The sequence below is a fragment of the Drosophila navojoa genome, chromosome X (genome assembly GCF_054131105.1).
Source record: "Drosophila navojoa isolate 15081-1374.11 chromosome X, UAZ_NAV_1.0, whole genome shotgun sequence".
NCBI lineage: Eukaryota > Metazoa > Arthropoda > Insecta > Diptera > Drosophilidae > Drosophila > Drosophila navojoa.
In genome coordinates, this window is record NC_142895.1 from 6,769,347 (window position 1) to 6,891,242 (window position 121,896).

The 121,896-nt window shown below is 40.5% G+C and overlaps 11 protein-coding genes across 32 annotated transcripts in view; 5 read left to right on the top strand and 6 right to left on the bottom strand.

Moving 5' to 3' along the window:
* The window catches only part of dnc (phosphodiesterase dunce), a 233,721-nt gene extending 184,822 nt beyond the window's left edge, over nt 1-48,899 (top strand). For 2 of the 10 annotated variants that reach the window (XM_089265065.1, XM_089265066.1), the window contains exons 2-13: nt 6,396-7,738; nt 16,810-16,986; nt 25,364-25,402; nt 38,072-38,176; nt 40,252-40,435; nt 40,521-40,614; nt 44,924-45,255; nt 45,633-45,897; nt 45,962-46,076; nt 46,148-46,310; nt 46,391-46,759; nt 46,857-48,899. In XM_089265065.1, the coding sequence (XP_089121191.1) occupies nt 6,678-7,738; nt 16,810-16,986; nt 25,364-25,402; nt 38,072-38,176; nt 40,252-40,435; nt 40,521-40,614; nt 44,924-45,255; nt 45,633-45,897; nt 45,962-46,076; nt 46,148-46,310; nt 46,391-46,759; nt 46,857-47,042 (3,090 nt within the window). In that variant the 5' untranslated portion in view covers nt 6,396-6,677 and the 3' untranslated portion in view covers nt 47,043-48,899. The remainder of the gene's footprint in view (nt 1-6,395; nt 7,739-16,809; nt 16,987-25,363; nt 25,403-38,071; nt 38,177-40,251; nt 40,436-40,520; nt 40,615-44,923; nt 45,256-45,632; nt 45,898-45,961; nt 46,077-46,147; nt 46,311-46,390; nt 46,760-46,856) is intronic. The other 8 variants (XM_089265057.1, XM_089265061.1, XM_089265058.1 and 5 more) reach the window with 5 other exon arrangements.
* On the bottom strand, nt 8,045-9,993 carry LOC115565217 (katanin p60 ATPase-containing subunit A-like 2). Its single transcript, XM_030390252.2, has one exon. The coding sequence runs from the start codon at nt 9,902-9,904 to the stop codon at nt 8,363-8,365; it is 1,542 nt and encodes a 513-aa protein (XP_030246112.1). The 5' UTR covers nt 9,905-9,993; the 3' UTR covers nt 8,045-8,362.
* A 5,116-nt stretch (nt 48,900-54,015) lies between the features above and the next one.
* On the bottom strand, nt 54,016-67,253 carry Septin4 (septin 4). Of its 4 annotated transcripts, none has more exons than XM_089263285.1 (6): nt 67,121-67,253; nt 66,179-66,437; nt 55,293-55,752; nt 54,815-55,217; nt 54,444-54,750; nt 54,016-54,401 (listed from the first exon to the last, which is right to left on the bottom strand). In XM_089263285.1, exons 2-5 carry the CDS (start codon nt 66,354-66,356, stop codon nt 54,490-54,492), a joined length of 1,302 nt encoding a protein of 433 aa, XP_089119411.1. In that variant the 5' UTR covers nt 66,357-66,437; nt 67,121-67,253; the 3' UTR covers nt 54,016-54,401; nt 54,444-54,489. The 4 variants fall into 4 exon arrangements, with proteins under 4 accessions (XP_089119411.1, XP_089119413.1, XP_089119412.1 ...); XM_089263287.1 differs by having other exon boundaries at nt 66,179-66,464; nt 67,121-67,220; XM_089263286.1 differs by having other exon boundaries at nt 66,179-66,555; nt 67,121-67,213.
* Nucleotides 67,254-67,297: 44 nt separating this feature from the next.
* Nucleotides 67,298-68,575, top strand: Naxe (NAD(P)HX epimerase). 6 transcript variants are annotated; one of them, XM_089263290.1, is made up of 3 exons: nt 67,298-67,424; nt 67,569-68,197; nt 68,269-68,575. In XM_089263290.1, exons 2-3 carry the CDS (start codon nt 67,731-67,733, stop codon nt 68,489-68,491), a joined length of 690 nt encoding a protein of 229 aa, XP_089119416.1. In that variant the 5' UTR covers nt 67,298-67,424; nt 67,569-67,730; the 3' UTR covers nt 68,492-68,575. The 6 variants fall into 6 exon arrangements, with proteins under 6 accessions (XP_089119416.1, XP_089119415.1, XP_089119414.1 ...); XM_089263289.1 differs by having other exon boundaries at nt 67,306-67,446; XM_089263288.1 differs by having other exon boundaries at nt 67,322-67,424; nt 67,512-68,197.
* Nucleotides 68,554-70,327, bottom strand: LOC108657078 (RNA-binding protein NOB1). Its single transcript, XM_018109516.3, has 2 exons — nt 70,161-70,327; nt 68,554-70,095 (listed from the first exon to the last, which is right to left on the bottom strand). Exons 1-2 carry the CDS (start codon nt 70,233-70,235, stop codon nt 68,674-68,676), a joined length of 1,497 nt encoding a protein of 498 aa, XP_017965005.1. The 5' UTR covers nt 70,236-70,327; the 3' UTR covers nt 68,554-68,673.
* Nucleotides 70,328-70,668: 341 nt separating this feature from the next.
* ZAP3 (protein) lies at nt 70,669-82,383 on the top strand. The gene is made up of 11 exons (XM_089265075.1): nt 70,669-71,219; nt 71,281-74,510; nt 78,264-78,825; nt 78,911-78,975; nt 79,036-79,507; nt 79,571-79,759; nt 79,895-80,083; nt 80,729-80,833; nt 81,102-81,153; nt 81,217-81,332; nt 81,396-82,383. Exons 1-11 carry the CDS (start codon nt 70,902-70,904, stop codon nt 81,555-81,557), a joined length of 5,460 nt encoding a protein of 1,819 aa, XP_089121201.1. The 5' UTR covers nt 70,669-70,901; the 3' UTR covers nt 81,558-82,383.
* An 804-nt stretch (nt 82,384-83,187) lies between these two features.
* LOC108657079 (uncharacterized) lies at nt 83,188-106,901 on the top strand. 4 transcript variants are annotated; one of them, XM_089265071.1, is made up of 6 exons: nt 83,190-84,034; nt 100,784-100,920; nt 101,031-101,561; nt 101,644-101,773; nt 102,309-102,458; nt 106,110-106,901. In XM_089265071.1, the coding sequence occupies exons 1-6, from the start codon at nt 83,971-83,973 to the stop codon at nt 106,364-106,366; spliced, it is 1,269 nt and encodes a 422-aa protein (XP_089121197.1). In that variant the 5' UTR covers nt 83,190-83,970; the 3' UTR covers nt 106,367-106,901. The 4 variants fall into 4 exon arrangements, with proteins under 4 accessions (XP_089121199.1, XP_089121200.1, XP_089121197.1 ...); XM_089265072.1 differs by having other exon boundaries at nt 83,193-84,034; nt 106,046-106,901; XM_089265073.1 differs by lacking the exon at nt 102,309-102,458 and having other exon boundaries at nt 83,188-84,034.
* Nucleotides 99,050-100,280, bottom strand: Gr9a (Gustatory receptor 9a). The gene is made up of 3 exons (XM_030388745.1): nt 99,447-100,280; nt 99,185-99,388; nt 99,050-99,124 (listed from the first exon to the last, which is right to left on the bottom strand). The coding sequence occupies exons 1-3, from the start codon at nt 100,278-100,280 to the stop codon at nt 99,050-99,052; spliced, it is 1,113 nt and encodes a 370-aa protein (XP_030244605.1).
* Nucleotides 106,902-108,418: 1,517 nt separating the features above from the next.
* On the bottom strand, nt 108,419-112,567 carry LOC108657072 (C-mannosyltransferase dpy-19 homolog). The gene is made up of 7 exons (XM_018109509.3): nt 112,332-112,567; nt 112,014-112,275; nt 111,377-111,698; nt 109,877-111,313; nt 109,621-109,814; nt 109,418-109,543; nt 108,419-109,352 (listed from the first exon to the last, which is right to left on the bottom strand). The coding sequence occupies exons 1-7, from the start codon at nt 112,375-112,377 to the stop codon at nt 109,148-109,150; spliced, it is 2,592 nt and encodes an 863-aa protein (XP_017964998.1). The 5' UTR covers nt 112,378-112,567; the 3' UTR covers nt 108,419-109,147.
* A 239-nt stretch (nt 112,568-112,806) lies between these two features.
* fu (STKc_STK36 domain-containing protein fused) lies at nt 112,807-115,659 on the top strand. The gene is made up of 5 exons (XM_018109511.3): nt 112,807-113,058; nt 113,137-113,885; nt 113,941-114,540; nt 114,602-115,173; nt 115,239-115,659. Exons 1-5 carry the CDS (start codon nt 112,948-112,950, stop codon nt 115,598-115,600), a joined length of 2,394 nt encoding a protein of 797 aa, XP_017965000.1. The 5' UTR covers nt 112,807-112,947; the 3' UTR covers nt 115,601-115,659.
* Nucleotides 115,603-117,979, bottom strand: LOC108657080 (hatching enzyme 1.2). Of its 2 annotated transcripts, none has more exons than XM_018109522.3 (4): nt 117,582-117,979; nt 117,344-117,517; nt 116,843-117,279; nt 115,603-115,830 (listed from the first exon to the last, which is right to left on the bottom strand). In XM_018109522.3, exons 1-4 carry the CDS (start codon nt 117,877-117,879, stop codon nt 115,651-115,653), a joined length of 1,089 nt encoding a protein of 362 aa, XP_017965011.1. In that variant the 5' UTR covers nt 117,880-117,979; the 3' UTR covers nt 115,603-115,650. The 2 variants fall into 2 exon arrangements, with proteins under 2 accessions (XP_017965011.1, XP_017965012.1); XM_018109523.3 differs by having other exon boundaries at nt 117,586-117,846.
* Nucleotides 117,980-121,896: the final 3,917 nt, after the last annotated feature.

Below are 121,896 nucleotides of genomic sequence, written 5' to 3' on the forward strand. Positions count from 1 at the left end.
AGTTGGACTTTAATTATTTCTGCACTCGAATAGCTATTTAAGTGCACATAAAATGTGAATAAATGATTACATTATATATATTTGTGTCTATGTATTTCATAAAAGTAATCGGACATGAAATGCGCTTGTCACGAATCATTCTGAATTCGCCATATTTGGGAATTGGCGTAAATTAATAAATACATTCAGCGAACGTTTGTTAATGCCGAAAACGATAATTGAATTTGGCTATCAGCGAGATGCAGCTGCAACAACATTATCTACCTCTCACACACACACACTCTCTCTCTCTCTCTTTCACTTGCTGTTTCCCTCGTTTTTGTATGTATTTATTGAATGGGTTATCGGCATTGAGTTCTCAGTATTTGTGAAATTGCGCATACGCAATGTTGTCGCAGCGGGTAACCAAACCAATCGCTTAGCCAACGAAATATGCTTTGCATTATGCAATGCCTCCTGCCTTCTGGCTGTTAATGCACTTGGTCACAACACACACACACACACACTCACACACACACATACAGCCGCTCTACTCTGCATGTATAAAACATGTTTTTGCATTAAGCGTATCTCGCATTTTGGATTTTGTATTTTGCACACACACACACACACACACATATATATACATTCTTCTATAAATATGTATACATATAAATATATATATTTTGTAATACATTATGAGGGAAGGACGTTGCAACTATGACGACCTCATGATGTTTCTAATGATTGCAGCAATCATGATAATGATCATCATCATGATGCTGGTGCCACTGCTGCTGCTGCTGCTGCTGAGCTGTATTTAAGTGCACACAAACACACACACACACACTCACACACACTCACACACTCACAGCATCGCCTGCCTTTTAAAGCTATTAAAGGGCTGCTGGCCTGATTGCTCGCTGCTGCTGCCTCGTTGCGCTGCTCTGCGACCTGTTTGACGTCATTTGGCTGCTCGTTAGTTACGCACACACACACACACGCACACACACATACACAGACACATTGGCCAACAGATCAGCTGACTTGAGCTGCTCTGCTCTGGCCCCGCACTCTCTATATGTAATTGAAATTTCCGCGTCGAGCCACATTTGTCATTCAACGCATGACTACCAAAAAATATTGCAAAATGCGCTGCTGCGGCTGCTGCTGCTGCAGCTGCTGCCGTTGCAGTCATTGTTATGAAAGTTTTGTATACCCTGTAAGCGTGTGACCAAGTGTTGCTTGAGTAGACTGGGCAGAGTTAAGCTGTGAACTGAGGGATATGAGCTCATAGCTTTTTACAGGGTATCTGTAGTCTCTCCATAGAATCTGTGTATGGCCTATTAGTAGTAGATAAGTGCCGTGAGAGTGCTAAGCAAACAGTTTGCTTGATGGACCTAAGCTAAGCTAAGAAGTTATAGCTTTTACAGGGTATCTATAGTCTCATACAAGTTTTCTACACCCAGTAAGCAGTAATTTAAGATTGCTGAAGTCTTAAATGTGCACTTTGCTTGATAGATTTGGACCATATACCTGCTATAAGCTCTGGGCTTTTACAGGGTATCTCTAGTCTAATTCTGAATGCTTTGTATACCCTGTAAAACAGCGTCTAAATGTAGCTAGTGGACGACTAGACATGCACTTTATGGTCACACATGTATGACATGAAGTTTCATTAACTACAGGGTATCTCTGGTGTCATTATGAATGTTTTGTATGCCCTGTAAAACTGTGTTTTAATATCGGTAATGGACGGATATAGATGCATTTTGTAGTCATACATGGCATGAAGTTTTTTCATTACAGGGTATCTCTGCTCTCATAATAAATGCTTTTATATACCCTGTAAGCTGTGAATGAGGTTTGCTTGATATAAGAAATGTATGTTACTGATAGACTTGAGTCCTATATATAGAAAGAGATATATGCTATGAACTGCGTATCTCTACAGCGTATCTCTAGTCACGCCATTCGCCCCGATTTCTGTGGCCTGGCCAGTTGCTGCTTTTCGTCCAGGCGACTGGCGACGCGCAGTCTAAACTTCGTTTTTTTTCCCCTCTGACTATCTGACTGTGCTCAATCTGTCTTGCTCTTCCTTCGTCTCGCAGACTCTCTCTACCCATGCCTCACTTCCTCACTCTCCATCTCTCTCTCTCTCTCTCTGCAGCTCTGTGCATTGTCCAGTGGTCGCGCAAAAAATTCCATAGCATACTTTTTTGGGACTTGTCGTTGCGCTTTATTAATGAACATGGCGCGCAGCGTGTCAACAGGCCTCGACGGCGGGTTTGGCGCTAGAGCGAGACGGCACCAATACAATGTATAAATATTATGTAAACACGCAAACAATGAAGTGATTTGTTGCTACTTAAATTTAGCCCCCGAGAGAGAGGGAGAGGGAGAGAGAGGGGGGAGAGGGTGCGCCAACAACAAAACAACATTCGCCTGGCTAAGGGGAGGCTTTAGCTGCTGCTGCTGTTGGTCTACTTGGCTGCCTTTGGCTCGCTTAGCTGATGCTGCAACTTGAAGAAATCTTTTCATTTTTTCTGCCTCTACTCGCTGTGCTCTACTTTTCTATCTGCGTGCGTGTGTGTGTGTGTGTGGAATTAGTTGCCAAAGAAAAGTGAGGCAAGGCAAGCAAAAAAAAGCAAGAAATTGAAAGGAATTATGTAGCCAGGCGTCGGTTGTCGAGCGCAGTCGCTGTAAAAGTAGCAAAACAGCAGCGCCGGAGGCAAAGCAAATGGAAGGCACGGACTTTGCCAGCCAGAGAGTTGCTAGCTTGTTTACCAACACTTAAGCAGCAGTAGCAGGAGTAGCAGCTAGCCTGGCGGGCGCGATAAGCCAGCCGCAATAGATGCGAGGGCCCAGAGCTGCTGCTTGGCTAGAAAAATTGATGCTTGTACCTGTGGCTGTTTGCCAGCGCGGCTTCTGTGTTGCATGTCACGATACATCTATATATGTATGTGTGTGTGTGTGCTGCACTTACAGCACTCTGCCACAAATGGACGCATGTCTTGCAACTTTTTCTCCTTCCTGTAATTGAATATGAATAGCTGCAGCATGAAGATGAAGCGTCTAATTGAAATGCCATATATCTCTTGTCGGACGGAGCTTAATGTCATTAAATATATACTTATAGATGTCGTCTTATAATGTCGTATAATATAGAAATCGATAAGTCTACTATATATTCACATGTGGCAGCTGAGCTATGAGCTAATAAGTCCAGGCCTCAGTTTCAGCAATCGCCTATTCAGTACATTCTCTTGAGATCTGAGAAGTGGTAGGTGTTCTTAAGAGACAGATCTGGAAATTTTATGTCGATAATGTGTTAGTAAATAGTAAAGTTCAATTCATGGAATTAGTTCCATAATTTTCACTAATTTGTTATACAGTATATTCTGCTCTTGAGCAGAGCTGCCCTCACATATTCATGCACCCTATCTATCCTTATTGCCTAGGCTATTTTTAAAGCCTCTGATATACCAACAACTTTACTTTACGTTTATTCAAAAAATTTTGTTTGCTCGCGTTGCTCATTTCGATTCGTTGCGAATCAGTTAAATACCTCCCTGAAGGTTAATTTTCCCAGTGCAATGGTCGACAATTGGGGCTAACTTTTAACTTGGTGCTGATTATATATTATTTTATATGTATATATATTGCCTGAATATGTCACATGACTGAGATGAAATGTTTTTTTGATCTAATAAACATATTGCTCAGTAATCGGAAATCAAATTGGTGTACTTTAGAGTTTCCCCCAATATCAAAGTTACCCTGCCAAAGCGTTGCTACTTTATGACAATGCTAAAAGTTATTCTAGAGATCCTTATCGCAGCTTGTTTTAGAGATATTCCATAAAGGCAGGCTGGAACAACAATTGCATTTTGAAGTAAGTTTGCTGAGGCTGCATATTCAAGCCGCTTGGCTGCCATAAGCCAAGCCAGACGTCTATCAGGAGAGACGCCAAGGTATTATTATTGCATCAGACGGGCTTTTGTTGAAGTGAAATGAAATGCAACATGCATTACACGCCCATAAGAACACGAACACACACACACACACAGAGAGAAATTTCATAGAAATTTCCTTGGGCTTCATTAATGCAGTTTGGCTTGCAAAGTCGTTAGACACTTTCAGGCTATAAAGCAATTTAAAACAAATTAAAAATTGGTGCGTGGCAATTATGGACGCTGGACGCTAACAGCAGCTGTCCAGGTGTCCCGGCGCCCAGGTGCCAAGCTGCCACGTGGCTTTGTCGTCAGCGCTGGCCTTTTGCCAATTTGTCTATAATCAAATGAAATATTCAATTAGAGAGATAATTACGGCCTAACTACGGCATATTGAATGCATATTTGAAATTGTCTGCGATGCGAAGGGACGGCCGGCCCTTGAGGTAATTGGCATTGCAGCTGCACCTGCAGCAGCTGATGTGGTTCCTGCATTGTTATCATTACTATCATCATCATTATTATTATTGTTATTATTCCGTTGCATCGCATTATTTAAACATATTTCAATTATAATTGAACTTTAGCGCTGCCAACTAAGCAGCTTAGTTTAATGTCAGATACTTGTATATAACTGTAAGTACATGTCTCACCCCTCTATCACTGTCTACATACATATATATGTCTATATATATAGATAAATATTGCCTTCCCAAGACGCAACTGGAAAATTGTGCTCTTAACAAGCCAGCGCAGTTCGTCTTCGCTTTAGCCGCTTAGTCGACGGCAGCCCAGTGCAGTGCAGTGCAATGTCGTGCCGTGTGTGGGTGCCCAACTGGTCCCAACTGGCTCGATTCGCTTGTTAGTCCTCTGTGCAGTCTGTTGTGCAAGTGTGCGCCATAATTGTGCATTGATTATCATAATGCTAACCATCAGAATTGCGCAGAATATTGCGACAAACAAGCAACGCACACTCAATAGCCACTTAATCGCTAACTCGCTCGCTCACACACACAATCTCTCTCTCCCTCCCTCTCACTTAGTCAATCATTCAATCAGTCAACCAGTTAGTGCAGTCGTTCAAATGAAGCGTGCACAAATGTTGTCATCGCAGACCGCAGACCAAACCGAGCGATGTCTTCGAAATTTATTTAAGCTTAAATCGGAATCGAATCAATGCGAATTTTCAATGCGACTGTCTTGATGCTTGTGCAATGTTTCGATTAGTGAAGGGTGCAAAGGATGGGCTAAAGTGAATTGAGCTATAACTTGTCTGTCTCCTTGGCCCTTCATCGACATGAACTTTAAGCTAAAGGGAACGATAAGTGTTTGGTATGAACTCTAAGCTAAAGGGAACGTTAAGTGGCTAAGTTTAAATAAAAATCTACATAAATATATACGGCTATATATAAAGTTAATCAACGCATAGCAGACATATAAGTTGGCTTAAAATAGCAAATGGCTCCGGGTATTTGTTAGTCGGTCATGCTGGGACTAGTCAACTCGTATTGCTCTTAATACATTGATAGCTATGTGCAAGCAAATGAGATTGGCTTTGCCATAGATTTGAATGATCTCTGGTCCGGGTAGCCATTGGTCGTTCATTATTGAGCTAAAGAGTTCTTATGTAGATACTATACTAGATAAATGAGAGCGTTATGTATGCTAATCAACGTCCGGGTATCTCCAAGTCGTGCACATTGTACAAGAAAACTAAAAAACTGAATGTGAGAGCCAATAGGCTGAGGCTTACTATGCTTGCAAGTCCGGGTATCTTTTAGTCGGTGCACCTTGCTTCTAGAGAAGTTTTAGTCTTATGTGCAAGCGAATGGGTTAAAGTTTATTGTGCATGCTGATGATTGACCAGATATCTTGTAGTCAGTCAATGTCAAACTAGAGAACTCTAAATCAATTATATGCACTGAGAATATGGTTCATGATCAAGCATATATCTAATAGGAGAGAGCTTCTTTATATTTCTATGCACATACTAAAATGATATTGCCAATTGGCTTAAATGCTGATGATTGTTTGGTTAGTCGGTCATTATGGAACTCTGAGTTCATAAACGTTTAGGCTGGACCTGAATGTTAATATTGGTTTCTCGAGCTAAATCTTTTTGCTCACCTTTGTTATACGGATCTGTCCTCCATCTGTAGACATACTGGATCTTTGCTGTTCTGTAAGCGGAGGAAAGTTTTCAAAGCAGAAGAATTATACTCGACTAAGTAGTATAGAATAGTTTATCTCTTTCTCCGTTTCTCTTTCTCTATGTCTTCGAATCTGTATCTAGTTTTTCTACTATCTCTCCCCGCCCCGCTGTGTATTTGTGTGTGTCGATTAAGCTTCCGCTTCCGTTTCAATTGCTGTGCGTTGTGTCTGTCTCTCTCTCTCTCTCTCTCTCTCTGTCTTTTTCACTCTCTAACAGCCCGTACATTCATCTAGCTCTCTCGTTCTCCCTAGCGCTTTGTATGCTAATGAAATGTTAAGTGCAATATTAAAAGCAAACTCGAATCGAATTTAAGTTAATTAAAGCAAAAGCAACAACGAATTCAAATTGCAAATCAAAAACGAAAATCGCCAAAAACGAACAAACAAAAAAGAAAAGAAAACGAGTGCAAACAAAACTGAACGAATTTCCATTCGAGATGCCAGCGCACCACTAGAGCACCACCCACTGCTTGAGCCACACCCACCCGACCGCCAACACCCACAGCAGACGAAGCAGCCAACGACCACAGCAGTATGATTGCCACATTGTTTATAATATTTGCATTTATACGCGCCTTCCCCTGGAGTCGGCGTCGCGCATATGTAGCCGCCGCTGGACGAGCTCCGCTGGCACTGACCCTGATGCCCGCCGACGAGGAGGAGCAGCAGCAGCAGCAGCAGCAACAGCAGCAGCAGCAACAGCTGGACAATAACAATGGGCCACGCGTCTCCATCACGACAATGGGCAATGGGCATGGCCATGGCCATGCGGAGCATATGCCGCGGCCACGTCGCAAATCCTCCAAGTTCCACGAGGTCACATTCAGCGGCAGCGTCGGCGGCGGCGAGAGCGACGGCGAGGGCGAGGCGGTGGCCACAACAACAGCAGGAGCAGGAGCAGTAGCAGCAGCAGCAGCAGCAGCAGCAGCAGCAGCAGCATCTGTTGCCGCTGGAGCTGGCAGCAAACGGCACTCGCTGGGCGCGACGAGCACCACCAGCAACTCGGGTTCGACGATAACGGCGCCATATCGCACGCTCGGCAGCAGCAATCGATCGCGAGGATCGCGCGACTATGGGCACATGAGCCAGCATGAGTACTATCAGCTGCATACGGGCTCGTCGTCCTCGAACGGGATGCGCGGCATGACGCAGCGCAGCGACACAATGGCCACCGAGGCGGAGGAGTTTGAGGACGAGGAACGGCCGCCGATGGACGACGATGAGGCGGCCAGCTATGACCGTGAGACGGAGGAGTTCTATAGCAATATACAGGATGCCGCTGGCACCGCCAGCAATCGCAGCAAACGCTCATCGCTATTCTCGCGCTCCGATAGCTCAGCCACCACCACCTCATCCAGTGGCGGCGGCACCTTTACGGGCGCCAAGCGGCGTTCGGCCGCATCGATCATGTCCTCGTCGCTCTGCTCCGACGTGATGATCGGCAGCGATCGGCGCAGCTCCACGACCACCGAGTACAGTGGCCGTTCCGTGGCCGGTTCGGTGCCCATCAACACGCAGCGTCGGTCCAGCGGACGCATTCGTCGCAATGTCTCCCGCATGACCATCGCGGGAGCCAGACGTCGCACCACGGGAAGGTAACGCTAACGCATCCACACGCTGCGTTCACATGTCTATTGTAAACCTAACTCTAGCTCTAACTCTTCTCGCACTCTCACACTCACTTCCTCTCTCTCACTCTCACTCTCACTCTCTCACTCTGTATTTCATATACTTTTGTGTGTACTCGAAAGTGGAATATTGAAGAAAAAATACTTGTTCGTACTTAACAGGAATAGGAACAGTAAGGCTAAGGCCTTGCCTGATCTCTCATTAAACCGAGTCTTAGGAAATATATTCATTTATTGTACTAGTCCGGAATTCGTAACACTAGCCTCAACATAAAACAGAATAGAACTCTGAAACTTTCAATTATCTTATCATTAAACCTTAATTACTTTTTTGTACTTCTATGGTTTTTTTTCTTTGTTTTCAGCTTAGGTCCTTTCTTCATTCATAATCAGGTTTTATGTTGACTTCAGATTCGTCCATTCTATTCTATATTCATAATTTATTAGCTTGAGTTTCTTCTTTATTTGCATTCAAGTCTAATACAAGTTAGCCTTCAGATAAAGCCATTTTGCATCGCCTCTACCGCGCACTACCTTTGAATCCGAGAGCTCTACTCGCAGCTTCTCTTCATTTAATGTGAACGGTGGCATTCAGGAGCCGTTCTCTTGCTGCCACTGCTCGTGCTTGGCCAACAGCTTCATGCCCAGCGGTCGGATCTGCTGGAAGGCCCGCTCTACGCTACCGTCCTGCGGGGCCTGCGGCTGCTTGGTTGGGTTCGGCTCGCGGCAGGCACGTGTGGCATGGCGCATGCGCTGCATGCTCACCTCCTTGCAGGCCAGGCGTATCTCGTCGCCGGTGAAGTGCTCGGAGAGGGCAGTCAGCTGCTCCAGCAGCTTGGGCGTCAGGCTGATCGTTGAGCCCAGCAGGCGGTTGATCAGGCTGGAGCGTTCGGCGGCGCTGGGCAGCTGCACGAGCAGCTTCTTCTCGAAGCGTCGCAGGAAGGCCTCGTCGATGTCCCAGGGCAGATTGGTGCTGGCCAGCACGAAGATGCCGCTGAGCGTATGCTCCATGCCGTCGAGCAGCTGCAGCAGCTCGTTCTTGAATCGCTTCGAGGACTCGTGATCTGTGGCGCGATCTCGTTTCGAGGTCAGACTCTCGATCTCATCGAAGAAGATGACGGAGGGTGAGCGGCGTGCGGCCATGTGAAACAGCACGCGCAGTATTTTTTCCGATTCGCCACGCCACTTGGACACCATGATGCTGGCCGTGATGTTAAAGAATGTCACCTTGCCGCGCGTCTCGGCGTAGAGGGCCTTGGCCAGGTAGGTCTTGCCGCTGCCGGGCGGGCCGTGCAGTAGAAGGGAGCGCCAGGGCTTGAGGCCGTTGGCAAACAATTGCGGATACTCGATGGGCGTCAGTACGGCCTCCTTGACCAGCTCGATGGCGTTCTGATTGCCGCAGATGTCCGTCCAGCGCAGCTTGATGTCCTCGCACAGGATGCTCGTCTTGACCAGCTCAGCCAGCGCCTGCCATTCGAGCGAGGCGAATAGCGCATCGTCGCCCGCATGCCCATGCTCGATTTCATTGAGTGCAGCGATCCGTGGCTCTGCCATCGACTCGGCCGTCTCCATCTTTTTGATGTGAAGCGACAGTCGGCTCGCCTGCAGCTGGCCCGGGCCCAGCTGCTGCGGGTCGGCGGCCAGGCTGGCGGCAGCCGCGGCAGTCGCTGCACCAACGCCCGCATGCCAACAGGCCTGAGCATCGCCGGGTCGCTGCACCGACTGCGACTGCGACTGCGGCTGTGACTGCGACTGCGACTGCAACTGCGACGTCGGCTGTGACGTCGGCTGGTCGATTGCCTTGCCAACGCCCTTCGTCGAGCTGAGCTCCACTTTCAGCTTGGGTCCCAGCTTTTTGAGCACGCGCGGATATTTGCCAAACTTCATATTGAAATAGCTCGCATACTCCAAATAGATGGCGTCGAGGTCCACATTATCGCACACCTCATACTCCTCGGTCAGCCGGCCCTCCCCCTTCAGTGTCTCGGCGCTGTTATAGTACCCATTCTCCACCAAATAGCGGTGCATCAGGTACAGCAAATTGCGGCGCCGTGTGGTAAAGTTTCTCACATCCTCCACTAGCAGCGTTGAGGCTGCTGTTGCCGCAACGCCGTATTTGGTCTGGGGCTTCATTTGGAGTCCCAGTGTGTACTGTATGTATGTATGTTGTGTGTACTTACATATATATATATATATATTTGTATGTGTATATGTATATGTATGTTTGTGAATATTATCTGTTGTTGACTGCTGCTGTGCGTCGTCTAACTACAACTATCGTATCGAACTGGAAGCTAAACGCTATTGACAACATTCACAGTGTTTGCCTGCCTTAAACAGGGTTGTTATAACAAACACGTACGGGTTGTTGGGGGCAACGTCACACAGCTGCACCGTGAGCTCAAGACATGCAAGAAAGGGCAAGAGTTTCGAATAATAAATGCAGTAAAGGTCATTTTATATACACATATACATATGTTTATCAATCTTATATTCAATATATATTTCAACATTATGTGAACTGATGACGTGAGACACAAAAGCTGCTAGGAAATATATATACTAGCTACTCAAGCCAAAAAATCTAGAAATACTATTTGAGCATTGCATATGTGAAAATAATTCTAGACTAATTGCAACAAGTCCATTGAATAACCCCAAACAAGCAGCTATAAATAACCATATAGAGATGATCTATACATATATGTATCTATATATAACTATATACAGTTGATCTGTTGACAAACCCAAACCTTGGATGCCAACATGAAGTGAATTCCAAAGGGTTTATGGTTTATTTTAAAGAAACATTGAATAGTATCTGAAATAGAATTTCGTATAGCTCCGATTGGGTCAAGCTAAAGCAAATACTTTCAGATATTTATATAGATTATATATAATTAAATATTCAATATAACATAAACTTATATAGAATATTATCTATTCGAGTCTCTGTCTCTCTCTGTACAACTATAAATTTTCACCACTAAACAGTGTAATCTCTGCCCACTGTGCAACGCAACGTTGCCATTGGCTGTCAGTGCGCCGGCTGTGCAGCAAACAGTCATCAACATTTTGACTATAGAAGTACCGTAAATATGCCCAGCCGCAAAAGTCAACAAGAAGATGCGAATGCGCTCTGACGAGATGCCAGAAAATGTGCCTGATTAGCAGCTAGAGATGCAGTGGGCCTGGCCGACAGATTGCCAACTGTTTTCAGCTGCTGCGATCTGTGCGTCAAAATGTGTGAGTGTGCATGCGTGTGTGTGTGTGTGTGTGTGTGTGTGAGTGAGTGAGTGCTTGTACCACTGCCACTAATTAAAATTGAGCAGAGCGTGAAGAAATCATCAGAAAGCATCAGTCAAACACTTCAGGCAAAATGCTCTTCCCTAGCATTTCGTGGGCTTGCCCCAAAGTGAATGTTGATTGGATATGAATATATTTCACTTACAAAATATATACATATGTAAATATACATATGTAAACATATTATTTTTAGCTAGTATGGTCATTACTCTGACTGCTGTGTAGGACTGTATTACTGCTCACCCATAAAAGTAATTTCCCCTTGTTGACTTTGTTACCCAAGAATCCCACATTAGGCTTCTAGGAGCATTATCATTCACTCTTTTTGCCGTAAGCAACAATATGAGAAAAGATTTAAAATGTAGTGCGTGTATTATTATAATACTTAGCTAGGATTTATTTTGAAATTTTGATATAAATAATAGCAAATGAATATCTTTAAGCAAATCCGAAATAATTTTTAACAAAAATCTGACAGTTGCCTCGACTGGACTAAAATTATAATCTATAATCTGAGTCTGAGGCCTAGTTAACTAAATGTTGAACAGTTTGTTGCTAGATCTTGTTAGATAAATCGAATATTTGCTTTTGGTATATAAAAAAAAAAGACAAACAAAATGTTTTTTTAACACCCTTGGCTCTTCTATTGGCCCGAGACTAGAGTGAACGAAATTAAAAAACAAAAAATTCTCAGTATAAAATTAAAGTTGTTTTTTTTTTATTCAAATTTATTTTTCTTTTTTTCTACCAATATTAAACTGTTTTTTTTTTTTTTTTTTTTTTTTTTTTTTTTTTTTTTATACAAATATTGTTATTCTTTTTTTAAAATTATTTTTACAAATATTTTTTATATCGAATATTACTTGATATATTGATTTTTGATAAATTCACAAAAAATAAATTAGAAAGATTATTATTATTATTTTTTTTTAATTTTTTGTTTTTGCTTAACAAAAAAAAATTTTTTTTTAAATATATATGTATATAATTTTTTAAGTTTAATTTTTAATATTTTTTTTAAATATATTTTTTTATATTTTTTTTTATATTTTTTTTTATATTTTTTTTTAATATTTTTTTAAATATTTTTTTTTATTAAACAAGGAAAAATTTATTTTTTTCATTAAGAATTGAAAACAATTTCCAATTTAATTAAAGAAGAGTTCTTTGGAATCTAACCAATTAGTCAATAAGCTCACATTATTATTATATTTATATTATATTATATGCATATATCTTTTAATATGCTTTTACATTTTGCGATGCATTATTAATTATTATTGTGTAGTTTGGCAATTTTAATGCCAATTTCAAATGTGCTTCGATTGCACTTTAGCAATTTCGTGCTCCCAAGTCCAATGAACTAGTCAATGTGCTCACTGCTGGCTCATGGCTCATGGCTCATGGCTCATGGGTGAGTCACGCCGGATGATGTGCAATGTGCGTCGAGCGTTTTGCTGCCAAGATGTTGCATGCTCAATTTGTTTTTTCTGTTTTTGTTGTTCGTGTGTATGCGTGTGTGTGTGTGTGTGATTGGTGGCCGCCAGGCGACAGCTGTTGCAACGGTTAATCAAATGCGCAACGCAATGAAATGAAAATCAACGAAATTTTGATGGGCTCGCTGCAGCTTGGGCAGCAGTTGCCTGCGCTTTGCCACTTGCCGCGCGGCCAAAATTATGCAACATGCATATGCAGCAGTGCCACACACACACACACACACACACACTTTTTTGCTATGCCTATCAGCATGAAAAAAAAGAAATCAACAGCCAAGGTAGCTGCGAGGCGGCTCAAATGGGTAGCAACACGGTGACTGAGCTTGTGTATGTGTGTGTGTGCGTGTGTGTGTATGTGATGCTGTGCTTGCTCCTCGTGTGTGTGCTCATTTCATAGCGCATGCTGTTCGCCTCGCACTTTTAATTTGGTTTATACAGAGCCCGAGCGCTGCCTGCAGCTTCTCGAATCTTTTGGGCAAAACTCAGATGCCCCGTCCGCAGCCCGGCCTGGGCCGTGCCCATTGCAGAAATGGCAGTCAGTCTCAGGCTTTTGTTAATGGCCTTGTGTTAGTTTCATGTGTGCGCCGCGTCTCTCTCTCTCTCTTCCTCTCTCGCTCACTCAAAAGCAGCTGCCACACAAGTGCTGCATGTGTCGTTGGATTGGTTTTTGGATTTGGTTTCACTAACAGTAACAGTTGCAGTTGCCGTTGCCTTTGCCGTTGCCGTTGCTGTCGCTGCTGCTGGGAATATTGTGGCCAAGGTCTTTCTGGCAGTGGCGCTTTGAATACACTCATTGAATCCATTCATTGGCCGTTGCATTAGTAAGCCGGCGCATTAATGAGGCTGCCATAAATTCCAAGCGACTCAATAATTCACTCTAAGCCAACACAAGACAATGCAACAGGGTGACCGGAGGATGGGGGAGGGGGGTGGGGCAGCTGGGTTTTTGGCCTTAAAGCCAGGCTAACAACAAACATGTATTTATGTTGCGTGCCCCATTAGCGAGTCGCGTGCGTGCTGCATGCGGAGTGCAGGCTGATTAATGCCAACACCTAGCCAGGGAGAGAGAGAGAGAGGTGGGAGGGGGTATAAGAGAGAGAGAGAGGCAGAGCAGATTGTCATTGTTGTAGGCTGGCAGGAAATGTGCCCCACGGCTGTCGCTTCTCATGCGCCTAATTATATGTGCAAATAAATGAACGACCCGAGCTGATTGTGATGAGTGTGTCAGAGGCTCTGCGTGTGTGTGTGTGTGTGTGTGTGTGTGTTTGCTCTGATTGTGTATTGCTGCCGCATAGATTCAACTGCTGCCAGAGGCAGCGGCTAAGACCCGCAATGCCGCCAACTTAATTAGTTTGTTAAGTAGGAAGTCAGTCGCTGGATGTGAAATGATTGTATGCACGACTGAATGAATGGCCAAATGAATAAGGGATTGACTGAATGACTGCAGACATGAGGACATTAATCAGCCAGGTCCACGTAGCAGACAGAACAATGCGAATAAATGTTATAGAGAGAGAGGGAGAGAGAGGGAGACATACACACACACACACTCGCACAAATTATTCAATTCTCTGGCAACATTGTGTGTGTGAAATGAAGTATATACATGTATGTAGATATGTGTATGTATAGAGCGAAACAGCAAGTTGAGCCAACTTTAAACAGCAGTAGTGAAATGCCAAAGACGAAATACTGAAATACTGAAATACTAAAATACTGCAAAATGTGCCACACTCCGCCTGCCTCATAACTTTTGAAAAGTGCTACAAAGTATGCCATGGTAAATGGCGACATTGTTGCGCACAACAGCAACAACAATAAAATGGGGCGGCCTGCGCGGTGGGCGGGGCCACACACAAACAGCAGCAGCAGCAGCAGCAGCAGCAGCAGCAGCAGCAGCAGCAATAGCAACAATAAGAGGCTAGCGTCAACTTTGTGCCAAGTTTACTTAATGACCCCGATATAAATTTTACTTAAAACATCATTTTTCTTTACGACTTTCGCTGCCAAAAGCGTCACGGCCTTCAAGGCGAACGGCAACAGGAGCCATTTTCAAGCATAAGGAATGCCAGCAGCAGCAGAGCAGCAGCAGCAGCATCAGTAGCCGTGGCAGCGGCTGGACGAGAAGGCCGAATGGCACAAGGACACAGCTGCGTCACAGAGCGTCCAGCTAAGGAGCGGCGCCCCCCCGCACGATATCTGCTTCTGCTTATGAATGTAATTTCTTTAATTATGACAACGCCCTTAGATTGATGCCAGCCTCAGATTGCCTCTGCCACTGCCTCTACCTCCACCTCCGCCTCCATTTCCATCTCTGTCTCCGTCTCTACGGCCACAGCTGCTGCCGCACGACAAATAGCTGGCAATTGCATTTCATAGAGACAAATGACATTAGCGTTCCAGTTCTTCGCTCTGTCGTGCAACTCTTTGAGCAGCTAGCGACATCTATGGGCGACTGATTAAACTAATAATTCCCATTGATCAATACAGTTATTTTCGTCGCAGCTCAGTTCAGTTTATGAACGATGCGTTGAAGCCTCTCATAATCAATAGTTGAGTAACTCAAAAGAACTTGTTCATGAACAATCAGTGGAACTAAATGTTCACAAATAGTTGAACGAGTCAATGGAGCTAGTCGCTCATGAATGGCAGAACAAGTCACTGGAACTGGTTCATAAACAGCAGAACCAGTCAATGGAACTAGTTGTTCATGAGCATGCCAATGGAACTTGTTGGTTATAAACTGCAGAAAAAAAATCAAAGCCACTTGTAGTTCAGAACAGCAGAACTAGCGAATGGAGCTCATGAACAGTTGAATAAGTCAATGGAACTAGTTGTTCGGAAAAAGTCAATGAAACTTGTAGCTCACATGCAGTAAAACAACTCAAAAAATATTGTAGTTCATATGCAGTAGAACAATTAAAAGGAACTAGTCGTTCATGAACAGTAGGAAAATTCAATGGAACTTGTGGTTCATGTATAGTAGAAGAAGGGAAGGCAGCTTGTTGCTCCTGAACAGTTGAATAAGTCAATGGAACTAGATCATGTGCAGTAGTATAAGTCAGGAGAACTTGTAGTTCATGAACATAAAAGGTCATTGAAACTTGTACTTCATGAGAAGTTGAATAAGTCAATGGAACTTGTTGTTCATGAACTTGTCGCTCATGAACAGCAGAAGGCAATGGAGCTTATGTTTCAAGAAGCCGAACGAATCAGCGGAACTAGTCGTCTATGGAACTTCCTCATTCGCAACACAAATTGTTCATCATAGACCAACACTAGTTCAGTTCACCAACTCACCTAGCTCAAGAACCACAGAATCTAGCTTGTTCAGATTTGGTGGCTCACGGCGCAACTGTACTTTGAGTGTAGTTGCTCTGCTGCCGCTGCTTTACAATTCGCAACTAGCAACTGAAGCTTGTCTGGCTTGGAGATAGTGTGAAATCGAAGCTGCTTTGCTTAACAAAATGGATAACCATCCGAATTGGGGCCGAGAATATGGTGGTTATTTGAAGACGCCCACCTAGCTGGGCGTACTTAAAAAGTTGATCCTTGGCAACCGCGCGTTAACTTGATCAGTGGCACAACTTTGGCGCGACTTGAATACACGGCCTGAGGGAAATGCGGTTCTGTAGTGAAGTCAACTTTCAGCGCAAGTTCACAATAAACTTGGCTACATTCGGTTGCGCGGTCTGGAGTTGGGGCCAGGCTGTTCCAATTTATTTCCCCCTTTTCTGTGTGTGTGGGTGCGTGGGAGAGGGGTTGTTACATTTTTAGCCGAGTTGGCGCAAAAGTTTTCATAAGCAAGCGCGGCTGACGTCGACGCAGACAAAGGGCGAAAATGTCTAACGAATTGAAAAACTTTAAAAGCGCCTTGTTAGGCGCGCTTCCGTTTCCTGTAGGTCGTCCTCGTCGCTGTCGTTGTCGTTGTCGTTGTCGTCGCCATTGCTACCCTCATGGCCCCCGTACCCCCATGGCTAACTAAACTCACCCAAACCACACTCCACTTCTGGCGGCTGTCTTCCGTTGGCGCTGAAAAGTTCGCTGTGTCAAGTCATCACGGCCGTCTATAACAGGACTCAAGTCGTGGCCTAAAAGCGTCGGCTTTCAATTATTTGGGGTCACACAGTGGGCAGCTCGTAAAGTTATTGATAATGCCTTCAATTGAATAACTGCAATAATAATCATATTTATATTTACATTCATATTTATATTTTCGTTTTCTCCCATTTACAGTTTCGATGTAGAAAATGGCCAGGGCGCCCGATCACCACTTGAGGGCGGCTCACCCAGCGCTGGTTTGGTTCTACAGAATTTACCGCAACGTCGCGAATCCTTTTTATATCGCTCCGATTCGGACTTTGAGATGTCACCAAAGTCAATGTCCAGGAACTCAAGCATTGCTAGCGAAAGGTAAGTGCCAAACACCCAATCGATTCACTTTCTATATACATAGAAGTTGGTTTTGGTTTGGATATGGTTTTTCCCTTTTTGCGTATATGTGTACATATATGATTTCAATTCATCTAGATTTTCATTTACATGCTTTAAATATGATTTGAGTTCGTATACAGCATTCACGAGCTTCATAAACTATTCATAATCCCATCCATATCACAAAAAGTTTCTGTGACAACAACGAGTACATACTATGAGTATAAATTTATGATAAGAGCATAATCAACAATTCAAACAACAGCAAACATGGCTGAAACACACCTGACATTGAAAGACAGGAGTTTAGCAGCTCTTTATTATTCCATTGTCATGTACGGCTCTAGGCTTTGCTAGCGTGTGCCACTACTAACGATTTTTTTGTTTTCTTTTCACTTCTTTTTTGTAACGTTATTCAATGTTTCATGTGATTCAACTACCTGTATCTCTACCTCTACCCTGTACCCGGTGTACTAGAATTACATTTTACTACCCTTTGTGCCTCCCCATTTTACGTCACCTACTTTTGTGACTTTTATGCTACTCCCATAGTACCTTTCCCAGCAACTACTACCATTTAAACTCTTTGCGCCCGCTCCCCGTATAACTGTTAGCACTTTTACTCCATATCGGCAACACTTTCAATTACTATTACTACGACTATTTCAATTACCATTAAGGTATATAGTTTTACTTACATATATACTACTAGTACGTTTTCTACTACTACTAATACTACTACTAAAACTACAAATACTTTTCTTTACTTTTGCACATTTATAGCATTTTCTAGTACTACTACACCTATTACAACCATTTGAACTACTACGATTTCACACTTTTCCAATCCTACTACATCAATACTAAAGTTTCTTGCCCATACAACTCAACTATAACTCATAAGTAAAGGTTCAATTACTTAAACTTATATTTACTACTTATACTAAACGTTTTATACTGTGTTATAAGAAGTGCGATTAAAACTTATATTTCTGCTCCCAATTCCTTTTTCTTTGCCTTCTAATAATAAGCGACAAGAACATGAAGTTAAACTCTAATATCAATTTACGTTGCTCTCTTATACTAAACATCTTATACTATGCTATAAGAAGAGCCTTAATATAATCCTATTTATCTTCACATTGCTTTACACATACTTCTAAGGGTAAATATTTGATACCTTTACTTTGGCATGAAGAGTGCGATTAACAGTTAAATCTCCGCTTTACAGTGACTTCTTATACTAAACATCTTATACTATGGTATACGAAGGGCTATGAGAACTTTAATTTATTCTCCTACATTACTTAAGACTTTCATATTAGGATAAATATCTTTTATCATGGTATAAGATGCGATATGAGCAGTTTACATTCACTTCTTATACTTAACATCTTATACTATAATAAAAGAAGTACGATCAAAATTGAAATTTCTACTTCTATTCGCCTTGGCACTTATTTCTTACACTAAAAATCTTATACAATAGTATTGGGGTGCGGCTAAAACTTGATTTTCTACTCCTACTCAACTTTGCATGCACTTCTTATACTATTCATCTTATACTGTGGTATAAAAAGTGCGATTAAAGCGTGCATTTTCAGTCCAGCCTAACTTTACTTGACACACGACTCTTATACTAAGCATCGTAATATATTCTGTACTATGACAAATGAAATGTGACTAGATTTACATTTGCTTCTTATACTAAACATCTTATACTGGTATAGGAAGTGCCAACTAGATCTTCAATTTCTACTCCCATTCCAATGCATAGGCAATATACCTTCCACTTCTACTCCTATTCGTGCTCTTTCTGTGCTCGTAGCAATAGGAGCAGAATCCGTGCGAGTTAAATTTGCCATGAAAGTAGTAGAAACTTTGTACTTGCTTCAGCTGCTTCCTTTTCAAACTACATTTGCTGGTCAACTGCAGCTTCCTCAGCCTGAGTGTTTTTGCCCTAGCTGCTTGACTCCTGCTCCGACTCCTGTGCGGCGTGCTGCTTTGATAACTTTTCTTCTACTACTAATTCCGAGCACAGTCGCTGGCTTCTTTTAGTTTTTCTATTACTTTAATACCACTCTCGATGCCCATAGAGAATTTCTCCTGGGCGTTTACCTCACACCAATAGGCGAGCTCTTGTTGTTGTAGTTGTTGTTGTTGTTGTTCCTTTAACTTTTGAACATTTTCATTTAGAAGTCTTAAATTTGTGCTAGCAATTTGCAGCATCTGTTGCTATTGTCTGGCTGCCTTTGCTTTTTCTGTTGAAAATGCTGCCACAATTCGCAATGCCGCACCTATGTTGCATATATGAGTGCGTATGTGTGCGTGTGTGTGCGTGCGTGTGTGAATGTGCAGCATCGTTTGCGGCATTTGAGGCACTTTGCCACATTTCAATGGCATTGCAGCGCACCGCCTCTGGAGCAAAGTTGGCAACATCATCTGCTGGTGGTCAAGAGCCGTCCCATTGATGGCATTTCTGAAATTCATAGCAAGCCTTTTGCCACATCTGGCTGCCTCTTTGGCAAAAATTCCATTCCAGCAGTTCCGGCAACGTCACCTCACCCAAAACCGTCTATATGCTCTTTACGGCTTTGCTATGTTGTCCAATGTCCGCTGTCCGGTGTCCGCTGTCTGGTGTCCGCTGTCCGCTGTCCATTGTCCGGCGTCAGCTGCTCTGTGCTCTGGGCCGTGAGTTGACCCGGCTTTGACCATTGTTTTGACAACGCTTGCAGGCATCTCGAATAAATAGCATTGGCAACTTTTTGGAAAGCTCTGGCAATGGATGACAAACAACATTTAGCCACAATTTTTGCTGAACTATTCGGGCTTTGATTAGTTAGTCAGCTTTACCTGGGGGATACCAAATATGCATGCCAATGTCACTCGTATGACACATGAATGAGCAGATACAGAGAGAGAGAGAGAGAGAGAGAGAGAGACTGTGAGAGTGAGAGAGAGAAAGGGAGCATTACGCAACTGAAAACCGGAAATACAATTTTCTCTGTTTGACAGCCATATTTTGTGCTCGAGGTGCGACAAGCTTTTCCCTTTTTAGTTGCGGCTGCATCAATGTGCAATAGGAACAGAATAATTACACTAAACAAGATGAGCGATATCAAAGCATCAGGTAGCATCATGTCAAAAGTCAAAAGCACAACACTGAAAACAGAAAACAGAAGGCAGAAAACCGAAAACCGAAAACAAAACACGCCAGAGCACCGCCATATGGAATTAGCTGGGCATCTGGTCAGCGGCCAAATGCAGCCTTGAGTAGACAAGAATTTTACAGCTATTTTTACACGACTCTTGGCACTCTCGTCGCCTGCCGTCTCAAAGGCCAAAGCGCTAAAATATATCGCGCAAAACGCAGATGAAAAATTGCAAAAATATTTGGACCGCAAAACACTTAAGGCCCTCGCACCCTACCAACGCCCCCGTCACGCCCCGAGACACTCAAGCTGAAGCGTTTCGCCCATCAAAGCAAAAGCAACGACATTCCTAGTACACTATCAACAGAGTTAGCTGTAGCTATCAGCTAGAGAGCTTAGATCTATTTCTGAGCTATCATTGATCAGCATTCTCAGCTCATATTGATTTCATTTAACTTTGAACTATCCTTAACTCTGTATCGCTATCTCTGGCTATATACTTCTTTCCCCATATATCTTGATATTCTTGAAGATCTTATGCCACCATTGATGTTTCATACAAATGAATGCCAGTTTTGTATGTGCGTAAATTACTGCTCTTACCCACTGTTTAAATGTCTCTCTTTGTTCTTCCGTTTTTAATGTTTGATGTATAGCTTCAAATGCTTTAACTAAATATTCTACTCTAAGAAAGTTCGACAACCTTGCTTATATGTATGTGATAATCAGAATCGAATCAAATTACTATAAGTGGATGTTTTTCTTTGAGGACTGGACAAGAGATCATAATGTCAACGTGGACTGGTAACATATGCAGTCTAATTGATCGCTAGATGATAGGTCAAGGGGTCAATCTAAATGCAGCTCTAGACCAACATTGAGTGACCCCATATTCTATACTAATACTTAAAATTTAATTAGAATCTATCCTAATAAGCCATAGAACTACACTTAATTAGGATAACCTAGAAGCTGATCTAGACCTACATTGAGTTACCCCCATATTATCCCACTAGATTTCTAGGCCAACATAAACAATCAAAGCAACTATAAACTATCCTATAAGATCCTGTGAATACACCTGTGCAGCCAAATTGACTGTAGGATGAAAGATCATACGGATAACCCAGACTCTGATCTAGACCTACATTGAGTACCCCCATATTATCCCACTAGATTTTTAGGCCAACATAAACAATCAAAGCAAAGTGCCCAAAAAGATATTCCGAATGCACGTAAGCTGGACGATAGTTCTTGGGGACAGCCTACATATATGTATGTGCAGCCAAGTTGACTGTAGAATAGATCATAAGGAAAACTTAGACCCATTTCTAGACATCGATTGAGTTACCCTCATATTATCCAATGACATTTCCACGCCAGCATTAACAATTACACCGAAGTTGGAGGAGACGTCATACGGACAACCCAGACCCGGGTCTAGAACTATGTATACAGTTACCCCCATATCATACAAGTACCACTACAACTACACCCACAATTCTTACACGCTATACACCCCAGTTTGATTCCAGCCTCAGCTATAAGCTGACCATGAACATTATATAATCTAAGGGGCCGTATACAGGCGCCGTTATTGGACTCAAAGTGAAAGTGTCTTTGTGTCATAGAAAGCATGGTTGGCCAAGGTTGGGGTCTCTGTCCCCACCCCGCTTCTCTCTCCAAGTGCAACGGCCCCCACGGCCTAGAACATAGCAACGATTTAATTATACATAGTTGAAATAAATACATATTTTTTTCTTTCGGTATTTTCGGTATTTTTGGTATTTTCGGGTATATTGTTGGCTCCCTTTTCGGCCATTTGGCAGCGACAGCAACGCAATTTGCATTTATTTCTCTTTTGGCTTTCTTTATATACACTTTTTTCATTGTTGTTGTTGTTGTTGTTGTTGGTGCTGCTGTTTCGGCCTGACTGGGCCAGGCCAAAAAGTTTTGGGTCTGCTTTAAAGTTTTTGGCAGGCCTCTAGTTACGTTCCGCCCCTACGCCCCTACAGCGCAAAGCCCCTCCGACCCCTTCGACCCCGTCCATCCCTTAGACATTTGGCTGGCTGTCGGACGTCGTCTTCTAGAGCGTATATACCGGGGTCCGTTCGCTGCGTTTGCTTTCAATCAACTTGAATATTTTTGGTGAGACATATCGCAGTTCCCTCGTCTGCCAGTCTGCCACTTTCAAACAATGTTGTTGATGAGCCTGTCAATTGCAAGCACACACACACACACACACACATGTACACTCGGTTATATATACCTTATACTTTGGCAGTGACTGGCCCCAGCTTAGCTGTCATGACAACGACAACGAACAAGTTGAGTGAAAATTTCATAAAGATTTCAACACTAATAACAAATAATTAGCTGACTGACTGCGGCTGGCAAATATCAAGGGCAACAATATAACAACAACAACAACAACAACAGCAGCAGCAGCAGCAGCAGCAGCAGCAGCATCAGCAATGATTCAATTAAATATGTTAAATGCGAGAGATTTGCAAAAACTTGACCAACTTTTGGCTTTATAAGCAGTTGAAATTTCTGTAAACTTTTACTGAGTTTCGATCAAAACGAATCGAAGCAGATTAAGATCATGAGCTGCTGATTGAAATGATTATATATATCAGGCATATACATGTATGATGTACATATTTTTATATATTCTTCAAGATCTTAAAGATCTAGCAAACTCTTTCTGCCTCGAAGGCAAATAAATTAGATAAAGCGATCAAGATTTCGAGGCAAATAATATACATATTATTGCAGGTGAAGTTGACTTCAATTTCAATTTCGATTTCACTAAGAAAGATTAAGTGAAAGTTGCGCCAATATCAGGCATTTACTTTAAAAAAATATCATCTAAAATTTGTTTAGAAAATGAGAAAAATCAGATCAAGAGCCCAGTAGGCGTATGCCCATTGCTAGCCATGTAGGAACTGAGAAGGTCCATCATAAAAGGCTTGATGAGTACCTCAAATTCTCGCCTCTTTGAACATTAACCTGTTCTCTTGCCAATAGAGCGATTCAAGCTTCTGGTATTTGAGCATACATAAAGCTGAAACGCTTATGCTTATGAATAATAGATTGTAGATATTTAAGTTAAATAGGGAAATTTAAATAAAGAATTGCAAATTCTGAATATATCAAAAGTAATCGATATATTGTGCGTTTCAAAAGACTTAAAGTCTATGTCAGGATAAAAAGTAAAAAAGAGAAATGAAATAGTGAAAGGGTTCAACAAGGCTTTCAGCTACACTTATGTATCAGGCATATCAAGTTTATCAATTTTGCAATAATCGATAAATTGAATGATAAATAAAATCGATAGCACATTTCTAGTAATTTAACCAATCAATATATCTAAAATGCCCAGAATGTTTGTCTTAGTTGCTCGTCATGCACAGGGTATTTCCACGTCGTACAACGAGAACAGCCTTAACTCTTGTAGTCCTTTATCTCTGCGTAGGCAGCTGAACAGAAATCAGCTCAGTGTCGGCAACTACAAATCAGTTGGCATCACAAGCAGATGCTGTGGCTGTGGCAAGCACACGTTAATTGCAGATGGATCAAAGTGCTGGACGAGCTCAAAAGCAATTGATAGCAGGGCCCCAATGCTGAAAGCCATTCAGGCGTTAATTTGCGTTAAATGCCAAGGCGAAAAAACGCAGGTGTGTTTGCCAGCTCGATTGTGGAACATGCAGCAAACACCACAAACGAGAGACACGCACACACAGAGAGTGAAAAAAAGAAATAACGCTAGCTGGGGCGTGGCCAGTGGGCGTTGTGCTGTTCTGTGTTTGTTTGTGCCGTTGGCATTTGCAAAGTGTTTAAAATGCAAGTCAGAGACACACAGCTGCCATGTGTGCGTGTGTATCAGTGTGTGTGTGTATGTTTTTTTTTTTGTTAAATGTCAACACTTCAACTTCGACTTTTGTGTGCAGGCCACTGCGACTGCAGTTGTGACGTGCGCAACAGAATGACGTCATGACACGGCCCCCGAGCAGCCCATCGCTTATCTATCAATTGCCGACGGGGTCATTGCCGTCCCATTGTCTACGTCAGTGACGATGACGATGTCGGTGACGGTGACTGCGAATGTGACTGTGACTGTGACTGTGACTGTGACTATGACTGTTGTTGTAGCTGTGGCTGTGGCCACACTGCTTAGCCCGACCCTTGCCACACATTGCCAAGCCATGAACATATCGTTTACCTGCTGCACGTGATGTCTCAATTAAGCTGCTTCAATCCCATTTGCCACTCATTGCATACCTTAGGGCGTCACGCACAGACACACACACACACATACACATTCAGAGAGAAAGATAGACACATTCACACAGTTTATGTTAACCTTTTTATTTGCATTTAGCTTAACATAATAAAATAAGCGTCAATTATTTATGTAAAGCGACAACTAAACTTGAAAGGCCGAAGAAAAATGAAAACAACAAACAAATTTTCAAGTCTTGGAAAATTGTAGAAACTTTTAGTTGACTTTCCGTTGAATTAGTTGGTATACCCTGAACTCTGTGCTAATGGTAGGATGAGCCAAGTCAAGCTAGCTTTGTCTGTTCGTCTGCAAGTCTAGAAAAGCTCGAGAGCTTTTGATATAACAAACAGAACCTATTGAAAATGGGGAATCAGAGTAGTAGTAGTAGTAGATGTTTTATTAAATATATATTCCTGTATACTATAGGCAGTGCGATTATTGTTTTCGATAACTCAATTTAATTATTTTCGATAAAAATCGATTACTTGATTTGACATTTTAAGGGTAGCTTAAAACGACGGAAGCTTTCAGCTGTAAAGGGTTCTGAGATTATATATGTATGGGATTTTGGGAACCTGGAACTTGGAATTTACATTTGCATATCTCTATCGTGCTTCAAATGCTTTGCATAACAGCTCTCCACACAGAGTTCAGGGTATTTCCAAGTCGAGCACTGCCGACTAGAGAACTCTTACGTGTTTATTTACAGTTTATTGTTTTCTTCCACTTAGTTTCGTTGTGTTTTAGCTTAATTTCCATATAAGTTTTGTGTTGTCTGCTGCAAGTCGATTGCTGGCAATCGATTACATGTGTTGCGTACTCGTACTTAATACCTTTTCTACAACTATCTCTTAAGCCTATCGACTTATGATTGTTATTCGTACTATTATCGTTGTTTATTATTGTAACCCTTTTGCAGGTTTAAAGACCAGGAGGCCTCTATACTCATTGACAGATCGTACGTATGCCCAGTTCTATCTATCTATCTATCTATCTAGCTAACTTTCTATCTTTTGTTTGTGTGCATCTAACCTATGTAATCCCCATTTAATCCTGTCTGCCTGCCTGCTTGCTTGCTCAATGTTTGTATTGTTGTTGCCGTTGCTGTTGTTGTTGTTGCTGTTGTTGTTGCTTTCATTTTCATTTTCATTTATTTTCCTTTTGTACGGTTGCATAATTGTTTTGCACGCCTGTCTGCACCGGGCGTTAATTTCTTTTTTTTTTTCTATTTTTTTGCCTCTGCCTTTGCCACACTGCAAATAGAACTCTTTTGCGCCCCTTTGATAAAAATGTATTTATATATACCCATAAATATATATTATATATATTTCTATATATTTTTATATCAGCAAGTGAAAAAAAAAAGGCAATATTAATTTGACGCTCTTTTATATGCATCTCATACTTTATCAAGTATTTTGTTCGTCTTCTTCTTCCATATTGATTTTAATTACTCAGCGCAATTAGTTAGTTAATTTATTCCATGTTGGGCAGAGCAATTGTGCCCAGCCGACTAAAACATATTTATACTCTGTTTTCGAGCGGCCACAAGAGCATATTGATTTCGAATAACTAAGCTGTCTATAGTCTATATAAAAGAACTTTATTTTAATATAAAATATATAATATATATAAAAGAAATTTATTTTAATGAAAACTTCCCATAAATATGTATAAATATATATATTTCTTAGATATTAGTAATAATCTAGATATTACTATATATATTAATGTACATAGGATGTTGATAGCTGGCTAGTTTTCTAGGCAACTCTGACTTTTATCGAGGTTTTGTTCAGATTATTATATCAGTTCAGTTCAATTACATATTATAGGAATATATAATTCAAAACCTGCTCTCCTAAGAACTTTCTCACTTCTTGAGTGTTGCCAAAAACAGAGTATCTCAGCAATCGATAAATATCGATTGCACACTTTACCCTCTCTCTATATATATATATTAATATAAACAAAAAACTAATTTACCTATAATACACATTTATTCATTATATATACAATATATAAAACCGAGTTATTTAAAGAATCAACAACTTCATATCAACTGCGAGCTGCATTGAATATTAAATTTCGTTTGCATAATTCTCGCTGTTCACCCGTTCGATAGCTCTGACAGTGTTTGAAAGCGCAGCGAAAGAATGTAAGAGATTTGCGCTCATACGTGAGTCAGATCACGTTGATTGTTGCATTATTATTATTTTGCCTGTTGGCCGTTGAGCAACTCACATGACGCTCCGCGTGCCACTCGATGCGCCGCTGCATTTTGAGCGCAGTCATCATTTGTCGCTGTCGCTGTCGCTGTCGTTGGGGCAATTAAAGGCGCAAAGTGTGGCCGCGGGATGTTGGCTGACTGAAGGCTGCCAAAGATGTGATATAAAAACGAGAAGAAGCTGAGGCAGAGGAAGAGGAGCAGATGAACAGCACAGCTAATTTAAATATGAAAAACATTTCCTATTTCCTGTACGAGCAATGGGAAAATTCGGTCAGTCCGCATGCAGAAAGGCAAAAACAAAAAGAAGAAAACTCGGAGGCGGTGCTGGTCTGTCTGTCGTTGGCAAAATTCAATCACAGGCCATAGCAACCGCAGCGATCTCTCTGCCTCTCTCCCGCTCTCTCTCTCTCTCTCTCTCTCTCTCTCTCTCACTCTCTCTGGCAGCGTCCCTTACAGCCATATGTTGCCCAGTTGGCCACATGCAGCGACGCTGGCGTATACGTAACGTACATATTATTCATACGCAGCGTGACATCGGAAAGAAAAAGGGTTTGGTATTGGGACTGGGATTGAGATTGGGATTGGGATTGGGATTGGGCCTGCGAGTACCAGCCAAATGAAATACGTTCTTTTCGCGTATTAAATTTGCCGCCTCAATTGCCGCTGACGCTGCCAAACGAGCCAACATTTTTTGACATGCGCCCAATGCAAATCACACCCAAAAATATATATATGTGTGTGTGTGTGCCACTTCTGGTGTGTGTGTGTGTGCTTCTGCATGGTTTTGAGTGGCCTCTTGTGTTTTTAATAAAAATGCATCCCACACAGATTTGTCATGCAGTCGGCAAAACCCAAAAAAACAAAAAAGAAAAGCAAAAGCAAGAACAACAACAAAATGTATCCATAGTCTGTGCATTAGCAATTCGCACATGCATCAAAAAGCTGAGCTGTAAAATACCAAGATCGTATTTTAGTTATTTCATTAAGCAACCATCATATTTCACGCAGCAAGGATCAGGATTGATTGAACTTATAGAGAATATAGAGAACATAGCTACTGTATAGTTTATTACAATAATTCTTGTAAGACCTAATTCACAAAAGACTTCACACTTTGACTTTACTTGAATGCGATGAAATAACCAAAAACAAGAAATGCAGGCACATCTGATCTTGTTAAAATATCGTTAACAGGTAGAGGGTACAGCAGAGCCGATAAAATTTATATTGGCATCTCTTCTTATTCACATGTTGACCACAAAAGCTACAGACTTGAAATCCTTAACATCTATGCAGGAAAAGAAGTGGTACACAGATATCAGACGATCGATGAAAATCGATCATTTGTTATCGATTTCAGTATGCCGCAGTTACTGCAAAAGATGAAAGCTTAAAACGCACTATTTGTGGTTCTTGTAATGAATACACAGATTTAGTATATTGCGCATTTTGGACAGTCCCTTCTTTTTACCATATATCAAATACTAGAGGCTAGAGTGTTATAAAGATTTTTACTTTATAAGGTCCACTCAACTGGATATTATTATTATACTTCAATAATTTGATAAAAAATCCAACTGGAAGAAAAGTCATTCAAAAATAGGATTCCCCTAAGTCAGCCGCATAAAGGCAGCTCAAGCGCAGATACAGTAAGCAGAGAGCGTGCTGCATATGTATGTGTGTGTGTGTGTCTGTATTTTGTCATATTATATATTGTCAATTAAATTAATTATAATTATAATTATTGAAAGTTCTCAAAGGAAAAACCTCACGATTGATGAATTCAAACATTTTAGGAATATTGTTAGTGCAGGAAATACTATTAAGCTGCTCATATTATACAAAAGGTGAAACAGGTAGGCAAGTCGAAGCATCAGACTGACATATATGACCCTAAGAAGTACGGGAAATACTATTAAATTTACCATAATTATACCTCATATGAGGAGAGCCTTAATAGTATTTTCAGTACTTCTAAGAATCTATATATGACCCTAAGAAAGACTGGAAATACCTTCAGGTGCTCCATATTATACCTAATTGTTCCTTATATAATTGACAAATCTAATCTTAAGTAGTATTCCCAGACATGTCAATCATATTAGACTTGCCTAACTGCCCTACTGCTTGTCAAACCGTTCTTGAGCTATTTGCTGTTGAGAGATTCCATTCAGTTTGCCTAGAGTTAGGTTATGCGATTTTCAGTATTATTCTAAATGATTGTATTAATGGAATATCTAAGATTAAAACACTTAGCAGTTAAGCAATTCTGAAACGTCTTGGATAAATCTTGAAGGAATGCCGCTTCTATCCGAGCATATGTTATGTTGTTTTCGATTGTATGTGTGTTTGTGTGCGTGTGTGTCTTTCGGTGTTTCTTAATGTTTATGAACAATTTCATCAGGCACTTGACTCGATTCGCTGGCAACTGCGCTGCGCCCACGTTGTCTGTCAGTCACGAGATTTGATGTTACGCCGGCTGACCCGCCGCAGTTGTTTATTAGATGCAGCGCCGCTCGTGGTTAAGTGGGCTTAACTGAGCTAGTGGGCGTGGCGGGCGTGAAATGATTTACGTAATCGGCAAGCGGGTGTCTGTGCAATCGACTAGGGGGAAATTGAAATCGAAAATTGAAAATCAAAAAAAAGGAAAAGCGACGCTGGCCCAGGCGGCGTATGAGTAATATGCCTATTGGATTCGCTATCTCTCTCGCACACAAACAGAGCAGAAGAAGCTGAACAAGTGGGTTAGCTAAATAAAAAATTGCTCGAAATTATTATTAGAATTACGTGTGTGCGCGCAGTTGCGACTAACCAGCGATAGAGATTAAAACTAAACGTTAGTAGTTAGAATTATAAATATGCATATTAGCATAGCGCGCTCTCGCTCTATCTCTCCCTTTCGCTCTCTTATGTAATGAGCGTTCATTAAGCGCACAACAACAGCACAAAAATAATTGCAGATCGCTCAAAGGCAGCCAAATGGCAATTTGAGTTGAGAATTTATTAAACATTAGCGTAGGTAAGTGCGCGTCTAGAGTGAAAACAACAACAACAACAACAGCAACAACAAGAGCAGCAGCAACACGAAGGCGCTTCACATAGCGTGCGTGCGAGCGAGACGGACAGCGAATGAAATTAATTTTGCGTGAATTGTTGGAAAACAAGAAAAGCGAGAGATAGACAATCAGGTGGAAGGCATTATAGTCAGCAAATTCTGCTCTCTGCTGCTCATAATGAAGTGGATCATAATGATAATGACTGATAATGATGATGATGATGATGATGATGATGATGTTGCTGTTCTTGTGTTATGTCAGGCAAGGACGCGACTTGCCGGACATTGGATATGTCAACTATGTGTGCGTGTGTGTGTGTGTGTGTGTGTGTGAGTCCCTCTGCGTGTGTGTGTGTGCGTGTTTGGCATAGCTATCTAACAGGGTGCACAATTAGTTTTGCTATGATTGAAGTCATTGTGGCTTATAGCTATTCATGTTAGATGCTTCCAATGCTCTAATTTTTTACTTTCCCATTTCTTTGTTGAACTCTTAACATTATCTTTAAACTACTAAACTATTAGCATGTAGACTATTTAACTCATAATCTTCATATGATTGAGATCATTAATATATTCAAAAAAAAAAGTTGATTGAGAGAAGCTTAGATTAGGAATTCTGTACGGTAGCCACCCGCTAAGCTGTGAAAGAGAAAGAGTAAATTACTCATTAGAGAAGAGACTTTCAATGAGAGCGACTCGATCAAATGTTGTAAATCAGATCCATCTTTAGTATTTCTGTTTCTCTTCTTAATGTCCCTGGTCTTATCCTCTTGGTACTTCCTCTTCTTCTGCGAATCGCATGCCCTATGTTAGCTATAGCTATGTATATCTATGCTGAGCAAGAGTCTTAGACACTCTATAAATTAAAATTTGTTTATTTTAGTTTGAAATATTTCGATTTTATTTCGATTTTATAGCAGTGGGTAGCTGATATTAACAATCGATCATTTTCTCTTCAAGAAAATAGCTTTTTAAATGATTTGGTTGGCAAAGAAAAATTCTTAAAATAATTGAAATTTTATTGCGCAACTCCTTTTGACTAATCTTGCTGATGTCCATTAATTAGCTAACCATTCGCACGTACAGGAATGAGAGCTCAGCCAAAGACAGGCCAAAGACAGAGGTGAAGATAGCAGGAAGATATCTGAGATATAAGCTTGAATCGGAACAGATTTATACATTCTATAAACACTTGAGTTTCGATCATTTGTACCCTAAGTCGAAAAACGCGATAAATCTAAAAAAAATCAATTCCCTTGAAAGAAATAATTTAATAATAGTTCTCGATAATTTGAATTTCAAAGTGAATCGAAATATTGGAATTATCGGGATGTTACTGTACATGTGAATATCTAATCCAATCAAATAAATCTATGTAATGTGTACTATGTATACATATATGTATATAGAGTACATACATATACGTTTCACACATGATGATCACACAAATGTGATCTACTCTACATACGTTTACTACTATCCAGATTTTTCATCGCGATGGATCTATCGTCATGTTCTATGCTCTATGCGCGATAAATGAATGTGTGTCAAGGCGACACCCTGTATGTTTCTATAATTGAGCGAATGTTGTACATGTTGTGTCAGTTCGTTCGTCTCGTTTGTTGCTGCTGCTGCTCAAGATGAAAAGCAAGCAAAAATCTGACGCGCGCGCGCAAAAAAGCAACAACAACAACAACGAGCACAAATGATGAAAATGAAATGACACACACACAAACACACACACACAACACTCACATGTACAAATTCAATTTTATTTATTTATATTTTCATACATATATATATATATATATCTATTTTTTTTAAGTTGAATATAATTTGTTTCTTACGTTACGTTCAGCTCAGCTGATGGCTGCCGTCCGTTGCCAGCTGCTCGACGTCGACTTCGCTGTCGCTGTCGCTGGCAGCGCTAGCGTCGCTTTTCTACAATAATTTTTCTTCTTTTTTCATTCCTGAGCGTGCGAGTTGTGTTTTGAGTTTTATATTTTTGCTGGCCACGCCGCGGGACGCGCTCATTCTCGGCCAGCGCGCACTCGTGGAAAATTCAAAAAGCTTTCGCCTTGTCGTCTCGCTGTCGCCGTCGCTGTCGCTATTGTTGTTGTCATCTGAAATAGTTTGCAGAATCGTTGTCGAGCAATCAAAGCAATCGGCGCACAGTTCTATACAAATTGAAATTGCAAAGTGCCAACTGGAATTGATATTTGAAATCGTAATCGCAATCGTAATCGTAATCGTAATCGCAAGGAATCGTAATCGCCATCGTTATCGTCAGCGACATCTCGTTAGCCAGGCGCTTCCTGGTCTAAGCCAACGCCGGCTCGAATCAATTGCCATCATTTATTTTCGCATTCTTTTACTGTGTCTATGTGTGTGTGTGTGTGTATGAGTGTGCCCTATCATGTTAAACAAGAACTCAGCCTCGTCGCCGTCGCTGCCGCGCGTGCACAGCTTCTTCAATATGATACCATCGATCCTGCAGGACGATCTGGCCGTCACCATACTGGCCGATCGCGATAACATGTTCTCGATCAAATCGCAGCGCAGGTAACGCACACACACACACATCCAAGCAGCTGGCGACGACATGAATTCAAAATCAACTATAAATTCGAGATCGCCCACGCAATATTTTCATCTATTTAATGACAAACAACAGAATACAAATCAAATCGTGAAAATAACAGCTAAAATATACGCAAACTGTCCCAGCTGCCAGTTTATTTACTTACGCATCTCATCCATACATATTTCTCTATTAATTATGAGCAGACACACACACACACACACACACACACATACTTAAACTATACATCAGTCTAACTATTATTAGTAGAGCAGAGATTTATATCGCAGAAGTCAATTAAGAGCATCTATTTGCAGTGCCTGCGCAGCTTTTAGCTGCATTAATAATGCCTGAACTATACTCATTGCAAACGCTCATTGATTTAATAAGACTCATAAGACTTGGCTAATAGCTACACAGGTCAGCAAAACTGGGCATTAATCGAGGCAAAATACACAGCACAGCTGAGAATATAGATGAATTTTAGTGTAAGAAATGTTTTGATTAAAATTTTTTCGATTGGGCATAACATTTTTAGATAGGGCCAAATATATCGCTAGCCACCCAAATATGCAATTTGTTATCAAATTTTGAGCTGAAAAGTTGTTAAAACTACTACTATATGATGCTAGCTATGTTATCGATAATTATTTAAAATCGTACTTTCATTAAATTCTTAAGCGGAAAAATAGCTAAGAAGTTATTTTCAAACTATATGTAAATAAGCGGTGTCAATATATGCATATTTGAAATTAAGTGATAATTAATAAAACTATGATTTTTTTGAAATTTTTAATTTGAAAACTAGTTGAGCTTTGTTCAAAAATATCTACTTCTATGTTATCGATAGCTGCTAAAACTAACTGTTAAAATTTTTAAATGTATTAATTTATTTATTAATTTTTTAATTTTATTGTATTAATTTTAATGTATTAATTTTAATGTATTAATTTTAATGTATTGTGTTCAAATGAATCGATGGCCGTGCAGTTATAGTTCTAGTTAATAAAACTATAATAAGACAACTATTTAAACTAAGTCACTAACCATACAACACACACAACACACATTGGCTATGCTCGAAAATATCTCAATATTTACCGATAAGTCTTAAAGAGTGTTTAATTAAGCTGTGTCTAGATATGTCGATAGCTATGGGGTATTTTTTTTTTATAAAATTTTTATAATGACAATTCGTTAGGCTTCATTCTAAAATGTCTATATCTATGTTATCGATAACTCTTATAGAGTGACTAGCTTACATTTTCAAATTAGTTCAGCTGTACTCAAATGGATCGATAGCTATGTAAAAGTATGGTTAGTAGCAACGTTCAAAAAAAATGTTATCGATAACTTGTAAAGAGTGAATGCCTCACATTTTCCAACAGTGCTCAAATGTAGCACTAGCGATGTTAACGATAACAAGTAAATAATCTGATTTGAATCAGATCTTCAGTTGAAATAAAAGTATTACTAAATATTGTTAGCAATAGTATTATTAACTATTCAAAATGTAAGTTTATAATTTGAAATTAGGCTACTTTAATAATATGAACGATTATTAGTATGCTGATCAACTGTAGCCAAGACTGCGCTATAGACTGTAGTGCCCATAGTCGCACACAGCAAACTCTCAGTCCAAACACAGTCGAAACACTTTCTGGATGATTTGCGGGAGGGAATTGCATGCAATGGCATTCGGGTTGCTTGTTGTTTGCTATCCGGCTAGCTACATAGATCCTCCGACCAGAACGCACCGGATGAGTCACGGACATGTTTTCCTATTTATTCATTTGTTTGCTTTTGTTTTTGTGTGTGGTTTTTCTTCTTTTTTTTTCTTTCTGCGTCGCAGTATTTATAATCGAATAACAAACTAGAATCGCACTAAAGTGCTCAAAAGAAGGCGAGCAAACGCGAATTTGCGAATGCGAACCGAGCGGCGCGACATGATTTCAAATGACAAATCGCTGGCAAAAACATTTCGTCTGGCTGCATAGTCTGGCGACGCGACGGGGCCAAAAGTGAAGAGTTCAAACTGAACGTGTAATGGTGGGGGCGGGTTCACGGGGCAGGGCCGCAGTTACGGGTGTGGATATGGGTGAGGTGGACTGCTATGAATGCTGTTGCATATGGGCAACGCTTGGCGCTTGTTGTCGATGTTGTTGTTGTTGTTTATGTTGTTGTTTATGGCAGGCACTTTAGATGTGTGTGTTTGGATGGACAAACGGATGGATGGATAGATGCGAGAGCATACAATATACAATAACATATTTGTACAATTGTTGCGACACACACACACACACACACACGCACACCAGCACAGAAAGATATAGATATATTGCAGCAGTGGGACGTGCCAAAAATCAGGCAAACATACCGCAAAGCAAGCTACCGACAGAGAGAAAGAGAGAGAGAGAGAGAGAGAGAGAGAGAGAGAGATAAAGTGTAGTGGATAGCGAGAGAGATTGAGGTAGGGGACTGAGAGAGCCGAGGGCAACCTGGCTGTAAATGAGTTGGCATCATTAATCGTATATCGTTGTCGCCTTACCCATCTGCCTCGGCCTATATATGTATGTATGTGTACATATTTAATATTTGCTGTTTCATTTAAGAAGGCAACGCTTAGCCGCATTGAACATTGAACATTTTGTGAAACAGTCGCAAAATCTTTTATGAATATTTCAATATTTCCAAGCAATTTCATTGCCAGCCAATTGGCTTTAAAGCTGAAATAGCTATGATAGACATACATACACACATTCACATACATATATGTACAAGCATATATGTATATATATGTATAATTATAAAGTCTATAAAAATAGAAAAGCTGTACAAATTTGGCATGGCTTGGACTTACCTAGTAACAGGGCTTCAAAATAACTTTTATGTTTTCATGTTTTCATAGTTTTTTGATAAAAAGTTCTGTGAAACATTTAGGGAAGCACATGAAATGCATATGAAATATATTTTCTAAGCATTTACTTTGATTTACAATATATACTTATCATATTATATACATGTACGATGACTTAATGGAACATATGGAGCTATAATGGGCCACAAATTGTCAATCGCTTACACTATAAAAGGTTTCATAAGTGAAGCTATTGTTCTATCGCTATACTATCCTAACTTCATCTAAATATATATGGATTTAACTATGGCCTATCGATAATATTATGTAGTAGATAGTTGTCATTATAGAATTAATATCCTTCGATTATATCGATTGTATTTAGAATTGATAGTATATCGATATATCCGGAAACTTATAGCATATAGACGTATCGATAGGCTTACATATATTAGCCCTTATCGACTCTCAATCGATTTATCGATAACGACAAACATAGAACTAGTGATAGCATCTATTATGACAGCTTTTGGCTAAATAAAGCTATCAATAGTACTGTTATCTTCACTTATGGAACCTTTCCCAGTATCACCCACTTTAGTATTATGTCGAATATTGGATAGTATCAACTCCTATTGTGCATATGTACCATACGATCTTAATTAAATTCCAAACTCCTATGCCCATATATGACCATCTCTATAGGCCCTGACCACACATGTCTAGTGGCTGCTAAGTGGCAATACCCATTTTAGTTTTCGCAGTTGTACAGTCTATAAATACACCTTTTTATTGCCATTTTACGACTACAGGGTATATTTATGTATATATTATTATATATTTTTATACATATAATAAAAATAAAAACTGAAATTTAAATATTGGCGCCGCCAACGTCGCCAACGCCGTGACGTCACTAATGGGCCAAGAACTTTATTTTTGTTTATTTTAAATTTTTTCCTGCATCTTTATTTGCTGTTCTCTCCGTTGCTCTCTCCCTCTCTCTCTCTCTCTTTCTCTCTCTCTCTCTTTCTCTCTCTCTCTCCTTCTCTCTGCTCCACAGTTTTTTTTAATATTTTATTTTATTAATTTTAATTTATGCCGTTTTTTGTTTGTCAACGCAAACGACAACGTCTTCGTGCTCGTCTACTTATTATGATATTTTTTTTTATATTCTTTTTTAATTTTGCCTTTTTTTTTTGGCCATTTAATATTTATTTTCGGCACAAATATTTCAAGCCAAGTGGCTCGTGTGCCACCAGAAACGTTTCCACAAACTGTGTGCGTCGCTTTGCGTTCCGCATATCTATAAAATGGTCGAGCCAACCTGCATCAAGTTCTTGAACGTCGTCCTTTGTGCCATGATTCACCGACTTTCCTTTCCCTTTGTTTCTCTTTCTCTATCTCTTTTTGTTTTAATTTTAATTTTTTTTTTTTTTTTGCCAAATCTATTCGTGGCCAAGGCGCGCTGACCTTTTGCGGCCGGCCGGGCTGGCTGGCGACCCTCATTTTGGGCACCTGAGTTTCATATCATCGAATGCTACCGGGCGTTAAGGCACCGGCGAGCATTCCAGTTGATTTGCCAGCCAATTGGGTTAAGCACATAGGCATTTCAATTTAAATCAGCTCATCATTTTTGTATATTAAAACAAATAAAAATTTATACAAAATTAAGAAAAAAATTTATAAAAAAAAAATATACATATGTGCGTATTAGAAGATAATGGGAATTAAAACAGAGAAGTTTAGCATCTAATTTATGCGCTATTCGATTTCAAATTCTGTTTACGCTTGTACTTAATGGGAGAGGATTACTCGATGCTTGCGATAGCGTGTCTATTGAGATTAATAACTCGGGCGCGGAGTTACAGCAAACGGTAAACGTTAAAGGAACTCTGAGTCGAGTGTGGCCAAAGCAATGATACCAGAAGTGTTTGAAGATTGTTAGCTAGGGAGCATCACTGTTGACCTTTGTTGACCTTTAGTCTTATACTGTATACTCCTTACTTACATATATACCATATATTTGCTACTTGCATTTTCAGCTGATCCGTATTTATGTATATCTATAGATATGTTACTTGGTATTCTTGCTACTCTATACATAAGTTAGTTATAGTACTCGATATTTATCTTTTTATACCCTGAACCCATTGAAAATGGGAAATCAGGGTATAATGTTTTTGTTTTTATATTCAAGTTATCCGTTGCTTATCTTTATTTATGTAAATTCTTTTATTCACTTATTCTTGGGCTCATTATTCATTCCAATTTACATCATTCGTTGCTTCGTCACTTCTGCTACGCGCTTGTCTTTGACTCGCTTCTTTTCTATATTGTGATCACTCGTTACTTATTTTACTCGACAGTTTTACTCACTTTGATTACTCGCTTCTTTTTGACTCGCTTTTCTTTGACTCGTTTCTTCTTCTTCTTTAGATTATTAATACTCTTTACTTAGTTTGCTCGTTACATATACCATGCATCATTTCTGTTACTCGTTACTTTCATATCCCATAAGCTATGTATACCATTCGTTACTTCGATCACTCCCTGCTTCTGTCAATCGCTACGCGCTACACTCTCCCAACATATTATATGCTTATATTACATATTTCTATTATTTAATTCTAGCATTCTCTGCTTTTGTTACTTCTAACTGCTTTTGCTCATTACCCAAGGTATCAACGACCTATTCGCTTGAGTAATCTTCTCATTTCTTATCTCATTCATCTATGTAACATGCATTACTCAGATTATCATCGCGAGCTGTGCTATTATTCGCTATTCTCTTGACCTATATATGTATAATTTCTTTGGCATGGATGTATCTCTCTATGCCTCCGCCGTTTACCAATCGCTCATATACTTATCCAACTCTCTCTCTCTCTCTTTCTTTTGCAGCCATGGCGAGGATCTCATTGTAACGCCGTTTGCCCAAATTTTAGCCAGCTTACGTTCAGTGCGCAACAATTTATTAAGTCTGACAAATGTACCAGCATCAAACAAGTAAGTCGATTGTGACCTTGACACGCCCACATGCCCCATTCTATCCATCCATATGAACATACATGAAAAAGTCATTACACGAAATGATTAAAGCTTGTGGCCCCCGCGATCCATGACAAAACAAGCAAAGAGGATTCGTTCTTTTCATTCTTCGAAAAACCTGACTCCAAATTATCCCAAATAGCAACTCTCTCCCTCCACTTTGTTACGTTTGCTCCCCTAATCCAGCGTGCTCATTTATATATATATATCTCACTCTCTTCCACTCCTGCTCTCTCTCTCTCTCTCTCTCTCTGTCTCTGTCTCTCTCGCTCTCTCCCCTCTCCCTCTCTCTAAGTTTTGGCCTTATCTGATTCTCTTTGTCTTGCTGCCTGTCGATGTCCCTCGCTCGCTCTCTATCTTTGTGTGTGCTCTCTCAATATCTTATTGTCATCTCACACTTTAATTAATCAAGTGGCAACAACAACAACAACAACAACAGCAACAGCAATCAGAATCTGAACAACAACAACAACAACAGAAACATTAGGCATTCATCTACTTTTCCGACTAACAATAATTTCGTCTGTATGCATATGTGTATGTGGGTGTGTGTGCACACACACGCACACAGAGACAAAGGCAAATGAATAAAGACCCACTTAAACAGAAATGACGACAATGATGTGAAGAAACAAACCACAGAGCTAGGTGGGTGGCGGTGGGCGGTGGGCGGAGGCAATGGGGCATCGGGACAACGGTTTGTGAATGTTCTCTCTCTCTCTCTCTCTCTCTCTCTCTCTCTGTGTGTGTGGCATCGTGTTGACGTGCCAAAAATACCGCATATAAAAACCGTACCATACATTCTGTTATTTATAATTTTTCCATCGAATATGACGGAACTCAAATTTAGAAAATTGTCAGTTCTATTGAACTGGACGCAATCATCGAGCCAACACGCACGGGGGGTGGGCGGCTAAGGGAGTGGCGATCTCTGCTTGGAATCCCAAAAATGTCTCTTTGAGATGTTGTTGTTGTCGTTGTCCTTGTTGTTGTTGCTGTTGCTTATCGGCACTAATATCCAAGTATCTAAATGTGTGTTTGAATGAGAACGCCGATGGGCGTTACTAACAACACTCCCCCCAAGAACTCCACCCCAACCCCCCAACTGGCTAAGTCACATAAGTAAACCCCTGGAGTATGCCAATTAAATCTTAAGCTAATCGATAATTTTTTATTAAATGTTGTACAGAAAAAAAAAAAACAAAAAAAAAAAACCAAAAACCAACCACAAATTCTGCAATTCAATTTTGTTCATGTTTTTTTTTCTCTCTCTCTCTCTTTCTCGTTCTCTCTCTTTCTCTTTTGTATATGAATATATATATATAAATATATATTTATGTTTAATATATGTGTTTATATCTGTCTCGCTCGCTCGACTCTAACGACATTTAATTGTTGTTTTATTGTTGTTGTTTTAATGAAAAAAAAAAACAAAAAAATAATAATAATAATTCCCAACTCTCAATGTTGTAAAACACGTGTATTTCTTGCTGTGTGTGATTGTTAACAAAAAAAAATCGGAAAAAAATGTTTGTAATAACAATAAAAAAATCTATTACTTATGCATTACTTCCTTTGGTTCCCCCCTCACGCCTCCGACTGTCTGTTTAATTCACAATTCCATTTCAAATTTTTGATTGCATATTTCATTGTGTTTTGTCAATGTTTTCCCCATTTGCCCCTCCCTTTGATCGTTTTCCAATTCAATTTTCTTGTAATTTTTACCTTGTTTGTCTTTTTCGTTTTCTTTTTCTCTTTTGCGATTTTTGTTTGTTCTCTCGTTTGTTGTTGTTATTGTACCTTGTACCTTGTACCTTGTACCCTCTGTTCCTTTCATAATCAAAACAATTCCTATGCTATTTCGTGCATTCCCACTCAACGTCTACCTCCCCCCACACTCATAACCTTCATCTTCCTTTGTCTATCCCTACTTCCTTCCTCGCCTTCTCCCTCTCCCACTCTGTCACTGTCTCTGTGTGTGCGTGCGTGTGTGTGTGTGTGTATGTGCGGAAATCATGTATTAATCAAACAAGATCCAGGCGGCCAGCTCAATCATCATCCGGACGTGGCGGAAATGCTGGCGGTGTCCAACTAGCACAAGGCGACGAAGCCTACACACGCCTAGCCACCGATACCATTGAGGAACTAGATTGGTGCTTGGATCAACTGGAGACCATACAAACGCATCGCAGTGTCTCTGACATGGCGTCGCTAAAGGTGCGTTCAAGCGTCCTAAACGAACTCTACCAGACCAGATCGATAACTAATCACATGCTATCTACCATCTCTATTTATCGAACAGTTCAAACGCATGCTCAACAAGGAGCTATCACACTTCAGCGAGTCCAGCAGATCGGGCAATCAAATATCCGAGTATATTTGTTCAACATTTTTGGGTAAGTGCAGATCATAAAACTAGTGTTTGTTATCGATATATTTGAATATATGTATATCTTCAAGAACTAAATTACTATAGAAATATAGGTAAAAATTATACACAGATTGAAGTATGCCTTGATTATCGACAATATGAACAAAAAATCGCTATTAAAGCTGGCTGAAAAGGGGAAAAAATCTTTGGCAATATTAGGTAGAATAGATAGGAGATTTTCACTGAGAAATATATCTTAACTTGCAGGACTTGTCTTTGAACAACCAGGAAAAACCGGGTTAAAGTGAGATTTTTCAAGGCTTAGGGGTACAGAGACACATATAGTGTATATATAGAAATGAATCCATAGCTAAATAATGGACAGCAGAAATACATATACGGATCAATATTTATATATATTTGGTATATAGATATCTTGAAAAATTCGTTTGCATTTCAGTCAGCTCGAGTTGCTGATTGTCTGTATTTGATGACATTTTTGTTTGTTGCTGCTTTTGCTTTTTAGCAAGCGACGCACACACACACAGACACACACACACACACACACACACACACACACACACAGAAAAGTATGCAATAAAATTGCATTAACCACAGGAAAGTTCAAGTAGTGCCAACACCAGCCACGGGCAGCACAAGACCCGCTCCACATCCGCCAACGACCAACCCCCCGCTCCCCCTTCCCCCCACTCATCCAATTAGAAGTATGCAAAACAAAAGCGAAAAGTTTTGTGATATGCGAATAGCAACAATGCCACACAGAAAAGAGCTGCACAATGCATAAATGAAAAAGCTGAAAGTAAAACACGACACAGAGAGAGAGAGGGAGAGGGAGAAAGTGAGAAAAGAAGAGTAAAATTAAATATAGTAAAAAAGTGTGGGGGGGTAAGTAGAATAACAAGACTTAAACCAAATCCGTCGAATTGAAAGTGCAAAATTAAATTATGCAGAGCAGCATAAAAACAGATGAAGTGGAAATTTCATTGTTTAACCTGCGAGGCCCCCGCCAGCACACACCTCAGCCCCAGCTGCCCCGAACCCCTTTTAGCAGCAACAGCAAAAAAAAAGAGAGAAGGAAAAACTATGACCACGTTTGACGTTGCCTCGGGACATGCACAAACAAAGGCGCGTAGTGCAAAGCGAAAGAGTTACACACAAAACAAAACAGAGAAGAAAAACACACACACACACACAGAGACACACAGAGACAGAAAAGTGTGCGTGGGCAGGGTCGACGCCTAAAAGTGTGGGTGTGGCCAAGCATAAGGTGGGCAACATATTTGCACATTTGTCCATATTTCTGCTTCGTTGAGCTGAGCCAAAGCCGAACTGAAACGAAACGAAACGGCACGGAACGGAACGGAACTTAGCCCGGCTCGAACTCAACTTAAATGGCTAAAATGGGCAGGGCCAGGGCTAAACTGATTTTTTTGCTCTCTCTCTTTGTTGTTGTTGTTGTTGTGGTGCTGCCTACCTTTGCGGCCACTAGCGCATTTTATTTTTTGGCCTAAGCCTTTGCTAGTTGCTTTTGTTGTTATTGTAGTTTATCAAGCATAAAATCGCATTTCACCCAAGCCTAGATGGCTGGCACCTATACGCACACACACACACACACACGTACAGGCCTGCCCTAATGTCTATTTGTAACACTTCATTTGAAACAGAAGCGGCTGCCGACTGAGGCAACCTAAAAGTCACACACACACACACACACTCACACACACACATGGCCAGGACAACATAAATGCGTCCGCCCAGTCGATAAGTCGACTGTGCGTATACGTAATGTCCATGGCGTTAGCTGCGATTGCGAATGCGTGTGCGGCGCTCGCGCTTAATTGAAACGGCTTCACATTAAATTTGCATATGTGTGTGGGAGAGGGACAGACAGAAGAGGGAGAGAGAGAGGGAGTAAATATCTTGTGGCTGTCGCATATGTTAATCAGGCAAATCGTTAAGCTCGAGCGCAAATATAAAAAAAAAGCAAATGTGAAACGGATTTCAGATTCAAAACTCAAAACCAAAACCAAATCGTATGCAAAATATGTACATATGTCTGCATACACTCACATCACTGAATCTCTCTGTGTGTGTGTGTGTAGAGTATATATGTATGTATATAAAACAGAAAGAAAGAAAAAAACATAACAGCAGGCAGCTGAGACAGCTTTGCGTCGAGCTCGTAACCGTGGGGCAGGTTAGCGATGTGTTATGGATAGGATACGTGCCAGGCTCTATATGGGCATATGTGCTGGTGTGCGTGCGTGTGTGTGTGTGTATGTACGTGTGCATATTTGTTTTCTATGTGCATTTTAAAGAGTTGGCGCTAGACAACAACAACGACATGGAAATACTCTATAGACTAGCTCAAACATAGATAAATATTTACTTCGTACTTCCGAGCAGCAACTTTATTTATTTATTTTCATTTTAGTTCGGCATAGTGAACTTTGTATGTGTATGTGTGTGTGTGTGTGTGTGTGTGCTGAAAAGCCTTTAAATTCAATCTGACTCGACTGGCATTAAATGTGTATTAAAAACAGTTGAAGCCCTTGGGCATAAATAAACATAGCCCCTAACGCGGCTCAGCTTGGCTGAATGAGTGCTGCTTGCTCTAACTGAAATATTAACTAAGCCCTTGCGCTGCGGAAACCATTTCAGATCTGTTGGCTCTTCTATGCACATATTTACTGTTAGCTGTCTATTGGACTGCCTAATAAAAGGGCATACATCTAATATTTATGCACATACATTTGATATCAATTCACAACTTTTTCTAATTAACTCTTGCTCGCAGTCTCTGCATTAGAGCTTTGCGCATTGAATATTTCAAAAACTATACCCTGGGAGTAGAGGCTATTAGGGCGTATATTATATTATATAGGCAGAGAGGGAACTTGAAGTGTACATTAATGTAGAAAACTTAAAAAAAATAAAATAAATTCGCAAATATGTATTAAAGTAGAACTAAGTATCCTAGTGTTATATTAACGTAACGTAAGCGTATATAAACGTGAAGGGTACAACCACACACAGTAAACTAACGTGAGGACACATTACTTTGGACTATACTACGTAATAATATATTGCGTAATACATGTCGCGTAAAATACATTACGTAACAGTGGAATACGTAAAATTAACCACGTAAGAATATATTTAGTAATGTTAAAGTATGTTACAGTACTTATTAATATTTGTATTATGTAGATGCCAGTTCAATATATAAGAGTATATTTCATACAACGTACGAGGTTTCAACGCAAGGGGCTATTATTCCGTAGACTCATATTACGTAAAGGCTTATTACGTAAGGGTTTTTACGTTAGTGTTTTAACTTAAGGGGTTATTATTCCGTAGACTCATATTACGTAAAGGCTTATTACGTAAGGGTTTTTACGTTAGTGTTTTAACTTAAGGGTTAATTCGTAAGAGCGTTTTACCTAAGGCCTCATTACGTAAGGGCCTTTTACCGAAGGCCTTATTACGTAAGGGCTTATTACGTAAGGGCCTATTACGTAAGAGCGTATTACGTAAGGGCCCATTATGTAAGGCCTTATTACGTAAGATCCTATTACGTAAGAGCCTATTACGTAAGGGCTTATTACGTAAGAGCTTATTTCGTAAGGGTCTATTACGTAAGGGCTTATTACGTAAGAGCTTATTTCGTAAGGGTCTATTACGTAAGAGCTTATTACGTAAGGGCTTATTACGTAAGGGCTTATTACGTAAGGGCTTATTTCCTAAGGTCCTAATACGTAAAGGCTTATTACGTAAGAGCTTATTACGTAAGGGCCTATTACGTAGGGGCTTATTACGTTAGAGCGTATTACGTAAGGGTTTATTACGTAAGAACTTGTATGGACTTTTTATACTATGCAAGGGTATATTTTGTAAGGATATATTGATGAAAAGTAAGTTCGTTGTAAGTCGATACGTCACGAAAGACAGAGTAGGTACTTTATGGTCATTCAAAATGGCTGAGCTCAAGTGTCAACGCTGCACAGAAATAAACTCGAACATCTATCAGCCAAAGCAGGGTATGTGTCGGCACGTACTGAAACGTATTTATGGCTTTCATTGTCTACAGGGTCATTTAAAATTTAAATAAATCTCATTGTATGCACAGGCAATTTGCAATTGTTGCATGGAAAAACACGTTACGCCCCAAAGTAGACAATGCATTTCGGATTGTTGAATATATGAACAGGCATCTGCATATTTATGGAGAGTTGAGCGTTGCCGAAGGGCAACATGACGTATATATAATGTATAAATAATATACTCATTTGGCATTGTTTTTGGCATTGCAGACAAGCAGCAAGAGTTCGATTTGCCATCATTGCGCGTCGAAGAGAACCCGGATCACTCGAACTTACAGACCACCACTCAGCAGCAGCCGTATCAGCGTAGTCGATCGCCGCGTGGTCCGCCCATGTCACAGATCAGCGGCGTGAAACGGCCCCTGTCGCACACGAACAGTTTCACCGGGGAGCGCTTGCCCACGTTCGGCGTGGAGACTCCCAGAGAGAATGAGCTGGGAACTCTACTTGGTGAGCTTGATACGTGGGGCATTGAGATATTCAAAATTGGCGAGCTGAGCTGCAATCGTCCGCTCACCTGTGTGGCATACACCATATTTCAGGTGAGTCAATTTAGCAATTGATCATTTGCTTTATTATTAGCGATTGTCATTGTCATTGTCATTGTCATTGTCATTGTCATTGTCATTGTCATTGTCATTGTCATTGTCATTGTCATTGTCATTGTCATTGTCATTGTCATTGTCATTGTCATTGTCATTGTCATTGTCATTGTCATTGTCATTGTCATTGTCATTGTCATTGTCATTGTCATTGTCATTGTCATTGTCATTGTCATTGTCATTGTCATTGTCATTGTCATTGTCATTGTCATTGTCATTGTCATTGTCATTGTCATTGTCATTGTCATTGTCATTGTCATTGTCATTGTCATTGTCAAATAAAACTAATGCTAATGTCTCTTCCTTTGCATTTACAGAGTAGAGAATTACTGACCAGTCTTATGATACCACCGAAAACTTTTCTTAACTTTATGACTACTCTGGAGGACCACTACGTCAAAGACAATCCGTTTCACAATTCGCTGCATGCCGCTGACGTGACACAGAGCACAAATGTGCTACTCAATACACCGGCATTGGAAGGTGTATTTACGCCCCTCGAGGTGGGCGGAGCGCTGTTCGCCGCTTGTATACACGATGTTGATCATCCTGGCTTAACCAATCAATTTTTGGTTAATTCAAGTAAGCAAAACAAATACATCTGTAAATAAATTTATTAATCATTATCATATTTCATTTTTCGTAGGTTCCGAACTAGCATTAATGTACAATGACGAATCTGTTTTGGAAAATCATCATTTAGCTGTTGCCTTCAAATTATTGCAAAATCAAGGATGTGATATATTCTGTAATATGCAAAAGTACGTAATTGCCTAAGATACTCGGCGTATTTTGGATATATTGAAGTAATTTGTGAATTTGATGGTTCTAGGAAACAACGCCAAACATTGAGGAAAATGGTTATTGATATTGTGCTCTCGACGGACATGTCCAAGCACATGAGCCTACTGGCCGATCTGAAAACTATGGTGGAGACCAAGAAAGTGGCCGGATCTGGAGTTCTGCTCCTGGACAACTACACAGATCGCATACAGGTAAGACAGTTCGAAATGAACATATATTAAAGGTACTCAGCTCACTCTCTCTCTCTCTCTCTTTCATTCTTTTCCGATAGGTACTTGAAAATCTGGTACACTGCGCTGATCTGAGCAATCCCACCAAGCCATTGCCGCTGTACAAGCGTTGGGTGGCGCTGCTTATGGAGGAGTTCTTTCTACAGGGCGATAAGGAACGTGAACATGGCATGGACATCAGTCCGATGTGCGATCGCCACAATGCAACCATTGAGAAGTCGCAAGTGGGCTTCATCGATTACATTGTGCATCCGCTGTGGGAGACATGGGCCGATCTGGTGCATCCAGATGCCCAAGATATACTCGATACGCTTGAAGAGAACAGAGACTACTATCAGAGCATGATACCGCCATCGCCGCCACCATCGGCCGCCGATGAAATGCCGCAGGACGAGAAGATACGCTTTCAGGTATATAGTACAAAAGAAACCGAATGGGATGATCCCCATCGTAAGCTCATCATGAAGCAATGCGATCAATACTAACGTTTCGATTACTCTCGGATAGGTAACGCTCGAAGAGTCCGATCAAGAGAATTTGGCCGAACTGGAGGAGTGTGATGAGAGCGAGAGCCGAGATGCCTGCTCCAGCACAACCACAGGGACAACGGCCCCAAGTGCGGCAGGAGGTGGCTCCGCTGGCGGTGGAAAGCCGTCTGGGAGTCAAAATCAGGCGCCACACGGTGGAATATGACGGAGAGTCGTGGGAATTTATCGCAAATTTACGGAAAAGGCGCATAGCTTCTTCCTAATACGTTAGTGACTATAATTAACAAAAAAAAAAAAGAAAACTTCAACCAAAAATTTAAGAAAATTAAAAAAAAAAAACTAAACTAAAAGCTATAAAAAAAAAAAAAAAAAGAACAAAAAAAAACAAAAGATTAAGCAAATGTTTAAAGCATAAAACCAAATCAGCAATAGCTAAAGTACCGTTTAACTTCTAGAGAAAGAACGTAAAAGAAAACATAAAGAAAAAAAAAACATAGGAAATTAGAAATTTACTTACTGGAAAATAAGATCGATGTGGAATACACTGGAAACCAAAAAGCAAATTTAAAGAAAGCGAAAGTAAGAGAAAGAGAAAGAGCAGCATTAACATAACATTAATAAATATCTAATCCTAAAACCCCCCAAGACCCCCCAAGACAAGGCAAACGCGCAAACGAAAAGCAGAGCAAAGCAAGAGAAAGAAAAAAGAGAAGCTATCAACAGAATAATCCAAAAATCGGACATAAGCACAACCATAGACGTTTTTACTAATTCGATTCAATTAAATCTTTTGTGTTCTTTTAATACATTTTTAAAAGCAAACTCTAGTTTTACCAAAATCCAATTTCTGTTAAATTTAAGTCAACGGCTTGTTTTTTTTTTATCTATATATATAAATTACTTTTTATTATATTGACAAATCAAGGCCAGGAAGGCAACTCTAGAACAACAACAAAAAATAATAATAATAACAAAATTAATCTTAAGTTTTTTTTTTTTTTCGCTGGTTTTGATTTTTTTAAGAGAGAAAGAAAAAAGTTTGTTTGCATGCAAAAATTTACAATTTTAATTATTAATTACGATGATTGATTGATTGAAAATTATTTTATTAAGAGATGACAAAAGCAACACAAAACCAAACAAAATAGAAATATCAAACACTAATTGCAATTAGATCTATAAATGATATATATACTGTCAACCTTCCCCTAACCCGCCTAGACGAAAAAACAAAAAACAAAACAAAAATATTTGCAACCCAGTGAATTAAACAATATATGAAAACAAACACAAAAATTCAAATTGAAGCAAAAAATTAACAAAAAATAAATATATATATATATATTAAAAATAAAAATAATAAAAAGAAACATATGTACAGTCAGCAGCTTGGACTGCGGTTGTAAAGTACTATATACATAAACATGCTATATATACAAAGATATATGTATATATACATATATATACAAATATAATACTTTTTTTTTTTTAATATTTGTACATAATTTAAATGTTGGACTCGAATTTAAAATAAAGCAGCAATTGCTTGCAGCTAAATGAAAAAAAAAAAAAACAACAAAAAACATAAATGATAAATGATAAAAACAAAGCCAAATAGAAAATCACTCTTATTTAATTTGCTTAAAAAAAAAAAAAACACTTATAAATAAAAAGCAAAAAAAAGCGAACATATTTTTTACAAAAGTTAGTTTAAAAAAAAATGATTCTTGATTTTTTGTTGCTTCCAAGTAAAACGCTGTCTTCGCAAAATATTCTTATTTTAGTCGTAACAGTAACAGTAACAGTAACAGCAACAGAGTGAAACCTTAACATTAACAGAGCTGCTAACGGCGCCCTGTTCAAATTGAAACAAATTCGATCTGTGTATGTTAACGCAAAGAAATGCCACACGAATTTAAACACTTTGATTTGATTGACTTGAAAACTTGATCAACCTTTTGGGCCACAGTTGAAAGAAATATTAAACAAATATAAAGACTTAACAAGCACAAGCACTAGCAAATTCTTAACTTAAAAGCGAACAACCAAAAAAAAACAAGAAGCAAACTAAATGCAATTTAAAATTAAACAAAAAAGTCATTGGCTATATACTAGCATACAAATACAACTAAACATACATATGTGTACTTCTATATAAAGCAATCTGTGCTATATATGTATATATATAGATATATACTATATATATATATATAGTCACATGCTCACGCTGGTGCGTGATCGATCGAGAGAGTGTGGCAGGCCAAACTAAAAAGCGCATAATTTATTACGTTTATTGTTATTAATTTATTAATTTTTTTTTTTGTAATATATATATATGTATGTATTTATATATACATATGTATATATATATATATCTCTTAACCCACACACATACATGCATATATATACAACTGCGGTCACATAAATAGTACTGCTATTCAGCACTGAATGAGGAACAAAAAACTTAGGATTAAACTCAATGTTTCGAAAAGAGAAGGAAAAGAAAACCGAAGAAAGTAAATAACATTTGTATTTGTATTCATTGAATGTTGATATTAGGTTTATTACGATGCTTTTCTCTGTAGCATTTAGTGCTAACTTGGCGGTACTATTTTTATGAACGCAACTGTATATATATCTATATCTATTACAATTGTGTTTTAGCGGGCAGGATCCGTTAAATTGTGTTTTTTTTTTTAATATTTACATAATATTATACATATAAATATATATATATATATACATAAATGAAACAGAAAATATTTAAATGAATCAACCTTGATGGTCTAAAAATATCATTAAAATTATATACTATTATGCACTATTCAAAATACAAGAAAAAATATAAAATATATATATATAAATATACATATAAATACATGCATAAACAGCATAAAATGTATATTGTTTCAAATAAGCAAATTGTTGTAACTGAAGTGAAGAATTCAAAATACAAAAAAAAAAAAAATATTGTAAAACTGTTAGCAACAGCAACAACAACAACAACAACAAATACTTTACTAGCAATTTAAGCAGCATTGTAAATGTGCGCTTCAGATATTCAATGAAACCAAATAAACTAAATATATATACACATATATACATATACATATGTATATGAACAATAGTTGAAAGCAGGGCGCAGTCCATGGCAAAAACTGAAAGCTACTTTAACAATTGAGTGAAATGAAAAATTACAAATAAATGAAACAAAACAAACAAAAATCCAAATGACTTTTTTCTCGCAACCAAAAATGATCCAATGAAATGAAACAAGAAACATGAAAGCAGAGCTAACGGTTAATTATGCATATATATATGTACATACATACGTACATATATGTATGCATTGATATATTTGATGTCTTATTTAGTAATTGTAATTAAAAAAAAAAATAAAAAAAAAGAATTGGTTACTAATCCACACTCGATATAATATCTAGTATATATATAAAGTATTTCGAGGCACTTGAGTGTTAGAGCAAGCAGAGTTACTTACGTATGTATATGTAAACACACATACACTGGCAACACAGTTATATATATTTATATACATGCATATATACATATATTTAGCTGTAATTGACAGTGTATTTATCTACTAAAACAAATATGTGTATAGGTATATGCATATACATATATACGTATTATGTATACAGTTACTAATATATAGCCGTATGTTGTACGTGTATTGTGTGTCACTGTAATTCATGAATTTAATATATACATAGAGTTAGCTCTCTTGACTATTGTATACCCCTCCCTCACTTTCATATATTTCGACATAATAGTTCAGGTCTACGCAGCAACTATCTACAACTTCGATATATATATATATATATATATATATATATATATATATATATATAAATATATAATAAAAAAAGAAAAATACTTTTTTTTAAGAAATTTTTTTTGTGAATTGCAAGATAAAAGAAAAATTAAATAAAAAATAATATAAAAAGATTTATATATATATAAATATATATAGATGTATACATAGAATAATATTAATATACACATATATATTATATATATGATGAAAGAGAAAAGTCAAGCAGAAGAAGAGAGTATCAAAGAGAATCAAAGATATATATACATACATATATATCTGGCAGACAAGGCAAGTAGTTTTGTACTTAAATGAAATGTAAAACACCAAAAAATGCAAATACAAAACTCAAAAGAAAACAAAAATGATATAGAAAATAAATAAAATGTGCGCAGGCGACGGTTGTTAAGAATTAAAAACTAAAAAAAAAATTATAATAATAATTGAAATGTGGCAAAAGTTGAAAATCTTAAGAAAGGGCAAAAGAATCTAGCAGAGATATGAAATATGATATGTATAAAGTATTATATATATATAAACATGCATATATATATATATATATATATGCAACAATATATATATGTATCTATATATACAGTGTAACGCTGGCGTTACATGGATGCAGTTAGAATTTTTTTTTTTTTTGAAATTTATACAATTAAATACAAGAGAACTCAAGTCACACACACACACACACACACACACTGACATAAGTGAGAAGTCGAAAAACGAAGCAGAAAAGTCGGCTTCAGCGCAAATAGTTAAAGCAAAAGGTATGTGAGGCAAACTAACTAAAAAGTACGCTCGAAGTTATAGAAACGAATTGAAACGTCAAAATAGCCAAGTATAAAAAAAAGAAAAGAAAAAAATAACAACATAACAAACGAGTTTAAATCCAACAAGAAAAAGAAAAATGCATTGCAAATATTATATATGAGAAAATACATAAGAAAATACATTTACGAATAAAGCAAAAACTAAAATTGAAAAATATGAATTAATTGCAAAATGAAATGAAACGTCAAGAAAAATTGAATCCATTGAATTACATCAGGCCTATGTATGTATATATACATATATACAAATTAAATGAAATCAATGGGCTATCCCTATTATATACAGGACACCCTCTAAGTTTACTGTTTTTTTTTTCTGTTTTTTTTTTGTCGTGTATCGCGTCGTCTCTGTCTCTCGTATATAATCCATAAATTGTACATATATATAGTAATATATGTATGTATATACATGTATGTATTTAAGCATATACACGCACACATATATACATATATCTAGCTATGTATGTGAAGTAAGCATTAACATTTATGAAATGAATTCTACCCAAATAAGAAAAGTCAAATTGGAAAGCAAAAGCAAAAGCAAAAAAAACTCCATGTAAAACAAGTGAAAATTTATTCAGTTCGCAGAGATGAGTTACATAAGTTCCCAAGGCATATATATGTATGTATGTATGTGTATGTATGTATATAAATATATGTATATATATATATGTACTGTAAAAGCCATGTAAATGGCATGCCAAACATACATACATACATACCATGTATATGACAAGAGCGTTCTCTATACATATATAAGTATATACATACATATATACACACATACATATACATATATACAATAAATATATATATATATATATATATATGTGCAGAAACTTTAATGATAACAAAATGAAGAGAGAAATAAATAAATCTAAATGAAATGAAATTACTCTAGTTACTTTTGCAGCTGGGGTATGCTGGACGCGTAAGGGCATATAGCGTAAGGATATATGACGTAAGAGTATATTACTTAAGCATATATTAGCGGGCAATTATTTAGCAATGGGATATAACCGTATATACATATACGTAAAATAATGTGACGGTATACATATGACGTAAGGATATGCGTGTTTAACGTATGAGTATTTAATGTAAGGCCATGCAATTGTTGAACTTGCTTTCTCAGCTTGGTGGGCACATTTGAATGTGAGGCTATACATATTACGTAAGGATATGCATTGACGTATAAGTATATAACGTAAGGCCATGCATATGTTTAACTTGCTTTCCCAGCTTGGTGGGCACATTTGAATGTGAGGCTATACATATTACGTAAGGATATAGGTATATATAGTAAGGCCATGCATATGTTTAACTTGCTTTCCCAGCTTGGTGGGTACATAAGGATATTCATTGTGAGATTACGTAAGGGTATACATTAACGTATGAGTATATAACGTAAGGGAAGATCACATAAAGGTATATTACGAAATTGCTTAACTATTGCAGTATGTCATATTAGCGTAAGCTATATTACGTAAGAATATATTAACGTAAGAGCACATACGTAAGGGTATATTTTAAAAAGGCACGTTACGTTGAAAGTCTATCGAATTATATATTGACCGAAGGATATATGGATGATTCCAAATATTGTCAAAAAAAGCTCTAATAATAAAGGAACCATAAATGATTGTTCAGTCATATATATTTAGAGATCAAGGCATTTGCATATAATGGAAACATTCAATGGAAGAGGTCTGCTCTTAAGTATTTAGTCATAAGTAGTCAACTATCTAAATCCAGCTCTCACTTAATCTATGCATATTTACCAGAACCTTAGCTCTCTAAGGGATAAAATGAGGTGCTTTGAATCGCAAGTTGAAGAAATGCAGAAAGAGATGTATGTATATGGAAATACAAGTTCGTAATCAATTTCTCAATTAAAACCTAAACACAACTACGTATAATACAAAGACTAAATATATGTATTGAATTTTAATAATTATGTTTATTTTTAAATAGTTCTTGTGTTTTCTTTTATCATTATTGGTATTATAATTATAATTATGTGTATATAATTTTTCCACTATAATTTTCATTTAATTATGATGTTTGTATGTTGCTTAATTAATCATTTAAAATAAATTCATTAACAATTCGTTTTAACAAATTAGGAGTTTGTTTTGTTTTTTTTTTTTTTTCAGCTTAACACTGACCAAGAGAAAAAAGAGAAATTAAAAAAAAAAAAAAAATTCCATATATATTTATCTTTATATATATATGTGTGTCTATGTATCTATTTGTTTGCCTCTTGTTCCGGTTTGTTCTGTTAGTTCGTTTTAGTTTTTCAAACTCATTTTACTTTGGTATAATACGTGCGATCTCTATTTTAAGTTGTTTATATTCACTTTTGTTTTCCGCTTTTTCTTTTGTTTTGTTTTCTTCGAGTGGAATTGCTTGTGGTATCAACGTAGCTACGTTTTAGGTTTAGTCTCTTCGTTTAAAAAATTCACTTGGTAATTGTAAATTATATGCATTACTTTATCGATTCAAATTGTTTGTTTGGTAATTGCAGAAGATAATCAGCGAAGCGTTTGCTTTTCATTTCTTAATCGTTCTTACTTTGTGCTAATTTCTAGAGAAATGCAAAAAGAGTTTGGTCAATGCGCTGAGCTGTAAATTGTAAGCGATTTTCTTTCTAATGTATACAAAAATTTAAGAAGAAGAACAAATTCTAATTTAGGATTCTTTTTGTTGTTTTCATTTTCGATTTGGTTTCAAGTTGTCTTCACGAAATTTGGTTAACTGGAAACTCTGCGGCTACCTTAAAAACGTAAATTTTTGGTGGTTGGCTGCCCACGAAGAGGCAAATGATTGTGTGTGTGTGTGTGTGTGTATGCTTTTGTATAGAGGGAAAGTCTATATAAGTATTATATAAATATATCTATATATATATATATATAGTCATATATATATATATATACACATATATGTATACATATGTGAAATGTGCAAAATTGAACACGCGAAGTTTAGACATCGATGACGCTGTCGTTCTTCTTCATCTCCATGAGATGCGTCTGCTTGAGCTTCTCCTGCATTTGCGTGAGCATGTCCTGCATGCGCCGGATCTCCTCGTCCTTCTGCAGCAGCAGGCGATCCGTTTCCGAAATGGCCGCATCGAACCCGTTCGTTGAGCTGATCGAGTCGCGCTTCAATTTGCCGCGCTCACGCAGCGCATGCTGCGATATCTGTGAGATGCACTGCGCCCGAAAGTTCTCGTAGTGCACATCCTGTGGAGGTAAGCAGAATGCATTTGACGCTCTCGGAGCTCTCATGGCTGACTCATTGACTCACCTGTGTGGTGTCCTTGAGGTCCTGCATGTGCGTCGATATGAGGAAGGTGCGCAGCTTGATGAAGTCACTATGCTCCGCATCCTCCACATTGACCACGCCCCACGGATACTGACGGCCGCGCACCTTCTTGCCAGCCACCTCCAGTATGGTGTTGCTGCCGACAACGGCAAACGGTATGGACGCCTTGAGCTCGCGGTCCTGCTGCTTGAAGTCGTCGTCCTCGTCGGAATCGCACTCGGGAAACTGATACAGCTGTATGTGATTGTCCTCGAGATCCTGCAGGATGCGCTCCTTCAGGTTGCGCACCTCCGTCTTGTTCAGGCAGTCCGCCTTGCCAATCACCAACACAATGTTCACCTTTCGATGCAGTCGCCGTATCAAGTCCAGGTCCATCTGCCGCAGGCTGAAGCCGAAAAAAGAGAATTGAATTGGGATTGGGATTGGGATACGGATTCGTGTGGTGAATTCCTGCACTCACCTGTGCCCCCAGGGCGGCACAAAGTACAAGCAGCAATGCACGCGATTGTCCTGGATGTTGCGGCGATTCAGGCCGCTCTCGTCGGTGAAATACTGCCGGAACTGTTCGTCAATGTACTGGGTGCAGACGCGCCAGCTATCCTCGCAGTTGATCGCATCCCCAAAGCCGGGCGTATCCACCACGGTTAGGCGCAAGCGCACGCCCCGCTCCTCGATGTCCATGGTCTTCTTTTCGATCCGTGTCGTCTTCTCGATGCGCTCCTCCACATTGGGCACCGTCCGATTCTTGTACAGATCGCCCAGAAACAGGCTGTTGATGAGCGTCGACTTGCCCAGGCCCGATTCGCCCACAACCATCAGCGTGAACTCGAAGCCGCGCTTCACCGACTTCCGATGCACCTGCTCCGGCAGCGTGGCGAACCCAATGTAGTCCCGATCCTTATCAAATGACGGTGTCTTTGCTGCGTTAAAGAAGAAGAAGAAGAGTTGGTTACGTACACATGGGTATGAGTGTGAAGTGAAGTGAAGTGCTTAATCCTTGCCAGAGGCACGTGCAGCCAGCAGCAGCAGCTCCATTTGCTCATTAGTGCGAAACAAATGAAATTGCTCGCCCGCTTAGCTCAAGTGCCAGCACACAAGCTACTTCACAATATGCAATGCACTCGCCCCCCCCTCCCACTCCGTTTTTTACCACCTGCCCGTGCATCAATGTGTGTTCGTGTGTGTGTGTGTGTGTGTGTGTTATTTACTTACACATGGCGCTGTGTGTGTTGATTTGTGGCTCGTTGCCTGGCTCGTCGTGTATGTATATATCCAAATGCGCCGCCTATTTCAGTATCTAATGGGCCTTGCCTTTTTCTTGGCACTGAAGAGTTTAATTTTATGCTTAAGTTTACTTTCGTTTTGTTTATTGAAAATGCCAAGAAGCAAATCCAAAAAAAAACAAAATACGAAATCCCCGAGATTTTGAACACTTTATTGTTGTTGTTGTTGTTGTATATTGTTTTTGTTATTTATTCTGTTCGTTTATTTCTATTTTTTCCAGCTTGTATTGTGATATTGCCTTTTCCCGTGGCTGGAGCAGCTTCAGCACGACTCAAGTCACGGAGCTGAACAGAGCGGCGCACTGGCCCAAGCAAAACATGCCCCAAAAACAAGAATAACAGAAGCTTCTCAAGGCAGGACAGCAACAAAAAGCACGCGAAAAGAACAGCCCATGAAACTTTAATGAGCCCACTTTAATGCGCTCTCTCTCTCTCTCTTTCGCTCTCCCTCTCTCTGGCTCTCTCGCTGGCCTTTCCTGGCTAACGGTAAGCTGACCGGCTCTCTCTCTCGCTCTGTGTGTGGCTCTCCTTGCGCCTGCGTCCAACGCCTGCTGCTGGGTGGATGGGTGGGCGTCCCGTGTCCATGCGAATCTATGCCACTTGGTAGTTGCAACTAGTTTAGATTTGGGGGTTGCAATCCTCTCGGCGTTACCAGATGATGTAAACACTGCTCATTGCTCGTTTAACATATATATATTACTCGATATTGGCAGTTATCGATCTAGCAGTTATCGATTCACGTTATGCATATGCAAAACGGGAATTATCGATAAATAATGCTTAGGCATATGAATTTGGAGAGCTTATGGGGGCTATCGAGCGTTATCGAATATACAACTGGTTAAAAAATGAAAACTATCGATAGCTGACGGATAAATGTGTGCAGGTATAAGTTAAGCATTATATAGTTTTTGTAGTTATCGAAGAGTATCGATTGTTAAGATAAAAATCGATAACTACTGATGGCTCACATTGAAATTTACGATATTTTATTACTTTATGGAATTTCATAAGACTATCGATAATTATCGATAACTTGTCAATGCTATATTATGACCAAATCAAACTTTTTAGTGCTCTAAGCATAGAATATGAATCGATAAAATATCGATAGCTTTTCTAAACTCATGAAATGCATAATTCTTCTAAATAGACAACATTACATTACTCTAAGCAATGTGGCAACTCTCTGCAACCAGCTCACCCCTAATGAACGAGTCAGCTAAGGGTGGCCACTGCACTTTGTCATCCTTATTTCCCGGTGCTTAATCGAGTTTGGACACGTCAAGTAGGCAAATTGGGCAACTCTCAGCAACGCGGCCCACCCTCACTCCAGCAGGCGGTCGATCAACCCTTAAACAGTGCTCAGTGCACTCACTTATCGATAGACAACAACAACAAATGCAAGTGAAACAGAAACCGGATGAAACAAACGCAAGATGAAGCAGGAACCCCCACGTAGTCGCCCAGTTGGCAATTAGCCAAAGGAAATCGTGTTTACAGCAAAGTTCTGCGCCCTTGTTTACAAATGCGAATGACGCTCAATGCCTGAAGAGGTTCTTATGCAACACTTTTGATTCAATTTGTCAATAAGGAATCGGTCGGGCGGTTCAATGAGCTTTAAGCTGTGATTTGAGGGGCACTTACGTTGTACTACCATTATTTCTATTGGAAATTATATGGCATATGTTAAATGGTAGCTCCTAGTCCAACTGCTTCTCCTTTGTGTTATCGATAGTTTTCTAGCTTATTTCAATCGGCGCTAGATTTAAGTCTTGCGTCACGATAAGTTAGCTATGAAATATTTCCATAAATATATATTTTATAATATTATTTATAAGTTAGCTATGAAATATTTCCACAAATATATATTTTATAATATTATTTATATTGTCCAAGGACTTTATTTTTATTATCAATTCTTGTCATGCTTTTCGTAGTGCTCGAAATATTTTATAAAATAAATTTGAAATTTATTTAACACATTCAAAAACAAATATATGTATATATATATTACGAAAATATTTGTTTTTGAATATACTTTCATATAAATAAGCCATATATATTTTTTAATAATATTATAAAATAATTCTTGCAATATATTGTAGCATAATTTTATATATTATTATTATTATTATTATTATTATTATTATTATTATTATTATTATTATTATTATTATTATTATTATTATTATTATTATTATTATTATTATTATTATTATTATTATTATTATTATTATTATTATTATTATTATTATTATTATTATTATTATTATTATTATTATTATTATTATTATTATTATTATTATTATTATTATTATTTTATTTTATTTTTTTTTTTGTGTAGCTTTATAATAACATTTTCTAAAATTTTTAAAAATATATTATTATTTTTAAAATAATTTTTTATTTATATATATTTAAGAAAAAGAAAAAAAAATAAATAAATACAAATATTTTGAGTCAATTTTTCTTATTTGTATGCATGTAAAATAAGTGTCTTTTACACTTGTATTGGATATTTTATTAATTTAAAATATTCAACACATAAAAGAAAATTGTACTTAATTTTATTGTAGTTAAGAAAATAAATAAATATATATACTATTTTTTTTTATTGGAAGTACAGCTTGTAAGTGATATGAATGTGAGTTTCCACCATCGCGGGGGAGCACTGTGATTCGACGCTAACAAATAAATACCAATTAGTTTCTTGAAGTTCTCCTCTTGCAGATAAATATATGTATGTATGTATACTTTTCCCTGACCCTATATTACTCCAATCTAACCAAGTCGATCAGTTGGCTGATTCGAAATGTTACGCGAATTTTGTTGGCAGTGACGCATTCCAGGAAGCGTATGCGTCGAGTCGTTGCTCATCTTGGAATTTGCTCAATTGTTGCGATATTTGCGCGAAAATAAACAAACATCACATAAACATAAAAGGCGAAGATGAAGAAGAAGATGACGAGGAGGAGGCGGAAGATGAAGAAGAAGACGACGCGAAACGAGCGCTGTTTACTAACGACTTATAAAGACTTGGGCAAGAGGCACAGATAACTTAACTTAAGCCGTATATCCGTATCTCTATCTGTATCTGTATCTGTCTCTGTCTCTGTTTCTGTTCTTTTCTTGCCTCTTTTGTTTCGGCATCTGTCAGATAAATGCGCTTCATACAATATATGTACATATGCATGTGTGTGTGTGCGTGTCTACAAATGTCAGCGCTGCTTTGCAAACTGGTTTCAACTTTGCCGAATGCACATTCATTCATTCAATCAGTCACTCAATCACTCAATCACTCAATCAATCAATCTGGCATTCAACAAGTGCCATCTCGAATCACGGCCCTAATTCGAAAATCAACTCACACCGAATCAGATCTTTATCCAAGGCGTGCGGCGCCTTTGCTTTATGCGGGCGTTTTGCCGCTAACTATGCCCCCTCGCACCTCCACGCCCCACCACCACTTTCGCCTCTGCGAGCGCCCCCACGCTTCTACTTCCCCCTCGCTTGTCAGCCAGCTCGCCAACGTTCGACATGTTTATGTGGTCGTTCGTAATGTCTTGAGAGTTCATATGAAAGTCGTCTTCTTCTTGTTCTCCTTCTGCCCTACCCCACACCTCACGCCCCCCGCCCACCGTCTTTTAATGCATTCACAGTTCATTGGCTAGACTTTGTCATCGATAGAACTTGCAGCAGCAGCCGCAGCAGCAGCAGAAGAACAACTTCAGCAGAAGGGGTAAAGGCTAGGGGGGGGGGGAGTAGGGGCAGCTGCACATTCACATTCGTTAATGGCAGCGCTACATTTGCTGTTAGACACATTTGCTGGAGTTCATGGGTGTCAACCACTTGAGCATTGTGGCCCCCAAATGGGGCTCAGCATAACTTCACAGCATTCTACATGCGAATATGTTGGCCATGGTCTAGAGATGACAGCGTGTCACGAATCACAAGCGAACTGAGGTGAGAGAGAGAGAGGGAGAGAGAGAGAGAGAGAGAGAGGGAGAGAGAGTGAGAGAGTGAGAGAGAGAGAGAGAGAGAGAGAGAGATAGAGAGAGAGACAGATAGAGAGAGAGAGAGAGAGAGAGAGAGAGACAGATAGAGAGATAGAGAGAGAGAGAGAGAGAGAGAGAGAGAGAGAGAGAGAGTGAGGGAGAGAGAACAGACTAATCTATGAATGAATATATATGAATATATGTATTGTAATCTTATATATCTTTTATTTCAAATCAACTTTTGATACATTAGGAATACAAAAAAACATCATTAGTAATGCTCAAGCTGAAGTATCAATAGACCATAATACATCTTGTATAAAAGCAGTTTAGATCAAATATGTATTTTAGAACTAAAATTCAGATATACATAATTTTTCGTACACTTCAGGTCAGTGTAGTCGCACTACTATTACTAGAAAAGGGTTATTTACTTTCACTTTAAAATAGAAGTTTACTGCAATTAGTACTAAAACCGTTAATTATTCCTAAGAATGCAGTAGATTTATATAATATGAAAGTTTATATAGTATAAAAGTTAATATATACATTCATATATATAAACCCATATATGTACATATGGTTAAGAAGTATTGTCTATCTAAGATTTTCAGGTAATTCAACTGCATTGATATAATAAACTGTGATTAAAATAAGACTAATGCATGTTAAATATACCTAAGAGATAAGAACCCATATTTATATACACTATGCACACTCCCACTACTATTTTCATGAATACACCTGCATAAATGGTTAGATAGTCTGAAGACATATTCCCTACATAAGTTCCTCAGTTTAATAAAATAAAAACTACCTAAGAAGTAAGTGTATTTAGACGGTGTTCCGTTACACTACTATAATCATAAGGAAATACACATACATACATATGCTTAGATGTTCGTAAGACTCACTAGGGAGGTGTACTCCATATTAAGATTCGCAATCTGAAATATGATTAAGGTCTATGAGCTCAACAATTTCACTTGATTTCCCCCAGCTCTTCATGTAAATGAATCCCATCTCTAGTTCTGAAAGCTCTCCGCTTTTAGCGACGATATCATCATTATGACAGCTCATTTGACGGCGCACTTAGTGCGCACAGCTCCGAATTGAAGACGACGCATGAGTTTTGAATGAATCTCAGCGATGATTCTCGCCTGCCGCTGGCATCTGCGACTCATGTATCGAGTCTCGAGTCTCGTGTCTCAATTTCATGCAATTAAGTTCAATTCGAGCTGGTTGTGGGCCTTGTGTGTGTGTGTGTGTAGGCCTTGCAGCGCGGCAACTGTGGATCGAGTGGCTCTCGTTGAACGCACGAGTGCAATTGCAGCAACACCCCCGCACACCGCCGTCAGCCAGTCAGGCAGCATAGTGCAACGGCATCGATGGCTCGGTTTCGTGTTGCAGCTTTTGAAGTAAACAAACAAAAGCAGCAGCAGCAGCGGCAACAACCACCACAGATCGCACCACCAAAGGGCCACTCGATGTGCTCCCAATGTTCCATAAATAGAGCTGCAGCACGTTAAGAATTTCGTATCGTTCGTCTTTCCAAACAATTGATGCACGTTTCAAGTGCCTTCACAGCTTTGCCCACTGAATAGACCCGCCCTCTGCCCGCTGCCCCCCCTGCCCAGCCCCATGCTCAGCTCACCCTGGCACCTTGCTCGCCTCTCTTCTAGCCTATTGCTAAACCTCCAACTGTGCCCTGCCGACTCCAATTCCTGCGATTGCTCCTGCATCCGTTGAGAATCTCATGTGAAATTCTCGATTTGCATTTTCTTGATAAAGATTCCTTTGCATCCCAACCAAATGCCATTCCATATTCCACTCCGACGAATTCCATTCCATTCGTATCTATTGTGTTTCCTCGGAGTGTTATAAATCCTTTGCACAAATACATATATATCTATATCTATATCTATATCTATATCTATATCTATATCTATATCTATATCTATATCTATATCTATATCTATATCTATATCTATATCTATATCTATAGCGATATCTATATCTATATCTATATCTAGATCTATATCTATATCTATATCTATATCTATATCTATATCTATATCTATATCTATAGCTAGATATCTATATCTATATCTATATCTATATCTATATCGATCTAGATATCTATAGCTATATCTAGATCGATATCTATATCTATATCGATATCTATATCTATATCTATATCTATATCTATATCTATATCTATATCTATATCTATAGCTATATATCTATATCTATAGCTATATCTATATCTATATCTATATATATCTATATCTATATCTAAGCTATATCTTATATTTCTATATCGATATCTATATCTATATCTATATCTTAGATCTATATCTATATCTATATCTATATCTATATCTATATCTATATCTATATCTATATCTATATCTATATCTATATCTATATCTATATCTATATCTATATCTATATCTATATCTATATCTATATATCAGTGCATATTTATGCATGTGTCTGTCCATTTAGCTTTAACTGTTTGTGTTTGTTCATATGTTCTGATAAAACAGACAGCTATTAGCACATCGTATGGTTTCAGTTCCAATGCGTGATTCAACCTATCATTATCTATTACATATGATATACATTTTTTAGTCAACAACTTAAGTCAGTCGATAAATTGCCAAGGCTGTCAAAAGTGGCAGAAGCGAACATTACTAATTGTTTTTACAGTAAAAACAAGTGAGCATTTCACTTATATAATACGGATACCTATACACTTGTAGCCAGAGATATCCAATATCAGCTATAAACATAATGTTTTTCTTTTTCAGGGGAATCAAGTTTAAAATTTCCATCTCTTAAAAAACAAATTCAATGATCAATGATGATCCATAATAAATAAGTTGAATGAATTATTATGATATACATTAAAGATTTCAAGTTTCTAGCTGTAGTTGACTAACATTAATCATAAATATGGTTTGAGCTCCTCTGAGTAATCAATCCATATACTTATATAATCCATCTATTTTCTATCTATAAATATCTTATCTATAGGTCTATAGCTATCCTATCCAGGACGTGGAATCTTTTTAGACACCTTCTATCATACTCGCTATTTTCAAGTAGTTCCTAGTGCACTTTCAAGGCCCCTATTCAATGGGTTCAGGTTATACAAGAACCCGAGTTTCGTAACAGAAGTGAAATTGAAATGAAATTGTTCCTATATTGTGGAAGAAGTGTCATTAGATAAATAACGCCTGAGGATTTACTTTAAAAAGTTGTTGTTTATTAATATTAGAAAAGAGAGCAAGCTAGGAAACAAAAGTAAGACAATGAAAAAAGAATTCAAGATATAAGAGAATAATATCAAAGTATGACAATCCACTTGGTATGAACACAATAAAAATCATTTTCTACATCAAAAGTCAAAGTATCTATTGGTGTTTATAGATATCAACCATATTGCTATACATACGAACAGTATAAAATACATATATTATCTGTATAAATACATAAATACATACATATATATTCTGTTTTATCATCTGGCAATTGTCATTTGTGGCGAAAAGCAGTTGACAAAGCCTTGCGTTGATTTACGCTCCAGTTGCGGCAATATTTTGATTCCCTCTATTAATGTTGCCTCCCGTTACGCCCCCGGCCAGCCCTTTTAACTAATGCAGGCGGGCAGCAACGCCCCTCGCTTAGACAATGCAATGCAATGCAAACGACAATAACTAACATACATACACACACATACATATATAATCATTTGCCAACTGACACAACAACAACAACAACAGCAACAACAAGAGCAATTAAGTATTTATAATGACTTTTCAAAGAGCCGAGGGATGCGGGAGCAATTAGATATATTAATGGGACAGCGGAGAGGCGAACAATATGAAAGAGCTTTACTAAAACAGTAAAAAAAGTGAGATTAAAGAAAAGAAAAAGAAAACAAAATACAAGCAAATGCAATAAAAAATAACACTAATAATTTGCCATGTTTTCTAATGTTTCGTTTTGTCACGAATTCCAAATGAGACTAAAGAAAACAATAATAAACCATTTGTGACGTCAGCGCGTGACTAAAGTTAACAAAATACCGAGTAGTATACCTTATAGATTCCCTTACAGAAAAATTTAAAGTATTCTGGCTAAAAATTTGGTTTATCTTATCACGTATCAGGCTGTGATACCCATAGAGCTATGCATATACCCTGCAAGCCACTGGGATCGTATGGAATATTAGCTCACAATGCATACAAATATAGAAGCATTACAAATATAACTGTTATTTATTCACATATGCATGTATATATATATATATATATATATATATATATATTAATATATAATTTAAATTTATATATATAATTACTTAGATATACAATTAACACTTCTCATCATTATATATGTGCATTATAGAGTATTTAAACTTCGACTTCTTCAAGTATTTAGCTGCGATTATTATTATTTGATATTTTTTGTATTTTCTTACAACGGCATATCGAATGGCCCTACCCGACCGACGCCCCCTTTAAGGCGACCCCAAAAACGCGAAGCATAAGGAGAAAGAAGAGGCAGACGACAAAATGTCAGCACGAGTGAAGCGAACGCTAACAACATGTCAACTACTGTTAGCTGCGGTCACGTTGCCTCTGCCTATGCCTAAGCCTCTGCCACTGCCTCGGCCTCTGCTGCTGCTGCTGCTGCCGCTGCTTCTGACATTGCCATTGGCATTGCTATGGGCCGCAACTGCAGTTGGAGGTTTGTCGGCAAACTGGAAATAGACACGCCCACCAAAAATGGGCAGCGGGAGCAGAAACCGCAGCCACGATCAGCGGCTAGTTAAGGCAGCGACCACAGCCGCAGTCGCAGTCGCAGTCGCAGTTGCAGCGCAGTCGAAGCTGGAGCGAAAGCGACTGCGACCGCAAAATGTTGTTGTGCCAAAACTGAAGAAAAAAATAAAACAAACAGAAAGAAAATCAAAGAAAAGAAAGGAACGAAGGGGACAACAACAAAAGCGCAGATGAACGAACAGCTATTTGGACTATGTAATTTGCGAGCTTTTATGGACGCACTGTGTTCAATGAGAACAAGCAGAAAGGGGAATAGGTGGACGCCGACTAAGACGGAGAGGAAAGAAAATAGCCGACCAAAGGCAAGGGCAACAATTAGAGACTGCAAAGGGGAAGCAAAGGCAGAGATGAAGTGCCATTAAAACTGTGTAATGTGCGAGCTCTATGACCACACGGTTCAATTATTTGAATGCACTGAGAGAAACAGTGGAGCATCAAGTGGAGGATCAAGACTAACAATTATGTAGGTAATGCATAATTTATTAACTAAATGTAGAAAAGGGGTGTACAATGCAACTCTAATTCAATATTTTGAGCATAATATAATTTGAATAAGATTTAGATACAGTAGGCACTCGCTAATTGAGCATGGTTAAACACGAATATGAAAACCTATTTATAAAAATGTTATTAATTACAAACTGCATAAATTATGAGTGAGGCTTTATTTTATATTGCATATTGATCAAAATAATTCATCGAAAAAAAAAAAAAAAAAACATTCAGCGAGGTATTACTGTATATTCACAATTGCAAATCGTTTGATAATATATTTGTTTGCTTAAAATACCTCAATTATAACTACTTCAACTATAACTGCCCCAGAGTCTGATTCTTAAGCCTAGAGCGAAATGATTCGCTGATTCATATTCACTCTTTGGAGTGAATCACAAATTGAAAGCTGAATTTGGAATCCAGCTTTGTTTAACTGACAATAGGTACTACTGTAGGCGACTCATATTACTCGTTATAAATAAATCCAGCTAATTAAATCGATTCTTAAGTACTTTGTCAGGTAATGTTTTTCTTTCTTTGGTGTAACTTTTAGGGTAATGACTGTCGTTATAGCCATAGCAAAGCAGCTTTGGTCAGTCAGTGAGTGAGTCAATCATATGTATGTACATACATATGTATATACATATGTATATATCAAATGGTATCAACCACAGATTTATAAGATTTTGTCAAACAACCCTCGTATGCGTTTCTACTTACGTTTCGGATAGAGAGGCGGGCGACTCTTTGCTGTCTCTGCAAGGCTGATCGCATTTGCCACGGCGTTGGCCTCGGCTGCCGCTGCTGCTCCTGCTCCTGCTGCTGCTCCTCCTCCTCCTCCTCCTGACAGCGACGGCGGCTGCGATTGCGGCAGCGGCGGCGGCTGTTGCTGCTTCATGGCTGAGCTGCCGCTGCCCAAAACGCCGCCGCTGCTAAAAAGGCGACGCTGCTGTAGAAATGCCGTTTTGTCTGCCGTTTGCTGCTTGTTGGTGTATTGTATTTATAACTATTATTATTATTTTTTTTCTCGTATTATTTTTTATGGCGATTGCGCACAACTCGCAAAAACACCGATGCTTCACAATCTACTGAAATAGCTAAATGTTTACTGTTGATTTTTGGTTCGTTTATCAACGATCGAGATAAACGTATGTGCATACATATGTATGTGTAAGTGTGTGTGTCAATAGCTCCGACTGTTAAAATTTGCAATAGATGAGCTTAAGAGTTGCAAGAGCGAGCAAGAGAACATGCATATGTATTTACTTTTAGGGTTTCACACACACTAACACACCAGCACACACGTACTTACAGCTGCCCTATATTTACGTCCTGCTGACACCGTTAAATGTGTAATTGAAAGCGAATTGCCTTCAATGACAGAGCAACAGCAACAACAACAATTACAGAAACAATAGCAAACTAACGGTGCTTTGGGCAGCTGTTCTTGTTTGCTATCCTCTCTGCGCCGCTTTACCTTGACCTACACGAATTCAATAATAAATGAGCGCAGCCTGCACTATGCAGCACACACCCAAACACAAACACTTGAACAAAAACGAAATTAAAATCAAGTCATTCGCACATTTGTTGTTTAACAATTTAAAGCCAAAAAAAAATTAATTTAACTATGTATATCCGTTGCACTTGGCTTTCAAATACCTTTCCACTTGAGCAGCAAAAATATAACACAACCGACCCGCGGCTAGTGTAACCGACTATTGACGAACCGAAAATGTGTCGTGCTTATATCCCCCAGGCGCAGCCGGGCACACTGCTGTTGCCGAACTCATTTTGGCACTGTTGTTTTAACAGTGGGCTTAACATTTCTGTTAACCCTGTGCAATCACAATTGCAGCAATAGTATCGTATAAATAATCGCAAAATTGTTAATCGAATACGCACAGCTGTTACTTTGTTTATCTTGGAGAGCCAGCGATTATAACAGAGCAGCAACAAATTCATCGTAAGTGATATCGAGATATCAAGTACGTTGTCGGCAACTTTGAATTGCTTGAATCTAAAAAAAAATACGTACTATTTCATGACATAGTTGCCCATAATTCAATTGAACTTCTACAATATGAGTTTTTCTCGATTACAATTGCAGTTTGTAAAGCTAAGTCGCTTGTCAATTGCAGCAACGCAAACCCGGTCTCTGGCCGATTCGGAATTCATCGCCAAATCTAAACAGATAACAAAACAAACACAACAAAACAGACTTTGTCATTGCAAAAGTCGAAACAAAGTCAGCAATAACGTCGACAACAATATGCTGAAATACCTAAATCAAAGTGAGGCAATAAATGTGGACCTGGAACTCTTTAATGAGTACAAGTTCAGTGTGGATCAGCTAATGGAGCTGGCGGGCCTCAGCTGTGCGCACGCCATAGCCAAATGCTTTCCGGCGGAGCGCTTTGGACGTGTGCTCGTCTGCTGTGGCCCGGGCAACAACGGCGGCGACGGGCTGGTCTGCGCTCGCCACCTGGCATTGATGGGCTACTTGCCCGTCCTCTACTACCCGAAGCCGACGCCAAAGCCGCTGTACGAGAATCTCGCCCACCAATGCAAGCTCATGGAGATTGAGTCAATTTCTGAATGCCCTAGTGTAGCGCTAGCGGCTGAGTGCTACGACTTGATTGTGGATGCCCTGTTCGGCTTCAGCTTTAAGCCACCCGTGCGCGCCGACTTTGTGCCAGTCGTGGAGCTGCTGCAGCAGACAAAGCTGCCCATTGCCAGGTCTTTGAACAAACTAAAACTTATCAAAATCCTGCCTAATCTCTCTTTTCCCATATTGTTGCCTTGCACAGCGTGGACATACCCAGCGGCTGGGATGTGGAGGCGGGCAAGCTAAACGAGTGCGATATGGAGCCGACGCTGCTTATCTCATTGACGGCGCCTAAACTCTGCGCTAAGCACTTCAAGGGCAAGCATCACTTCCTGGGCGGACGCTTCGTGCCGCCCGCCCTGCAGCGCAAGTACGAGCTGAATCTACCCGCGTATCCGGGCAATGAGATGTGCCAGGAGCTGTGAAGAACTACGGAATACGCGAACCATAGATTGTTAACTGTCTTGTAACTGATCAAATCTGGAACTAAAGTCTGAGAATGTTGGATTCATTTAATGTTTATATTTGATTAATATTATTTTACATACGCATGAGAACATATATATGTACATATATGTATGTGCTTAAAAGGATAAGTTCTCGCCCCCTATTTGTACAAGCGATTGTAGTTCTTGCGCCTGCGGTCCTCCTCGAAGTTGTTGTTGCGCGCCCACTCCTTCAGGTTGCCCTTGGAGCGCAGCATAGCCGACTTGGAGTCAACGTCGCGCATGACAAAGGGCGAGAAGCCCGCAATGTAATCGTCATCCAGGGCATTCGTCTTGGTTTTCGCAACTCGCGACGGCATCTGGCGCGGCATGGGCTGATCCTCGAAGAGAATGGGATTTCGCGAATGCTTGCCGCCTTGGAAACGTGGCAAACTCTGGTTCTTGTACTTGGCGGTCAGCGGGCGTCGCGTATTGATGTGGATCACCTGCTTGCCATTCTCGTCCAGGCTGATGGCGACACGCTTCAGCGTCTTGTTGCCACAGTTCGGGCAGAAGACCTTGGTCATGATGCTGGTCGTCTTGTAGCAGGCGTAGCAGCGCAGTATGTAGGTGCGCAGCTGTTTGATGATGCGCCCATTGAGCGCAGCCAGCTGCAGGTTGAGCTGCTTCAGCACATTCTGCAGCGCATAATCTGTGGTCATGCACGCCACCGGCGGCACTATGTCCGTTTCCACCTTGCCCTCGAGCGCCTTTTTCGCCTTCTTAATGTTCGAGTGCGTGATCCAGCCATCGTCGCCAACGTCATCGTCGTCGTTGCCAATGTTCGCGGCATTGTTATTGCTGCTTGGCTGGTCTTCTTCTTCGTCTTCGTGTTGGGGCTCTGCCACCAGAAGATCACAGGTTGCCTTCTCCTCGTCCGCCGATGGAGCGCATTTCAGCTTTTCGAACAGCTTGTCTAGTTCCTCCTGCGTCACATCGTCCCCATCCTCTTGCTCGTCTTCCCCATCCTCGTTGTCATCATTTGCTGCCTGTTTGCTCTGTGAACTCGTTATCTGTCTGCCTTGCAGCTGTGCTTCGATAGCTTCCTTAATGTGATCCACGTTGTCGCTGCTTTTATCCAACTTTTGCCCGTTGTCATCCTCGTTGTCATCCTCGTTGGCATCTTCATTGTCATCTTCCCTCTCTTCTTCGTCATCATCTTCCTCCTCCTCCTCCTCCTCGTCATCTTCGTTTCCCTCGGGCATATACCAGCCCACCAGCCGTTTGTTATTGCTGTCCTGCATCTCTTCGGGCTTGTCCTTGGAGGCAATCACCTGTGAGACGACTGGCTCGGTGCGCAGATGATCGGTGCCCAGCGTATCCGCTTCCAACTCGTATGTGAGTGAAATCACCTTTAAATCAATGCCAGACAAACTGGCATAGTCGCCGGTCTTCTTAGCGAACTCGACGCAGTGTTTGACGCTTTCCGGGCGCGGCTCTCGCACCTGCAGATCAAATGGCAGCACACAGAGGCGGCGTATCTGTCGCTTATTGCGCACCTCGGCCACCACATCTGGCACGGTGAGCACATTTTCGGCGTATTCCTTAATAACACAACAACAAAATAACACATAAAATAATCACTAACATATTCAAATGTTGCACTTACATTCAGTGGCACTGCATTGATAAATGCTGTCGTATCCGCTACGAGATATTTGATTTTTGTGCTAGTTTTACTCATTTTTGGTCGTTCATAAATAGCTCGTCCAGCCAACACTGAAGAGAAACAAATTTTACAATTGCACGTGTTATTCCCATGAATAAGACAGATTAAAAGGTTACTCGTTAGTAGAGCCCACACTGTTGTGATTTGGGAAACTACGTCACAGACTTAATTCCTTGGACCAGTCGGTTTATTTATTTAAACTGTTAATCTAATTTAATTAATAATGTATTTTATATACTGTATATAATATTGGCATCCATATTTAATTAGTTTTTCCTGAATAAATAATAATCGTTTACTCCAAACTGTTGGGTGACGTCACATCATTTGTGTAACTGTTACCTGCAAGGTAACCTATACAAAACAACCATGCCATGACTCAGAATCATGCCCCACAGCTATCGAGCTCGATTGCTTTAACATATCGATACAATATTAACATACACAGCACAACGTTCATCTCTAGTTTTCAAGCCAAAAATGGCGAAGTGCGTGCTCATTTTTGTTATTCGGTTTTGATTTTCTTGTCGATTTTGAAGACCGCACAAAATTATATAAAACCGATCCAAAGCAACTAAAAAAGTAAGTAAAACAATAATCAGCACGCAATCATTCATGTAGCTTTTTATCTAAAATCATTCGTACGTGAGTTGCAGAGAATTATAATTTGAAGTATCGCTAATGTGGAATCAATGGCCAGTCGCTGCGGTGCCAGCTGCACCGCCGCCTCAACCTGCCATACCGCCTCCACTGCCAGATGCACCGCCGCCACCGCCACCATCAGACTCCGCGACTCCTGCCCACGGTGCCGCAGTTGCTGCCGGAACATACATGCCTGCGAGCGGAGCTCAGGCTGCTACCAATCCGTATGAACAGTATACGGCCGCGCAATATGCGGCAATGACGCCGGAACAGCAATACGCTCTGCAGCAGCACTGGCAGCAGTGGCAGACTTACCAACAAGAATACGCCAAGTGGCATGCCCAGTATGGAGAACAGGTGAATTGTGCTTATTTAATGTGTATTCTTAAGTTTAAACACGATTCTATTTGTGAAATAGTACAAGCGCGAAATGGCTGCTGCGGCAGCTGTCAGCACAGTGCCTACGCCTGCACCGGTTGCGGCGCCCATTGGGCCAGTCGCCGCACCAGTGCCCTCAGCTGTGCCTGGAATCGGGCCAGTTTATCCGCCAACTCCCATTGGCCCACAGATGCCCATCCAACAGCCCATACAGCCATACTATGCACAGCCGCAAATGCAACCAGTGGCGCCACAAATGCCACCGCCTCCCCAATCGCAGACGCAAATGCCTGGCAAGATAATGGCCCAGCCTCAGATGTATAATCAGCCGCCACCGCCGCCGCCGCAGACCTACCAGCAACAGCAGCAGCCACCGCCGACGCACCATCAGCAACAACCACCGCCAAATCATTGGCAACAACAACCGCCACCGCCGGCTCGAATCAATCAAATGCCGCCCGTAGGCTACAATCAGCCGCCCACTTCTGGGGAACCCAACATGTTTCCCAATCTGCAGCAGCCACCACCTTCGTTCATGCAACCGCCTCCACCTGCGGCGCCGTCGACGGCCAATCAGATGGATGCCAATTGGTCAAAGGGACCCCCAGGCAAGGGCAGCGGAAACATGAGTGAAGCGGAGTCACGCCCGCGCTGGGATGGGCCGCCACCAGATATGGGATCTCAGCAACAGCAACAGCAGGGCGCAGCGCACAATAATCGCTGGCAAGGCAAGGAACCCAGCAGCAACAACAACAATAACAACAACAGTAATAATAATAATACCAATAATAACAACAACAACAATCAAGGCCCTAATAGGCCAGGTCAATTCGGCAACCGGCGCAATTGGCAACAGACTTCTGGCAACAACAACAACAATAGCAACAATATGAATCGGAACAATCCGTTCAGTAGTGCTCCATCAGGACATTTCGGGCCAGACGATGGGGGTAATGATTCTTCTGGATCTGGGCCCTCGAACTCTGGCAACTTTGGTGCATCGATGAGCAATTACGGCGCAAACTTTGGCAATAATGGCGGTGGCCAAGGACCAGGTGGTCCACCAAGCTTTGGCAACAACAACAACAACAATAATAATAATAATAATCGTCGCAGCGGTCGATGGGAGCCAAATCGGGCGCATCAAGGCGGCGGTAACTTTGGCCATTCAAGCAATAGCTACAATGACGACGGCTTCAATCGAAACTTCAATCAGCTGCAGGGGAAACAGCAACAGCAGCGCGCGCCGGACTTGGACGAGGCCAGCTTCGATCGGCTGTTCGATCAATGGGAGAAGCAGTTCGAGGACTGGAAGCGCGCCAATGCCAATCATCCGGATCGCGAAGAGTATCGGCGCTATGAGGAGGAGTTTGAGAAGCAGCGACGTCGGATCGCCGAGCGACGTGAGCAGATGCGACGCCGACGTCAGGGACAGAATCCAAACCAACAAGGTCCACCACAAGGTCCCCCATTTCATCGGGATCAATGCCAACAGCAGGAGGCCGACGGCCATTACGATGGGGAACGCATGCAGCAGGCCAATGCGAACCCGAAACCGGGCCTGAGGCAGGAGAACGACATGGAGCCGCAGCAAGAGACGGCCAATGGTACAAATCGAGATGAGTCGCATTACTATTCACCACAATCCGAAGCGGATGGAAAAGCGATGCCGTTGGGCTCACGCGCTAGCAAGGAGCCGCCAAAGTCGTCGGCTACCCAAAAGACGCCGCAGGACGTGGATGCAGTGTCGACAACAACAACAACAACAACGACAGCAACATCAACAACAACACAACCAAATAAAGCTCATCCACTGGGCAAACGTAAGAATAACGCTGGCGGTGGCAACAGCTCGACACCATCCAAGCAGACCAAACAGGAGAACATATTGATCATTTCCCTGGACGACGATGACGATGAGGCTGAGGCACAGGGCTCGACGGGTAAGGGGGCAGACACAGCTGGCGATACGCCCATGAAGAACATATTCAAGAAGACCGATGGCATACCGGGACTCGATTTTATTGCCGACGGAACTGCTGCGCCGCCGCCGCCGCCAGCCACTGAATCAGGGAATTCAAAGGGCACGGATAACAATAAGAAGATACCATCGCTGTTCGATGTGGTCATCGATAAGCCGCGCATATCGCCCACCGAGCGCACTGCCAGCGATGCGGAGAAGAAGGAGCAACCAGGGCCTGTCAGCGAACCACTGCCGGATAATGTTAGCCATGTGCTCAAGGATCCCGAGTTTATGAACAATTTGTCGCAGGCCCTTGCCCAGGCTCAGGGGCGTGATCGTGACCAGCAGCCGGATCAGGATCAGGGACAGCAGAAGTCAAGCGAGAGCAACGAAAATGCCAGCAACAACAAGGCCAACAGCAACAGCAACAACCACAACAATGCAGACAGTGACAGACGCTCCCTGAGCTTTGCCGAGTGGCAGAGGAAAAAGAATAACCAGAAGACTGGCTCGCAGGACGGACAGTCGCACAGCATGCCGGATAATGGCCCTCGAGATAACTTTGGACCAGGTTCAGGTCCAGGTCCAGGTCCGTGTCCAGGTCCTGGTCAGGGTCCGGGCCCGGGTCCGGGTCCTGATCAACGAGCACCTCATGGATTCGGACCTAATAATGGGCCGCCATTTGGACCTGCCGGTGCACAGGTCATGGGACCGAACTTCACTGACTTTAATGGACCCAATGGTCCGCCCAATGGACCCAACTTTGGAGGGCCTAACTTTGGTGGACGTCAGGGACCCGGACCCGGACCCGGACCTGGACCTGGACCCGGGCCCTTCGGTGGCTGCCCTGGACCCAATGGGCCATTTGGACGTAATTTTGGACCAGGCGGACCAAATAATCCCAATTTCAATGGACCTGGACCGAATTTCGGTCCCAATTTCCGTGGCAATGGACCTGGCAACGGTCCCGGCCCTGGTCCATTTCGACAAAACCTCTGCGGCCCGAACGGCCCCGGTCCAAACTTTGGTGGTCCCGGACCATTCGGCGGACCAAACTCGCCCGCAAACTTCGATCGAAACTTCGGCCCACCAGGGCCCAATCATCCAAATTTCAATGGCCCCCACAACAATAAAAACAACTTTAACGAAAATCCATTCAGACGCAATAGTGGAGGCCCAGCGCCCATCTTTGATGATGGACCCGGCTTCGGTCCACGTGGCAAGCCGCATCAAAAGAACTTTGGACAACAGCGCAACAACTTTAACAACGGAGGAAACAACAACGACAACAAGCCTTGGCCTGACGGGTATGTGTCATTAAGATGTACTTAACTATATATGTCTCTCTATCTCTCTCTCTCTCTCTCTCACTGTTTCACTGACCACCCGTACTCTCACTCTCGCTCTTTATCGCGTGTCTTTCTATGTATGTGTAGAGCAAAGTTTGGGGGACTAAGCAAAAATTCTGTAAGCATTCCGTCTGAGTTATGAAGAGCATTATAAAATCAGAATATTTGTCCTCATTTCGTCTGTCATCATAAGTCCGCATTGATTAAGATATTCATTTCGATACAGTTGACTATGAGTCCGGAAGAATTTTGATGAACTCGGGAAAATTTGATCTCCTTTGTAAGACAATTGCTAAAACACCTTAGCGTAAATACACTATATACTATATTTTAACCTCGACCTCCAAGTCAGCTACCTCTTCTATATTCATTGATGATATGATATTATGTCCTAAGACTCAAGATTGGTATAGTTTTACTATGCTGAATACTTTTATACTCGCTTACATAGACTGTCATAAGATATTATATAGTTAATTCATAATAACCGATCAGCCTTACCAGATGGGCTTAAGACTATACTATACTAGCTATATTCTTACCCGATCGATTTTTAATTTATTTGGTTTATCATTTTTGAATTGAGAGAGATGGGGCTCGACATACAACTCAATTCAACAAATATAATAACTACTTTTCTGATGAGATAAAACCACAAAACAATTAACATTGAATGAATGAAACCCAAATGTATACTGTTTGACTCCATCCCCAATTCAAGCTTTTCGCTAGCATTAAGAAAACTCCATCTAAATTATCAAAATCGAATATAAAACTTGAAATCGTTTATCATATATCTAAAAAATCTATAAACAAGTCTCAAGAATGACTGGGACTTTTAGTTTAGAATTCTGTTTGCAAAAATCTCTTAAATCTGATCGTGAATGATTTGAGAAAGCTTTCGGATGCCATGAAAGCCTTACGAAGTATAATAAGACAGTACCATCCGATAGACAGTACCATCCGATAGTAGTCGAAAGTGACCCGCCGTCCCTTATAAATCTGTTCTCATATACGTTTTCTATGTTTGTAGCTTAACTGTGCAGGCATTTTGTTGATCTCGTCGTTAATGCTGGAATTTCGATTCCTTACCCGTTTTCTCTTTTTCTCTTCTACTTTTATGCACCCAAATATGTATATATAAAAAAAAAAAAAAAAAACAAACAACAACAACATAAAAACAAAAATTTAAATTACAATTTATGAAACTTAACTGACACAACAAATATATATCTATATGTATTACAAAAACCAATTGACATTGCTATGAATTTCATGTTCCATGCTCAATGCATATATGTACATATATATATAAATCAATTTGTATATGTATGTACATATATTATAGCAATCGGTCGTTTCGTGGTAGGGGTGTCAACTCCAACAGGAGCAATAGAAGCATGCAGCAGCAGCAACGCGGACCCAGGTCAAGCTAGATATGTGCCCTTCTTCTCGATTCTCCAAGCGCATATCTAAATTACAATAACAGATCTGAATAATGTTATCTCTATATCTATCTATCTCTATCTCTCTCTCACTCTCTGCCAGTTATTTTATATACACTACTATTTATGTAAATCATTAACTGCTAAAGTCTCTTAACTAATTTTTAAGATCAAAAGAAATCAATGAATTTAGTTACTTGAAATTGAATTAAATATTTTTGAGAATACTACTTGAAGTTTTCACTTCATTGAGGTGTATAACAATACAATACCCTCATTTATCTGAAGCCACGAAATGCAGTTTGATTTCTAGAAGTTCCCCATGTATTTAGCATAATTAATAGTTACTTACACACACACATAATAAACATATCGTCGCATTCGCGCGAAATGATGAAATTGAGATTTTCATGCAGAACGGTTTGAAGACGTCTGTCTCACATACTTGAAGAAAATATTCGCCCTAGTTTCGGAAAAACTCCGTTTCACTTTAAGCGTTTGTATACAAACATTAAGGAAAAGTCTTTCCTGTAAAATTACATTTTTCGACATACGATCATTTCGCGGGAATGCGACGATATATAACTATGGTACAGAATTACCTAAAGTTACGCAGAGATATAACACAAAATTAACAAAGAATACATTGAATTAATAAAATGATTTTAAATATTATATACAATGCTGGCTTGCATTTTTATATGTCCAGAAGGGTTAATCTATGTCTCGAACTATAATATTTATTTAGAATTTACTTTTAGAGTCCGTCCGAAACATTGAATGTCCTATATTCTATGTGGTCCGATTCTTGTCTTGATATTAACGACTGTACGTACCAAGATTTCTTCCAATTCTCTTCAAGTCTTGATCAGGTCCTCCCTTGTGACTGTCTATCTCAATGAAAACTAAGGATCCCCAGTTTCAGTAACAAGAAAAGGTTTTGGAGTATAGGTCTGGGGAGTATGGTGTGAGGGAAATTCTAAATCCCATTGCAATAGTTTCCACGGGAATAGTTATTTTAAATGAAATTTATAATGAACTTTATATAAACTCTTGATACAAATAACTCGTGTATATGCATTGCTATACATACCTCGTGCATATGACACGCTCTATTAAATTAGTTAAATCCCTGACCCCTCCGAAAGGCTTGCCCCATGCTAAATGGCTTCTGAACTTTCCATGCGATATCTATCTATTGATACAATTACTATTGAAATTTACAAGTCCAAATCCGATGTTATCTTAGTTATGTAAGCTCTATTAATACAAACACTGAACACTTGAAGAGTTACCCGAATTATAACTTATTTCATGCCAATTTTGCGCTGATCCCAATGAACCCATCACTACTATTATTTAACACTAATTGACAAAGCCTGAACTTCGGCAATAGTCGAAGATTGGATGTGTCTCAAAGTATTTTGGTCTGATTGTGATCTTACGATATTCGCCCTTCAGTTGTCCGATGATTCAGTTGATAGATGAGCGATTGCTGTGAAAAAATATAATTAAGAATTTTGAATTTGAAGTCTGGTATAGCCCTATATATTATTGATATTCTTGTCTGTTCGCCAAATCTGAGTTGGTGTTCTCCGTCTGTGCTTAAGAATAAATACTATATATTTTCTGAAAGGTCTGTTTATTCTGCTATTCTATATACTCGTCTTTAAGAACCTTTGTAAAACTTTTAGCTTCGGCGTAGCCGAATATGATACTTACCTCAACTATATTTTTAACATCTGGATATGTGCATATATATTACATATATATTATATATATTGACTTCGGCTTTAGCCGATGGTATAAGTTCTATGAACTGTCTTAGAGTGCATTTATCCTGTTGAATGGATAGACAATGGGAGCTCAGAGTCTCTCATCTACTCCCCATTAAGTTTGACCCTGCCTCTGCCCCTGCCCCATGCTCTGCCTCTGCCTCTGCCTTGTCTCTTGATCTGTTATGTAAATATCTTGAAGCTACAATTGCTTGCCCCATGACCATAGCAATATATTTGTAAAAGTTTAAGTGTTTCTTTCTGGTTTAAAATTATATATATACAAAAAAAAAAAAAACAAATACAAAAAAAATACAAAAAACCTGAACCGATTTAAAACCAACAAATAAACAAATGCAAAATGCAACAAAAACTGAAAAAACAAAAACAAAAACAAAAACAAACAAACAAACATAAACGAATAACAAATAATTGATTACAAAAACTGTTAAACAAACCAAACCTCGACCCTGCGTCACGCAACGTTGCAGCGCGGAGCAAACCGAGGACGAGATGCGAGCCGGCAGCAGCGAGTCCGTCTATCGTCCGATGCAAGTGTTTGACTATCAGAACAGCAGCAACACCGCCGCCAAGGTCATCGACTATGGCCACAAGTCGGCCGATGGGGCTGTCAATCGGATGGCAGCTGTTGAGCCAGGACTAGGACCAGGACCAGGACCAGGACCGGGACCAGGACTAGGACCAAGACCAGGACCAGGATCAGGATCAGGATCAGTATCAGGCCCAAGACCCGGACCGGGCCAAGCTCTGCCGGACTTTAGGCCGGGTGTTACCTTTGACTATGGACATGCACCGGTAGCTGGACCAGCAAGTGCCAGGCCCCTCAATCGGAATGTTAATCAGAAAATTGGCAACAACAACAACAACAGCAACAGCAACAACAATGCTAATAAAAACAACAGCAAGAAGAAAAACAAAAGAAAGAATAAGAATCGTCAGCGTGCATTGCAGCTGCAGCAACAACAGCAACAACAGCAACAACAACAACAACAACAACAAGTTGCAGACTCGTTCTTGATGCCCGATACTGAGGTAGGTATCAAACGTGGCTAATCCCGCTGCAAGCTATCCACAATGGGCGATTATAATGTCATGTCGTTCTGTATATATCCATTAGTTGAATGGCCAGCAGCTGGCCGTTGGCAAGCTCGATGACCTCGAGGACATATCCGATGGCGAGGAGTAAGTTTCCACTTTCAATGCGTAAAGATCCAATCCGCTAATGCCACAAATTTATTGCAGTACTCTAACGGATTTAATGCACGCGGAATCGCCACCACCGCCACCGCCGTCAATGCTAATCAGGCCGCCAATTGAGGAGCCAGCGCCACCGAAAGCATTTCCAGCTAATCCACAGCGTCGCATGCTGAGCGACCCACCCACCGCTCTGTTCCCATCAACAGCAGCGGCCAATCAACATATACCGGAGCCAACGGTAGATGCCAGTCTGCTGGAAATGAACGTACCCACGCAAGAGCATCGCAATACCATGTCCATTGATGAGGTGCTGCTGCCACCGGGTCGTCTGATGCGTCCGAAACGCATTTGCATCATCTTGCGTGGACCGCCGGGCTGTGGCAAGTCGTATGTGGCACGACTGATCAAGGACAAGGAGGTGGAAATGGGCGGCGCCAGTCCTCGCATACTCAGCATCGATGATTACTTCATAATTGAGAATGACTACGAGGAGAAGTGCCCCAAGTCTGGCAAAAAGGTGAGCATGGCTGGGCGGACAATGTCTCGCTGAAAACTCTATTCACTCCTGTTCCATTTCCAGATACCGAAGAAGGAGATACTCTACGAGTATGATGAGGCCATGGAGGAGACATATTTGCAGTATTTGATCAAATCGTTCAAGAAGACGCTTAGCGACCATCTCTATGACTTTGTTATTGTTGATTGCAACAATAATTCGTTGCGTTCACTGAACGAGTTCTATTGCAGCGCTAAAGAATCGAACTTTGTGGTACGCAGCTGAAACGCAGTCTCCCTCTCCCTCTTCCACTCCCGCTCTGTCTCTGTCTCTGTCTTGCTCATTTCTACTCTCCCCCTCTAACTGTCTCGCTCAAATCGATGCTGATGGCGTTCCTTTTACCAACAGCCCTACATTGTGGACATGCACTGCGATGTGGAGACGTGCCTGGGACGCAACAGCCATCAGCGTAGCGAGGACGATATACGTGCTGTGCTGGACAATTGGTGCCCGACGCCGTTGCAGTATTTCAAGCTGGATGTCTCGTCGCTGCTGGAGAACGTTGTTGAGATGGAAGATGTTGAGAATATGGCAACGGTAACTATGACGCTGTAATGCAATCTACGGCCCATCACAGCTCACTGTCACAGCCGCCAGCCTGACCATTAGGCTGGCCAACAGCAAATATGGCTGTGCGTGTATGTGTGTGTGTGAGTGAGTCAGTGTGTGTGTGTGTGTGTGGCACTATCGTCGGTGTATGACACTGACAGTCTACAATAGTAAATAGTACATAACAATTATATATATCTACATATATTATATCTTGATATCTATACCTATATTTACATAGTTGAATTATGTATACGAGCAGTCTGTAGTGTAAGCACGAGTATAAATTAGTTGGCCACGACAGCTCTTTAGACTAAGATTCTCTTGAACTCGTCTCTACGATATTTATACGTGATTGTGTATGGCATATGTATGTATTGCATACATGCGTACATAACTGCTGTAGCTGTATATTGTTGATATATATACATACATATGCACGACTATATAAATGCTGTAACTGTAAATCTGATCAATACAAATAGAGAATTGCCTTGTTGTACCAAAATATTAATCAATTTATCTAAATGCCCGCTACACGATATATTTTGAAATTAAGTAACTAAGTAAATGGTTTTTGGAGCGCTGGTCAAGCAAACATGTTGTTGATTTATTGTGGCTTGTTCATTGCAGGATGATAATGCCAATAGTGCGGAGCCAGCAACCGAGGAGGGTGCCGGGGATTCCCAAGCCGCTGCCCACGATGAGGACAGCAATAGCGCTGATGCGGCCAACGATGTAAGTGTCTCAAGCATCAGCCATATCATGGTTAATTGCTCCCACTGTGGGCATAAGCTCTCTGGCTCTCGTGCTATGTGCTCTATGCCTCTCTCTCTCTCTCTCTCTCTCTATATATATATATCTATATATCTATCTATCCCTTTCACTCACTGCCTCTGTCTCTGGCTTTGAGTGTATGTGTGTGGCTGTAGCTAATCCAAAATATATATCCATATATGTTCTTTTATTGTACGATTCTCTTGGCATGTGTGTTGGTTGTGTAAAGTGCGGCTTTCTGAAAAGCAAGTGGGAAAATGATACCACGGAGGAAAATCTGGGTAAGTACTGTCAAGTTTACGGTCATCCTCCATTCCCTGATGCCTAATATCCCTCAACTTTAGCCCGTCTCGATGGTACGAAACGCCTGATGCACAAGCGCAAAGCCGCTAGCATGGCTGACTATTTGCAGCTGGATGAATGGGAGCCGCCCACAGGCAGCTCGAATGGCAAGAAACGCGTAAGTGCCAGATGGCATCTATTTAAACAGTAATTGCCTAAAGCTCGCATATCAATGCTCTAGGTACGCTGGGCGGACATCGAGGAAAGGCGAGCCCAGCAAAAAATGCGTGAGATTGGCTTTGTGGTGGGGCAAACCGATTGGAAGCGCATGATGGATCCCAATGCGGGAGATCGTGCACTCAATAAAACCAAGTACATTGAACGCGTGCACAAAAGGCGCTAATCAGGATGGATCCATTACGATCCGATGTGACAACGGGTACCAACTGAAACATGTCACAAATGGAATCCGATATGCCATACGACCTCATCAAATTGGATTTTTAGCCTCATTTTTATTTTTTTTATTTTGTAAACTTGATTGTTAAGAGCTGATCGTATTCTAGTTAGGTAGTTGGCTTTCATTTGTTAACACAATGCTCGCATGCATCAAAATGCGTTGCGTGTCCCAGCGAACAACAAACAACCGAACAATGCAATCATCTATCATTTCCAATACGAATCGGACTCAATTTCCAGAACATCATGCATGCAGCATGTGCTCTATTATAATTAAATATAATAATTACATAAATACTATTGTACGAAACTATCAATGATGTCAAACTTTTTAGCCTATATGCATTTACATTCACCACAGAGCTCAACTTATTTATACAATCAAATTTTATCTATTGTATGTGTCCTTGTGTTGTAACAAAATTTGTGAGTTTTTTTTTTTTTTTTTTTTTTTTTGAGTTATGTGTTTTTAAACATGAACTCAAAAATTCAGTGCAAATTTAGTATAAATATATAATCTAAATGTAGTCTAAATATATATATATATATAAAATTGTGTACAGTCAAGCGAAATCTATGTGTATATTAGCAAAGTTTTAGCATTAGATTTTAAGCAATGTGAAGTCTTATGTAAAATACTGCTATGTATTACTGGAATTATATATACATTTACATATATATACATTTTAATTATTAGCATGTAACTAGATGAATTACTCTGAATTACTGACACATATTGAAATTAAAGTGCAACTTAAAAAAAAATTAAATCTTATATTTAAGATGTTTTTTTCAATTATAAAATTCTTTTTAGAGTTGTGTAAAATAACGCAATGTTATCGATATCGATACTATATTTTTCGATCTTGAAGTACACAAAAGGAATAATTATATACGATATGCCCATATCCATATTAATTTATATATAAATATATACTCGTATATATTTATGTTTACATATACATATTTAAAAGTCATTAATATTGATAGCAACTGTGCTTTGAGTGCAGGGTATCTCTTGGCCGTTAACATTTGAATAACTCAATTTCGCTTGCACATGGCTAAATTATGTCTTGGCTTTTCTATTTAGTTGATTGAACTTGCCAAATACGTCAGGAATTGGCAGCTTGTGCTATTACTCACGACTCAAGGCTAAGAAGTTGCGCAACTTTCTAGCGTGGATCGAGCACGCGATGTTCGCAAATTTCGAAACGATAACAGCGACAAGAACAAGAACACGAGGAAGAACAACAACAACAACAATAAGAATAACAGCAGTTGTAACAGCAGCAGCAACAGCAACACAAACAACTGTGTCGTAGCTATCGCCACCCTTCAACACCCATACACAGACACACACACAGACACCGACTCACATGCAAGCGTTGCGTCGCTAGCGGCATGCGCGTGAGTGTCAAAAAAGGAGTGCGGGCCAAAAGGACAAACGCACACTAGCACTAACACTAACACCAACACCAACACCAGCACACAAATCACATTTCGAATTCGCATTCGCATTCGCATTCGCATTTTGGCGATATGCCTGTGTCTGTGTCTTCGGCGAAGCTGAAGTCGTGAGTCAGCCGAGGGCAGGCAGAGCCAGCCGTTCAGTCGAGGAACGTAACTCGAACGCAACGGACGCTCGGGCCGCGCAGCCCCATAGAAAACACGAGCAACGGAGCAAAATAGCAACAACTGAAACAGCATTAATAATATAATAAAAAAAAAGAAAAACAACAGTAAATAGTGTGTGCAGCAAGTTGAAAGAGTGTGCGAAAGAGAGCGAGAGAGCGATAGAAAGGGCATTTTGAAAGGCCAAAAGGAAACAATCTAGTTCTTGTTTTGCCAATTTGTTGTTTGTTTTCATTTTTTTTATTGTTGGCTTGTTATTTGTTTAATTAATTGAGTGAGCGTGTGTGTGTGTGCGTGTGTGTGTGACTGTGTTTGTTTGTGTTGGTTGCTGAATTTTGAATTCGCCCAAAGGCGAAGTGGAAGTTACGTCAAAAGGAGCCAACGGCCAACAACAGCCAACAGCCAACAGCAACAACTACAGCTGTAGCAACTTGTACAACAGCAACAGCAACAGCAACAGCAACAATAACAATAACAAGCGACGCGCCAAACTGCTTTTGGCCGCCTTTGGCGCGTCGTCCTTTGCCCATTGTTGTCACGAGTTACCGTTTGTTGTCTTTATTTGCTGTTGTTGTTATACAGTTGTAGTTGTTGCCATTGCTGTTGTTGTCGTTGTTTGCTCACATTTGGTATTACCTATTTGCTGATTTTTTTTTTTTTTTAGCCGGCATCGGCAACGTCAGCGGCTACGTGGCTCGTGCTTATATAAAGTGTAATATGGAAGCATGTCTTCCACATCCAGCTCCGTGCTAGCGCTGTCATCGTTCAATTTATTATTTTTCACCCAAGGTAAGCCAAACGGAATATAATACGCATAACTCGCCTGCCAGCTTTATATAATCTGCAAACAAATAAAAACAAATGAAATTGTCTTCGGGCACACCGAAGCCTATATACACTACCCGAGGCTCATGATTCGCGACTGCTAAACTCAAATGATCAATGATTCTTTAGTGTAAATGAAATCATTGATAATGTCTTATGAAAGTAATTTAGTTCATATAAGATTTTTTGTAATTTTCTTACTCTTTATATAATCAAAGAACTAGATCATAATTAAATATAAAAGAAAAGAGATGATGCCTGGGATATCATGGACTTAGACGAAGAGTCTGTAGTTGCTGATCTATTATTCTATTATTATTCATTTACTTTTTTTCTATCTATTCTTCATCTTTATATGCTCAAAGAACTAGGTTGCAATTAGCTAGAGATCTTGCCTATGCTAGTGATATCTGATGCGTATAATATGAGTATGGTCAATCTAGCAATTTTAATAATTTCTGGTCACTGATCTATAATATATAACATATATATACCTTATTCACTTAATTATTCTCTTACTCTTACTACATATTCTTCATATGATCAAAGAGCTAGATAGCAATTCGATATCGTGTGATCCGTCAGAGGTAAAAATCGTCTAGCCAGAGATAATGCCTATGATAGTGATATGTGTAGATATGAACAGCCTAGCGACGCATTCAGCTGTGGTTGCTGATCTATAATATAGATTATTACAGATATATATAGTCATATGTGCCCACCCATCCATAATACCCCTGGGTAAGTGCATTGTCGAGGTAATAATAGTTCACAATAGCCGCTGTTTGCGAATCGATCAAATATTCCATCTAAATATAAACGTCGCAATTGTTGCTCATACGCCGTGTGGTACGTCACGGTGCCTGCGCCCGCAACTAGCTATCAAGCGTTTTCATAATTAATAAATCAGCTTTAAGTTTTGGCCACAAAAGCCCAGCGACGCAACGTGACCCAGTTTGGCTTCGCATTGGCCGGGGCAATTAGCTTGGCCCATGTGAATCAATCCCCACCAACCTGCCCTCGCCCCGGGGGAGTTGCTAAGCTGGGGCAAAGCTGAAGGCTCTCTGCATGCTGAATCATTAATTTTAAGATTGCAGCTGGCTGAGCTCCGCCGATGATGTGCATTAAGCTCGGTGATCAAGTATACGCCGAGTAATACCAGGGTAGATTGAAAGCCAAATAAAATGGGTTAAGGACAAGGCTCAGAAGGCATACCTGAATTTTCTTTATATTTTTATATACTTTAATATCAACAAATTAAAAGTTGCTTAGGTATGATATTTAAAGTTATACAAGGTTAAGTAATGCATTAAAAGACGATTTCTTTCTTTTTCATCTTATCTAGTCACACTTTTGAATGGTATAGGGTATTCCGGTAGTCGGGCAGCACATTTAATTGACCTTATTTACTATTTGGGCCAGACAGATAAACCAATTCTCTTTGTGCATTTGATTGATTGCATTTTCGTATCAAGGATCGGGTGCCCAGTAGTTGAGCAGCTCTCGATTTGAGCTCAATGCATTCTGTAGAAAATTAAGTAACTGAAAGTTTAAGTTAATTTTAGCTTTAAATTAGCTCTAACGTCAAATGGATAAATTAGTCAACAAGTTATAAAATACATATAGGTATATGTAATTCAGTAAGTCTAAGCATCTGTTTATGGAAAAGGGGTCTATCAGTCTTCTTCGCCGCATTCGGTCCAGCTGTTAGGTCGAGTGAGGTATCTTTTAGTCGAGCAGCATATTTACTAAATGTCTGCCTAATAATGTTTGATTTGTGATTTATTACATTATTATACTCCTATAGGAAATTGAAATTTATCCCTATTTAGTCCAACTTTGAATTTGGATAGGGTATCTTTTAGTCGCGAAGATGATTGACCTCTGCATAATATTTCTGTTTGGCATATTTGATTGATTGCATTTTACAATAATTTATTTTCATTTAATTTTTTATATATATATATTTTTATACCCTGAACCCATTGAAAATGGGAAATCAGGGTATAATGGTTTTGTTAAAATGTATGTAACAGGCAGAAGGAGGCGTGGCCCCCAAAGTATATATATTCTTGATCAGGGCGACGAGCTGAGTCGATTTAGCCCTGTCCGTCTGTCTGTCCGTCCGTCCGTCCGTCTGTCTGTCCGTATGTTTGAACGCGTCGATTTCAGAAGATACAAGAGCTAGAGACTTCAACTTTTTTTTAAAATGTCCGTATATATCACGCGGATATCGAGTTTATCACTAAAAAACGATAACTCATTCCGATACTTTTTTATCGATAAAAAACCTTATCGAAGATCACTTAAAAAATGATATCTCCTACATCTTTCAAGCTAGAGTCTCCAAATTTAAAATGTATATAAAGATGTATTTTATACAATTTCGATTTTTGTTAAAATTTACCCCCCACCCCTAAATCCACCCCCTCACCCTCATCTTTGTAAAAGTCGTATATCAAATACTAGAGACTTGTGCTTCGGTATACACATACATTTAAACAATATGAATACGTTCTGAAAGTTTCATTACGATCGTACGTCTAGAAATTAAATTATTCAACAAATAAGTTCTCCTAATATTGCCAACACTGCAGCGCAGCCCAAGCGCAATCGCCTGTATATGTGAGTGTGTGTGTGTGCGTGTATTTGTTTGCATGAGTGCGTGTGTGGGTGCTAATTATTATTGAAATATCAGTTGCTTGTAGGGTTCAGGGGATCTCGTAGTCGAGCAGTCTCGACTAGAGCTTTCTTACTTGTTTTTAATGCCGGGTATCTGTCAGTCGGGCAGCTCTCGACGCGAGCCGAGTGCAATTTGTCGCAAATGAAGCAACTGAAAGTTATAAAATATATATTGATTTTTTGTTGTCGCTCCTTAAGTTGCGTCAACGAACTAGTCGCTTGTTTTTGCAGAGGCTTAGTTTGTGGGGCGACTTTGGCATTTTATGATGGGGGCAGCTCAGCGAGAGTTCGACCATGCGCGTATTATCGTATTATTTTTACAGTTAGCTGCTTTCCGTTTGCCATTTCGCTTGTCGTTTAACGGCAGTTTAATGGGCTTATTGTTCTGTTGTTGCGCAATAAATCTCGGTTGACTAAGTCGAGGTCCAGCTAAATAAACTATGCAACGTACAGAGGTTGCCCCACCGTGGCCCCGCCGTCACGAACCACCCCTGGCCGTAGTCCTTTGCCCGCAGCGCATTTGTTTTGCTCCCGGCCAACTCGATTTGCATGCAAATTGCGTATAAATCCTTGAGTCGTTGCTCCTGGCTTTAAAGCGTGGGCGTTGCATGCACTCACGGTGCACGACTCACGGTGCACGACTCACGAGAGCACGACAAATCATTGGCAATAGCTGCCACAAAACGCGGCACGAACTTTCGTTTCTTTCTTCTCGATTTTGTTTTTCTTTTATCTCTTCTCGTTTTGTTTTTTTTTTCGGCTATCGTTCCGTTCGCGGTCATCTAATGGCCGAAGCGTTTACTTTTAATTAAAAAGTTCTTTTCGGCCGGCCAAGAGTGAATTAATGAGAAATGGCATCGCGCACACGCTGAGTGCTAACAATTCAATTTCGCCGGCGCTTTCAATGTTGATATTTGTCCAGAAACTTTTGGCAGATGCTGCCGCCATCCACACTTAATTAGTGCGCGCACACGACCTGGCCGACATTCCTTAGCCCGGCCAAAGTGATAGCAGGCCCTGCCCGGCCCGGTTGGCCGCGGCACCGCACGTCATACTGTACGAGTGGGCCAGCCGAGTGAAAGGAAAATAGCAAATTTTTAATGATATTGAGTTTGCCTTTCCTGCTTTTCATCCTGGGCTTATCATCCCAGGGCTCTGCGGAGGCAGAACCTCTTGAGCTTGCCTTGGCCAATAGGCTTGAGTAAACCATCTGGAGTCCTTACTCTTCCAAGGGCGTTTCATGTGCCCAGTTCCACTACTAGAATCTGGCTTAGAGATATTCCATGTTAGTTTTACGACTTAACGATAGAATTCTGGAAATGCTCAGAATTCTACTACTAACTTTTGTTAATTCTAGCTCTACTATGTCAACTATGTAGTATTACTCCACTTACGACTATTTCTGCTGCTAATCCTTCCCTTTCTACTTCCGCGCTTGCCACTACTTTCCCTTTTACTCTTAGGTCTACTACTATTTCTTACACTCTTCTACTCCTACCTCTACTAGTATTTGTGCTACCTCTTTTCCTCCGTCCCCTACTACTTGTGCTGATTCATCTATTATTACATCTACTACCACATCTACTACCACATCAACTACCACATCTACTACCACATCTACTACCACATCTACTACCACATCTACTACCACATCTACTACCACATCTACTACTACATCTACTACCACATCTACTACCACATCTTCTACCACATCTACTACCATATCTACTACCACATCTACTACTACATCTACTACCAAGTCTACTACTACTACTCTGTCTACCACATCTACTACCACATCTACTGCCACATCTACTACCACATTTACTACCACATCTACTACCACATTTACTACCACATCTACTACCACATCTACTACTACATCTACTACCACGTCTACTACTACTACTCTGTCTACCACATCTACTACCACATCTACTACCACATCTTCTACCACATCAACTACCACATCTACTACCACATCTACTACCACATCTACTACCACATCTACTACCACATTTACTACCACATCTACTACCACATCTACTACTACATCTACTACCACATCTACTACCACATCTTCTACCACATCTACTACCATATCTACTACCACATCTACTACTACATCTACTACCACGTCTACTACTACTACTCTGTCTACCACATCTACTACCACATCTACTACCACATCTTCTACCACATCAACTACCACATCTACTACCACATCTACTACCACATTTACTACCACATCTACTACCACATTTACTACCACATCTACTACCACATATACTACTACATCTACTACCACGTCTACTACTACTACTCTGTCTACCACATCTACTACCACATCTACTACCACATCTACTACCACATCTACTACCACATTTACTACCACATCTACTACCACATCTACTACTACATCTACTACCACATCTACTACCACATCCACTACCACATCTACTACTACTACTACTCTGTTTACCATTCCGTATACTACTACGTCTACTACCATATCTACTACTACTACGTCTACTACCACATCTACTACCAAATCTACAAACATTTTTATCTACTACTACTAATCCGTCTACTAATCCATCTACTACTACTTCTACTACTACTACTACTAATTCGTCTACTACCAAATATACTACTACTACTCCGTCTACTAGTCCGTCTACTACCATATCTACTAGCATACCACATCTATTGCCACAACTACTACTTCTATGGTCTACTACCATATCTACTACTACTTCTGCTACTCCACATACTACTACTATTCGTGCTATTTATTTTACTTTTACTACTACTCCATACAACTTTTACTAAGACTTCTACTCCCATATACATATATTGCACTTTTTTTTGGTACTAGTTCCTCTTGCTTTCGATAGGGCTTCCGAGTCTGTTACTTTTTGGCATGGCATACGTTTCGGACTCAAGCTCGTAGCGTATTGTCGCTGGGACCGCCTTAAGGCGTTTGCATATTTAACCAAGCTTCGTTTCAATGGGAATTTGAGATTCGCCGCTTCGCGTGTCACGTGTTGCTTGTGACAGGCATTGGCTCTGCTGCTCCGCCGATGCATGTGCTCGCCATGCATTATGCATGCAAGGACATCGCCATCTCAATGGCAGCCGACAGCAGTGAAAATATAAAACAATAAGTAGACAAACAGAGCGAGCGACCTGGGTCTCAGATCCTGCATTAAGGTGCAGCCAAAAGCCATTGTGTGGCTGACTAATTGTTCGGTTGCCACGCCTACGAGAGGTCGGGGTGGGTGCGGAGAGCATGCGGTGGCTCTGCTGGTTGTTGCAAGTGGTTGCACGCCTGTCGTTTCTGCTTAGTTAGCTGCCGATGGCTCTCGGCGGCTGTACACGCTGGGCTGACGTGTTTGTTGATGTTTTCCACGAGCAGGGGTTATTTTTAGTTGCAAAGTGCAATTAGGGCTTAAAGCTGCAAGCTGCTGCGACAATGGCCAACAGCAGCTGGCTGCGACTGGCAACAATACGCTTTGGTTATTTCCCCAACTCAATGCCAAGCGCTAAAGGTTAGGTGTCAAATATCATTCGTTCTTTGTTCTATACATAAACACAGGCCAAAGACGCCCACACACACAAACACAAACACACGCGCACACGCACACACACAGCTGGCATGTGTGGGATTTTGATTTTGCATTGATTTTCCTATCGATGGCATTGAGTGGACGCAAGGCTAAGAATTCGACAGCTGATGTCGCTGATGCTACAAAGCCTGCCCGGAATTTATTTAATCCAATATAGCTGTCTCTATTACACACTCTGCATTTACAGGGTATACATATGTATGTAGTTGTAGGCAAGCGTGTGCTGAAGCTGAAGATACCCTGTAAATATATATTGCTAGTTGAGGGTATACTTTGACTCACTCGGCAATGGCTTCTCCCAATGCCAAGTTTCGCTCGTTTGAATTACAGTTGAATCCGGCTATAACGACTCTGCTTATAGCACCCGCTCGCCTGCTTATAAGACGAACATTTCAATTCCCAGACATACCTACATGTGCAAACTTGTATAGTTATAGCGTCTTCCGGTTATAGCGACGGTCCCCAGGTACCTACGACATATTCTATTGTATATGCTTAAAAAAATGCTTACACCTTTGAATAATATACTTGTATTACAGGGTATACATACGATAGTTTTAGCCAGCTGACAAAAGCTTCTTTTCATGCTCTTTCATTGCAAAATTATACATACGCTCAATATTTTTCATAGAGGCCCAGAACCATGTGGCATATGCTACTTAGTGAGTGCATGAATTACAGGGTATACTAAGATTCAGCTGAAGAAATACTCTGCTTCGACAAACGCTTCTTATGCCTGGTTTACCATAATGAAGCAACCTCTACAAAATTACGCATACGCCCCATGTCAGAGGCACACACAGTCATGTGACGCGCTATATGTGTATCGATATTTTTAACTCGGAAAAAATACTTTGGAGTGACAAACTTTTCATTATATGATTATTATTATTATCTCATAAGCTTATTTTCAAGCAAATACTGAAAAATTACGAATACGACACGTGCAACAAGTATAGTGAGCAGTGTTATATACCCCATAATTGTTGCATTGCTTACAGGATATTCAAACAATATATAAGCCAACGGAAGGAAGCAGAAAAACATTTCGCACCGACAGCTAGCTCGTATTACACTCTGTTTGCTTCAATTAAAGTAAATGTTATATTATTACGCATACGCCCCATGCGCAATTCCCATAATCATGTGGCCACATTTAATTGTATGGTGATTAGTGTGTTAGTGTGTTATATTTACAGAGTATTCACATAGTTTTAATCAAAATGTACACGCATTGCCTATTTTGTGAAGTGTACAGCAAATGCCGTAGCTGGGAAATTACACATACGCCCCCATGTGCGACGCCCTGAATCGTTTGGCTAGTTAACTTTGCGGCGACAGCAGAATTAAGTATTTAATTACAATTGACATTTGTTCTCACTTTTGGTCTCTCTCTCTCTCTCTCTTCCTATCTCTCTCTCTCTCTCTTTCTCTCTCCAACTGCAGACAGGAGCTGCCAACGCTGCTCTAGTATTTTTGGCATTTTGTGTCGTATTCCGCCAGCGACCTGCGACTGCAACTAATTATGAATTTTAATTAATTCTGGCAGACTGCTACTTTGTTGACTTGCAAGAGAGACAGAGAAAGAGAGAGAGAGAGAGAGAGAGAGAGAGAGAGAGATGAGATGAGAGGCAATGCGACCGCTCAGCACTTTCACTCTGATTGCTTGTGTTGTGCTCCGAGTGGGCGTCATTGTCCGCCAACGGCAACAAATCTCTGCCATCGGCCATCTGCCAAATTGCCTCATTGACCTCCACTCGGTTGATTTCTCGAGTCCAGTCGGTTACACTTACAAATGGCCCCCAGCTGCTGGCAGCTGGAAAACAATTCGAAATATTCTTTCAAATGCAGCAGAGTCCCGCTCTGCTCCCTCCCCTCGCCTCAACTTTCTGCTCTTTGGCTTGTTTGCCCAGCGCATTTTACACAAGATTAAAAACTCTTTTTTTTCTATTGCAATCATAATAAAAATAATAATATTAATAACAATAATTATTTATTGTATTTTGCTGATGTGCTGTGGGATATGATAGCTGAGTGCATTTGTATACCCTGCAGTGTGAATGGGCAATATTGGGGTATATTGATGGGAGTGTGACTGGGTTGAAACTGCCGGAACTTGCGATATTCGCTTTATATGGGATATACATGTGTATGCATAGGTTAAGTTAAGAAATCTTGAGCAAGTGCAATTTGATTCTGGAAATCGGAGTGCAGAGAGATATGGAAGTCGGATTCACTTAAAAGATTATTATATATACGATGTCGGCTGTTTATATATCTTTCTGTTTCACTATCTCTCTCTATTTCTATTTCTCTCTTTTATCTCTCTTCATCTTATTTTATGTCTCTCCATCTCCCTAACTCTCCCTCTGTATCTCTAACTCAAACTCTGGCCCTCTCTCTCTCTGTCTTTCTCGTTTTTCTATCTTTGTTTGATTCTTTTCCCTTTTCTTCGTCTCCTTCTCTCACCTCTCTATGAATCTCTACCATCTATCCTAACTCCAGACAGAGAAAAAGCAAGAGAAAGAAAAGCAGAGATGTATTTATATAGACAGTATTTCAGCTTTTCCCATTGCTTAACTCCTTCTACAGGGTATTCGTCAATCTTTGCTTAGCTAAAACTTTCGCAAATACAGCGAAAACCGAGATGGAATGCAATTGAAAGCGAGTCGAAGCCAAGCTACGAAAAATGTTTGTCAATTGGTTAACAACATTGTGGCCACCAACAGCAACTGGACGCAGAGCTCAAAAGCCGTTGAAAGGGAAAGGAAGCAACAACAGAAAAAAAGAAAATTGCATTTGAATCGACCGGAACGTGGCTGTGCGGCATTTCCACTGAAGCCCAAAAGAGCCGAAATGAAAATCGCCAGAGCAGCAGAGGCAAAAAGTAGGGGGAGCAAAAAAGAAAAGTATGGCAAGCGCAAGTGCAGTGGGGCGTATTCGGTTGCGTAACACTGGCCGGGGTTGGCATGGCAACTGCATTAGGGGTGTTGCTTATTCCTTTGATACACGAATAAACCCACTTGATTTATTCAAATTAATTTATTATTATTTTATATTAAATTCTTTGCCGATGTAACAAATATGCTCCTTTGAGCACTGTGAATGGGTAAGCAGAAACTATTTCGTTTGTGCTTTCACTCGATGGGCAGCGCGCAGAGCAGAAAGCTAGCAGCTGAAGAGTTCTATACCCTTGACATACTGTTGAGGGGATATACGGGTAGTGTGCTAGATGATACATATGTACGTATGTAGTATATGGAGTGTGTAATGTGTAGTCAAGTGTATTAAGGGTAGTGTTATATGTGGTCTAGAGTATTGCTTAGTATACTTAGGATATTGTATATACATATATAGACTAGTGTATTGCTTAGCATATTAAGGGTATTACATATATGTAGTCTGGTATATGTAGCCTGTTGTTTCGAGGATATTGTAATATGTAGTCGCGCTCTGCTATTTGTTTCAATCTGTTCCCTTGTATTTGTTGTAAGAGCTTGTCTCTATGGTATAGGTCTAATAGTTAGACTCAATGCTGGGTTATTCTTGTCTAAAGCATCTCAAATTCATCCGACTTCTCAGTAGGAATCTTTTCTGTTCTTATTGACAGTCAAATGAAATTGAATGAATCCGTACAATAAGTTCTTCGAATGGGCAGATCCTCTGACTTCAGTTCATCTGCCTGGCGCTTTACTTTGCACAGTTTGAACTTTGTTACCCTCTAGTTTCCTGCTCGGTCTCAGCATGCAATGCACTTCCTATAATTTGACAGCCTAAGTTTATCCATTTACCAATAGTTGGCTTTCAATGCTCTACATATTTACAGGGTATGCGGCGAGCAGAGCACTTCAGCAGAACTTTTGGGCCATACTTAAATATGCTGAATGCTTTAGTGCAACATTTTCATCCACTTGGTATCCCTGCCTGCCCCATAATCCATCCAAATGAATGCTGATGCATTTCCTTTCAATTTGTGCTCCAATTTTAAGCTGTTTTCCATGCTAGCTTCAAGTCTGGCTTAATTAGCAGCGCCTACAATGTATGCAAAGTCCTGTAGAATATCGAATCGATAGACTTGAATTTTTCATTTACCAAGAGAAGCAAAAACTCTATTAAATTTCATCGCATATTCTCAGGCGCTGCAACATTATGTCTTATATAATGTGTGTGCATGACTGTGTGTGTGAGGGTGTGTGCGTGTGCGTGTGCGTGTTATAGCCTTTTGTTTTTACCAACTGCAGTGCAACACTACTTGCCCTTATCTGGCTCGATATTCCCACACTTTGACCCCATGCCACAAGGCCTCCCTCTGCGTGCATGCGTGTGTGTGTGCGTGTGCGTTCATATGTGCTTTTGGTATGTCTGTCTGTCCCCCCCTTTGCCCCATTTCAGCAGAGAGCATATCAAACATTTCAAAAGTTGTTATTACTGTTCGGGTGGGCCAGTTCGCATTTGCTGGCGCTTCATCAACATGATGAGCGCATGCAGAGCTGACTGCATGACGGACGGCTTGACAGACAGCATGACGGACTGTGTGACAGGCGGACACAAGTTTCAATCACATGCAAGGCAGCAGCAGCAGCAGTAGAGTTCTCTGATAGACCATTTCATTGCCACAAGCAAAACTAGATTGAAAACTTGTTTCATAAAATCAAAATTAAATTATAGATAGAAGTGAATAGCCATTTCGCTGAGTGTAGGCCTGAAAAACTTTGCCAAGAAAATAGCTCAAGTTTTGAATTAAACAAAAAATGAATACAAAAAGGGGAAAGAGGAGGAAAAAAGCAAAAATTCAATGCCAAAATGAAATTTTATAGACTCGACTCGAGACTCGAGTGCATTTCTCCAAGTGTAGTCACCTTGTTGATATAGCATTAAACGTTGAAACACTAAGAGCATGTTCAGTGCTTGGTTAAATGACGCATGCTGATGCTGCTCCTGCTTCTGCTCCTGCTGCTGCTCCTGCTGCTTCTTTTTGGACGTCGCGTTTTTGTCTGCTTGCTTTTGGTCCTTTTATCTCTGCTTTGGCAACGATAAAGCTACACACACACACACACACTCACACACACACACGTATATCTACACCTACACAGCAACATTTGTCAATTGCTTTCAATGCCCAGGGACGCAAAACTGGGAACGTGACTAAAATGTACTCGAAATGATGAGCAGAAACTTAGCTGACAATTGAAGTCGACTCAACCCGAGCGCATTAAAGTAATTTTCTGGCTCAGCTGAATGCAAATGGCGACATTCACATAATTACTGTAGCCCGAACGTGTATCAAGCGAGGTACCAAGGGTTATGAAAGACTCGGTCAAGTTCTGCTCCAAAGCTCATTCAGACTCGAAGAGCAGCATCGCAGCTTGAAGTGAAATTCCATAAAATTCATGTGTTTTCTTTGAGTTTTCCGAGTGTCAAGAGAATTTGGTAGCAATTTAAAGTTACATTGGAAATGTATAGAACTCGAGGGAACTCTGTTTTATTAAGAGGCTAGAAGGCGTGGCATATCGTGAGTAGCTACAGCATGGAGCAAGAGTAGTCAAGTGATATTCTTTTGCTCTTTAGTATTATGTCCTATATTAAATCTTAACCCTATATTAACTCTTTAAGACAGTTCTCTTTAAGAGAGTTAAGACTCTTCCGACTACAGGAAAGCCCTTAACAGGATGTTCCATACGATTGAATCAGTTCTTCGGGCTGGTCAAAAAGGAGATATAAAGCGAGCTGGTAATGCTTGCTTCATTTACAATGTCCCCTCCTTGAGTAAGCCGACTCACGGTACTCACAGTATTCTGTTTTATAATTTTACAAATATCACAGCCCGAATCGACATCTGCCGCCACCTGCAAAAGTTAAAGTGCTCTCCAATACCTAGGCTTACATTCGACCCACCCCCAGGTCTTATCTCAAGCTGCCTTAAATTTGGAGACATGAACACCTATATTCTTCCTAGATAGTTGCAGCAGGTTCCGCCAACACATTTGGACGCATTTGTGTACGTGATAAAGCAGAAAAAAAAACACAATTGAAAATTTGCTACTCTCCACATATATGACTTTAAATATGGAGCCAATACAGCTGGCGTGGATTTGTAGTAATTTCGAGCACCATTCTTACATTCATTACCATCATGAGCAATCAAAATCATATGAAATAATAACAACGCCAGTCCACCAAATAACTTCCTGTGGTTGTAATGGTGTTTCGACAAAAGCTTGTGGATTATCCCCACTCAGTATGTAACAAATCTGATTATTTAATAACATATAGTCATGCTAAAGTGGGTTGCATCATATAATAGAAGAAGGGCACATTGAAAATGATGTCAGTATATTATGGCTAAGATATAATTAGATAGAACAAATTAAATATTTCTCAATTATTTCTCTACCTAAATGTTGTGGACAAGAAAAACTTGTTGTTCTTTGTCTAACATCGTAACTCTAGAGAGAGAGAGAGAGAGAGAGAGAGAGAGAGAGAGAGAGAGAGAGAGAGAGAGAGAGAGAGAGAGAGAGAGAGAGAGAGAGAGAGAGAGAGAGAGAGAGAGAGAGAGAGAGAGAGAAAAAGAGAAAGAAAGCATGAGAGAGAGAGAGAGAGAGAGATCAACAGCCGGGACTATTTCCTACATCTGCCATCCTCAGCCAAAATATCGATATTAGCATAAATAAAATTTGATATATACATCTCTCTTGCAGCAGCATACCTTATATGTATATCTACCCAGAGATCTCTTGGTATCCCAGCCCCAATCAAAACATCAATGCTTGCCCAAAATGTACTTCTGAGCGAGTATCGCGTAATCGCTAACAAAACAATATGATATAGAGTAGTATAGAGTAGACTAGAGCAGCAGATCCATAGACACATTAGTCGCTATCATCGACTTTTGCAATTCAAATACGCTGCTCATGAAGCTCTCACTCTCTCGCTGGGCCGTCGCTGGTGTCCGCTTCAAGCTTCAATCATCGCTCGTCTGTGCACTTTCAGCCGGATTACCATTTTAAGCATGGCTCGCACCATAATCGGCTTACATCGGGCTATTAAGCGCATCAAATGGTGGGGAAGTCCCCAAATGGCAGCGCCGCGCAGTAGGCAACAGTTTTTGTCGCTGCTGTTGGTTGCTGTTGTTGCTTTTACTTATTCATGTTTTTGCCTCAATATGTCATATGAGCGCTGTCAGTTTTTTGGGGTCCGTATCTCCATATACATATATGTATATGCAGCTGGCCTTTATCAATTTCAGAACTGACAGTTGTCATGCAAAATTCATGTGATATGCCTTTTGAATAGCTTGGCTAGCTATGCGACATGTTTGTCAGCCGGGAGCAGCATTTACTCGATTCGCTATTGATACATACATATATGTGCGGGCAAAATAATGTTGTTTTTCTTTTATGAATTGTTGTTTTTACTATTCCATTGAAAAAGGGGAAGCTATGGGGCGTGAGCTCACATGTGAAAGCAGGAATGATAGATCAGTCGAGCGAGCTGAGTTGATACAGCCATGGTAGTGTGTTCGTCTGTCAATCCGTGTGTTCTCCGGTCTCTTTGACTGTTTAGATGAGCTGCAAATGCTTGATGCTTTTAATTTTGTATATCTAGTTCGAAAGTTAAACCCATTTTGCTGTTATCGATAATAATCGATAGAAGTATTTCTTAGAAGTAGAGAGTTGTGACGTAGCATATAGACACATATGCTTGTTAGTATAATAATCTTAAATTTCGATTGAGAAAGTCCATCTAAAATAATAGTTATTCAGCAATAAGGTTGCCATGGCCATGGCATGGTAAGGCCCTTAAGCGCAGTCCAAGCGCAGTCACTGCGCAGTCAGCAGAGCGTGAGCTTATGTATGTGAGAATGGCATGTGTGTGTATGTATGTTTGTGTTTTTTTCTCTGACTGAATTATTGGCACAGCAGCTCCTTAGGGTACTTCACACTTCAGGTTATTTTCTATCCGTGTACTCCAGTCTAGAGCCCCCTTCCCGAATGATTGAAACAGCAGTTTTGCATAGCAAATAAGCTCTACCAAAAAAAACTAGTCTGAGTGAATGCTTGAAGCACTTGCCCAGCAGGCGAAGTCAGCTCTTTAGGGTAGTTCCTAGCCGAATACTCCCTTAATTGGAAGAGCAGCTTCGCAAGGAAAATCAGCTTAGTTTTTCCTGAATACTCGGAGCAAGAAGCTCTGTCAGCTCTTTAGAGTATTTCCTTGTCGAGTACTTACGTCCAGAGCTCTCTGACTCTCTCTCTCTCTTTAATTTTGTCGGTCGCAGTTCCCAAAGGAAAAATGATATATTGACTTGGTGCCTTTCATTTGCATTTACATTTTCATTTTCATTTTATTTTCATTCTCATTTTTATTTTCTTCTTCACTTCCATTTTCACGTTAAAGTTGTTTGCTCACCTTTTTGGTTAATTCCCGCGTGCACTAAGCCATAAGCTTTAAGGCTCTTTTGCATATGAGATGAACTTTCAGCTTTGTATCTCAAGTCGAGTCAATTTTGACTCAGAGATTGATTAAAGTCGAGTAGTGTAAGGCGCTTTGTTGCTTGGAGCTGATTGATGTTTCATAAGCTCTGAGAACTTGTAAGATATTTATTAATGAATATTCATAATATGGCAAAAGTAGCTCGAGTTGGACTTTGCCTAGGCCAGCGCAGCTCCGCTCAGTTTCTCTGCTGTTCGGTAAGGCCAATGAATTGCAAAAAGATGACCAGAGAATCGATGATAAAGAACAGCATCTGCATTAGGGAAACGAAAATAAACCAAGCTACCAGCGCAATGATTTCGCTTGAGCCTACCCCACTCAGAGTCTTGAGATTCAGATGGTAAATGCCACAGACTTCGAATTGCACCGAGTTTTGCATGATCTGCAGCGAAAAGTCTTCCGTTTGCTTGCGGGCGATTTGGCTGCGTGAGCCAATCGCATTTCCGTTTCCGCTTCCACTTCCGGCTGATGGCTGCCGACGCCAGGCGCCATTAATCAGCACCAGCAGCTGCTTTGACTGCGAAACGGATTATCTGGAATTATTTTTAGCCAAATGCGTTGATGGACACACTTACGCGCTGGGCACAGCTGTCGCAGACGGCGCACAGTGTCCAGATCTTGATGATGGTGGGCAGAACCACGTAGACGGTCTGCCAGAGCAGCAGCCAGCTAATGCTTACGGTCGTCAGGCGCCACAGGATGATGTACGCATAGCAGACGACAATGAAGTCGCCCATGCAGAGCACGTTCATCAGCAGCACCGACAGCCCGTAGATGCGGGAGAGCTGGCGCATCAGGCGCAAAATGTGGGCGTAGTTGGTGCGTAGCTCCAGGCTGCACTGGTGTCCGTGCAGCAGTCGGTGCTGCAGCGAGAGCAGCTTGATGTCCAGCCGCACCACCATCAGCGACATCTGCAGGTAGCGCGCTCGCACCGCCTGCGTGGTGTACAACTCGCGCAGGCTGGGCAGCAGCTGCTGGCCCTTGATCGTCTGGAAGAGGGCCCTGGTCGTGGCGCAGGCGACAATGAAGCACTCGAGTGCCACATGCAGCCGCAGATTGAAGCCCGTGGGCATCGATCCACCCACAGACGGTAGCTGTGCCAGGAGTCGGCGCTCGCGATTGCGCAGCAGCAACGCCTGCAGCAGCATCAGCATGTGGGCCAGCAGATAGGCGAGGCTCATCGCATCGATGATCTTGGCGTAGGTGCCGAAGTGCTTCTGGTGCTGACTGTGCCCCTCACTCGGCTCCCAGCTGAGGGTAAAGTAGCGCCACACCTGCCGCAGCATATCGCCCAGCACCAAGGCCAGGTAGCTGCTCAGCAGCTGCTGCACCGCCGGCTTCTGGGCGCTGCAGGTGAGCGCCAGCAGCCGGAAGTAGCCGGACAGAAAGAGCTCCGTACGTCTGCCCATAGCTCACTCAACTGAACTCTGCATTTTCACGCGCACCGGCGCAAAAATGAAACATAATTAATTAGCATTACGCCATATCATGCCAATTAATCAAAGTGGCTAATGTGGACTATGGAAAGGATAGATGTTTACGACATATGTTCGATAGCCATTAAGACATTTTTACCTACCTCTACCTCTATCTCCACCTTTACCTCTACCTCTACCTCTACCTCTACCTCTACCTCTACCTCTACCTCTACCTCTACCTCTACCTCTACCTCTACCTCTACCTCTACCTCTACCTCTACCTCTACCTCTACCTCTACCTCTACCTCTACCTCTACCTCTACCTCTACCCCTACCCCTACCTCTATCTCTATCTCTATCTCTACTTCCACCTCTACCTCTACCTCTATCTCTTCTAATCTCGGGCTCAATCCCTTTAGTTAAAAATAAATAAGACTCTACTTAATATTTGTATTTTCTACATCTATATATATATATCTCTCTCTCTTTTTCAGTGCTAACGGTGCTCAGTATCACCATCAAGTACAACGAATATGCGACAGACAAGGGCGGCAATATTAGCATACCGTGCATAGCACAGGGCAACATTATGTGGGTCAAGGAGCACGGCAGCAATAGCACCATTATACAGGTGATAATAGATCTAAATGAATATGGCTTTATCTGAGACTATGAGCTATTGTCAAGCAATGCACATTATTTGAACTGTTTCCGTGTGTGAATGTCCCTTCTCTTCCATAGACGGGTCGTATATTGGTGTTGCGCAATGTGAGCACCTCGGACAGTGGCATTTATGTCTGCTTTGCAACGGTGCCTCTCACAACAACAACAACATCAACAACAACAACAACGACAGCGAGACCAACAACGGCAAGGGAGTTAACCATGCCAGCGAAAGCAGCAGAAGCAACTACCTCAGCGCCGCAGCAGGAGCAGGAGCAGGAGCTGGAGAAGGAGCAGGAGCAGGAGCGGGAGCGGGAGCTAGAGCCAACGCAGCCTGTCGAGGTAGAGGAGGAGCAGGAGTACCGGGCTTACCAGCGCAGCAAACTAACCGTGCGCACCACACCCGGCCCGGTGACCCAGCTGTACTTCAAGGCCTCCACCATATTGGGCTTTCTCATCTGGCGCTTCAACAAGACCCAGTCCGGTGGCTACCCCGTGCGCAGCTTCACGGCTGAGTATCGCAACATCTCGTACCGTCAGCCGCCCTACAATGCCAGCTTCGAGCACGCGTGGAGCCGCATGGATCCCATCAACATAGCGCCCAACGTGGTGAGTAGAGTGGCCCTGCCCATTTGGGCGCCCATTTCAAAAGAATCATTTCCGCTACATAATCACTTCCTTCGTGCCACAGCGCCAAATGGAGGTCTATCGGCTGGCGCCCAACACCACCTACGAGTTTCGGATATGGGCCAACAATGAGCTGGGCAGCGGCACGGTGGTCACTACCAATGTGACAACCTTGCCCGAGACCAAGGAGGAGGGTAAGCGGCCACTTAGACTAGCTGTCTGCCTGTCCCACAGCCAACACCAAATACAAATAACTAACTAACTACCCAACTAAACTACTAACTAACTAACTAACTAACTAACTAACTATAATTGCTAATATTAAGAAACGATTCTTAAACAAAGTCTTAGTTCTAGCTAGATAAACATTCGATAGTTATCTTGCTGTCGTGCCTATCTAGTATCTATCTGTAGAAATTGCTGTTATTTGGTGTCAACTGTACGCGGCACAGGATCTACATATATATGTATATGTATATGTATCCTGTGCGGCGTTATTCTAGTAGTAATTACCTATTGACTGTACTACTTGATTTCTCTATAATTTCACACAATCACACACATACATACATACATATGTATATCTACAGAGATATATATTTGTAGATGATCTCATTTCAAGTATTTTAAGTAATTCGTAATTCTGGTAATTTTGTCGTTTGTCATCATCTCTCTTTTTTCTTATCTATCTCAATTATATATATACGTACGTGATCGAGGACCGTGCAGATCTCATACGCCTTATTAAACCCGACTTAGATAATTTCGATCCGCGCATTTGGATAGTCGCCGTCAGCATAGTGCTCGGAACACTTGTGATATTAGCCATCGGACTCTGTATTGTGCTCTCTAAGGAGTGCTATCAGGCAACGCAAATGGGTACAGCCAATTCGCCAACAACAATAGCAAATAACTGAAACTAATTGAGATATATATATCTGTGTATATACATATATGTATATATGTACATGTATATGCCTTCATATATATATATATGTATATGCTGTACATACACGATTTATGATTTGGCTAATGTTGTTGTTATTGTTGCTCGTATTTTAACAAAACAAACAGCAATTGCTGCTGATTCGAAAACGCAACTCGTTGCTTGTCATTGTCATTAGCATTGTCATTTGCATTGCCATTGCCAGTGTTGTAAATTAACCTGAATCCCAAATGCTTTTTAATGGACTTCAGGCACTAGAAATATATCAAAAATATTTATTACAAATTCCGAATGCAAATGTAGTGCCTGGACTCCATTAGCGTGCTTCTTCTTCTTCTTCTGTTTTTTGTTTCATCTGCCTTTTTTTTGGCCACATATAAGCCTTGGTTTCATACATACATACATAAGCTATTGTATTTGTTGTCGTTGTTGTTGCTGTTGGTGTTCGATTTCGCATTGTTTTTGGTGTTTGATTTGTGCTTATTAAATATTAAATATATATATGTATATACATACATATACACATATATATTACTAGTTGTTGTAGCTACTCTTAATAACTATCATTAGCTGCAAAGCCAATAGACTATATATACATATATGTACATAAAAGTTAACGTGCTTATTTATCATACATAGTATAAAATGTATATATATATATACATACATAAATATGTATACATATGTATATGAAGTCTAGCTTTATGCATATATTACCTACATTTTAAGTAAATAATTATATTTATATTGCCAACAAAATCTAGATTCAATCAAACTAAATTGATATTCAATTAAATTTCTAATGAGATTTCAGGAAGAACGTAATCAAATTCAATTATGAACACTTCAGTGTGTTGCAGTCGGGCACCATCGACTGCACAATACTCGTTCACAGCCTGAGCTTAAAAGATGTTTAAGATATTGTACTATATTCTGATTTTCCGATATGATAAATTCGGCTAGATGATGATTTTAAGATTTTAAGTATAACTGTAGGAGCTATAACTATACAGATTTATCACGCTACTAAGGGCGTTTATATACATATGTATATATACAATGTATTCTTAGCCCTCAGTTATCCACAAGTATTTATTACTAATTTCAATCCCATAAGTGTATTATGTATAACACTTTCTTGTACGTTTTATAACTTTATCTATCTGCCGAGAATTTGAACTGTAAATCATGTGCCAAATTTAAATATTCCAGCTCAATTTAAATCTTTCAAAAATTTGAAGTCTCTAAAACCTTCATTGATAGTATTATCATATATCCAAATATTAGGCAAGATTCGAGCATAGAGGGGTATATATTATTCAAATTTCAAGTCTCTGCTTGAATAGCGGAGAAATAGTTTGCTCTCATACGGACGGATGGACAGACAAACGGATGGGCAGACAGACAGACGGATGGACAGGCGGATGGACAGACGGATGGACAGACAGATGGACAGACGGACGGAAGATGGATGAACAGACGGATGGACAGACGGATGGAAGATGGATGGACAGACGGACGGAAGATGGATGGATTAGTGGATAGTAGAGCGATGGACGACTGATAAAGAGACAGATAGGCAGAGAGATAGACGATTAGACAGACAGACGGACTGATAGACAACCGGACGGGCAGCCAGACGAACGGAAATGAGACGGACAAGCGGATAGCAAGTAAAACGAACAGGCGTACATACAAACGGACAGACGGATAGGTAGACACGCAGACGGACGGACAGAAAAACGGTCGGAACACCGCCGGATGAGGGGATAGTTAGTAGAGCAATAGACGACTGACAGGCAAATGGAAAGACAGACAAACAAAGTGGAAAACTAATAGACTCCTCTGTGTTCGTGAACGAGTATAAATGTCAAAGATGACTAGCAGCAATTAGCTGAAATTTTAACTATAAATAATGTAGCTGTCAATCAAAACAAGACATTTTAAAAGTATTAAAAACTAAATGCCGTCTCTACGCAAGACCTCAATATATTAGCGACCAAAGTTTTTAGCCACATCTGTGATAGACAACGAGCACAATCTCAACTCGCACCTAAGAACCATAAGTAGAGCTCTAGAAATATGCACTGAGCAAGTAGGAATATAGATGCAAATATTTCAGATAATAATATAAATAATATTGAACACTAAATAAAGCAAAACGAAGCCTTAAACCGTGAGCAAGAGTGAAATGAAAATAGAAAAGAAAAGAAAAGAAAATGAAACAAAGTACCTATATATATGATATGAAATGCAATATGGGCAACTTGGCAGCGTGTGATACGTTCGGTGATATATGATTTATGCTTTCCTGCCTTCCTCTGCTGTCACTTTGCTATTGAATTTCCATTTCGATTTTCAATTTGCATTTTCAATTTCAAAATCAATTTAAATGTGAAATAAACGAGTTGAGCAAATGTTACTTTAAATATATATTGATGTTGTAAACTATATACACACACCTACACCTATATATATATATAAATATCTGTTTATATATACATATATTCGCATATACATGAGTAGCAATTAATATTCCATTTATGTGCTTTGTGTTATGGCACGCCAATTAAATGTTTCAATCCTTATATAAAGAAAGTCAAATACATTTATCGGAACATTCTCTAGAGTCTTGTGTTGTTACCTCTTTTAATTTCAGTTGATGTGCTTATTGTTAGACGTACATATATGTCACATACATACACACACACACACACACAAACGCTTGGCTTGAGTTGAATTTACATAAAAAATATGCAGGCAAATATTACGTATACGCAGCGCTTGGTCGCTTTTTGGCTTAACGGCTGAACTCGTATATTAACATAAAAAATATACACCATTATCATTACTAACATATACATACATATATACATGTCCATAGACACCCACTCATATATATATTTGCTTCAATTTGAAAATATTATCAAAATTGTGTTAAATAAAAATATTACGTATACGCCGCGCTGCTCGCGCGCTTATCAGCATATACAGATAAACACACACACACATACACACACACATACACCTATACTCATGCACACACATGTCTGCCTTAATTTGAAAATATGAACAAAATTGTATTACGTATACGCCGCATTGGTCTCGCTTTTGCCAGTTTATAAGCGCGCTTTGTCGCCACGCACACACATACACGAACGCATACACACATATATATATTTCTATATATGCACATTAACACAATTATTGAGAAAAAATAGAAAAGAATTTAAAGCAACTAGCAAAAGGTAATGTAATTAATGTCAAATGATGTTTAATGCTATTTTTTCGTTCTACTCTTTCTCTATTTATCTCAATTCTCGTTCCATCTCTATCTCTTTTCTTCTCTTTCTCTCTATCTCTCACTCTCTATCTATTTCGATTTCCAATGCACACAAACTCTCTCTCTCTCTCTCTTTCATTTCTCTATCTCTCCCTCTTTTTCTCTCTCTCTCTCTCTCTCTCTCTTTTTCATATTGCATTGACTCTAATTTCTATATCATGCTATGCGGCCTTGTAGAACTCAAAGATGGTTGGGACAGCATTGAGCTTATACCGAATATAATACTTAATCCCGGTTTCAGTGAATCCGACGGACCCAAGAGCGTGCCGCCATTCACGCGCACCGTCATCTTTGGCCACAATGGACAGCCCTACAATGATGATGACGACGACGACGACGAGGAGGAGGATCCGGAGCCGACCATGGAAAAGTTTAAGCGCAAAGTTTCGGTATTCTTTACAGGTCCCACCATCAAACGTATTTGAGAGTACAAAGTGCAATTTACTGGCTACGCCCGTTCAGATCTATCTAGGTTGTTCTCGATTGTGCTACGGTTAAACCCAAATTATATACACACATACATACGTATTCACATACACTGGTACATCAGCACATATATCTGATGTACGTAGAGCTTATCGTTTGTGCTGCAGGCGCGATAATTTGATTTTCGGTTTCATTCGCTTCGACTATGCTATGTTATCTATCTACTGTTAATTGTTGGACAACATTTTTGTAACACGAACTGAACACCCCTATGAGAATGCTAAAAATAGCTCGGCTCGATTCCAAAAACTTTCCACATTTTCGCCCAAGCTGAGGGAGAGCTCACTCTGTAGATAAACGTGAAATGTGTTAACAAAAGGTTGCAGAAACCGAAATGCGAAGTGTTCAACATTTCGTGCTCATAGAATGTATTTTAGACAGGTTAACACATACAAACACACACACACACACACACACACACATACACACTGGTGTATTTTACATAATGAAATGACAAAAAAATATTGCTGTGATATAAATTCAATTGAAGGACATTATAAAGATTTATTAATACTCGTATATAGCAAAATCAAATCTCGAATATGAACACACACACACACACACACACACTCGCCCATGCATACACCGAGAGAAATTCTTAGCTATTTTTGTTGATGTAGTGAATTATAGTTACAGGCATAAATAACATAATTGCTGAACATAATTATTTTATGTAAATAATATATATTTATAAATATATAAAGATTTTTTTTTTTTTTTAAATTGTAGAAACTTTTAAGAGTTTTAAAGTATGTATATGTATATATATATATAGATCAATTTGTTTTTTTTTTCTAAGAAAATATTCAAACAAGATTTAGAAAAATTTTAACATATATTTATATTTTAAAACTCTAAAATGTTTTCGTAATTAAAAAAAAAAATTGAAATTATTTTCTTTTTTTTTTCGAGAATTAGTTTTAGTGAAACAACAAAAAAGCTGCTAGCAGTTTCTATATAATTATGATTTGTTCAAGTCAGATAATCAAAACAAAAAAAAAAAGAAACCTAAATAACTGTGAATGAATTTTATAATTGAGCAAATATTTTGCACTGTAGCGCGCACCAAGGTGAAGAAGAAGAACAAAAAACAATATAAAATTATATATATACATGTGTACAGTGTACATGTAGTGTATGGAGAGTTATATAAACCATATGATTTCAACATGTTAGGAAAGGGTTTTTGAATATTTAATAATAAACAAATTGCCTGCGCGACATAATTTACAGGAAAAAAAAAACACACATATATATACATATATATTGCTTCCAAAACTTTAGTAGATACAAGCGAAAGCAAACAATGAAATTGTTATTGATTTTACCTTTAGGAGAAACACGTTCTGTTTTCAATGAGAATTTTCCAATGAGCACATTGTATAAATATACTACATACAATACATATATATATATATACACTATATATGCATATATATATAGCTATGTATATTGTGTAAATTAAGAAAGACTGTAGCTAACTGTTAACAGACATTTAGCCTGATTGCTATGCTTTATGACTTAACTGTATTTCAGTTCTACATTGCTCTCGCCTTAAAGCTAACAAAGTTATCAGCAATAGTTAAGGATTATCTTCGGCTGCACTTTCTGTTCTTTACCAAGAGGGGGTGAGAGAGGGAGAATGGGAGAGGGGTAGTGGGATAGAGGTATCTGAAATACTTCTGGATTATATAGAGAAGCACGCTTGAGCCTTAAACTACGCTTTAAGATGTTTACCGTTCCGTATATGCAAACAAAAAAGAAAAAACAAACAAAAGTATGCTACTCCTTAATCATAACTAAATCTGTGGATATAGTACGTAATCATGTACATATAGCCGCACTCAAGAGTTTCCAATTCCAATTAACTTCAAAGCTCTTATGCTTTTTGTAAATGACCATTAAACTATATTTAGAGAACAACAACAAAAATGGATTACAATAACAAAGCAAATAAAAAATTGAAAAAGGGAAATACAAACACACACACACACACAGATGAACAAATATTGAAATAAATTGAAGTTTACACAAAAAGTAAGCAAATGGCTAAAAGCGTTTGAAATCTCTTTTTTTTTATTCTTTTTTGATTGTTTGTTCAACTTTATTTAAGTAATTCATACTCTGGGAGGTCATCATTTACATCTCTTCTCTTATCTGGGACAAAAAATGCATACATATACATACATATATGATGGGGGGGACAACCATGTGGCAGGGCTCCATGGGATGCCCAGTTCGCGTTAGCATTGATTAATCGTAATATTTAAAAAGCTTAGCTTAAACTTAAACGCACTTAACGAAAATGAGTGTAGCCGAGCCTAGAGCGCTACACTCGCCAAAGTATTTGCTGTCGAATCCGTAGCTACACTTAACTTAAACCGTACACATATCATATCATATATTGTGAAGTGGGAATGCATTCCAAATCAAAACAAATCCAAACTGAACAAAATTCGTACGTCCGACAAATGCAAATGCAATGCGTTTTAGGTAATTACATTTGTTCGCTTATTAGATATATATGCACAAATATACATACATGTATACACATGTATTCCATATATATTCCATATTTATATTTTATAGAATTTGTTTAGTTGTAGCTGCTTTTTGGTGTCAACATCTCAATTATGGGGTCTGTGTACGCTTACTCGCCCACTATTAAACACTAATACATCATCATCATCGTCATCATTATCGTCATTATCAATTTTCATAAAATATTCTAGTCACATTTGCCTTGAGCCCCACCCAAGTGTCATATACACGTCTGGGCTGTTGCAGTTCATCTCACATGGACATTTCGGGCATTTTGTTGTGCTTCAAATTGATCTGCACACTTTGGGAGAACATCTTGACGATGCCATAGTTATCGTTGGTGTACACCCTTAGAAAACTAGGCACATTCTTGTTCAGAAGCTCGTGACAAAATTGCGGATATTTTCGAAACGCTGGCTGCTTATCATCCCACATGGACAAGATGTCGCAGTCATCGCTGTAAGCATTGAAACACACACACATTAGCACAACTATTCGAATCAATTAAGTGGACAGACTTACTGCACTTCGTTGGTGCACTCGTGTAGCGATATGATTAAGTATTGGATTTTCAACTGCGTATACTGATTGTAGATATCAGACGACTGCTGGCGACTGTACACCGAGTAGACGTGCTCCGTCCGCTCCCTGTGAAGTAGTTGATAGTTGGCATAAGAGCCTTAAATTGGCAAACACTCGAAGCAGGTCAACAATGAGAGACTTACGCCATTTGACGCATTTCGAGGTGTGCGTGATTGACGATCGGCCGCCTGGTTGTCAAGTGCACGGTGCCAATTATCTCAATGGGTCCGGCGAAGACGGCATCACGTTCCGTATTCAATTTGATCCACTCGAGCATGCCCTCCAGGTCATCCGTCGGCTGGCTGTACCGTGTGGGAAAGTACTCCTCGCGTATATTCTACAAATGAACTCACTGAAGTCAATAAATATATAAATGAGAGAGAGAGCTTGTCAGCTAACCACCATGCCGGGATCGAACATGCTGAGCAGGAAGACGGCCAGCGAGACGGACCAGAAGACGTTGCGCTGACGATGATACCAGATCTTGGAGCAGATCGTCGGCGCTATCACACAGCCCTGCGTGAAGCTGAGAAAGAAGAGCTTCCGCACGGCCAGGCCGACCAGCGTGAAGATCAGCATCTGAATGAAGCTGTACAAGTAATGCAAGTTCAATATTTGAGCGTTGATTGTGGGCACGACAGAGTCGCGACGCCCTGCCGTACGACGTCTGCCGTTGGCTGGCTCTTTGGGCTCCTTGGCTTTGGACGGTAATGTTTCCTCAGGTTCAGCTGTTGTTGCTGTCGGCGGCACTTCAGTTTCAGCTTCTGTTTTAGATTCGCTTTCGCTTTCAGTTTTAGTTTTAGTTTCAGGTTCTATTTGTGTCTTCGTCTCTGAATTAGTTTCCGTTTCTGTTTTTGCTTGGGCGGGAGTTTCGGTGATCGTCGGCTCTTTGACATTCGATTCGCTGGCCTGTTCACGCTCCTTGCGTTGCTTGTCCCAGTTGCGATGTATCTGCGCCTTGAGCCGCTTGATGTCCTGCATGAAGTCATCACGTTCCGGTGGCTGCTCTTGCTGCATTTTGGCCTTCTCCCGTTTGTAGCGCTCGTAGTCGTGGTCGCAGCTCTCGAGCATGGCGAAGCATTGCTGGAGCTGCTGTTCGGTTTGCTTGTTGGACATATCACTCATGGATACGTGGTGCTCCTCGAGGAAGTCCTCCAGCACATAGTTGCGAGCGCGCTCTCGCTGCTCCTGATTGGCCTTTGTGATGATGTTGCTCTTGCGCCACTTGCGGAAGAATGTGGCCAGCATGACGACGCCGTACATGCAGTAGGGCTTCACGATCAGCGTCTTGACCAACTGCCACAGCTCCGACCAGGCGACGCGCTCATAGAGCGGATTGCAGGCAGACAGATTGGTCACGAAGCTCACCTTCGTCTGCAGCACCCAGTATGCCCACATGTCGCAGTAGTGCACGTAGGTGTTCTCTTGCCAATTGAGCAGCCCCGACCTGTTCAGCATGTCCACAAGTTTGCTCTGCATGTTGTTCGCGAACAGCGGCGCCAGCAGCAGAAACTTCAACGAAAAGTAATCGCCTTGCTGCACATTGCTGGATGCACGGCGATTGCGGAACTGCCGGAAGAGCGTAATCATAAACATGCTGAGGGCCAGGCTCAGTTGCCAGGTGAAGAGCAACTGGGTGTTGCCGTGTGAGATCAGAAAGGCCAGGGCGTTGCCCAGCAGATGTGAGAGCGAATAGTCCAGGGCGAAGGCCAGCCCCACGGGTATCGAGCAAATATTCCACGAGGACATCACTATTAATATCTGCGTGGTGAATATATAGTTGGAGAACGGCCACGAGAGCAGGGCACAGGCCGTAAACACAGACATCGAGCCGACCTAGGGAAAGTGCAGTCACAGAACATTATTTTCGATCGATCACAGAATCATCTGGATATTTACCATAAAGAAGCGTGAGGTGTGCTTCTGCCGGTGCAGCAGCCGGCTGATGCAAATGCACAAATAAAACATTTGTAGGAATATAAAGGGAAATGCAAAATTTTCACGGGCCAGTGGCCGCTCATAGATTTTGCCAGCAAAGCTGTGGAACATCAAATATGAGATGACGCCATAGATGCCACCAAAGACATTCTCGCTGAGCAGCGTCCCGTACAAGTAGAGCACCAGCAGCGTGAGCCCGCCCATTAGCCAAACGAACTCCAGGTAGAACTCCATGGGCTGCAGGCTGGGATTAAAGCCGGCGCGCACAATATGGAAGACGTAGCTGCAATCAAGATAACAAAGGGAGATAGAAAATTTCATCAGCCCAGCCTCACGTGGCTAATCCCCAACCAATCATAGTATGGGTTGCCTTCTTCTTAATCTCTGTTACTTCGATTGTTGATGCAAGGCCGGCGATATTTTTAGTATTATATTTCTTATTTGTTTTGCTCTCGTATCAATTGCTTGACTAGAAAACAAAACTTCTATTCAAGCAATGACTCACTTTCCCAGAAATAAATAATTATAAAATTGTGCATGCTTTAAGGGCGTGGACCTCGAACAGGTGCAAGTGCATTTGGTATATTAAGTTACTTACGCTGTAACCAGCTCAGGAAGCACATAGAAACGCTGGAGCACATTGACGCTGTGCGGATACTCAATGTCTGTGACATTCTTCAGCTGGTCGTAGCCATGCCAGAAGTCTGGGCCATCGGCTAGCTTCTTGTAGAATGTATAGTAGAGGGCATCTTCGCGGCGCAGCAGCGATTCGCGCTCCAATTGATTGAGATGCCGTATGTTGGTACGCGCCTCGAAGATAACGCGCACATGGTGCACATACAGAAAAAAGAAACCCGAGCCTAATGGCTGCGTATTATCGCTGAAGCGGCCGGCGATTTTCAATAAATCTACTTACCAATTAGCGCGTGTGATAAAATTACGTACAAATTGGGCTCGCGCATATTTCTGTCGTTTATGTTGCGTCTTTCTGGTTAGTTCGATTGCTTATTCATAATTTGTGCCTGCGTCTATTTGATTAAATTAGCAGAATTCCACTTGATATGGCTGCAGCTTTTACTCGTAAACAAAAAAGTATTTACCTCAGCTGATATTTTCGTTGCCATAAAGATGAATCAGCTGACTCCAGCGAATTTCACCAGCTGTGCTATCGATGCACTGACATGCAGTATTTTTATATCGAATATAACGGACTTACAGCTCTATACGATTTGCATTTATTGAAATAGTTGCCCATTATTGCAATTAATTAATTTAATTCTTAATATAAGTTGTCTAGTTTTATTTGCTAATTAGTGCGGTGCGAACTTCAAATTAAAGGCGCCTACTATCGATGTCGTTGTTATCGATTATAGGGTGCACGATGATTGTGGGTGTTTGGTATTTTGCGTGAAATGTTTTGTTTTCAAATTGCAGTCACACTGCGGCTTCTTAACATTTCTGCATTTGAAGGCGCATTTTAGTTTTTAAAATAAGTTTAATAAAGAGTGAGTATCCTTCGCTGTCCGCTGACCATGGAGCGTTATTTGGTGAGCTCTTTGGTGGGCCAGGGATCATTTGGCTGTGTTTACAAGGCCCAGCGGCGAGCCGACGACAAAGTGGTGGCCATCAAAGTCATTTCCAAGGTAAGTTTTTTCGCATAACATTCCATCAAAGGCAAGGCGTGTGCAGTAGCTGAATACTAATTAGTAATATCTTTGCAGCGAGGTCGCTCCAATCGTGAGCTGAAGAATCTGCGCCGCGAATGTGACATTCAGGCGCGCCTCAAGCATCCCCATGTCATAGAAATGGTTGAGTCTTTCGAGTCTAAATTCGACTTGTTTGTGGTCACCGAATTTGCGCTCATGGATTTGCATAGATATTTGTCTTTCAATGGTGCCATGCCAGAAGATCATGCACAGCGTGTTGTCTGTCATCTGGTGTCGGCTCTCTATTATCTGCACTCAAATCGCATACTGCATCGGGATTTGAAGCCGCAGAATGTGCTTCTGGACAAGAATATGCACGCCAAGCTCTGTGACTTTGGCCTGGCACGCAACATGACGATGGGCACCCATGTCCTCACCTCCATAAAGGGCACACCACTCTACATGGCACCAGAGCTACTTGCCGAGCAACCATACGACCATCAGGCCGATATTTGGTCATTGGGTTGCATCGCATACGAGAGTATGTCCGGACAGCCGCCGTTCTGTGCAACCTCCATACTGCACCTTGTTAAGCTCATCAAGCACGAGGATGTCAAATGGCCCAGTACGCTAAGCAGCGAATGCCGCTCTTTCCTCCAGGGCATGCTCGAGAAGGATCCGGGAATGCGCATCTCGTGGACCCAGTTGCTCTGCCACCCTTTTGTCGAGGGCAAGCTGTACATACCCGAGGTGCAAGCAGCGCAGACCTCGCCCTTTATAAACCCCCAACTGGCCAAAGACACCAAGCTCTTGCAGCATTCTCGGTGCGTACTCATTTTCAACTAAAGTAAACCCCGTTAATCCTCCACTTTTATATAGACACAATGGCGTGGATTTGGGTGAGGTATTGGCAGCTCTTAAGCTGAGCGACGTGGCCAATGAAAACTTGAGCACCTCCCGCGATAGCATCAATGCCATTGCGCCGAGCGACATTGAGCAGTTGGAAACGGATGTTGAGGACAATGCGCACCGGGTAATTGTGCCATTCGCGGACGTTTCCTATCGAGCCTTGCCCACCAACACAGCCGCCGCTGTGACTGCTGCCATGCCAGTGGTCAATTCACAGACCTGCTTTGTCAGTGGCAACTCGAACATGATACTCAATCATATGAACGACAACTTTGCCATCGAAACGCCGGCCGCCAGCGCAACGAAATCGATGAGGTCCAAGCTGATGATGGCGCTCAATATTAAGCAGTCGCGCAGCAAGGATTTGGAAAAGCGCAAGCTCAGTCAAAACTTGGACAACTTCTCGCTGAGGCTGGGACAGAGCATCGATGTAGAGGCGCAGCGTAAAACAACCGAGATGCTCACGCAGCAGACCCAAGCGCAAGTGCAAGCGCAGCAGCTGAATGAGAAGAAGGCACAGCAGCTAAAGCAATCGATGCATTCGAACAACGATGAAAAATTGAGCAGCGAGTTAGTAAATCAATGCGGATCTGAGGTTCATTCGTTTTAAAGAAATCTCTTCTTGTTTCAGCAATTCACCTCCTTGTCTATTGCCCGGCTGGGACAGCTGCGACGAGTCTCAGAGCCCGCCCATTGAGAACGACGAGTGGCTGGCGTTTTTGAATCGCTCGATACAGGAGCTGCTCGACGGGGAATTCGATTCGCTGAAGCAGCACAATCTAGTCAGCATTATTGTGGCACCGCTGCGCAACTCAAAGGCCATACCCAAGGTGCTGCTGAGCGTTGCGCAGCTGCTGTCGCTGCCCTTTGTGCTGGCCGATCAGCATCTGGTGGCGGAGGCCATCAAGGGCGTCTACATTGATGTGAAGCTGGTGCCCAATTTGATGTACGCTTGCAAGCTGCTCCTCTCGCAGCGCCAGCTAACCGACTCGGCTGCCTCGCTGCCAGGCGCCACGGGCGTCTCTCTAAGCCGCACGCTACGCAGCGTCTCCGACCTTACAGCCGAGGAGATGAACACCGCCTGCAGCTTGTACGAGCTGGTCTGCCATCTGGTCCATCTGCAGCAGCAATTTCTCAGCCAGTTCTGCGATGCAGTGGCCATACTCGCTGTCAACGACATGTTCATTAGCTTTCTGACTCACGGTAAGCAATAGGCAGAAGGAGTGGACGACAGCAATCCAATTCTAACAATTCCTTTGTGGTTGCAGATTTCAAAGACAGCAGCGCGGTACGCTTGGCCAGCTGCATGCTGGCCTTGTTCTGTTGCGTTCTGCGCGAGCTGCCCGAGAACGCCGAGCTGGTCGAGAAGATTGTATTCGACTCGCGCCTGCAGCTGGTGACACTCCTGCAGAGTCAGCATCAGCTGTTGCGGCAGCGCGCCTGCCAGATGCTGTTGCTCTTGGCACGCTTCAGTCTGCGAGGCGTGCAGTGCATTTGGAATGGCGAGCTGAAGAGCGCCCTGCAGGCGCTGGCCGAGCAGCAGACCTGTCAGTCCCTGCGACTGGAGGCCGCCCAAACGCTTGAGGAGCTCAGTCAGTTCAGCTTCTTTGTTGCCCAGGCAACTGCTTAGTGTTTATTACTCAAATTAATTGTATTTGCTCAATAAATCGTAATCCATGTCTAGCCAAACAGACCCTGCAGATTGCCTTGAAAATAGTCGAGCAGCTCGTCCAGGTAGCTCCCAAAGACATCGAGGCCCAGCAGATCGCTGCTATTGCAGTCCTGTTCATACATTTCGTTCAGCTTGGATATGTCCTTCTCGGACAGGCCGCGTCGTTGGCCCAGCGAGGCGTATGGATCCTAGTTAAAATATGTACTAATTAGTATTAAAATTATATTGTATTTAATTTGATTTGGTTTTCTTCACTTTAGGCTCATTTTATTCAATTTGATTTTGTTTCATATACATTATCTTACCTCTCTCTAAGTTTGATATATTAGCTTTATGTGTAGGCATCCATTTTCATATCATTGATGTCAATGATAAAATTGATACTATATTTTCCTTTCATTCGTTCTCTCTTTTTCTAATTTCAAATGCTAATGAAATGTACTTTATCCTAATTATATTTATAATTCTTATCCAACAAAACAAATGCAGTCATAAGAAAGTATTGGATAGCATTACAGCTATTTCTCATTTCTTTTTCGGAGATTTAGATCCTTCGACTATAAGTAAGAGTCTCTTCTACCTACTTTCCATTAATCTTTATTTCCCCTCTTCATTCTTACTTACTATGTATCTCTTGCAGTTCTCTTTCACCCTCTTTTGCTGTCTCATTTCTTACATCTCTTTCTTCGTCACTCTCTCTCTCTCACTATATCTCAAAATCTCTCTCTCTCCCTCATCTATCTCTCAATTACTCCCTCTATCTCTCTCTTGGCTATTCGTCTCTCTCTATCTCGCTATCTCTATCTCTCTCTCTATCTCTCTCTCTCTCTCTCTCTCTCTCTCTCTCTCTCTCTCTCTCTCTCTCTCTTGTATACTCCTTTCATCCATTCTTTCTTTCTCTCTACGCCTCTAGCCGTTCTCTCTCTCTCTCTTTCTGCCTCCCTCTTACTCTTTTTGCCTTCCCAAATCTCTCTCTATCTCAATTACTCTCTCAATCTCTCTTTTGTCTACTCCTCTCACCCATTCCCTCTCTCTATGTAAATTACTAAACTCTTTTATTTATATTCTAATTTATTTTGCTTCTTCTTGAATACAACACTATATATGTAGGTATTTTGAATCTAAAGATGCTGGACGAAATTGAGCTTTGGCAAAAGCTGAAGCATTTTGGATTAGAGACTTGAACTAGAAATCACTTACCAGCGGCTCAATCGTTGGCTTTCCATTCTTGCTGAACGCCAGGGAGCTGTAGTGCATGACGCTCTGATAGTCGTACTCGACGCCAAAGTTGGTGATGTGGGTGCGGGCGTACTTATTAAAGTTGTGGGCGTGGCCATCCAAGATATTCTCCCAGTTGATCTTCACATACTCGTCGCGCTCGGTGGCGCTCTGCTGGTGGTAGAAGCCCAAAGCGTGCAGCAGCTCGTGAACGATCACGCCGTGAGTGACACATTTGGGCGTATTGAGATTGAGTATTTGGCCGCCTTGCCGCCGGCCGACGCTCGACCAGCAGCCGGAGTAGTTGCCCTTGATGAGCAGCCAGTGCTTGTCGCCCTTCTCGTATGGCCGAAACCGTATGCAGGTGCGATCGTGATACTCCTTGAACGCCTTCAATATGACCATTGTCTGGTTGGCCGCTGTCCCAAAGCACCTTTCAAACTTCAATTATCGCATTGGATGTGCATTTCTTTGGCTACTCACTGAAGTCATCCGCGTCTATGTAGAACGGCACGCCGGCATCCGGCCACGTCTGTCGCTCGTTCAGCAGTCCGTTGCGCAAGAGCTCGCGATGCAGCATGATGTCGCCCTCGAAGAGGCCGCTGTGCTCCCAGATGTTCGTCTCGCTGTTCTCCGACCAGAAGTCAAAGGCGGCGCCTGCAACAACCAAAATAGATAACTGCCATATAGACCACATCGACGACCTGGCCACCGTGCGTACATACTGTTGTGCCGGCGCAGCATCTGCATGTTGGCGCCCCAGCGTGGCGGCGGCGGCACAGCCGGCTTGAAGCGTCCCATGGCCGTGGCCAGGCCGAGGCCCACGGCCAGCCAGAGAATGATAAGCGCGCGTCTCGGCATTGTTTGGCCAAAAGAAACACCTTCCCGATCGTCTCAACGCTTTTATATATTTGCCCAAAGCGCCCAGACGGCCGTGCGGCTCTGGGCTGGCGACAAAGCGACAATTGAAAGTAATTGGGCTCGGGCAATTGGTCGGGGCCCAACGTCGCTAACACCATCGCCCACGCCGCTCGAATCACGCATAACGGATTTATGCTGCCCTTCGCATGGGCGGGCAACCACACATTCACATTTAGTTTGCTGCGCTGAAATTTTATAGGAAATTATGAGTGAGGTGATCAAGTGATATGGTTGATAGGTAAGAACATTTTACTATCGTATTCGTAGGATTTCATTTTTGCTTGGATTAATATTTGAGTTGGAGAAGTGTAAGAAGTAAATATGATTTCAATATGAGCTTAATAGAAATGAGAATAAAATTAATGTGAGCTGAATATTATTCTAATAGGAGCTGCATATGATGCTAATGGGAGCTGAATCTGAATGAACTTAATTAGAGCTGTATGTGAACTGAATCTGAGCAGAACATCAGCCTAACATCAAATGTTGAATATAAGCTGGATATGATAGATGAGATGAATATGAATCTGACTGAATCTGAGTTGAGTTTGAGTTTAATCTAATTTAGATACGAGCTGCGTATGAGCTAAAAATGAGCTAAATTAGCTAAGTATCAAATTTTCACTTCAATATGCTCTAAAGTTGAGCAGAATCTATGGTTGAGCTGAATATAAAGCTTGGCTAAAATAACATCTATCTAGGCTCCCTATTGGAATTTTTGATAGTCCAAATTATTATTATTATTTCGCATTTTTTTTTTTTGTTTAGTAAATTATTGATAAAAGAGATTGTAGGGAACTTGAATAAAATGTTCAATAATTTTAAGATTTTGTAGGCATACTAACGATTTTTCTTTTATTGTGTTGGCTCATTAGAAATGATTTAATAATATAAGTTTCAACTGGGTATGACTAAGCGGATAGATATAAATAGTAAATTATCTATATATATTAGATTCATTATCATTGCTAACTCATCAGCATAGCTTCCCTTCCTGTTCTGAGAGCTCTTAAATTTTCGATTGCGATAGAGCATTGAAATGGCTATGCAAAGTATATAGTTATTTCTTCATTTTCTTTTGACTTTGTCTTTGTCTTCGTTTGTAATTGGCGTTGTGCTCTCTCTTTCAGCGCGTATTTAAATTCCCTTGTCTTTTACGGCTTTTGATTTCATATTTAACTGGGATATTGGGTTATCAGCGGCAACAGGGCGCGCATATGAAAATAGCACAGTCACCGAGCGCCGGCGATGCTAGTGATGGGTCCATGTCGTGACACGCAGCAAAGTCATAAATCTATGCCTATATTATGTCTGTATGTATATATAATATCCAAAGTATATACATATATGATATGATTATATATTGGTGAAGCCGTGCGTGCCCATCATCGTATGCCAGCGCTACTTATGCCGTCACAGTCACGAGCCCATCTCTTTGCCGGCAGAACCTGCATGCAGCCATCATACGAGTTGTATGTCATTTGGAAAGTTGCATGCAACATATATGTATGCATGCGTGTGTAGCCAAACTGCGTGCCTTCATATGTTTGTCAAGAAGTTAATTTTAAATTATTAAATTCACGATTCGTTCGCGTCATTTAGGGACTTTACAAAGTGAAGTTGGCTGCGCCAAAGAAATTCAGATGGATTAACATTGCTTTTGACCAATTTTACATAATTTACATGTTTACATTTTACTAATTTACATTTTAGTAGAAGTCCTGGGCTTACTAATATAATAAGGATAATGATATACCCATAGTGACTATCCTACCCTACAACTCCTACAGGGTATCGAGCGAAGTGAGCAGCCTTAGCAGACATTTAGTCGGTGCATGGAACAATTGGAAGTCTTCACAGATAGTCGCAGTGGCGGCTTTGAATTTAAAAGCGCTCACGTCGAGAGGTGACGTCGTGAAAGCCTAATCAATGATCGCCCAGCGACAGTGAATGGGCGATCGAAAAGTTCTTTGAACCTGAACCTGAACCTGAATCTGTATCTGTATCTGTATCTGTATCTGTATCTGTATCTGTATCTGCATCTGCATCTGTATCTGTATCTGTATCTGTATCTGTATCTGTATCTGTATCTGTATCTGTATCTGTATCTGTATCTGTATCTGTATCTGTATCTGTATCTGTATCTGTATCTGTATCTGTATCTGTATCTGTATCTGTATCTGTATCTGTATCTGTATCTGTATCTGTATCTGTATCTGTATCTGTATCTGTATCTGTATCTGTATCTGTATCTGTATCTGTATCTGTATCTGTATCTGTATCTGTATCTGTATCTGTATCTGTATCTGTATCTGTATCTGTATCTGTATCTGTATCTGTATCTGTATCTGTATCTGTATCTGTATCTGTATCTGTATCTGTATCTGTATCTGTATCTGTATCTGTATCTGTATCGTCTGTATCTGTATCTGTATCTGTATCTGTATCTGTATCTGTAGCTGTATCTGTATCTGTATCTGTATCTGTATCTGTATCTGTATCTGTATCTGTATCTGTATCTGTATCTGATCTGTATCTGTATCTGTATCTGTATCTGTATCTGTATCTGTATCTGTATCTGTATCTGTATCTGTATCTGTATCTGTATCTGTATCTGTATCTGTATCTGTATCTGTATCTGTATCTGTATCTGTATCTGTATCTGTATCTGTATCTGTATCTGTATCTGTATCTGTATCTGTATCTGTATCTGTATCTGTATCTGTATCTGTATCTGTATCTGTATCTGTATCTGTATCTGTATCTGTATCTGTATCTGTATCTGTATCTGTATCTGTATCTGTATCTGTATCTGTATCTGTATCTGTATCTGTATCTGTATCTGTATCTGTTATCTGTATCTGTATCTGTATCTGTATCTGTATCTGTATCTGTATCTGTATCTGTATCTGTATCTGTATTTATCTTATCTGTATCTGTATCTGTATCTGTATCTGTATCTGTATCTGTATCTGTATCTGTATCTGTATCTGTATTCTGTATCTGTATCTGTATCTGTATCTGTATCTGTATCTGTATCTGTATCTGTATCTGTATCTGTAGCTGTAATCTGTATCTGTATCTTGTATCTGTATCTGTATCTGTATCTGTATCTGTATCTGTATCTGTATCTGTATCTGTATCTGTATCTGTATCTGTATCTGTATCTGTATCTGTATCTGTATCTGTATCTGTATCATTATCTGCTATCTGATGACGATTGATTCCCGCTCGGCTGATTGCTGCAGGTGTCAGCGAGAGGCAAAGTCAAAGCTGAACTTGATTGCCGCCGGAATGGTTTTGGTCTTGGTCTTGGTAGCGGTCTCGGCTGCGGTTGGCTACCTTCTTCGATTGAGCAATCACTGCAAGTGGCCGTCCAAGTGATTGTGGCAAAAGTGAGCACTTACCACAAACAAGTTCTCCCTTTCTCTGACCCAGACCCGCACGGCACTCTCTCAGCAGTAGGTCAGTGTAGACGAAACCAAAATATGTAGGTCGCCAAAGTACGGCCATGGCACAGCTGGGACCGATGACCGTACCCATTGCCGTTGGCCACTCAACGCCCACCAGCTGGCGCACTGACCCCAGCCGCAACGGTACATTGACCCCAACAGCCGGCATCGAACCTGCAGTTTCAGGTGTTACCGGCCGCAGCTACCGCACATTTTCCTCAATTGACTGCCGATCGCAGCTCTCAACTCTCTTCTCTCTGCTCTTCAGATCGAATAATTACAAATTTCTATTCAATGAAAATATTTTTGATATTCAGTTTCTGATAGAGTTTTTTCTTACTTGAGGTAATGCCCCTTTTACATTGAAGTAAAAGCTTCTTTTATTCACTTTTTATTATAGTCTTGGCTGAATTGAAAATGCCCCTATTGTGTGTAGAAGACAGAGGATGGGGTGGCCAAGATCATTAGAGTACTGTTTATTATATCGATGGGAGTGCTCTTATCTAGCCATGTCCGTCTGTCTATCTGTCTGTTCTTATAATCGGGTTCGTAGACTATCTAAGCTAGTGACTGAACATTTCAAATAGATATTCTGGTATACGGAACGCGCTAGAAGTTTCTATATTTCTTCTCTACATACATATCAAATCACTTTCTAGGGTT

Bases quoted from the DNA above. Each gene is read 5' to 3' on its own strand.
- LOC115565217 (XM_030390252.2), bottom strand. From the start codon at position 9,904: ATGAAGCCCCAGACCAAATACGGCGTTGCGGCAACAGCAGCCTCAACG.
- Septin4 (XM_089263285.1), bottom strand. From the start codon at position 66,356: ATGAAGCAGCAACAGCCGCCGCCGCTGCCGCAATCGCAGCCGCCGTCG. The intron at 55,753-66,178 runs GTAAGTAGAAAC...TCTTTAACGCAG, and splicing joins CCCGCCTCTCTATCCGAAAC to CAAAGACACCGTCATTTGAT. The intron at 55,218-55,292 runs GTGAGTGCAGGA...TTTCGGCTTCAG, and splicing joins GTGCCGCCCTGGGGGCACAG to CCTGCGGCAGATGGACCTGG.
- Naxe (XM_089263288.1), top strand. From the start codon at position 67,542: ATGAGTTTTTCTCGATTACAATTGCAGTTTGTAAAGCTAAGTCGCTTG. The intron at 68,198-68,268 runs GTCTTTGAACAA...TGCCTTGCACAG, and splicing joins ACAAAGCTGCCCATTGCCAG to CGTGGACATACCCAGCGGCT.
- LOC108657078 (XM_018109516.3), bottom strand. From the start codon at position 70,235: ATGAGTAAAACTAGCACAAAAATCAAATATCTCGTAGCGGATACGACA. The intron at 70,096-70,160 runs GTAAGTGCAACA...TGTGTTATTAAG, and splicing joins TCAATGCAGTGCCACTGAAT to GAATACGCCGAAAATGTGCT.
- ZAP3 (XM_089265075.1), top strand. From the start codon at position 70,902: ATGTGGAATCAATGGCCAGTCGCTGCGGTGCCAGCTGCACCGCCGCCT. The intron at 80,084-80,728 runs GTAACTATGACG...TGTTCATTGCAG, and splicing joins ATGTTGAGAATATGGCAACG to GATGATAATGCCAATAGTGC. The intron at 81,333-81,395 runs GTAAGTGCCAGA...TCAATGCTCTAG, and splicing joins GCTCGAATGGCAAGAAACGC to GTACGCTGGGCGGACATCGA.
- LOC108657079 (XM_089265071.1), top strand. From the start codon at position 83,971: ATGTCTTCCACATCCAGCTCCGTGCTAGCGCTGTCATCGTTCAATTTA. The intron at 101,562-101,643 runs GTGAGTAGAGTG...TTCGTGCCACAG, and splicing joins TCAACATAGCGCCCAACGTG to CGCCAAATGGAGGTCTATCG. The intron at 102,459-106,109 runs GTACAGCCAATT...TCCCGGTTTCAG, and splicing joins CTATCAGGCAACGCAAATGG to TGAATCCGACGGACCCAAGA.
- Gr9a (XM_030388745.1), bottom strand. From the start codon at position 100,280: ATGGGCAGACGTACGGAGCTCTTTCTGTCCGGCTACTTCCGGCTGCTG. The intron at 99,389-99,446 runs GTAAGTGTGTCC...TCCGTTTCGCAG, and splicing joins GCGACAGCTGTGCCCAGCGC to TCAAAGCAGCTGCTGGTGCT. The intron at 99,125-99,184 runs GTAGGCTCAAGC...TCCCTAATGCAG, and splicing joins ATCTCAAGACTCTGAGTGGG to ATGCTGTTCTTTATCATCGA.
- LOC108657072 (XM_018109509.3), bottom strand. From the start codon at position 112,377: ATGCGCGAGCCCAATTTGTACGTAATTTTATCACACGCGCTAATTG. The intron at 111,314-111,376 runs GTAAATATCCAG...CACTTTCCCTAG, and splicing joins ACACCTCACGCTTCTTTATG to GTCGGCTCGATGTCTGTGTT. The intron at 109,815-109,876 runs GTTAGCTGACAA...GTTCATTTGTAG, and splicing joins TGTTCGATCCCGGCATGGTG to AATATACGCGAGGAGTACTT.
- fu (XM_018109511.3), top strand. From the start codon at position 112,948: ATGGAGCGTTATTTGGTGAGCTCTTTGGTGGGCCAGGGATCATTTGGC. The intron at 113,059-113,136 runs GTAAGTTTTTTC...ATATCTTTGCAG, and splicing joins CCATCAAAGTCATTTCCAAG to CGAGGTCGCTCCAATCGTGA. The intron at 114,541-114,601 runs GTTAGTAAATCA...TTCTTGTTTCAG, and splicing joins GATGAAAAATTGAGCAGCGA to CAATTCACCTCCTTGTCTAT.
- LOC108657080 (XM_018109522.3), bottom strand. From the start codon at position 117,879: ATGGTGTTAGCGACGTTGGGCCCCGACCAATTGCCCGAGCCCAATTAC. The intron at 117,280-117,343 runs GTGAGTAGCCAA...GCTTTGGGACAG, and splicing joins CATAGACGCGGATGACTTCA to CGGCCAACCAGACAATGGTC. The intron at 115,831-116,842 runs GTAAGTGATTTC...TATTTTAACTAG, and splicing joins AGCCAACGATTGAGCCGCTG to GATCCATACGCCTCGCTGGG.